This window comes from Chaetodon auriga, chromosome 13 (assembly GCF_051107435.1).
Source record: "Chaetodon auriga isolate fChaAug3 chromosome 13, fChaAug3.hap1, whole genome shotgun sequence".
NCBI classification, from domain to species: Eukaryota; Metazoa; Chordata; class Actinopteri; order Chaetodontiformes; family Chaetodontidae; genus Chaetodon; species Chaetodon auriga.
This window is the reverse complement of record NC_135086.1, coordinates 17,707,010-17,851,188: the sequence shown is the minus strand read 5'-3', so window position 1 is coordinate 17,851,188 and position 144,179 is coordinate 17,707,010. Positions and strand designations below refer to the sequence as shown.

The window sequence follows — 144,179 nt, the reverse complement described above, 5'->3', positions numbered from 1 at the left end:
ATAATACTGATGGTGGATACACTGGTGCTGTATGTTTTATTCGCAGCACTTCTGTCTGAACTTTCTCACTGAACATTTTTAAAAGAATAAACCTCTAACAAGAAATTAAACCTCTTTTTAAACCTGTGTTTGAGATTTGCATGCTGTTTCCGCCAGTTATAGAGAAGCCTGTGTCCAAGTCTGTTGAGTTACTCATCACTTCTCCATGTTTCATAAGAAGTGCATCAGTGATTATGAAGTTATGGCCTTGTTGTTTGTGTGTACAGTATGAATTTTGCTTCAAGTACTTAAAGCAAACGGTGCTTGTAAGCACCATGACTCAAGGCCTGGCTTATCATGACTGCACACATGGCTTATCTACACCAGTGGACTTGCCTGCCCCTCTTTCTTGATCGTCTGGCATAAATAAGTGTGGCCTGCAATGGTAGATGAGCTATAAGTGAGGAGACCTTCAGGGGCCACAATGTTGCAAAGAAGACGCTGTTCTGGGAAGGTTGTGAGTAGTTGCTTCTCTTTCTCCTCCTACAGGAGGAAGCCCTGTCTGATCCTGACAGATGTCCTAAAGACAGAACTGGGCAAGGCTCATATGGAGAGGATAAAACAGAGTCAAACCGTGGGAAATCAAGTGTCAAGTACGCGGAGGAAGAGCAGCTGGTCCAGAGAGGAACCCTCCATCTGCAGACACACAAGATCCAGTGAGAAGGATGAGAGTAATGATAAAAAAATCCAGAAAAGGAACCAGAAGACAACCTCCTCACAACCCTCTCAAAGGTAGGAAATTGGTGACATTTCAGGAAAATGCACATATTTCCTTTCTTGCTGCTAGTTGGAGAATATTGATACCACTGTTGTATCCTTTATATAAATATGAAGCTGGGTAAAACAGCTGGCCTGGCTCTCCATACAAAAAGCTCCCCACAGGCACCTCAGAAACTCACTAAGCTCACACTTTGTGTCTTGTTTGTTGAATTGAAAAGTGTTTTCTGGTCGGTAAAGTGCTAGACCTTCTTGACTGGGAGCAATAACCTTTTGGATTTTTTGAGCTTTTTTTTCGCAGGGCTTGCTAAACAGCCAGCAGAGGTGACTGCACCCGGCCAAGAAATGGTCCAACACATAACTCCACTTCTCCACACAATAAGCCATTAATGGATGATGTCTCCCAACATCAAGCCTATTTACTTGAGAGGCAGCTGATCACCCTGCATTTGGGTGTTAAGAACATGCACGTATTCAGTGCGGCTGATTATCTGAATGACACTACTGACCATTATTGTTATTTTAGTTTTAAACTGAAGACTGATTTTTGAATGTTCGTGGTGCTCAGGGAATTTTACAGTCCTCTCTTTTGTAACAGGCTATAGCTTAAAGTCTGTCAGGGTCCCTGGGTGTTGAGGTGCTGCTTTATTCCTGGGGGCACTCAGCATCTCTGCAATAGTAATGACAATTTTAATCTCATAGATAGACAGTTGCATAAGAGAAAGGAAGACTCACACCATTAAGTGTCTGAGTGTGAAAAATGAGTCTGAAAACTTGACCCACTTTCATGAAAAGCTTGTCAAATCAGATTTTATATGGGTTTGTCTCTTTGTCTTGTCAGGAAATAGACTAAGCCTCAAAAGTCAGGGTGGTGGTGTGGGTTTTCGCATTGACCCGTGAAGAATGGACAAAAATAGCCACAAAAACAATCTTTTTTATTAGAGTAATTTCTCCTACTTGTTTTTGATTAGTTTAAGGAGAAATGATCTTTTAATGGAGTTTGGCTCGGCAGGCTGCATCCTTGGCTCTGTGTATTTTCCAGGCAGAAAACTTGGTGATTTTATTTGGAATAATCCCACACAGAAAGATTTAAGAACTCCAGATTCGAGTTCACATGCGCTTCTGCATGTTTTTTTTTTAAATGTATTAAGTCATGGAAATTTCGTGTTTTCACAAATTCATGCTAAAATGAGAGTAATGTATGCAGCCTAATCAGAACACGGTGTTAATCCTCTCATGTCTTCAGATCACGACTCAGGAGAAGCTTACAAAATGTTGACGACGACGTGGCCAAAGAAGAAAAAGATATCGAGGAGGTGATAACAGGCAAGGATCACGGAGAGGACTACAAGTTCGCTGAAGTTGTTGGTGTGTTAACATGACGAAAATTCAGACACACATGGTCGCTGATGTACGATCCTGCTCTCCACCTCCATTCTTCTCCACTGATGTCTGTTTTGGTTGAAGCTTAGACTTTATCATTTAAACTACACCTTGAAAAGCATCACGCTTACATTTTTCTCCTTTCCCCTGACCTCACAGCTGTCCTTCAGTGTAAGAGTTCTTCCAATAGGAAAGGTTTATTAATACTCCTGGCCTTGCCTCTTGACTAAATAAACAGATGCTACACTTTAGTTCTCTAAAATAAAACACAGCTGTAGGGAAAATGTAGCTCTGTTTGCTGAAATAATTCACACAGCTTTTCCCTCACCAACGCATCTCAGTTCACAATTTAACCATTTTCTATTTTCTCACAGTAGTCTTCTTAGATTGTCAGGATGTGTACGCTTATATCAGCATGATGGTTTGATCAGTGTTTCCCTGCTTCCTACAGATTGCGGGTTGTCAGTGAGCTGGGAGTCTGCCAAGGACACACAAGGATGTGATGAGTTCTCCCCAGCTGGCATCACGGACAAGTGGACTGGTCCAGAAAAAGAAGCACAGCACAGTTTGGTGAGCACCGTGCAGGGTGACAGAGGAACGTTCAAAACTCACAGTGTCACCAAAGAGTACGCTTTATCCACACATAACCCATCCCAACAAAGGCATGTCAGCCTCATGTTCATGTTCTACTCACACCAACATTGAGGTGATCTGTTCTATGCTGTCTCAACAGAAGAGGAAAAGAAAGGACGCGACGTCCCAGTGCAATGGAACAGGCAGTCCCAAACGCCACCGTGAGAGTGTGCTTCGCCTCACCGGGGAAGACGGAAGAGATGGAGGACCAGCCCCGATACACATCTGCGTGGAAGAAAGTGGAGAAGACGGAGATTTGGAGAGCCTGGATCGTACCATTGTACAGTTCACTGTGGGAGCAGATGATCCCGCAGAAGTTCTGGTCCCAATAATCAGTGCTAATTTGGAGGCTGGAAACTTGATTGGTACTCCCAGCCAAAGTGTGTCATCGAACCAGGACACCACAAGCAAAACCAGCCCCCATGAACCCAGTGAGTACACCAACTCAGGATGAGTGAGCTGCATCCTACTGCTGAAACCCAGACCCAAGTTTAATGACATAGAAAGCAGCTGTTTACTCTGCTGGACTCCATTATCAGCAGAGCCTGAATGATACTGCATTTTTGAGGTCGTTACAGATCCATATCTTAGAGTTAAAAAATTCAGATAATGCTATATATAACTATTTTTAAATAAACATATTGCATAAGAAAGAAATCATTTTGATGATGCTTTAAATGTGATTATGAAAAATTGTGACATGTACTGAGCTGCGGACTTGATAGTTGAAACATAAGGTCTACGCACTCGTCTCGTTTCAGTGCTGCAAACATCAGTCGGGCTTTAGTCAGCAGTAAATAGTTTTGGAGTAAGCAAGCGTTGCTGTGCATGCAGAGGAAGCCATTGTGCATGGTCATTTATGAAGCTGCAGTTTGTGATGCTGTTGAACTGGACTGCATTATTAACAGATGATCCTCCAATATGATCAGACAGTTGATTTACCATCTCCTCAAGACAGCTTCAAGAAAAACTGAACATACTAACCTTCATGAAGGTCGGATTCACTGCAGGACTGTTGTATTAGACCTGCTAGCTGCACATAATAGACTGGTAGCTCAGTGTATTTTCCTCTTTTTGACCTTGGCCAGTATCTTTTTCAAGTTATTGTGTTATTTTGTCTGGGACCTTTTTGTTTTTGCTGCATGTGGGTTTGCCCTGCATCTTAGCAGCTCCTGCATTTCCTCTTTTTATCCTACCTGTACGTCTTTTCTAGAATTAATACTGTCCCTGCTCTCTCACAAAGCCTGTTACACCTCCTCCATAATGTAGTGCCAATTAAGGGCGTGTATGTGCTGGGGTTTGAAATAATAATCCCCAAAGTAGAACTGATGCCGGGCCTGACCTGTTCCTCATGCTTGTATTTCAGTCGTGCTGTCCAGTGACGACGAGGAGAGCTGTGATGCTCGTCAGCCTTGCAGCCCAGCGGTCCAGACACTGGTCACTGTGGAAGACACAGTAATACAGAGACAGTCTCCACAGCAAGATGTGGCCAAACCAAAGGAAGCGTCTGACACAGAGGACATGCAGGTTGGCAGAATGTGTCCCTGTGTAATATCTGACACAAACCTCTTCAAGACAACACTCGCATTTCATACAAGATCAAAATTGTTCCTGTGTGAGTTCCAGAGAGGTCTGACTACCAGGAGCTTCATAAAAGCTTCATTTTATCATGAGTTCAGTTTACAAAACAGAAAATCAAGTTGTCAGTTTCCTCTCATGCTAACAAGATACGTTTCTCGTACAAAAAGGCAGAACTATGTGTTGCTGCCAACTGTGATGACATTTTTGGTACCACCACTAGATGGTGCCAAAGTAAGGGATTTCCATTCCTGCGCAGGGCTAAATGAACATAGTCTCTGTTGTAATATTGGTTTGAACCACACTGCCTGACCTCACAGCCTGCTCTCTTTGCATTATGGGGGTTATTGTGTTGCTATTGCGTGTTACTGTTCAGTGTACATGTCTAATTATGCTGCCCTATCACCATGTTTGCACCACTTTCTCCAAACTGCTGTTTGTGTGTTGCAGGTGGTGCATGCAGTTTCTCTCATCCCCGTTAAAGACTACTGCTGCATGGGCGTGGCCTTTTCCACCCTGCACTGTGGAGGTTACCAAGGGAAGTCGAACGGAGACATCATGGTAACCAATGTAACCCACAAATACCGTACATCCATTTTGGTGATTACATCACATTTAGTAAGTGTAACACATTTTCACTGTCCTTTCACAGATAGCAGATGAAAATATCATCATCCCACTGAAAGGTAATGCTGCAAATAGTTTAACTTTTAACTGTGGTCTTAGAGCAGCTTTGGCCTGTCTGTGACCTTTGGTCTTGGTTGTGTAAAGTCAGACCCAAGAGAAGCCCATCTCGTCTTATTTTGGTCATACTGTCTGCACACCATCTACTCTCAGCTTAGTGGTCTATTTCAGATGCAAAAGTGTGTGTGTGTGTGTGTGTTTGTGGATTAGACCCTCAAGCCTCTAGTACACTTTAACCTTGGAAAGCGTCTGTGAAATCTCCCCCTCAGGGAACTGAGGTGGTTATTCCTTGAGATTTGATTTTTGTTATATGTGCGTAAGAAATGTGTTTGTTCAACAAAATGATAAGTACTGTAAAGCATTTTGGACAAACCGAGCAATGTTCTTGTGTTGATAGATTTTTCTAGCAAGTACAAGTTTGTTTCTGATAAACAAATGATGCCTAATCTAACGCTGAATGCCTCATTACTTCAGCCTTGTTCCCAGCCTTCAGACAGTTTCATAAGCATTTACAGGATGTCGTCCGTCAAGCTCTGCAATCCAACTTTTACATGGAAAAATGAGTCTTTTTAGCTCAGCTAGCAGCACGGTGCTATGGATGGCATTCTGTCTGTGTGTCCGTTCCACCACGTTGGCACAGACCAAAATATCTCAAGAACTTTTGGGGGGATTCCCATTAAACTTTGTACTCACTCATGGTCCCCACGGGATGAATTCAATTGACTTCACGTCAAAATTTCAATGTGTCAGGCATTTTGGTTTTTGACCAGATACTTTCAAAACTTATGACTTTCTAATGAGACCCAGCTGTACTTTTGTTTGATGCTAATTGTTTAATATTAGCATGTCAACAAACTAATTAAAGTTGGTTAACATGGCAAAGATTTTCTACTTATGTCAGCATGTTAAGCTTGTCACTGCAGGCATTTTTGCCTGTTAGCTTTTAGCTCAAAGCACTGCTGTGCCTAATTTCAGCCTCACAGAGCCGTTAGCATAGCTGTAGACTCTAAAACAAGAATAAATGAATATGAATCAACAGATGTTTGATATCAACACTACAATCCTCTAAGCTAACCTGACCACCTCTTGTCTCCAGACACGAGTCAACAGGTGGAGGTGCTGCTAACCTTTGCGCGTAAAGAGCTGCGGAGGTATAGTGTTTGGGAGCAGCAGGAACTGGAGGCGCAGGAGCTTCACTTCAAGGGCACCGAGGAGCCCTCTCCTCCTGCTGTCCTTCTGTTTTGTGTGTCAGAATCTGCTGCAGCTGCTGTTCAGCAGGACCTCCTCAAGCTGTCTGTCAAACAAGATGGAACCACGCATACTGGTGAGGTCCACACTGTAGACTGTAGTCAATAGCTCAACCTGACATTTCTTAATGTTTTTGGAGCCACGTAGCATTTAGGTTGCATTTACCCTGAATTGATGGACTGTGTTTTTGTGAAAAGCAGTATGTTGATGAAGGACAGAGCTTGGATGGAAAACAAAGCTTCTGTTCACAGTGAAGTCAAAGCGCACAGAGTGTTAGTCTTTAAGGGATTCAGACTGGATTTCCACTAAACTGCTGACAGATGTGATTCAAATGTACAAATAGCACAGTTTTTTTTTCCACATTTCTATATAAATGTCAATATTGTTTGATAAGTCGGTGTTCTGATTTTATTCTTTTGACAGGCAAGGCGAGCCCCTTCATTCTTCTGACTCTGAGAGATCCTCTGGTGGGAATGGAGGGGGCTTTATTGCGTTCCCTCCTGGAAATTGACTGTCTCAACAGCCTTGCAGATGAAAAATTCATTGTTCCCCATGAGGCAGACAGACTTGGTGCTTTGGAAGACATCCTGACTCCTGTTCTTTCTCTGGATGATAGCATAGAGCTTATCAGAAGAAGTAGACTGGACTCTCACCTGCTGTGTCTGCTGGGCCTGGAGAGCACCGATCACAGTCTTAACACAGACCAGGATGGGATACATTCGGACACAGACAAAAACACCACACCATTCATCCCTCCGGAAGAGGATTCACAGACAGAGACAGTACTGGAGCTGGAGACTGAGACAGTACTGGAGCTGGAGACTGAGACAGTACTGGAGCTGGAGACTGAGGCAGTACTGGAGCCGGAGACTGAGACAGATCAGGAGACAGAGACGCCGCTCAAACCAGAGGAGGATCAGAAAGAACAAGATCTCCCACAGCCCTCTGAGGTGAGTTATTCCCAACTTTTTAGGCTTGAATGGTAGCAGTTTCTGCCTCATCATGGAATGCATTTGTTTAATGGTTGTGACCTGTTTAGCATAACTGTGGGCAGCAGAAAGGTTTGCTAATCATTTCACGACCCCTCAGGTTTATTTTGTGTCCCCATGTGGGGGTCCTGACTATGTGATGACTATGTTGGTCTGTGTGATCTGTTAAGGTAAATGATCACAATGTAAATTTCGCTCCTGTGGAATAAATTGCCTCCCACAGAAGAGAAAGGAGGAACCTGCTCCTGTATACACACTGTGCCACCGTAGAACCAAAGGATCCTACTCCGTGTCTCTGTGTAAACCAGACTCCAGCTGGACTAGATATAAACATCAGGGCCTGACTCAAAGGCAAGTGACCTGCAACACTGAATTTTTTATTGGCCTTCATCAGGCAGCTGTATTCAATGTGAGTGCCAGTGTCAGAAGTCTACCTACATCTGCATGACCAGGCTCAAATCTTTCTTTCTTCCTCTGCTGCTTAGGTTGATCCAGTTTCCTCCTCCGCCACTGAAAGGAGGAATAACTGTCACAATGGAGGACCTGCAGTGCCTTGACAGTGGACAGTTCCTCAATGATGTTATCATTGATTTTTACCTCAAGTAATTTTAGATTTTTGATTTACTCCTCACTCCTCCTCACTAGTTTGTGGAGAAGTGAACTGCTTTTGAATTGATCGCGTTGATGTGTTTTTTGAACCAGATACCTCCTCCATAATGCCTCTCCTGCTGTGACTGAGCGCTCCCACATCTTCAGCAGCTTCTTCTACAAGCAGCTGACACGGAGGGACAATGCCAGCGAAGGCAGCACCAAGGACACGTAAGTAGTGCCAAGAAACTATGATGGAAAAACGTCTTTTCCATTGAGTTTGGTATGTACTGGGTCTTCACTGGTGTGTTGCAGGATGTAGCCGCAGCCTCGCTTCCTTAGCAAAAGCTCTCTTCTTTTTGTGTGTACGTCAGGTCATGTGAAAAATCACTGTTCTCTGTTTTTGTTCTGGAGCGCTCTCAGCTGTCAGAGGCAGAAGCGGCACCAACGGGTGAAGACGTGGACTCGCCATGTGGACATCTTCAAAAAGGACTTCCTGTTCGTGCCAGTCAATCAGGAGTGAGTTACATACATGAAGTGTATTTTCAGAGGTGTTTTTTTGTATTGCATTATATATCACAATTCTCTGTTGTCTGTTTAGGGCTCACTGGTATTTAGTTGTCATTTGCTTTCCTGGACTGGATGGACCAAAATCTGAACCCTGGAATGGTCCAAACTCACAGATGGGAAAGAGCCACAATGGGACTGGCGAGTTACAGGAGCAAGAGTTGGCTCAAGGATCTAAAAGCCCTCACGATAATACAGAGACTCCACCTACAGTAAACCACAGTGACACCATGGACACAGAGACAGGTTTGCTTGAATGAGACATGCCTCCTTTGTCAGGATCAAAGAACAGCGTGCAGTGGCTGTTCATTACAGCTATCTGATATGTCAAACACTTGATTTATTTATGTTGTCATCGCAAAGCTCGAAAGTAACGGTTGATTTCACGTGTTTTAGAAAAAACTCAAGAAGAATCCACCCAAGACCCAAAACCTGGTCCAGTGGTAAGTAAAGCATTCTTCACTGGGTTCATTTGGAATAACAATATTTTTCCTTTCATCCTTCAGACACATTTTTTGAGATGCTTGTCTTAATTTATTCTTCCAAATCTGCTCACCCTGATTTTTTTCTTTGTTTGCAGAGCTGCACAGAGCGGACCTACCAGAAGAAAACGATTAGCAAGAGGTGAGTATGCGACTGGACAGATGGTCTGCTTGCAGCTGCATGCAGACGATGGTGTACATGTTAAAAAAAATGTATGCGTACTGTGGATTTAACCAGTGAATGACAGACGTGCCTCTCTGCTCTGCAGGCCGTGCATTCTTGTCATGGATTCCCTCAAACGTTCTCTTCATGAGCGAGTCTTCAAACTGTTACGGGAGTAAGTATGACTCCTTTGATCCGTCTGTGTGTTGCTGCTCGTGTGCATTTCTAAATGTATGTAAGATCATGCGTGTTTGCTCTACAGCTACTTGGAATCAGAATGGGAGGTCCGTCGCGGTTCATCGAGGGACTTTGGTCCCGATCACATGCAAAGCTCCCACTGCCACGTTCCCCTTCAAGACAACAGCAGCGACTGTGGCCTCTACCTGCTGCAGTACGTCGAGAGTTTTTTGAAGGTAAAGAACTTATCAGCGTCTCTGTTTCTAGGGGTCACATACTCTGACTTATTTTAAAAATGGCCTCTGTAACTTTGGATCAGCAACAGTTTTGAATTGTCACAGTTAGATTATAACTCTGGTATATTGAAAAGGTTTTAAAGGCTTGTACACAGTAATGGGAAATTGCTTCCTGCTTCTGCTCTCAGGACCCTGTGGTGCACTTTGACCTCCCTCTACATCTAGTACGTTGGTTTCCACGGCAGCAGGTGCGGAGGAAACGAGATGAAATCCGAGATCTGGTACTGCACCTTTACCGACGTCAAAACCTGGATAGTAACAGATAGACACATGTAGCAGCTCTGCTGTTCGGTGCATCACGTTCCTGTAGCCATGTCACTGTATATCAATGCTCATACTGAGCGATGGACTCTTCAGTGTAAACTGAAAATATTTCCATTAATTCGATGCTGTTACTATTTTAACTTGAAAAAGCAAATGTAAACCATTGATGATCTGTGGGTCCTGCAAGTGAACATGAAGGCAGACAATAAACAGGTAGTAGCTAACCAGAAGGAGTTTTAAAGTAGATTATATCGAGACAAAGAAAAGTTTGTATGTCCCATGACTTTTTACTGATTGTTTTTATGTTGAAAGATATTTTATAAAAGCGATTATTTGTATTTAATTTTTCATGCAGAAGTCAAACAAGTCAAATTGCGTAACCATGATGTAAAGCCTAGTTTATACAGCAAATTGTAGTTGGGTTCACTTGCTTTGCTGACATTTCATGTCATGTGTGACACAATATCTCAGTCATGGGCTTTCTAATCTAAACTGTTTGGATTCTGCACGCTTTACATAAATACACATTTGCTGGATGAACTGAGTTCTGCTGATTTTCAGGCAGAATATGAAATACATTCTAGTTTTCTTTCAGAATTTCATTATAAATTTACCTCAGCTGTAACTCGGAATGACACAGGTGTGTAGGAGAGGAACCAATGGATGAACAGTTGCAAACAAAGTCTGGCACGCTGTCTAACTTATAATAATACATTTATTTACTATGTTTTGGTGCTACAACATCATCAGACAAATGGTTTGTGACAATGAGAAGGCATCTTAAATTGGGGGTGGCTCCAAGTCTGCAACCTATCACATAAATACCAAACAACAGTTTACTGTATGACAGTCTTCAGTGTCGTATGTTGAGCTAGAAAATGAAATGCTCTGTATACAGTGCCAATCATAAATGTACCCCCAAAATGCTTACATCAAATGGGTAGATTACTATGAAATGAATGCTTAAATCCCCAAACATCAACATCAATAATACATTTACTTAGAACCCTCCCCAAAACAATATGTAAATATATACATACAATAGATGTAATGGGCTCCAAAAAAATCACACAGCATTAATACATACGTATACGACTGGACACACTCAATAGGTCACAGGTAAATTAACCTGATCATATATGTGCATATCCATGCTTATCAGGACTGTCTGGAGCATAAGTTTTAGTAAAAGAGACCCAAAGACAACGACCTACAGACGATCTACAGAAAGGTACAACAGATGACAGGAAAACATTGAGAAGTCATTCATCATTCAGTCCCATCTGATGTGTGAAGAGTGTGAATCCAGTAGGCCTCATGCTGTTTCAGAAGTTTGTCATGATCAGCACCTTTTGATGGTAGGGTGACCTGTTGAAGGCACATACGATGCATCATGGTGAGCATCACTGAAATGCTTAGCGATGTGATAATGCCCATCATTTGTAGGTATTGTGCCTTTGAGCTTGAGGATGCACATGTAATGGTACTGTTGATGGGAAGTGTTTTACCTGCATGGGGAAGGGAGAAATGATTAGTTTTCATGAAAAGCACAATGGATAACATTCATTTTATAGTAATCTACCCATTTATTGTAAGCATTCTAGGAGTACACTGATTGTTAGTAGACAGAGTTTTGGACTTTTAGATGACATTTGGAGACTGTCATACAGGAAATTGTTGCTTGGTATCTATGCCTGCACATGGAGAATGTGATTGGTTGCAAACTTACAGCCACTTCCAACTGAAGATGGCCTCTCATTGTCACAAAACATTTGCCTGATGAATGTTTAGCACTGAAACTGTGCTGGAGTTTGCCTGCAACTTGATCAAATGACAAGTTGTTGAAGCCTCAGGAACTGGAATCCCAACAGGAATCATCACTTCCATCTTTGGCTCTTGTTGGATTCATGGAACAAGAAACGAACTCTTTCAGTCACTCAGTGCCTCAGTTATCCCGTTAGCCTCCCAGTGCCAGATAGGAGACATGCTATTGTCTTAAGATAATAATAAGCATGACTCATTCACTCACCTTACCTTTACCGTTTATCATGCACGCTGTCTATCACTACCTTCTCAGCAAACATCAGTCTTGATAGTCTTGTAGTTTCCCCCCTTCTGGTTCAGATGTTTATGTCTCCTTTAACTCTTAATGACATCCTCAGTGACATATTTTTTTAGACATTGTGTTGGATGATTATACAGAAGCTGATTCCAAAAAATCTTTGGTTTCATTTGTATATTAAAACTTGCAGAACAAATCACCCTTGTTATTCTGTTTTTTTTTTTTTTAACCGTTTGGAGCCACAAACATCGATAGCTGCATTAAATGAGCCCAGTAGGTTTCCTCTGATGTATTTTATGACAAATGCCAACTGGACAATTTTGGGGGTTGTCCTGACTCGTGACCTCTTGTCCCAACTGGTTTTCAGAACAAGATGAGGATTAGAGGCTGGTAACTAAAACGGAGACTGAATGTCTGTGTTGTAATCAGATGATTTATTCTCTTTTAGAAGTTTTCTTTGGCTCCTGTTCTGCAAACCCTTTTTTTCTGTTACTGTTAATAATTCTTTTTTTTTTTTTTTTTGACCAGAGGAGCCAACTTTGCTCTTCTTGGGCCAAAAGGCTTCATTTGGAAATGCCTTCACAGCACATTACAATGCTTTCCAGTGTAATCTGTTCAGGGGTTACATGGTCGGCTTAGGTGTATTTACTGTCTCAGTCTGTCGGATCCCCTCACAGGCTGACTGGGTAATCCCCCTCACATTTTGCATGGCAGCCATTCGGCATACACAGCATCTACTCTCAGTTGCCAGTTTATTAGTTTGTTTTATACATAGCAGGCCCTGTCCACTGTCTGCAGGCGGTATTGTTTAGACTCAGTATTTAAAACTGTACCATAAGAAGCAGGTGAGTGCTTATCATAGCATCAGTGAAACCTCTCATCCAGGAATTCACACATACAGGAAGTCAATGGTAAGAGTAACACCGCTGCCCTCTAGCCCTACTTGGCTCCTCTGCTAACTGCCCATGATCTCAAGGTTCAGGATCAAGCACTCTTTGGAGCTTACACAGTTATTGTTCAGCCAACTACTATGGCCAGGTATTTGGCCAGAAGCCAGCACCATGAAGAGGGCCATTAGGCCAATCAAATTGATCACTTTTGCCTTTGAAGCATTTAAAAAGATTTAGAAGAAGTTTTAGAAGAAGTGTTTTATTTATGGATTCTTAACCTAATGCAGAAAGCCTTGTAAAAAACAATGTGTTAATGTCTGTCAGTCCAACAGTTTGGTCCAGATGACATCACAGGAACTGTTGGATGGATTGCTGGTAATTTTGTACAGACATGGTCCCCAGATGATGTCTGCTAATGATTTTGACGATTCTCTCGTTTTCACGTGGCACCACCATCAAGTTTGTTAATGACTAAAAACCTGCAAAACGACATTTTGCAGCCTCAGTTGTACTTTGAATGTAGTGCTAATTAGCATGCTAACACACGACTAAGATGGTGAACACGGCAAACATATCCACTAAACATCATTATGAACTTGTTAACGTGCTAATGTTAGTGGCAGGATGCAAAGCAATATTTTGAGCATTTCAAACGCATCACCTTTACACTGCATGACGATAGTGAGGTGAAACGTGAAATTAATACACTGTCTTACTTAAGCCTAAGTTAGTTCGCCCTCATTACTTGCTTCCTGTCTTTTGTTTCTCTGTCACATGCATAATGCAGCTACTTAAAGATGAGAGGAAGGTTTCCCTTTTAAAAACAGGATAAACTCCATGGGAATAGTCTGGGGTTAAAGGTCAGCCCCAGACTAAGCCCATGACACTCTCTCCTGTCAATACATACATACTGAGAGGATTTCAGTTGCCGCTCCTCAGCTCAGCACCTTAGCTGCGAGACCAACCTAATGCATAATCACTGTATTTTTGGGTGGGGAGGATTTCTACAAAATAGCACCAGTTCTTCATAAGCAGCTTCTTTCTAGATCATAGAAAGTTATCTGAGGTGATGCAGGTCTTTAACTAGAAATTGAAACTGTCACATCAGCACTTTTTTTTTTGAGCTCCACAGGCTGGATGTATTTAATGTCGTTTGCCTGGCTGGGTGGCAGGGTGCTTCTTCAGCTGGATGACCAGGATCAAGTCTTTTTTTTTTTTGCTGGCAAGCATTTGGTCTGCAGAGTTCTTGTAGAAAACATTAACTCCCCGCTAAACTTCAAGAATCTGCAAACTAGTATCTGTATGTGCTGGTGCATCTCTCTGCTGGCTGTGGAGTCTGTGGCCTTTGTTGTCTTCTCTCTGTCCACGTTTCTTCCACACTAAGCACCCTCCCTTACCGCTGTTGCTCCAGTAACTTCTTGGCAAGCTCTTCTAAAAGGCTTAGAGTAAACAGGATTAGAGAGCATTAAAAAATCCCCCTCTCTCCAAGAGCCATCTGCCTATCTACCTGAGCCAGGAGCTGTCCTCTCAGTACCATGGGACACACCTCTCTTCAGCTGCCGAGGAAACCAGAGTGTCATGGTGTCGTCAAATGATTTCTTCACGGGCTTCTGTTATTCTTCTGCATCTGGAGACTTCTGAACTATGCAAACTTGTAAGAAGCTGTTCACGTTGCTGTTCCATGACTTGAGAGGAAGCACATATCAACTTGATCCTTTTCCAAGTCCGCGGAGTTAAACACAATCACGGATTTAACATGAGCATCGAATCTTGGAGATGTGTTTTCTACTCTGTTTTATTTAGTTTTGTGGTCATATTTTTGGACATAAGGACAGGTATGTGCAATATTCATGTATGCTTCTTGCTCACTCCTCATCCAAAGATAAGTCAAACAGTAAGTTTTACATATGATGTTTTTTTTTGTGGTACCTCAGATGCAACACTGGAAGGTTCCTCTATGGGTTACCTGAGTCTGCCTTACAGTCAGGAGCCTGTGGTGTTTCCAGGTGTGGTTCGTGTATCTGGAACAAAGGCATCTTATGAAAACCATGCAGTTATCTCTCGACGGAAACGGAACATCCTTTTCCCAAGTGGAGTCAAACTCTGTGCACAAGAGACCGCCCAGCAGGTTTTTGCAAACCATCTGAGCTACTTTCATCTCAGAGGTAAGACTTACCACGAATGATTGTAGATCAGTTGATGTAGCTGGATAAGATGAGGGGTGAGGGCCCACAAACAGCAGGAAGTGATGTCGCGATAACAAAAACAACCATTGATTTTGTGAGGTCCCTTCCTCTCTGTGTCCACAGTGTGCAAGAGAAGAATGTAAACCTTTGCCACGTTTACGTCCAGTGATCCATCTGGGTCAAGGAGAAGGATGACAGTTGACATCTGTGTGGACACCAGTTGCAATTAGGCCTTATGAGATTTGCATTCAAACAGACTGTGGTCCACTTTAGTTAGCTGTGTCCTCCTTACAGGATCAGTCAAAAACCATTTTCTCACTTACCCTCATGGTATCTTCACGACATTCATCACCTTTCACACAGCTCCCTCTGGAGCAACAACTTTTTTTTCACATGTGTTATGGTTCTCCCCAAGACCTGTAAACAGACTTTGAGGTGTGCATTTGGTGGAGTTCTTTTAGTATTTTTATATTGCGCTAATTCTACTTTTACCAAAATAAAGAGTAAAGAAACTACTCCTTCCACCACCTTGAGGTACCTCTAAGGCTAAGTGAGAAAATATATTATTTTTAATTTTACTTTTGTGAATTGACACCTTGTAAAAAACATGCAAAGGGGCCTGCAGTGCACCACAGGTGGGCACGTGATGGGCAACAAAATATTCAACAGAGACAAAACATTTTGATCTCATGTGGCCTGAGAAGCACTCTGTCATGCATGTGAGTGGGCAGAGATCAAGGTGTAATTCCTGTCAGTGAGCTCCTCCTGGGCAGAGAGATTTAGGCTTGTTGATGCCAAGAGACTCCATGTGATGGTGAAATGTTGAGGTTTGTTATGTAAGCTAGATTTGGAGGTGTCCACTGGTGTCTCAGGTCTCACAGACAGTGTTGATTAGGGAAGAAGATTGGAGCATATGTCTGTGCACTGACTTTGGATTAATGCCCAGTAGGCTGACTCATGAAAGGGAGTTATGTCATGAAGTTAACATGACAGTATATTTGGGCAGCAGAACTTCCAGCTGATAATATCTAGGTCTATAATTGCTAATGAGCAAACTAAATGATCTTTGTTACCTGAAAGAGAACTGAATTTGTCCATCGAGAACTGAAATGTAACCCCAACCAAAATACCATAGACATCACTACTATGGAAGCGAGTTCTGCAAGCTCATTTTTTAAGTGGCTCGTGTTTTTCTCTGGTCTGACCAGTGTGCCAGGAGACCATATGGGAGGCTTTCAAGATCTTCTGGGACCGGCTCCCAGAGCAAGAAGAGTACCAAAGCTGGATGAGCCAGTGCCAGGAGGGCACAGTCACGGCACAAGATATTGGCAACTACTTCAGCCAATCAGAGGAGCATCAGGCTCTGGTTAAAAAGGTCTGTGCATGACTAAGCGTTTAATAGAAACATATCTGTGAGCAGCCCAGAACAAAATATTCAACTCTTCAGGGGGCTGATTCTGTAGCTTACAAGATTATTTCTTTCTATTTCTAGAGAATGTCACGGCCAGGTGTGAAAAGGTAAAAAACTCCCCACCCCTTATCCTCAGTGCCAGCCCACCATTTCAATCATACATAAATGGTCTCATCACCTGTGTTTTGTAAATGTGTCATTCTTCCCACTATCTGTAGTGAGCCCACCAGGTCCTGGCAGCATATGTGCAGGTACGGTTGTCAAAGCCCTTCAACCTTACCTGTTCATATTCCCGCTCATCAGTTACCACACGTGACTGCAGATGTCTCATGTTTGTTTGTTCGTGTTTGACTTGTTTCCTGTTTTATTTGTGTGCCTTAGACTTGGATGCAAGATCTTTTTTTGATTTTCAACAAATCCTAGAAACAAAAACACCACCAACTGTGAATTCATCCTGCTAACAAGTTTTGTCTGTGTAGCCACAGTCTGATATAGTTTATGCCTTCATGTTATTGTCATCCACAAAGCTCCTTACCCTCACGCTGAGGTCACATATTACTTCATCACATTGGTCAGTGTAGTCTGTTCTCCTTTTGATTGGTAATACTAAACTGTGCTTCCGAGCATGCTCAGTGATGTCAGCCCAGCATGAAGCTGCCCCCCAGAAACTGATCTAAAGTTGTGGAGAAATTCAGAATAAACTACACCAGCCAAGATCATGGCAATGCCATAATATATCACTCACTGCAGCGGTATGGGTGCTTTAAAGCTTGATAGATTTTGGGAAGTATATTTATTCACTTTCTGATGAAAGTGGAGCCAGGAGCCACTTAGGATAGCTTAGCTTCGCATAAAGTCTGGAAGCAGGCGGAAACAGCTAGCCTGGCTCTGTCCCAGGGTGGCTTCACTGGTTGCCTGGCAGCCTCACGATGACAACAGGACTCTGGGAGGTCACTGCTCCAGGCCAAGAAACACTACAACACATAACCTCTGCAAAACAACTTCAGTTTGGTTTTTGTATGGACTAAACAAGCAAGGTGCAATCACTGATTAGTGAACTTTCGATGTGTTGGTAGGTGGATTCTAACCAGTTGCTGGCTGTAGCTCCATATTTAGAGTACAAGCATCAGAGTAGTAACAATCTTCTCATTTAACTCTCAGAAAGAAAATTAACAAATGTGTTTCCCAAAATGTCTAACTATTCCTTTAAATATTACAGTAATATTAGGACACTTACTTCTTGTGACAGCTATATCAGGCTTTGGCTAAAATGACCCAGCCCTCCTTTAAATCTTACTCTATCTCTACCCACAGTGTTCATCACCCTTAAAAGCCTCTTCATCCTTTTTCTTTTGGATTCAATAGTGTGATATCAGCATTGTTAAAACAATCTTCTCCTGCTTCACAGCACTCCAACACCAGACACACAGGAGGCTGCTGAGGCTCCTGAGATGGGTTAGTGTCACTCCTGTTGGACATCGTGTGACTTTGATCACATGAATGGCATCAGACATTTGATACGTACCTGTGCTCAAGCATTGTTGTTCTAGTGTCAGACCATTATCTTGTACATAACCCAACAACATTCCTGTTTTCTAGCCTTCTATGCAGTAAGTTAGTGAACCTTTCTCTGTGTGGTTGCTGAGTGGTTGAGGGCCACTTCAGCCTCAGGGTTCGAATTTACCCGGGGTCAGGACAGTTTAATCCATACAGCCATCAGGAAGCATGGCTCTTGCCAAAGGTTTAAGCTCACGTTCACTTGAAATAAACCAACAGTTCCTTTTTTTTTTTTCTTTTTTTTGGACATGAACTCAACCACCCAGAAGATACAGCTGAAGGAGAGGAGGTAGAGGAAGCAGCTGTCACTGTCCCAGAGGTGGAGGAGAATTCCGTAAGTGCACATATAGATTGTTTGAATTCATAATGTTTTTATAATGCACATACTTAACTATTATATTTCCTTGTTCTTTCCGTGTCACAGCTGGACAATGACATAGCCATGGAGCCCCCCACCCCCGCTGCACTGGAGCAGGTGGTGGAGCTCAGCATCCTCCTGACTGGAGAGATGTACAGCGACAGCCTCAACGATCCAGCCAGCCTCCAGTACCAAACACTCAGCAGACAGCTTGCTGAAAAGGTTTGTCCCTGGCTCCAACTCCCTCTGCCTGTCTCTCTTTATGAGTCCCCTTAGTGCTACTGTATCTGGCTCCACACTGGACTCACTATATCTTCTGGTTTATGGTCTGTGATGGACGCGCTGTTAGTTTTAATAACATGCACTTTAACAGCAGCAGTAGTTAAGCCCAAACTGTGAGGCAGGAGTTCAAAAGTACAATTTTTGGTAAAAATTTGTGAAATAACTGGTAACTGTGAATTACGATGTTACGATGCATCATGGGAATAGATGCGCTTTTGTACATGCACACATATGTGCACCTTTGGATGCAACTTCAGTGATTACAAGTACTCAGAAAATTCTGTAAATTTCTTTGGGGTACATTCTGTGGCAGTCAGCTTTACACACAAATGTGGGTGGGCACACAGACACACACATGCTTTGTACACATCAACATGATATGCACCTGCTTATAATCACTGGCCTGTTTTTTTATTCTCTGTGGAGGTCTGCTATGCACATAAAATCAAAATACCTTCACTTATATACCCACACACGGCGTACCTGCAAACTCACGTGCCTTGAAGAGATTAGAAGCCCGCGTGGAGGGAGTGGAGTGGAGGGGAGGACTGAGGGCTCAGAGGTCGTAACTGAACATAGAGAAGGAGGAATGGGAGGACAAGCCAGGAGACAAAAGGCCCTGGAGACCTTTTTGTATCCTCTTTCTCTGATGGATTAAATAAACTGGATCATTTATTCTGCAGAACAGTATGTGTATTATTTTTTTTAGTGCGTAGAAGCAAGGCCATGTAGACCAATAAAAAAAGCTGACTGCAGTGCAGTAGTCCCGAGAATAATGATGTGGGCCGCAGCACAAAAGACTCACAACCTTCCAACTTTGAACAAAATGAGCTCATTTGGAACAATTAATGTGATTTATTTTACCAAGCAAGTTCATCGCAACCCTGTCAAAATAAGGAGCAAACTCCAGCTGAGGCTTGTTTATGATACTTTGTTGTTTTTGTCCTTGCAGATAGAGGATGCTCTGGAGGGGCTTCCTGGATTTAAGAGTGTGTCTGTGCTGGACTTCAGGTCAGTCTCTTTAATTATGGGTCTAGACAGAGGAACTGTGCCCACAAGATGGCCCAAAACCACCTCAACTTCAGCATTAACACAGTTTCACTCTCCTTGTTTTGTGTAGGCCCCAGAAGGACACCCAAGGGTGAGTCACCAGTGCAGGCTGTGGTAACGTGACCTTGAATTGTTCTCCCTATCCTTTCTTGTATTTAAGCCCACAGATCCCTATCAACCATTCCTGATCTAGATCTGTGCTGGTGTGTGTGGTGTCACCTTCATCTCATATAGTGTTTACTTGTGAGCATGGGCACGTGTTAAGATGTGTCACTAGTTGCCTGTGTTAATGGTCTTAGTTGGGTTACTCACCTGCTAAGTGGGATCAGGATGGGCCCAACCGAGTGAGCAGGTGCTCCTCTATAGAGACGATTAGCAGGGCTTTACGACCTCAACAATCAGCCTCTGGTAGAGAGACGGACCTGAGGAGGGTTAGAGGGAAGATGTGTGTGTCAGGAGAGCGAAGGTGAAAAAGAGCAAAAGAGAAGACAGAAGGAGAGGTCTAATTAACAGACACAGACATAATTATGAGACTGTTTCTCTTGCTATCATGCTGTTGGTTTTTTACAAAAGCAGCAAAACCAAAGTGTAAAATTAGTCCTTGACAAGAAAAAAGTCTTGCATTTAAATTTCTATGTGAAGGAGTGGTCCAACATTTTGGGGAAAAACCACTCTCACATCTGTGCAGTAAATACAATATAAGGCTGCAGCCAGAAGCCAGTTAGCTTAGCTTATCACAAAGACTGGAAACAGGGGGAAACAACTGGCCTGGCTCTGTCCAAAAGCAACAAAAGCCATGTACCAGCACCTCTAAGGCATTTTAATGCTGTAGCTGGGGTGGAGCCAGTCAGACCAACTTCCTCTATTTTTGGGTAATTTAATCTTAACAATTTGTCACATTTTTTTTTTTAGCTAATCATATTTTTTCTATGTAAATTTTTAATCTGCAAAGTAACTGGTAACTGCAGCCGTCAGATAAATTTTGTAGGTTACAAAGCACATCATTTGCCCCTGAAATATATTGAGACAAAGAAGCAGAAAATGAAATAACTCAAGCACAACTGCCTCAAATTTATAATTAAGTACAGTTCTTGAGTAAATGTACTGGCTACAAGTAAAATTCAATGATTTTTAGACACACATCCATCTCTTTTTGTTGTTTGTATGTACTTTGTATACTTTTAGCCATAAATGTGCAAACATAAATACATTAAGTACACAGAGAAATATATTTAAACCATCCCACAGTGATGCATGCTGCTGCTAACTGCAGATCACAGGACACAGCAGGAGTAGAGCCCTGTCAGCTTGTCTCTGCGTATGTGTGAAATGAAAGGGGGAAAAATTGGACCTCTTCCTAAATGTGGCCGACTGTGGGCCGGCACATGCTCAGCTGCCCGCCAGAAACCCGACAAACTAGGTCAGAGTGGAGGGCTTCCAGTAGTCAAATGAATGCTGATAGATGGCTTTTTCCAGGCCCTGGAATCTCTTGTGAGGTTTCCATGTTTATTATGATGATATTGATCATTCTGCTGACTCGGCTGTTTTTTGGCCTATACCGTCGCTCTCCTGCATTCCAAGCGAGAGTAAATCACTTGAGTCATCAGTCATCTGTGAGCGCCCTACATCTCTTTTAACAGGTCTGACGTTAAATCACGCTAATGCCTGAGCGATTTTCATGCTCTTACTGCTCTCTCATCCAGGAGACATTATGTTATGTTTTCTTATTGTAAATGTATCTAGGAAATGAATGGAAAATGGGGCTTAGGTGCAGTTTAGGCAGTGCATCGATTGGGAAAATTCCCCACCAAATTTGGGTTCAAAAGGAGAAAGAAACCCTCTGCTCTCACTGACCAGCTGCTCAGGTGCCCTTGAGCAAGGCTCTTAACTCTTTTATGAGTCTTGTGGAGCTGCACGATGCTTGTGGCCATTAGATTAGAGCAGGGGAATATGACTGAAATCAATATCACAATATAAATAATTGTGATTGAAAGAATCTCTCTTGAGTTTGGAAACAGTAGCCTGGTTTCAGTTGATCAATCTCACCGCAAGGTCCATGTAGCAGTTTGTGATGTACGTATATAGAGTTCTTCATATGTTCTGCAGTGTTCTTCAAGTACATGTGTTTGTTAGAAATATGGCCCAACAATCAATACAAATATTTTCCTGATATATATGAAAAATCTTGACATATCTGTGAAATATATGCAAAATTAGCAGTATCAAATTGATTTTCAGTGCAACCAACGTTTACAGTAGTATTGAACTGGGCTTCATTGTATTTGAACTATGTTTATAATACTCTTATTCCTATTTTGGATGGGTAAAACATCTCTTATGTAGAATTTATGGCAGATCAGTTTTTTTAATGCATTAATTTGTGTAAGTGTGCCTCATAAAGCGGCTGGGGAGTCTATGTCGCAATATAATTCCACTGAATGTAATTGAGCACCCCTGAGACTGTTCTGTGTGTTTATTGAATGTAACTACTACATATTCGTGTCTTCAGGCTGGATGGCGTTGTGGTGGACTATGCTGTCACAGTGGTGGTGGATGGAGCAGGAGTGAGTACTGAACAACTGGACTACCTGACCTTGCAGTCAAACCGGGTGGAGAACTCATACCGTGAGGTCATGGAGGACCCTACGGTGATCTACACCATCAGCGAGGTGAAAAACTATGACACTGAAGCCCTGCATCTCGACAAGCTTGAGAGTGGTAAGACGATGGCCAGTGCATAACTGCTGAGCTCCCTAAAGATATTCCCCACACTCTAACAGAACACACACGCTACCATTATAGCTATTTATTTGATTGGCATGGCAGTGAAGTCACTGGGAATGCACTGGCAGAGGTAGTGCATGCAGTGCAGAGCAAACCTCCAAATGTCATATCAAATAGAGACACAGTAGACCCAGCATTGATATTACAACATACGCTACACCACTTGAGAAAACATTCCAGGGTTTTAATAGTCTCATCTGTTTCTTATTTGTCTGCTCTTTCTGTCAAAGACGACAGAGACATATTTATAAGAAGTTTCAGCTCAAAAGTGGGCCATTTTTAATGAACAAATAACCGAGTCATCAGTTTTAGGAACTGTGTATTTATTCTGTACTACATTTAAATCCTTGTCATTAAACGGTCTGCAAAAGAGAACTGAGCAAACAGGATTTTTGAAACCTGAACTATCAGTTTCCTTTACTTTGGTCCTTTATTTTGGCTTCCACCCAGTGGATCTTCAGAGTAATATTTAGCATACCTATTTAGCATCGCACTCCTGTAACATTGTTGGAATCACGATGGACATTGTTTTAGAAAAGGGAAAAAACTTGGTGCTGGAGAATCAGAGATATTGTCTTTTTTATTTCACATATTCTTCTTCCTTGTCAAAACCTGGTATCTGCATTACTCACAATGAAACTCAACTGCCGGCAGTTCGGCTGGAGTTTCAGGTGTGTTGTGCTAGTAGCAGCTGATGTAGCCTGCTAGCCTCAACCTGAGATGAGGAGGGGGCTACAGGAGTCTGCTAAGCTCACTTCTTTCTAACTCCACATCCCAGATTTTTTTATATTCAATCTTGAAGTCTTCAGTTCCAACCACTGCTGACTCAAGTGACATTACTTGAGGCAATTCATCAGATCTTGCACAGCCTCCTCTGGAGCCACAAAAGGCTCTATATTTTTCACATACGCAGCTGCTCACATCGGGAAATTTTAGCTACCTCTGACTTGTGCCCAGGGCCCCTCTCCAGGAATGAAGAGACTGAAGGACGTGATTATGCTTTAGCATCACCCTCTGTGAGATATCTGCCTGCTTATGTTTTTGAGAGAATGCATGACATGAGTTTACTCCATTAGCAAGCTCCCCTGGAGATGAATGCGGTCTGATGCTCACATTAATTAAATTCTTGGACATGTGAAATGATGGCAAAACACTCTCATATGGCTGACATGTGTGGCTGGGAACTTAAAGACTCAGCATGACTTTGTTTATCTGCATTGGTGGTGATGCAGTAATAGCCTTGGCTCACAGCGGCTGATATTCACTCCAGATTTTAGCACTGATTTGTAGATATTTACCCCCGAAGGTAATCCTGTCAAAATGAAGGCTGTGCTGAAATGGTTACACTTGAAAGGATTCTGTAGACTCCTGCAGGCATGATTATTTTAGCTATTTGGCACAATTGCCTTTTTTGTGTCAGTTTGTATTAATATTTGTTTCTCCACTGGTTCCACAGTGTCTGAGGTCCCTGACTCTGTCAACGCTGCAGACGGAGCCACAGTGAGTAACAAGTTACCTCCACAGCTATCATGAAAACAATCTCTCTGGGCTATTCGGCTGCTTTGAGCTCCATAAAGTTGATAAATCACTTTTGTTTAAGGAAGCTGACAGTCGTAATATGACTGATGTTGCGATAACCTGTAATTGGCTTGTGAAGTTATCCAGACCACGGCAGTGCAGGTAGGGGATGAGCTCACCAGCAAGGATCAAGTGAGACTTTGAGGATTAGTTTGGCTCTTGCCGTAATAATCCACTGCTATTCTGGGGCAAAGGCTAGAGTGAACCACACTGAGTAAAGACGAGAGACAGCACATATGAGTTTACTCAGACAAGTAATACCATCTAAAATCTGTCTTTATTTGTGCTGTCTTGTGGTTGACTGTGGTCTTTGATGGTAATCAGAGTTTGGGTTGCACTAAATGTGTCTGCTGTTTCACTTTATAGCTCAGCTCGCTAAGTGATTAATTTGAGTCATTATATGAATTGGGAGTGTTTGGCAAACTTCTCAACAGTAATTGATTTACAGGCATGAGTTTAGAGCTGCTGTGCCACCGAAGCACTTTGCTGCCCTGGTTTGGGACATTTTAGAGTCATCTGCTGTTTTCTTAAACTCTTCTTTGAGTTGATATAAGAAGTATGGAGTCTGCAGTATGCCACAACAATGCAGTTTCAGTTTTTGGACACCTTTAATGTGAAGACGTATAAGCAGCATACCCCTAAAACAGCAGCAGGAGGTCTGACTGGTCTGGCATACAAACACAAAACACTTGACCAATCAAAGCTCCTGCTGCATGGCACAATCCAGTGAAACAGTGGCAAAAGGTTAGATAATGAAATCTGTTTGTGATGCAGATTAATGCTTCTGATGAGCCACAAGAGGACATGATCCTTGAAGAGGACACTGAAGATGGCAACAAAGATGATGTCCTGTCTGAGCTCTCCAAAACCAACATAGTGGCGACAGAAGAAAATGATGTTGTTATTCTGGAGGAGAGTGCAGTTGTGTCTCCAGCTCCTGTTCTGACCACCATTGCACCTGAAGCTGGCAGTGAGTGTAAATCCTCAACACAAGGGTTCATTCATGCATGCAGTTCATCCCCCTGTGGTGCTTTTTCTTTTTAACATCTACCTTACTTGTTTGTGAAACTCTAAAAGTTTACATGATAATTTATTGAGGTGGCTGCATCAAAATATGCACTTCAGCACAATGCTAAAAAGTTCCTACAGCTTTATGTTTTCACTGAAATAACTTTATAGGAAAGAGATAGATGATTTTCTGTATCTCTCATTTTGGCAGTCTTAAACAAATGTTTTGTCTGCTTTGCTGGATAAATCTGTGGGCTCTGGAAAAAAAAGTAGAGGAGGTCAATGGAGACCAGCAGAAACAGAGTTTTTTCCTCATTTTTGTTTTTCCAGGCTTTGAGGAGGAGGGTCTGCTATTGGAGGACACTGTGCAGACTCCTGCTGAGGAAAACCCCCCACCAGAGGAGCTCCCAGCTGAGCTTCCAGCCCCAGAGCTGCCAGAGGGTATTACACTGCCTGAACCACCAGTGGAGGTTGAGGCTTCTGGTTCAGGCACAGATGACATGGAGGACCTGCTCCAGTCATCCACACCCACAGTAACAGAAGAAGAAGATGATGATGAAGAAGAAGGAGAAGAAGAAGAAGAAGAAGAAGAAGAAGAAGAAGAAGAAGATAATGATGATGATGATGATGATGATGATGATGATGATGATGAAGAAGATGAAGTGTCTGCTCAGGAGACTGATTCAGAAGATGGGCTGTTAACAGAAGATATCACCATTAATGCCACTTCTGAAGCTGAAACAGAGGAGGTTGAGGTTGCAGCAGTAGGAGAAGAATCTATTACTGCAACTGTGGAAGAGGAGCATCTGGATGAGGTTGTTGTGAATGAGGCAGCGATTCCAGTGGAGCTTGAGATCTCCACTCCAGTTGCAGCGGAGACCGCAGAGGAAGAGCACCTGCCTGCTCTAATCCCACCCCCTGAAGGTGTAGATGTAGCGAGTGAGGTGGAGCCAGTGGCAGCAGAAGCTGGTCTGCTTCCTGTTGATGAAGACTTGGTGGAGGGCCCAGAAGAAGAGTCCATAGTCACAGATGTTCCACCTGCAGATGAGAAAGTTAACCCTGAACAGCCTGTGGAAGACGCTAATGTGGCTTTGACCAATCCTGAGGAACCTGTATTTGAAGAGGGTGGCACGAGGGAAGCATCAGAGAGTGAGGGACAAGAGGTGAAGGAAGAGACTGTACCCGGAGCTCCGGCTGTAGATGAAGAGGCCCCAGCAGCTCCAGAGATCTCAACAGAGGATCTTACAGAAGATGAGATCTTACTGGTCAACAAGGACGAACCAGAGCCACCAGTGACAGATATTCTGAGTCCTGCAGGACCGACCGCTCTGTCTCCAGAGCGGGAGTCACCTTTCACCCGTGTCTCTCTCATTAACCCTGCCACTGAGGGGCAACCTGACATCATCATCCCTTCAGTGGTGGAGGTAAAGAAAAAGAAATGATGTTAATGTTGCAAAAAGTAGCAAATACATCAAGTGTCACAAAATACACAATTTTAGTAGAATCAAGGAATCATGTCTTCCTTTTTTCTTTCTTTCAACAGTAAACATTGTTGATCATCCATTGAAAGTAAAAAAAAAAAAAAAAGTTTCATGTCAAAATCAATTTTTATCCTCCAGGTCCAGACCACTAATGAAGGCCTTGATGATGACACCGTTGGAGACAAGGGACATGGTGTGATCCATTATGGTTATGGTTTGATTAACCACACAGAGGAGGGCAGCACTGACTTTCCGTTTGGTGTGGGACACGGCACAGACCAAGCCAGTATCGCCATGCCTGTGAACCCTGGACGAGCACTGATGGTGTTCTTCAGCTTGAGAGTGACCAACATGATCTTCTCAGATGATCTCTTTAACAAGAGCTCCCCAGAATACAAAGCTTTGGAGCAACGCTTCATAGAGCTGGTAAACTTCTCACTTTTATTTGACGTGTGATTGACTGTTGTGTTAAAACCTCTGCTTTCTAACATTAAACTGTATCTCTTCCTCCAGCTTGTGCCCTACCTGCAGTCCAACCTGAGTAACTTTGAGAACCTGGAGATCCTGAACTTTAGAAACGGAAGCATTGTGGTCAACAGCCGGATGAAATTTGGAAAGCCTGTGCAACAAGGCGTCACCACCACTGTCTATCTGATCCTGGAGGACTTCTGTAACACAGCTTACCAGACCATGAACCTGGCCATCGATAAGTACTCACTAGACGTCGAGTCGGGTGAGTTCACATCAGTGTTTTTATGGGTGCTTTGATCAACAACAATCTGTTGAAAGCTTATGTCAGATGTTCGAAAGGTAACAAAATCTGCCGAACAGCATCTGTTAAGCCCTGAAAGTCACTGAGCCCAGCGAAGAAATAGTTCCACACATAAACTCTTGTAAAACTGCAAACAAAATATACCTTGTTAGTGAGTTTTAGAGGTGATGGTATCCTGATTCCGACCTTTGGAGTCTGACTTGCAGTTGCATTCTGTTTTTAGCCTAAATGCTAAGCTAAGCTAAGTACAGATATGAGAGTGGCTTCATTCTTCTCATCTAACTCTCAGCTAGAAGTATATTTCTCAAAATGTTGAAGTGTTTCCTTAATGGGTATAATGCGAGAACATTGTTTTGGAATTTACTGCGCTGAGTCAGTATTGAAAACATGTTAGTGTGTGAAAAGGCCTGAGAAAACATGTGTTACATCAGTGTCGTGACACGCTCACATCAGCTGGGATGAGATAATCACGGCTTCCCTGGACAGCAGCCATGTGAACACATATCATTAACTGCACTCTGTCTGACTGATTACTGTGTGCAGCTCTGGTTTTACACAGTGTGTGCACTATATTGCCTTCATTTTGGATAATGTGACTCAATTATAGACCCAGCAGGACATTTTCTTTGCACATTTTTTTTTTTCCTAATGTGATGTTGATCTCCAGGCGTCTATGTCTGACAGCATCAGTCAGGTTGTAATCGGCCGTTCATGATATCAGCTTACAATCATGACTCAGCTGTCAGAATCTGTCTGACTCACAGCCATCGCACAAAGCTGGATCCCAGCATGCATTAGGGCTGCATTACAAAGGGAGGAAGAGTGGTCTTCATATGTGTCTATATGTGCATTTTGAGGAAAACAAATATTGCTGAGGTAATTCTTTCAAAAAAATCTGAAATATTGGGATGCTGAGGATCTTGTATGTAAAATGAAGGGTAAATATGATAAATATGTGGCTACAGTCAGCAGCCAGTTAGCTTAGCTTTTTGCATTTTGGAAGGAAACTGTTTTATATTCATAATTCTTGAATCTTTTGAGATAGTAAAGGTGAAGGAATGTAGTCACCTCTTTTAAATGCTCATCACCACATGTAAATAACTCACAGTCAACCTGCTTGTTACACTTTCTCTTAATGCCTTACAGTCAACACTCTTGGTTATTTCATTTCCAGGTGACCAGGCTGACCCCTGTAAGTTCCAGGCGTGTAACGAGTATGCAGAGTGTAAGGTGAACAAGTGGTCGGGGGAGGCGGAGTGTGTCTGCAATGCTGGCTACTTCAGTGTGGACGGCCTGCCGTGTCAGAGTATCTGTGAGCTGCAGACTGACTTTTGCCTCAATGACGGCAAGTGTGACATCATCCCCGGCCAAGGAGCCATCTGCAGGTGGGTGGGGATTAGGGGAAGTGATCTGCGTGCGTGCAGGAAAGACTGCCTGAGTTTGCAGGTTTGCGAGGCCATTACGTCATCACAGAAACTAAACAGCTTTGCAAATATGTTATTACTGTTCATGCTGGAGGCCAGACTCTTAGCTTCTAGATTTAAAGGTGGTTTGCGTGGCTGGATGTTTAACAAGAGATGTCCAATGCACTCCAAACATTTGTTCAAAAGCATTTCTTTTATTTGGCTCCTCATACTTGGGAGGTAAACATGTGCTCTGGACTAATGAATTATAATCATAACCAACTACATGGAGGTAAGATTTTCACACCTTAGTTGGCTCCAAACACCAATTAACAGTCTTCTAACATTTGTATTTCTTGGCCTGGATAAACTTTTTTTTTTTTTTTTTTTTTTTTTTTTAAAGAAAATCTACACGTCAGCACTCAAAACTTTGGCAGTTAATGTTGTCAATGTGATTGTGCCCTTTGGCACTAAATGTATCGTGCATAAATGACAACAATGAGTACCATCTGGGGACACATAATTTTTACATTTGATTAATATTGTGACCCATTTTTGCCGCTCCAGGATGCAAATTATCACATTTTTCTTCAGTGAAATGTTGTTCATTACATGCTGTTACAGCCGCATTTGATTTCTTTTATTGTCTTAAACATTTCTAAGGCTTACTCTTTTTGCTGTGTGTGTTTTTCTAAGTGTTTGTGTCTAAGCATGTTTATGCATGTGTTTCCATGTCCAAACGTATTTGCATGGGTTACTGTGTGTAAGACGATGTGCCAATAATCCAAATCAGTGACGGAAACATGCCCTCTTGCTCTGTTCCGTATGTGGTGCACTTTAAACTAAATGATTGTGAACAGACAGACAAGAGACCAGGCGCCAGGATGAATGCTAACCTTTGTTTCACACCCACCACTGCAGCATAAAACATACAGCCAGCTCCAGATGCTGTTGGATTGGTGTTTAGTTCACACTGTCCAACCAAAAGTATTGCGTTGCTCCATGGAGACAGGAAACAAACATTTGAAGATGATTCCAGTTATTCCAAAACAAAGCATTAATAATTCAGTGACACATACAGAATGTTGTAATTGTGGAAGTTTTTAACTATGTCAAGACAAAACACGGATATGACTGAGGATTCAGTCATTCATTTTACATTCTTTAATAATTCAACACAGAATGAAAAGACTGAAGAGTGATGGGTATACTGTAACATTTGGTTGCTGTTTCCTGAGTCCTGAAGAGTTTTAGTTAATGTAATGTCAAATTTTGGACAAATTTCTGCCGTCTTCTCAGGTGTCGCGTTGGGGAGAACTGGTGGTACAGAGGAGAGCACTGTGAGGAGTATGTATCTGAGCCGCTGGTGGTCGGCATTGCGATCGCCTCCGTAGCTGGATTCCTATTGGTGGCCTCTGGAGTCATCTTCTTCCTTGCCAGGACGTTACGGGACCAGTATGACAAGGACGAGTCAGAGGACCCCATACGGTGAGGAGAACCACTTCCCGTGGCCAAACTTTTCAACAGCCATCTAATCCATGTCACTGTTTTTGCCATGCTGACATCCACTGAATTCTCTTTAGATTAAAGGAGCCTGATTACTTTCTTGAGGGGACAGAATATGTTGAGACATTCCATGAGTGCATCCTCTCTTGGACAAACAAAAGTATCCCCTGCACCATCCTTTTCCACCTTCAGACTCACAGCAGTGGGTTGTCCCTCTCCATTTGCCTGCGTGTCTCTTTCCTCCTCTCCCGCTTTGATCCATCTTTTGGTTTTTCACTCATTTGCAGACACAAACTCACACAAAGTGTGTGTGTGTGTGTGTGTGTGTGTGTGTGTGTGTGTGTGTGTGTGTGTGATTCCTGTCATGGTTCCCAGAGCAGCCTGTGGAGAAAACACTGTGTTAACCTCAGCCAATTAACTGATCAGATATATCATTTCCAAAAAGCCTTAAACACCCAGAACAATAGGCCTTTTGATAGTCTGGAGTCAAGCTTATCCAAGTTTAATAAAGATTAATGCTAAAGTCTCATTCACTTCAGCTCAACTTTCTTTTTAGGTTTCTCAGATGATATGTTTTTTTGTTTATCATCCTGCCTCTACGTTGTGACTGATCCCCATGTTTGTGTGTTGCCCTGCAGGCGAGCAGAGAGTCTCCCGTCTCTGGAGAGGGCGACCAAGTACAACCCCATGTACGAGAGTGAGGCCACTACAGGCTACAGCCACTACTACCGCCGTTATCCTGAGGCTCCTGTGTACAGCAGTGCCAGTGCTGAGGCCTCCACTGACTTCAGCAGCGAGGAGATACGACACATCTATGAGAACAGTGAACTGACGAAGGAGGTGTGTGTGTACACCGCTTTACTTATCCACATTACCTTTTTTAATCCATTACCTTTACTACCCACTTAAATGCTGACCAACAGCCACATGACATTATCACACCGCAGTGCTAATAAAATCATTTTGTAATCATGGCAGCATAAACACAGATTAGCATCTATGCTGTGTGATCGGATGCGTACAGAAAATTTAAGTGATCACAGAGGAAGTTAGACGCAGCTAAAGGTTGTCTTATTACCTTTACTGCCACACAGCCGCCGGCCCTCACTGGGCTGGCTTACATCAAAACACCAGATTCAAACATTCTGCAGGCTGCTTTGGAAAAGCTCAGTTTCTGGGGTGGAAAAATATTTTTGTCTGTCCAGATGGCTGAAACTGAAACTTTTGAATTCAACTGGCCTAATGTGGACGTACCCTGAGTGGCTTTTTGAAATTCCCTCATTTCACACACAAAAATTCATACAGTTGTACCGAGGTGCAGGCGGAAGATGTGTCTTGCTAAAGGCCATCTAGATGTTGGGTAATGAGCCAGGCGGGGGCACGTCTCTTTAATCTCCCACATCCATATTTTACCTGACGAGGGACAACACCTGAATTGGGACGTCTCAGGTCGTAAACAGACTGGCTTTTGGGCGCTTATATAGGAAACTTTTGTTTTTTTTTCTAAGTTTAAAATGTCACATTTTGATTGAGCCACAGCCTGTTCCGTTTACTGTTTATCTGCCTGTGACGCAATGTTCCCTCCCGACTGATATCATGTGTTTCTGCAGGAAATCCAGGACAGGATACGCATTATTGAGCTCTACGCTAAGGACCGGCAGTTTGCTGATTTTGTACGGCAGCATCAAGCGTGAGTGCCTCTATTGTTTCTCCTCTTATACTGTAATGAGCTCAACACATGGGCCAAACAAACCAGGATATGAGGAAAAAGGGAAGTGAGTTTGAGATACCGGAGTCTGGCAAGATTGCGCTGAAAAAAAGGATTAGATTGTTATTTGGAGGAGATGGAGGGTTCAAGCCATGCCAAACCAGTGTGGAAACTGATTTATCATTCTTAAATCTTCACCAGCCAGGCCCGGAGCTGATACAGTGAGACACAGACCATTATGAGACACAGACATTCCTTCGTCTGCCAACAGTCTGGCAGTAGCAACGTGTCTGTGTTAAACAGTGGTGATTGTTTTTAAGTCGTATCTGGCTGTAGATCACTGCTCTGTGTGCCATGGAGATCCTTTGTGCCAGATAGACCGGAGTTAAGTTGTGGGTACTTGTTTGTGTAGTAAATAAAGTAGCTAATTTACTTAGAAAGGTGAAATTTAATGTGTATGTTTGTGCTGCAGTGTCATGGATACCCGCAGAGAGAGCTCCTCTACATAGAGATGAACGTCCGCTATGAACAACAAGGTATTTTTTCTTCATTCTTCTTCATTACAGTTCCTGCCAAGATCTTTGTCAAAGACACCACAGAGCGAAATACTTAACGTGAGGATACGTGTCTCCAAAGATTAAGCAAAGTTAATATGGACCTCTCAATAAGGAAATTGTGGAAGATTTTCACAAGTGTAATGCCAATAAATAAATGGGTGGCTACACATTTGACACAGTGTTGTGCAATTTCACACAGATTAAAATGAACTAGTTCACTCTGAGTTCAAAATTTAGATTTCTGATTTGAGTTCAGAGTCCAAAAAATTATGTAGTTCACATTAATTTCTCCTGTTTTTTTTTTTTTTTTTTTCTTTTCGAATGAACATTTCCTCCAATATAGTCTATTAAGTCACACATGTGTATACTTGTTGGGAAAGGATGGTAACTGGTCCCTTACAAAATGCTGTGGGTTTGACTTGGGTGGAGGAATTTTGTGGCTGTTGGCTCAAGGTCTTACCGTTAGTTAATGATTTCTTGTGAATATTATTCAGCCTTGTTTTGAAAGACCTTGCAGGCACAATTTGCATAACAATGTGACATTTTTTCCATTGGAATCTGTGCTGATTTGTTCATTAATCTCAAACTGGAAGTTGTACTCGTCGTGCTAGCACGCCAAACTTTTTTTTCCTAGGATAGCGAGGTCATGCTCTTTGGTCATGAGGAGTGAGAATGGTTCAGGTTAGGGTAAGAATAAAGGCCAATCAGAGGCAGAGTAGGGCGGGTCATGCCTTTGCCATCCAGCATGCCGGGTGGTAAAACACAGTGTATGACCTTTGTTATCTCTAGTGGGAGTTAACGACACTTCTGTTCATGTTCATGAGTTGCAAACAGATGCGTTCAGTTCACTGTTGACCAGAAACAGAGTGTGTTCAATGAACGATGTACATGTTAATGTAATGATTAGCAATCCCTCACTATCCAGCTCGTTTTTACATAACAAGCCATGGGATTTTAAAATGGTTTGTACATGACTCATGATTCACACCTATAGGCACGACAAAAGATTTACATGCCTATTTTGAACTTTGGGAAAGAAGAATGACACCACTCTCATGTCTGTCGATCAAATATAGAGCTACAGCTGGCAGATGGTTATCTTAGCTTAGCATAAAGACTGGAAACAGGGGGAAACAACTAGACCGGCTCTGCTCTTCCTGCATGCTGACACACTCTTTCTGCTGCACAGAAACATGCTTCTACGTTACAAAAGTGAAGCTCACTGTCAAGATCCTGCACTTTCTCACCACGGCACTCAGAGTTTGGACTGTTTCCTGACCGACCTGTCTCTGCGTATGTCCCTGCCTGTGTGGGCAGAGGCGTTGATTGCTCTTCCTCCTTCCTTGGTGCCTTCTCTTGACTGGGTGAGCCGGCTGTGACATCAAGGGACATGTTTGCTGCTCATCTATTGGACGTCTCCCTTTGGGAAAATATGGACCGCATCCTATTACTTGAAATGTTGTCAGACACATCACGATACTGTCTACAGTGCTTAGTGGGATAATCACTTTAGTTTCATCATGTCATATTCATCCATTTTTAAAGGGAAGAACTAAAACTGTGACCGTGTAAATAGTGTTATTGTTAGAGTGTTTGCTAGTTGAGATATTATTCTGAACTGTTTTCTCTACTTTTGTCTCTACAAAGCTCAAATGTACTCTTTAGTTCATCTCACAGAGGCACAGAGAGCGCTGATCTTTCTTAGTCAATGGTGCTATCTTATTTTAGAATACTCTTTGAAACGAAGTGATCTATGATGACTTCGTTTTTACAATTTAAAAGCGATACTTATGGATCAACTGTATACACTGCTGTACATTAAAGGAATAGTTCAACGTTTTGAGAAATTACATGTATTCCCTTTCTGGCAAAAAGTTAGATGAACATTTATTGATGTTAAATATGTTAAATATGAAGCTCCAGCCAGCAGCTGTTGGCTTAGCAAGGCACAAAGACTGGAAACAGGAGGAAACAGTTGGCCTGGCCATGTCCAGAGGTAACAAAATCTGCCCATGTGCATATTAAACGAAGAAGATATAACGTGTTAATTAAACTTTAGAAGTGTTGGTCGGTGGATTTTGTAACTGCTGGATAGTCTTGGTGCTAAGCTAAGCTAAAGGCTGCTTGCTTTAGCCTTTCATTTAATGGTACAGATAAGAAAGTGGTATCGATCATCCTAAATAAGAGTATTTCCTAAGATGTCTAACTATTCCTTTAAGGCGGCCAAATGTAGTGTTAGTGTCTGTATTACACTGCTCATCAATGGAAAAGCAGCTTTTTACACTTAATGCTGAGGTGAACGATATTCCACCTGTTTTTCTACTGGCAGGTGATTTTTCTGACTTAACAGCTCCATCAATCAGAAGCTTTGCCGTATGTTTGTAAAAGATGAAGTGAACACAGTGGCGATGGGAGGAAGGCAGAGAGCGTGAACTCACTATAGCTCTGGGATCCAGAAATAAATGAGAACATGTTTCAGTGGAAAAAGGCTGTGGGGCAAGCGGCCCGGAGATTTGATCAAATGGTCTGATTTTAGATGTCATATGTAATGCAACTGAACAGGAAACCAGGAAAAGCAAGCTTATAAACAACGGGCGCTCTTTGGAAAGACAACCTCAAGCTGCGTCTCCCGCTGAAAAAGCTTAACAGTTACCAGCAATTCTTCACAAATGATCCGGCCTGTGAAAACGTCTGACTAATTCCAGTGTTTTCTTTGGTATTGTCATATGTTCCCTGGACTCATGTTTGAACCGTGGTGTCCCTTGAGTGGACCTCACAGCTGCAGCTGATTACAATCTGTAGGTTTTCGTTTGTTGTTCCTCGTCAGTTCTCTTAGGAGGTCAGAACCAGACACGTAGATCATGTCCTAGCGTCTTGTTTACATTACATGCTTCTCATCCTTTTCTCTTATCTTAGAGGTCTGTACGAGCAAAAAACCACCAGTGAAGCAGACTTGTGACAGTGTCATGCCTTCTGCAATCTGCAGATTCAATTTTATTTTTGTATGTATGCTTTTTTTTTGTCTGCATACAGTTTTTGTCAATGTCTACATCTGCCACCTTGACAAATGGCCAATCATCCCATACAGTGTTCTGTCATGTAAATAACACTGAAGATATTATTAACAGTTGTAGGATGTAAATCATGTGGGTCTCAAATGTTTCAAAATATATGTGTATATTTCAATATACAGTATATGTGTCAATATATGAACATATTCTTTTTATACTGATAACTGTGTCACTATTTTAACAGTGTTCTCATAATGTGCAGCTGTGTAAATTACTAATAACAAATTGTAACGTGTACAAAAATAAAATGTTTTATATAAAATATGGTCTCTGGTCTAGTAGTGGAGTGTAACTTAGTACATTTACTTACGCACTGTACTTAAGTACAACTTAATCCATTTTACTTTAAAGGATCAGTGTGTAAGATTTAGGGGGACGAATGGAAGTGGAAGAAATGGGATGTAATTAAGTATAATTAAGTATGTTTTCATTGGTGTGTAATCACCTGAAAGTAAGAATCATTGTGTTTTTGTTACCTTGGAAGGAGCCATTTATATCTACAGAGGGAATAAATCCACTTCTACGGAGGCTGCCATGATGCACTGCCACATTTTCCAGAACCGACAAACCAAACGCCGGCTGTAGAGAGCGCATTGAACACTTTTCGTGAGTTTCGTGGCCACCGCAGGTTCACCTGCACACTTGGAAAGCAAGGGGTTGGTTGCAATCTGCATTAGTTGTCTGTATGCTAAATATGAAACTGCCAGTTAGCTTAGCTTAGCATTAAGACCGGAAACGTGGGGAAACATCTAGCCTGGCTCTGTCCAAAAGTAACAATATCTGACTTCCAGCATCTCTAACACACTAATTAACATGTTACATCTTGTTTGTTTAATCCGTACAAAGAAAATGAAGTGTGACATGTTGTGGTTTCATGGGGGATCATGTGCTGGACTCGTTCTTGGCTGGGAGCAGTAACTCTCTGAAGCCTCAGCTGAGTCGCCTGGCACCTGCCACCCTCACATCTTTATGCTGAGCTAAGATCTCCTGATATTTACAGTACAGGTGTGTGAGTGGTATCAATCTAAACCAAGTGTGCATATTGTCCAAAACTATTCCTTCAGGCAAAATTCTGAATGTGTGACTTTTTCTGAACAGAGTACATGTACAATGTAGTACTGATGCTTTTATCTGAGTAAAGGATGTGAATGCGTCTCCTACTGCTGCTGTCATTGTCCAGAAAACAGAGCGGGAAGAGACCTGCTCTTCCTCTTACAGTCACCGATATATTAGCTTTGTCCATTATGCTGTTGTATCAGGTGTTTAGCAGCAAGTGGATAATTCGAAGAGAAGATTAGTCTCAGCAGGTATGGATTATAGGCTCGTCTGTGGCCGTGACAGTTTCTAAAAGAGTGCATACCAGTAATCAGCCTGCGTCACACACATAAACATGTGCCAGGACTTGGCTGCATAATTTCACGCCTGTGCACAAGTAAAGGACATTGCGTAAACATAGCGTTGGTCTGGTGTAACAATATAACTGTGAACTATGTGTCATCGTGCTGCATTTATGGAGAAACAATTGGATTCAGCTGCTGTTTTTGTTATGTTTCAGCTTGAGTATTGTTCCAGAGGTTTGGATTATATTTGGTGTGGTTTGGTGAGGTCAGTGGGTGTGTTGGTGGCCAGTGATAACGTCATTGAATATAATTTAATCTTAGAAAATCCCGATCACCATGGTGATGGAGCAGGAGGGTGCGCCTGCTTTGTATCTCTTCATGTTAAAAATAAGTGATGGATTAGTGATCAGTTTGGATCTTTTGCCTGCATGGAGTCAGTGTCACTGCAGTGCAGGGCAGTAGGGGAAAAATGGAGAACACAAAGTGCGGGAGGAAATCATTACTGCATGCTGAAACACTGACATGTCATGTTTTCATGCTGGAGGATAATTTGGGTAGAGGAGTGGGGAACAGATGAAAAGTCCCCGTGGTGGAGGATGTTTCTGACATGGTGGGTCGATGTTTGCCTGTGTGAGAGAAGCATCTGCCTCCTGCTTCAGAGCTCTGCTCGAGCTGCGGCCAAGTTGCTGTGCTTGTAATTTATGACAATACAATTGTATGCAACCAGTCTCTGGAAAAAAAAAGTCTGCACGAATTTAACCTTGTGTTTAGTTGACATTTGGATTACTCTGTCATTGTTTAGGGTCCCACAGACCTCACTGCTGTAGTCATAGTCATAATAATGCTAATAACAGGTGCTACAGAGGCACAGGCCTTGACCCCTTGTGACTCCCCTAAATTGCAGTGATGATCTCACTATGTAAAAAAGCAGTAACAAATTAGGTCTAAAACTAAAGATTATTTACATTATAAATTAATCTGCTGATTTTTTTTTTCAGTTAATTAATAAATCAAATTGTGAATAGATGTGAGGAAACTCAGAGGCCATTCGGTTCTGGTACCTATTCACAGCTCACAGGAAGTGAAGAGTTTGTGGTGTTTTGGATGTTTCTGATCCTGTGCAACCACAAGGGGGCCATGTGTCTGTTTGTTTGCACTCAGATGACAGCTGCATCAATCTCAGCTCAACTCAAGTCAGATTTTTACTTTATTTTTAAAGCTACTGTACAGTATATACCACAGATCAAGACTTTTGAGAGCCATTTTACCCTCGTTGTGTTTGTGTTTTCATGACTCAAATGTATTTGTATGTGTGTGTGTGTGTGTGTGTGTGTGTGTGTGCATATATGTATGTGTCTGGGGGGTGAAAGGTGTCTGTATGTTTACGTATGAGACAGAGTTTATATCTCAAGTTTAGAAATCGGTGTAGTCTGTAGATGAACGAGCACAGGACGCTGAATAGATACCTGATTACATAGTCCCACGTTTTAGACAGACACTTAATCCTCACGTCATCGTGATTCTGTAAGAGAACAAATCTTTTCCTGTCCTCCTCTCTCATCCTCAACAACAACACATTACTGATAAGACTGCAGTGGGGTTATTTGATGTCTCAATACGTCTGCCACTCATTCCCTTGTGTCTGTGTGGACTCTTGTTAAGTGTCTTATAAAAGTCTGCAGATTTATGAGCAGATAAATGAGTTAGCGGGAAGCGCAGCCCTGACCCTCAACAGCTGGCTGTGAAACACTGCACAGAAACCCTGAAGTTTATCTCCTCTACCTGCGCAGCATGAAAAGACTTTCCCATCACTTCAGTCATTTGCTACTGGCATGCTGGTACCCCTGAATGTGACCCCATTTACAAGACCTTTATTTGTTGCTCTCAGCAGCTGTTTGGGAACATTTTTGTCATTGAAGATCATGTCAATTCTGCTTGGATAAATAATATGTTTTACTGCAAGAAGTTATGGCACATGGCATATTCATGGAAGTCATCTACTTTCCAAGGACTGATATCCTCACTTTGATCTCTCTCTGTCATTTGCACTGTCCGATGCTCCCCTTCAACCTCTCTTGCACCAGTCCCTCCTCTCATCATTTCCTTTTATATCTTCTGACTGTTTATTTTCTTCCTAAGCCTGATGTGGACCCATTAACATCTCCAGTATGTTTTCTGTGGGTGTGTCTCAGCAGGAGAAGGACTGGAGAGGAGAGCGAATCAGACTGAGGGAGAAAGAATCCGAAAAGGCACGTGGCTGGATTACTGCTCTCTTTTTGGCCCACGTGTCTCACCAGCAGTGTAGTGCATGTAATGGGTGATGAAGGGTTCACTTGCTGATAGAAGTCATCATTAGCATCACAAGTCCTGTCATGGCCGCAGGCCCAAATCTACAAATTATAAAACACTCAGTCCAGGGACCTTATTTATCAAACTGCTGTAAGTGAATTAGCAATAATGTGCTCTCTGTTTGGCTTTCCATACTGAAGCTTTACTGTTTTGGTTCCCTCTGGCCACTCTGGGAGAGCTCTAACAACCCACTGTGGGCTTTACCTGCTCAGCACCATCCAACAGGCAATGTTGACAACTACCAGACATTTGTGCTGCAAAGCCAGTTGACATAGCCGGTCTTTCTTTGTGTGAGCTGGCTCGACAAACCTAAAACCCCAATCACAGATACGGTGTATCACAGCAAAGGTTACCAACTTTCTTTCTTCATCAGGCTGTGTGTGTTCCCATAACAAAAGCATCATTTGACTCTACACTGTTGCTGCACATAAGGCCAGAGAGGAATGCTGGCAGAAAACTGCTAATCGTGAAAATTTGCAAGTTGATATATTTATTTTACCACGCTGTGCACTCTCACTGCCTCCTGTTTATTTGAAACATGACAACGGCACATTCTCGAGCTCTTAAACTGCAAAGTTAGTACAGCATGTTTAAACAATATACTTTAGGTCTGACGCTGTCCACTAATGTAGTCATTTTTGCCGTAAAATAACATCAGCATGTTTTTTCCAGTTGTGCTCTTAAATCTTTTTTATTAGGAACAAAAAAAGGTCAGTGCTGAAATAACACAAATGCTCCTTTTCTTCCCTTACGCTGGACGAGCGTGTTGGTGTCAGTGTTTGATTGACAGCAGCTGACAGGATACGAGAGATAAAGTAAAACAAACTGCTGTAGCTTACAAGTCATGTGCAGACAGCGGTTTGTTTGTTATGGCACTGAACAAGCATCACACCAGCATTAAAGTGGACTGAAGCAATGTTTGCTGGTAAGTTGATATATGCTGTTTAATGTGCTGCAGCTGAGTAGCCACCTTGCAATCTAGACAGCAAACTGACGTTAGCAGTGTACTTTTTCCTGGTGAACGTTTGCTCACTCATTCAACAAGCTAAGTTAGATCTAAGTTCGATAAGGAGACTTTATTAGGAAAGCTTATGTGGTGTTCAAAGTGTGTGGCTCTTGTTGTGTAGCAGGCTGCTGTATGGCTCAGTGCTCAGCCTGTGATTTAATGCTGACGTTACTACTTTATGCAAGATGTGATGAGTTATATGGAAACAATTCTCCATCTACGTAGCCTGAGAGCTGCTGGGGGCATTTAACCAGGAATGATAAAACACACTTTTCCTTTTTAGTGTCTGTAGTTTTTTCTCTAAGGAGATTTTTAGAGAATTTCTGAAATGTAGTTCATGTAAGCTTCAATGATACAGCCCTAAAATCCAAGGTTATAGATGAGGTTAAGCCAGTTCCCAGTAAAGCATAGTATTTGGATTTCCTTTTGTGCAAAATATAATTCATAGTATTGTAGTGGCATCCAAGACCTCTTGAGATGCGTTTAGCATTATGGGGAGTTGATTTCAACTTGCTGTTGCATCACTCCATTTTTCAGCCTTCTTCTACTTCTCATCCCCAAATCCCACTTGAAGCATAATTTTAATGTTTTGGCAATTAAAAAGTGATGTATTGCAGTTTGTGAATGTTAAATTCCTTTCTCTTGCTTGATGGTTGCTGCCAAGGGCTTCTCTCTCTCATTCCGCGGCCTGGTGGTTTGTGAGGTAACCTCTCTGAGGGTGATTTATACCACACAGATGTTCTGGGATGAGCACTTATCCTGTTGGGAAGTAGTGTGTGTGTGTGTGTGTGTGTGTGTGTGTGTGTGTGTGTGTGTGTGTTTGTGTGTTTGTGTGTCTGTGTGATGAGTGTAGTGCCATTAGCTGTGATGCAGAACTGTCCAAGGTAGTCTGCAGGGGAAACACTTGTGGCACTGTAATGAAAAACGCTTTTCTGCTCTTTATTCCCATTTTTGAGAGTTTAGTTCCATCCTATTGACGATCACAGTGAGAAAAGGCAGATAAGTTATACCATAGCCCACACAGTTGTTCCCAACCTCTGCTGTCTGACATGCACCCACAGCTCCTACAGATGAGCTCAAGCACCCTTCACCACCATGCTCCAAAAGTGTTAATGTTTGAGTTACAGTATTTTTGAACTGTTCAGGTTAGTTAATTTAGTGAATTTATGTTCAAATTAGTGAGCTATTCCACAATCTCCACACACGCCCTACATGTGAATAACTCCTATGTATACAGATTGTATACTCATCTGGCAGCATATTTTTTTACCTCAAGGAAGCTGTTTCTCCTTTATCAGATTGATTGATATTATAAATTTCAATGTGGGAAGACATGTTTTAAGAGAAAACCTGAGCATCTATACAAGAGAATGAGGCTTAAAGTCAAAAACAGCTTGTACTGTCATCCCTCTTCAATCAGGGGTCGATTCAGAACAGGTTTTTTGGCTGAAACGCTAAGCTGTTGGCTATTTATCAGATGGACGTTTGGCGCTGGTTGTCCCTCTGTTTTGGTGATTGTTGTTGTGTTGTACAAATACTTACCCACAGTTAGCGGCCTGCACAGTCAAAAAAAACCCTTAGATGTGATGAGGCATTTGTCCCCACTGGCATAAAAAATGCAGAGTGAATTTCAGTTTTCTTTTCCAATTATGTCCCTTTGCTATTGTATGGGTGTAACGGAGCGTTAACTGCAGGACATTATTTATAACTGCACTGGACCTTCTAAATCAAGAGTGTGAAAAACATGATCTCAGCTGTCTTGTTCCAGACCCTCTGTCCTCTGCAGGGCCGGATGGGAACACACAGTTCCTCACAGGGAATAGATGTTGCAGGGAAACCTCCTCTAACCCATCAACACATCATTTCATAGTAAGGGACAGCTATATCTTTTCTGGACTGGGAAGAAGCTGCTCATATATCCAATGAGCTCACAAACTGATGTCATTCACATTAGCTTTTAGTGGCCGCGGTGTTAAATGTTAGACATAAGGACAAACAATGAGTTCTTACTCCCCTATCATAAATAAAGGCTCTCTGTTTATGAGATTAGGATTTTGCAGTGTTGGTTTTGTGAGTTCATAAGTGATCATCCGCAGTTCTTTGTTGTTTTGGTTCCATAACTGCTTGCTCCATGTTGACTGTTAATGAGGGAAGACTGCAATGTCATAGAGGACAAGACAGGATCCAGGACGAATTTCGATCAAAGTCATAAACGCCCCTCCTTATTTTCTTTGGTGGCTTTCTATGTGGAATAACAATACTCAATCATTCCCAAATGTACTCTCCCTGTGACATCAGTGTCTAAAATAGGAGTCAAAATGGGAAATGGTCAAACTCAACATCAGACCGCTGTTCACCATACTGACCCTAATGCTGGGCTATGATCTTGGCAGCTTATGAAAAGCCACAGAGTCAAATTCAGGAATTACGCTGAGGCTAGCCTCTGTACCAATATCTTCTGTAACTCTCATTCAGCCTTTCCTTCAGTGGTCCATGTGAAAAACTGTTCCTGGGGTTTATTTTCCATATTCTAAGTCAAGTTGTCATCCACCACAGCACTTGCTAAAAGAAGCTGAAACCTTAATGACTTTGAAGTTATGTGATTCATTCATGACTTATTAGTGACTTACTAGTGTTGTTACAAATGTCAGTGGGATTTTGAATGAGGCTTTCTTGCCTCTGGAACTGAAATTGACATTTGTGACTGGCTACCGTTCCCCATTTACATTTTAATCACATGTGTGCCATGTGTGTAGTGTGTGTGTGTGACTTTTGAGGAGGAGCATCAAGGCAACATTTGTTAGTGTGGAAAAGGAAACTGGTTTGTGACAGTGTGCAGGTGTAGAAACCAGATAGGACCAAAAGCCCTCTGCTCATGTGGAGAGAGGAGATACAGTGTCTAATTTAAGTCTGTAAACAGCAGGCAGTAGCAGAACTATCAGACTGTTCATCATCATCATCATCATCATCATCATCATCATCATCATCAGGAAGCTGAAGCAAACACAAACCCTTTGAGATTATAATTGGTCAGAGTCTCGATAATTAGTTTTCTCTCATCTTTCTGTAAATGTTCACTACATCCATTCTGCACGTGCAGAATTAATGCTTTTCCTTTAAGGAGGAATTGTTATTTATTGCTCTGCAATCTTGAGGCTATAATTATGCTACTTGATGAATTAAATAAGTACATTTTAAGCAGGGTTTGTGCTTTCCCTCTGGACTTTTGTTTTGTTGAGTAATAGTCATGGGAGGTGGCTTTTTGGGGTTCCTCTGTTTTTCCTTTTTTTTTCTGTTCCCATCTGTTAACCAGTATTGTTTTCACAGCACTTGGCAGTTTGATGCTCTAGACTGGACCATTTTCATTTGGTTTTACAAACAGTTTAATTGAAATGGGAGATGGTACTTTACAGCAGCTTTAAAGAAAAGAATAGAGTCCACAGTTGACCCAAGCAGTGTTTCATGACCTATTCATGACCTATATAAAAATTTGGCACTCTCATTATTCACCGATGCTCATACATGCAGGTGAAGACATCTCCTACGTTGTCATGTTGCCATTTCCTACAGTAATCCATTAATCAGTACTGTGCAAGCAGTCTTTAATGGATCATACCTGTTTTATTCTATTCAGCAAAAGTCTACTGCTGACCATTTCTAAAGCATACCAGAAGACTGAAGCAGATATCTCACAGTACAGTCAGCCATGGGTTTCTGGCAATTTCACCACAGGATGATAATTAACTCATGGAGACCAGAAACTTGCACAGCATAATCCATCATAATGAAAACGAAGTCCAGTTTTTTAAGCCATAATACTGCAGCGTGCATTAGTGATTTATTTGAAAACTCCTGCTTGGCCAAACATGGATGCCAGGAAAAGGATGATGTGAGTTCGGTGCTTTTTTGCATTAAAACATTAGTATCTGTGAGTTTCCTTGAATGCACTTTCAAGAAAGATTTTCCAAAACATCCCTAGCTCGCAACTGTGCTACCATGCATCAATGCAACTCTGGCAAAAAATGAAGCCAGATAAATGTTCACTGTGGCTGATTGGCTATCTCGACTAAGCTTTTCTTAGCGTGCTGAAATTAATTGACAGCAGTGGATGCCTGAAGGCAGGAAGTCAATCAAAAAACTTGGATGGATTTAGAGCAAAATATACACAACTTTTACTGAGTGGGCTAAAACAAGTAAAACCATAATAGTATGTTCAGTTAAAACAGCAGGAAAAAAGACAACAGCTTTTTTGAGCTGCTTATCTAACCAACTACAGGGATGTAACTGAGGTTGGAGAACCTGTGTGACCTTAACCATCTCTGTTAAACACATATGGCACTTTTATCTTACTCTGTTATTTATGGGACAAAAAAGATGGGAAATAGACTACGCACTGTGTGTCATGTTGAAAGATTGTGTTGCGTAACAGATGAGGAGCAGACGGTTCAGTTCTGTCAGTCACACTGTGCTCCTCTCTCTTCCTCTTGGGACAAGCTGCTTACCTGGGCCTCCCAGTAGCCGTAAAACCTGTGGGGCCGTCTGTCAAACATCACATGCAAACGACCAGCGCAGCTTACTGCAGCGATGCTGGCTGAAACCATCCTGAAACTTTCTGGAGTATAATATTCTGTCTTGGATGTCAGTCTTGGATGGTGAATGCATAATGTACTGAGAGGGAAATTTTACAGTGTGAAAATCAGCAGTGGGCACACTGTAGAGTGGATTTACTGTTTCTAAATGACCTCTAGCCTCATTCCACATTTCTCTACTGGTATGTCCTGTTACTTATCAGCTGACATATACACCGATGCCACTGTTATAAGTTGATATTGGCCAAAATATCAACTATCGACCTTAACAAACTCTTGACAAAAATTGATAGAGCCCATTTCCCAAAATATTGAGCATTTCTTTAAATGTACCGAAGAAGGGAAGACATTTAGACTTCCAGCTGATCGATAACAATAGTCTCTCCAACAGGGTGACAATGCGATCGATGTCTCTTGAAATGCGGTGCAGCAGAGGGGTGAAGGAAGGATCTCAAAGCAAGTGAGGAACAGATTTTGTACAACTGTTTCTGTGTTGACCCTACCGTGTTTCAGTCCCTCGGTTTGCTTTGCTTGGCCCTTCTGCTGAGGTATTTCTCATCATATCTGTGGTCGACTGCGATAATATTTTAGATATGTGGTGCTGTGAGCAGGAAGCTGTGTCTTACCAACCAATCTAAGCAGGAATAACATTCTGGGTTTAACAGGAGATGATGTTTTAAATCATCTGTGATTACAATACTCCTTTTCTCTCTTTATCCACTTAGCTTTTTCCTCCCGGATCTCCATGTTTTCTTTTCACTCTGTCTAACTTCATCCCCTGTATTCTCATCTTAACCTCTCCATCTACATTCTTTTCTGCACTGACTTTAAAATCTGATAGAATATTGTAGCCTGGCACGTTCCTTGCTGTGCTCAAGTCCAACTGGCTGAGTGACATGATCTGTGTCCTGATGGGCTCGGTGATAACTGTGAGGACGGATCTGGCTTGGCCACATGGGGTCAGAAGGAACTTTCATATTAGCCAAAGCGTGTCCCTGAACTATTTGTAACCTTTGATGATTCTAGCAAGGGAGAAAACACTTGATTTCAATGGATCTTTGTGTTTCAAGATATTTATGTAAATTATGAATAATTTATTCATGTATTCAATCACAACACTTGAGAGTACTTCTCAGCTGTCCAAACTATCGTTCTTGACACTGGATGCTTGGCTCTGAAACGTTCAGATTATCTCACCATAAAGGCAGATCTTTATTTATTTATTTTTATCTATTTAAGGGAATAGTCTGACTTTTTTTTTTTGGAAATAATGTCATAAAATCCACCTTCTGAAAAGTAGAAGTGACACATGGTTATAAAGGGAATTAAGTATCAGACACATTATCCCCCATAAAACCACAATGAGCCCTTCATACACTTTGTTTTATGTATGAATTAAGCCAACAATGTAACAATACAGGTGTGTTAATTAGTGCAAATTAGCTTTAGAGGTCTTGCAGGTGAGTTTAGTTTAGCCAAGCTAGCAGTTTCCCACTTGTTTCCAGTCTTTGTGCTAAGATATGCTAACTGGCTGTTGGCTGCAGCTTCTTACTGGGTTTCAAATGTAGGAGTTGCATCAGTCTTCTTATCTAACTCTCAGTAAAAAGACTCAAAACATGAAAATACATACATAAAATTCATCATTGATCAAAATTGATCAGCAGTTTGTTATGTAGTTAATGGGATATGGGATGTTGTGCAGTAAGATCATATTCAATAAGAGTTACCTGTATAGTGCAAAAAATCAGTTCTTTTAAAAGCTCTGCTATGTTCATTTTGAATAAACTCTTGGGTGCAACAGTGCTTTTGTGATGCATCCATCTTTCTGTTTTTATTAGATCAGAGAGCTTTCTGCTCTCTTCAGGAAGCAACGAGCCCCTCAGCCAACTGTTGGTCTTAGCATTGCTGAAACTTTTTGGTTTTCAGCCAATAATAAGGGTTGTTTCTGAAAGACATATGGAAACCAGATGGTCCTTTGCCCAAACAAATCTTCCAAGGCTTTAACCAGTGTGTGCAATCAAGAGATTGTGGCTTATGCACCAACCTGTCTACTGAAGATAAACAACCCAGTCTTGTACTCTGTATCAGGCATAGTGTAACACGATGTTACTTAGACCTCTTCATATGCTGGTTGTCCTTCACTCTGATTGTTGTGGACGTCTCTCCATTGTTTGTTGACACACAATGTGGTTTGTGAGCACCATGCTTCAGCAAAAGCTGCCCACACATATCCATCTGCTTGTAATATAATGAAAGTTTGAGGCAAAATGTGGATATATACAGTATATATAGCAGCATGCGTATATTTGCATCTGTCTGGGTATGGGGTATGATTTTGGAAGAGGGGGTAGTTTTTTTAAGCTGTTGACTGTTCGCCTGTCGGTCACAATTACTGTAGACCTGGAGGTCTTTGCTTTTCCCTCTATCTATGGCCTCAGCAACAATTGTCCAGACAGGCCCTCTGTCACACAAGTCAAGGACTAGGATCAAAACAATAAAGCACAGCTCAGAAATGCATTTTCATGTCCATTAAGTTAGCTTTATTGTTTGTCTATCAAACATGCCGCACTTGATAGGTTCCTTCATCTATGTCCCGAAGCCTTCATGAAGATTCATTAAGCTTTGAATGAGTTGTATAGCTTTGACCAGGAACCAGGTATATATTGTAGTTTAAGATTAGTCTAATGACTAGTTTCTTTAAAATGGGGTTTCCTCTCTACTCAAGTATTGTTAAAAAAATCTGTATCCATACGAAAATGCAAAACACAATTGAAGCACTGTCCAAAGCATACCAAACCAACAGGCGGTGATGTAACCCTAATATCTTGGCCCTGCTTCCTGCTCATAGGCCATCTACTTGCATTTGCTCTCGGTTTCTGCAGAGAGTTCTTAGCTGCTTCTGCCTGTAATACAGAGAGGTGTCTCTGTCAGTGTTTTCCTGCATAATTTGAATTTAAATTTAAATTTAAATATTCAGCAAGCAGTTAAAAAGCAAGGTATTCTTATCTCTCAAATTTGACTGTTAGTAGTTGTCACAACCCTAAGATTTTATTTCAGGCAATCAACTCAGTGGTTAAACCTGCTCCTAGCCAGTATTTGGAAGCATCCATTGTGATTTGTGAGCAGTTCAGTTCAGTTCAGTTTCAGTTTTCCATCATTGCATAAATAAAATAGATGACATTAGGCTTCATATCACACCTGTGACCAGAAATCTCCTCCTCTGTGCTGAACCCCCTACCAGTATGTCTCACTTTAAGCAAATTTAAATGCTAGGAGTTAATCTCCCACTTGAATTGCTTCACCTGCCAATGAGACATTATCCCCACAAGATTTCTGAAAGAGGTATTTCAGACTGTTGGGCCACAAATTTGACTTATTATTAACTGCTCATTGTCTACAGGATCCATCCGATGCACTTTGAGAAATGCAATATTTCAACCTCTCCTGGAGAAACCGATACTTAACCTTATTTTAAACAATTTTAAAGCAGTTTCAATCTTTCATCTACATTTTTAGAAAAGTCTGTTGCCTCTAAATTAATCTCACACATGAATAACAGTAATGTTTTGAGCAATATCAATCAGGATCCCGTGCCCAGCACAGCACAGAAACAGCTCTTATCAAGGTTACCAATGAGTTACTGTGCACCGCTGATTCTGGGCCTTGTTCAGTTTTAATTCTGCTCAGGTTGAGTTCAATATGGTTAACCACCATATTCTTACGAATTGCCTTGAAAACTGTGCTGGTTTCTCTCCTACCACTCTGACAGACCTTTCTCTGTTATAACGGGAGAATTCTCCTCATGCCCTGCCCTCCCCCCATGTGGTGTTCCCCAGGGGTCACTTCTTGGCCCCATGCTATTTTCTCTTTCTCTTCTTCCTTTGGGTCATGTTGTTTGTAGGAATATATATTCATTTCCACTGTTATGTGGACAGCATGGAACTTTATGTTCTGTTGTCTGGTAGCAACATAAACACATTTTCTCATGTTATGTCTTATCTTTGATATCAAATGCTGGATGTCACAAAACTTTCTCTGGCTCAGTGAGTCTATACCTGAGGTCCTTTAATTCAGCTAAGCTTTGCTTTGACAGACAAATCACCAACATAGTAGAATCATGTTTTCTCCCACTCAGCAGCATTGCAAACATTTATTTATTTATTTTTTTAAAATCTAAAGCTTACCTTGAAAAAGTCATACATGCTTTCATCTCATCACATCTGGCTTATTTGAATTCCCTGCATTTAGCCACAAGGCCATCTTCTGCCCAAACTCAGCTGCCAGACTTTTAATAGATTCTAAGAGACAAGACCATATCACTCCCACCCTTACAATCCTACACCGACTGCCTGTTATGTGCATAATTTATTTTACTCTTTTAAGGTCCTATATGCCATTGTTCCTACCTATGTCCAAGTTTGGAAATCAATGCCCACCACCAGTGAAATACAGGTGAATTTGAGAAGTGGCAGGTGAATTTGATCAACCTGTAATATCAGTTCAACTGTTAGGGTTTTGTAGCTGAAGCAGTCGGACAAAAGACAACAAGGATAAGCTACGCAAAGTTTGGGTTTGGCTGGCTGGCTATTTAGCAAGTTCAGGTGCCTTTTGCTGAAAGTAAACATATTAACATTGTTAGAAATTCAAGGCTCTCGTCAATGTCACTGTCCATGGGAATGGGGTGCTCAACAATATGTCCTTAAGTTGTCATTTACACATTTGGGCCCAGATCAACATTTGACATTGTTATTGTCATTCCCATGCAATAGCCCTGGGAAACAATAATCTACTTCACACTTATTCAGACTGTAAGACAAACGGGCGTGACTTCTAAACACTAACATGAATATGGCTGTTGAAACCATTGCATCCCGCCTTACATACTGTAACTTGCAATATGGGGTGTTTTCTTTCCTTGAAATTTCCATAGATGAGGTTAAATCATGGACTACACAGTGTATGGATAAATCCAAGTCCATTTCCAACTGGTTCGAGGCAATTTCCTGTGTAGTTAGCGATAATCACAACATTCATGGTTAGAACACCTGTTTTGTCAGTCAAATGTATATCAAACCTGGGAGCGCTATGCCTTGTATCATTCAAAAAAAAAAAAAGGAGGACTTTCCATTCAATTCAACCTCACAAGCAAGAGGACATGTCTGAGGACATGACAGGTGAAATGAAAATGCATGGTCTTAAACAATTTGGGAGGCTTCAATGTACAATATGTAATTTTCTGCCTCAAAGGGTCGTCCAATCAAAACAATGAGCAAAGATGGAGATTGATGATGACGTGAAGTAGCGTAGGATGATGGGAGTTGTTGTCTTCATTGTTAAACAACCACCTTTACCATTGTATTCTAAGTAAAACTAGTTAAAACACTGAATAGAGCAGTTTCAGGGTAAAAATCAGTGCTTCTCCAGGGCTATCTAAAATCTAAGAAGTGACAGTGACGTGACTTGAAACAGTAAGAAAGTTAATTGGCTGGAAAAGTTTTAATGGCCGGCCATCTGGCTGACAGCTGACGCTTATGGAAACAAAAAGCTATTATCGCTAGGCTACCTGCAACTACAGGTCCAACCAGGTGTCCTCCGATGATGCTGGGGACAGGGTCTGTGTCGTGGGAGTGTTCGATTATGTAACAGTGACCTCTGTAGCGCACACTACTACTTGACAATCACAGTTTAATTAATTCATCAAATGTATCTTTAAAAACGTTTTGGACATATTAGGCCAGTTGTTGATTATTGTTATGGTTTATATATTTCACCTTTTTTTAATTGTTCACCAAACTTAGTGTTTCTTTGTCTTGTCATTCCCCTGATTAAAAATGTGCAATCAAGATGGTCCTCTAAGTATGACTCTCCTGTAACAGACAGAATTTTTCCAGCTGGACAAAAATCATGTGCCCCTACAGATTGAACCATTTTGGTGTATATTTCGTCTTCTGTTAAATGTCTTATTTCACACATGACACATTGGCTCTGGGTGAGTCTTACCTTAGTGCCTATTACACTTACTGAATTCAATATAGCAATATAGCAAGTTCAATTTCAAATTACATTTCCTGTAGTGTAACAATTAGTATTCTGCTCCAAGTGAAAGAGCATGAAGAAGTGAAAAATCGAGCTATTACACACAGAGTGACTTGTGTATTTTGGATTAAAAAGAGGAATAAATAAATAGCATAGACTTAGCTGAAAGGCTGAAGAGTTACTGGAACTAGTCCAACACCAGAACCAGGGTCTAGAGTTCAGCCCAACTGTCTGGCAAACGCTCCAGCAGGTATTACCTGAGGCTGGCTGTTTCAAATCCTCTTTTCAGTGGCTGGAAACTATTTTAATGGGAAACACAGAGATGGATAAAAAAAAAAAAGACTTAAGAGTTAGAACTTCCCTCTTCTCCAGGCCCAATTAGATGTTGGCCTGTTTCTGTCAGAAATCTTTCAACAGTTTTTTGGGGAATTATAGTTTATTGCACCAGCAGCACATCTCCTCTCTACAGCAGAGAGTATACGATCCCCTGAGAGAAATAGAGAAAGAGGGGATTAAAAAAATTCCCATCTCACTATTGACTCTTGTGTTAGATGTGACATGCCAGTCATGATACCCTGTTTGTTAATGAAGTGAGGTATTATATAATAATTGCTCCTGGTAAATTGCTGGATAATGTGCTCATTTGTATCAAATTAAATGCAATCAGGCATTAGCATGGTCATTACAGACCTGGCCCTGACTGCTGCCATGGAGAATATCTCCCACATGCTGCACACGATGTCAGGTTATGTGCAGTTCACTGCAGCCTCTACTTCCATCGACTGCGGGAGCCTTGCAGGTGTGTATACATTCACTTTTCTGATCTTTGCTGGAAGCAGTTGTGCATGTTTAAGTGAAGTTAAGGCTTCGCTCCAGGAATCTGATCGTTTTCACTTGTGTTCCCCTCTTGACAATGGATGAAGTCTGTTCTTGTAATTGCGTACATGTTCAAGAACACTGTCAGAAAACAAAAGAATAAGTAATCATGTGTGATTACGCGGGTGACTGAACATTGTACTTAATTGTCTGTGTGTGTTTTTTCTGACTGAGAGGAAAACCAGTGTGTGGTCAATATATATCTTGTTTTTAATCATTTAGCCACTATAACAAAGGCATTTTAACTTCAGTATGAAGCAGTGTGCCTTTGCTTTTTCTGGAATTCAGTCCCCTATCTGCTGACAGTGGTAACCTGCCTGTGCATCAGGACCTCCTGCTTTGTGTTTCATCACTGTCAGATCCATGCGGTGATTACTCCCTTGTTTTCATATAAAGCTGAAAAAAACTGTGACATTCTGTAAAATGTAAAGAAAAACCGAATGCAGTCAAAGGCAAATGAACTGTAATCATAGATCAGTGTGAAGTGTGAAGGTAATGTTAGGACTATGTGAGACGACACAAAAAGCAGAGTGAAAAAACAGCCTCAAATGAGGCTTAACATCCGCACAGCTTCTCTTGACTGTCTGTCAATATTAAATACACCAACATTGCTCCAGCGTGTGGATCTGCAATAGATGGTGCTAGCCACATTAGCCATGGAGTGTGTTAACAGCAAATTCAACAGGCTAATCAGCAAAATAAACAAAAAAAATCTATATTAAAAGCACACACACGACGCTAGCTTAAGGTTTACCAGTTGTTGTTGTGTCCACTGGGTCTTCGCTTCCTGAAATGATGATAGTAATTGGAGACTTTCATGTGAGTTCTTGCAGTCAATAACAGAGAAATTGGTGTGTGTTGCTCATAAAGTTATGTTCCACAATATAGCAGGGAAAATACCAGATGTAACTCCAGTGCTATGAGTACATCTGTAGCCCTCTACCTGCGTGTTATTGCTCACATTGTGCACATTAATAATCAATATGCTAAAACATTTATCATGGCAATGATGGTATTGCAAAATCCATTTTGTGGCAGAATGTGTAACTGGTTTACCACTCAAGCCTGTTACCAGTTAACCTGTTGACCTGTGGTAAACAGGCTTTTGTTGCTCCTTTCCCAACTTGTTTGAAACATGTTGCTGCAAGTTCAAATTCAGAATAAGCAGATATTTACAAAAATCAATGAAGTTAATGCGGTCAAACGCTAAATATTCTGTCTTTCTGCTGTTTTAAACTGACCACATGTCAAAAAGATTTAGCAATTACCAATAAACAAAACTACAAAAAATATTTGTAGAAAGTTTTTGTTCAGCAGTTGAACTCTCAAAGTGTGGATTTCAGAGTGTCCTGGAGCACAGCAATGAGACACATTAAAAAAAAAACAAAAAAAACACTGCAAATAAATGAATCCACAACCAATCATAACATAAAATATTCTTTGTGATGGATTGCATCTCAAGCAAATTAAAAGTCAAGTTGATTTTTATAGCAAACTGAAACCAAACGCTTCCTGGAAGTTAGGAAAATCAATTAAAAACACCTTATGATGTGCTTTGGAAAATGGAAAGTTAAACAGTGGTTAATGGACTAAAACATGCAAAACCAATTGTTTCTGAGGGCCAAAGGATTAATAGAAACTTAAGTATCATTGCCCTCATGAGGTAGAATAGCTCTGATATTTAGTCTTTCTGTTTTTAAGGTGTTTGGAAGATGGTAAAAGTCATAACTTTGGAGTTAGCAAAGCATCTCTAAACCCTGAATGCCTGCCCTCAGTGTAAAACTGTCTATAATCCCACACGTTTGTCCACATTGGATTTGTTGCTGCTTGTGAAGCTGCAGGGTGGTGGCGATAAGTTATCGTTACATGTTGAATATTTTCCAAATGCATCAAGTCACAGTCTCTGTGTCTTTGTGTGGAAGCCAATTCTTCCCAAGCTTATGTCATGTGTAATCCTCCCCTGCTGAGCAGAAAAATCCACTTTCCATGTGAAGGAGAATGGAGTGTTTTTGTCATTAGGCGAGACTGAAAACATAGTAAACAACCACTGGCCACTGGCTCGTGAGTCCCCCTGTCGGCTTAAGGGTATCCCTCAGTAAATCACTAGTAACAGAAAAGCCTTGTTTATTCTTTATAATAAACAACTGTTGAAGAAAGTATAATCTATCCCCGACATCCAAAGTGTCAGATCACATCTTCTGGTTTCCTTTTTAGCATCCCATCACCTAAAACTAAAAGACAGAAAATTGATATTTTTTAGAACAAATCAATGATAATGTTTCTCCATAACAGCTGGATGTCTAAATAAACAAGTGTTTGCTAAAAAGTGCACAATATCACCATGAAGGTGTTCACAGCTTGTTTCTGTTTATTGTAGGATTAATGTTTTCTGGTGTTTCTATTTTTGTTCATAACTAAACTTACTAGGAAATTGTTTTGTGTCCTTCCTACTTTCTATATTTCTTCATATTTCTGTGATGTGTTGAAGGGCTTTGCGTTTTATCCTGTTTTACAGCCACACAACCAAAGCGATGGATGAATGGACTGATATTTTGCTCACACAGGTTTACTCCTGAGATCTGGGACTTGACATCACAGAGAAAAAAACATGTGAGACTGTTGTAAACATTTAGTTTATGGACTGACTTCCTGGTTCACCTTTGACTGATGGTGCATACTGTGGCAGTTTTCCTGTGCAAATAACGGATTAGTACTGTTTTTTATATTTCTTGATAATCTGCCTAAACTGTTTGCTTGTTTCCAACCTGTATGATCATCAGGCTGCTCATGTTTCTTGGCTCGTCTGACGTCTTTTAAGTGATGTAATGTTTCCAGGTCTCAACAATTAGCTTGTGTAACATGAGTCCAATGACCTCGGACCCTAGTTATAATAAATCTAAATTTCCCTTTAAGTCCCATGTGCCCTCTCTGTTTCTCCAATTCAATTCAGTGAAGTTACAAAACACAGTCCTGCCACATGTACACTTTCACCAAGGACATTTTGGATAAACTCTTTTTCTTGTTAGGAGAGGAACATCTGGACTTTTTTGGGCAAAGCTGGAGGAATTTTCAGATCTGATTCTTATGGGCTGTTAGAGTTTGTATAGTTTTTAGGACCCAAACACCGAGCTCAGACAGACGAGACAGGAGTCGAGAAAGGTTAACAGTTTTAATTTGACAATATGAGAATGTGCAACAGGTGAATCCAGGAGCGTTGAGGAATCCAGAGTACTGAGTCCAGGAAGCGACAAGCCCAGTTTCCTCAGGTGAGAGCAGACACGAGGAGCACAGACGAAGACAGGTGTGGGCTTTGCACCTGAGCACAGACAGACAAAAAGGAGTCTATGACTGGTTCTTGGTTGTTACCATGCAGGTAGACTGATGATTCAACGAATGCCGGCTGGAACACGGATGCTTATATACTGAATAGGCAGATGGGTCTGATTGCTGGATTGTATGCAATTGCGCTCAGGAGGCGAGAGGCGGGCCTAACCTGTCAGTCATGCCCTGCATTAACACAGCCTAGACAAGACAGATGGGAGAGACAGACGGGAGACAAAAGGGAAAACAAGGGGAGGAGACCGTAGATCTCCACATGGGCAGCCTGTAAGAAAAGGGGCTTCTGTCTTGTGTTTCACATTGGCACACAATCATCCGTCTCTAACCATTGTTTTTTTTTATAGCTTAAACAATCATATTCTTTCTTTCTCTAATTCTTTCATTCTCTCAATCTGTCATTTTAGGAATGTTGTGCCAGCACACGACACACTAAGCAGCACTGCTGCAGCGCCAGACTTGCACTGTTTGACATGAAGACAAATAGATGAAACCCTGCACAGATACCTGTTGAGAGTTATATGCATCTCCTGTGAGGTCGAACAAGGACTGCTTTGTGTCGATGTAGTGCCTCTTACTTCATCCTGTGTCACACGTTGATTTACTCTGGTTCACATCCAGTGAAATTCTTCATTGGCAGAGCCATTTTCTTCTACCTCATGATCCAGATGGTTTCACAGATAAATGAAGGAATCAAAAAATGGAAAGAAGGAGCGACTAGTTTCTCTAGAAAGTGTCACACCACTGATTTTCAGGCTGTTACATCATTTACTGTAAACTGTGGCATTTGTTTTCTGTTCAGTAAGTGTGAAATGATGTGATGATGTGATGTGGAGTGGGTGATTATTTTCCACAGTCCGGTACACTGGCTTCCCGTTTGCTTTCACCTACTAAGCAGGGCTGTACTAAATATGTTCAAATCTGTCCTGTCTTCCTCCGTTCTGTGTTCCAGAGCCTGCCTTAGTCTGATCCCATGGTTTATTTGTCTTAATCACCCAGAGGAACAAAGATGGAGCTGAGACCAAAGAAGGCTTTAGTACAATCATATTACCAAGCCAGGAAAACTAACTCACTTCAATCAGCGGTTCTGTCTCCTCCTTTGCTTTCTGTCTGTCCATCTCTCTCCCAGTTGCAGAACCTCTTTCTTGTTATTTATTTTCCTGTCGTCAAATGGCAGGCCTTACACTATTTCAAGATGGCCCTTAACTACCTTAGCATGGGGTGATATGTCACTGTGATGGAAAGAAAGCATTAAAAATACATTAAACTTACATTTTGCCTCCACAAGCATTCACTCATCATCCATTTTTTTTCGCTGGGTGAGACAGCAGATACTGTAATGTCATCTCAAAGTGTTTGTTTTATTTCAGGAGACAAAAGTGCAGTGTAACGTTCACAATAACACAAATGATGAAGTGCAGGGAAGGAATGAAGCGAGCAGACGTGCACTGTGTACAAACACATCTAAACAGTTTATCTGTTGGCTTCTGAAGGCCTCCTGTGTCTGCTCCACTGTGTGCACACTGACCCACTCTACAGCACTTGTGTACAGTACAAGCCCTCTCAAAGCCCGCCAATGTTCCACCATAAAACATTATTTCAGAAATGTGTTGTAACCTTAAAACTTCATATGATGCTGGGTTTTTACTTGAAAGGAGGCAGAGGTGAGTGGTTTTCAGTGTGGCAGGGCTTGAAAATGACTTTAGCCTGATGTGCATCTGCTATATGATTTTAGTCATAGATGCGTTACGTAAGGTATTGCTGTTTTAACTATTGTCAAGGATGCACCCTCTTCGCTGTTTGACTGGTCTGTGTTTTACATTTGGGTGCTTAATGGACTAGTGGAATCATTGAGAATGCAGTCCATGTTGTAATATATGATGGTTGAGTGGTTAATAACACACCTCATTGAGCCTCACATTGTTTTTGTTTTGTCATTATGCATTCTTTTCCTCTGCAGAAATATTTTTCTGCTTTAGCTTGAGTAACCTTTGGGTTCCGTTAAAGGAATAGCTCTAATCACTCTCTCGTAGCTGTGTTTTTGGTTTTTAGCTCATCCTGAGAAATAATATCAGACCATTTTAGCTGCTAAATGCTGCAATTTGTTTACCTGCAAGTTTGTCTGTTTTTTCGTGCAGGTAGTGAACAGTAGGTTTATGGAGCTTTTTTGCTCAAATCAGCTGCCTGCTGTGGCTGACAATGATGCTAATGAGAATAGTGAGTGTGAAATTGCAGGCAGTAAAAAACAAAACAATGAGCTGAAACAAATTCAAAGGGAACTATGAGTGACTCATGTCACTTGCAAGCCGTCATGTGGTCCATTCTTGATGTTAGAAATGGTGATTATAGCTGCTCCAATGCACAAACACAATAGTGATATCATCCTCTCAACTAACTACTTCTTTCTTTGAAGGGGAAGGGATCATGTGTACAGAGGTCAATCTCGATTAACATCACAGTTGTAGGTATACTGTAAGATTGTTAAAGCAGTTGGGAGTGGAAAACATTGCAGAAGCAGAGCAGAAAGTGTCTAAGAAGTGGGAGTTTTATGATGCCGACATCTGCATGTTTTTGTGTCGCCATATCAGAGCCAGATTCTTAGTTAATGCCTGTGGATTTGTCTAGTATCCTATCTGCTGTCAGCTCTAAGCTGCTCTCCTGATCCTCCCATGTAATATGGTTATTTATCTTTCAGATGGAGGATCCATCCTGACAAGCACACTCACATATATAAAGTATGCACGTTTGCACAGACACAGTGAGCAAGCACACACACATACTCAAACAAAGGCTCACAAAATGAGAACCACATTGAGCTCTTGGTTGCTCTCTGAGACAAATTTAGAGTGGATGAATTATATTTGTCTCTTTTTCTCTGTCCTCTAGTCCCCCTAAATCCTTCTGCTTCATCATCCACAACGCTGCTGTCCCCCCATGGTTTTCCAGAGAGAAAGATTTGCTGCCACATGGCAGTTGGCAATAACAGTGGCCTGTCTATCATTTGGGTTGTGGGTCTCATTTTCACAAAAGAATTACTGGTCCTGGCCTGTGTTGTAAATGTGAACATTTTGAACATACCGATCAAGAATTGTCTGTTATGTAGGTTTTTGACTTTTCAAAAATCTTTAGCAGATGTGGACAGATGGACACATGTTGTTCACCTGTTCAGCGTGAGTGTATGGGGGAGTAAGTGAAGTTTTAACATTTTGTAGTTGTTGACAACCATAACAACTGTTAAAGTGATCAGCAATGACGTCATCCTCAGGGTGCATCCAGCCACTGCTGCATTTTTGATATTTATGACTTAATATTATGATCAGCAACAAGACAGAATGAGCTGATATGGTGCGATTATCCACACATGAAAGAGAAACTGTGTGCACATAATGAAAGTGAATGAGCCTGTGACCTCTGAGAAACTGTGAATATTTGGAAGACTATTCCATACATCATATTTTCCACTTTGCGACAGAATGCAGAGCCCGTTTATCTGGCAGGAAAACCAGACTTACTGCACTACCACACATCCTGACAGGCACATAATAAATTTCCAAAAATGGAGCAGGGTCAGAAGTCAGAGACATTCTTTTAAAGTATGCAGCAGTATAGAGGTTTATAATATAGAAATGTGGTAATATAGTGATGACAGAGGAGCGTGATTTCTGTGGTGTGGCATGAAGTAGAGTGTGAGAGGTATGAATATGAGTTCTTTAATGTCTGCAACATTTTTATCCTCAAACTGCTCTGACCTGGTATGGAAGTCTGTAATTTAATAAGCCGCTCCATTCATGGCATCAGCAGATTGGAAAAAGTGAGTGGAAAAAATCTAAATTATTGTCTTTTTCCATACTCAAAATCACAACCAGTCCAAGTGAGGAAACTAGCTCACACTCGACTGAGCTGTGAAAGACCTTCTGCTCTTGGCCGCAGCAGCAAACGTTTTCCAATCGCCTGCAGCTACTGGAAGGAAGGAATCAAGGGTGATGCACAAAAATAAATAAATAAATAAAAGGTTTTTTTTTTTTTTTTTTTTTTTTAAGCCATCAACCTAAAATTTTAACATGTTAGTTTCATATTGAGAAAGATTTTGGTGAGTGTTTTTCCACCTGAGTGAAGGTGATCCTTCTTCAGGGAGCGTAGTGGCTATTAGCCCGTGGATGACGAGGAGAAAACCCTTTGTTTCCTTCAGTGTCATCGACCTTATGGAAACTGACATCCACATAACCTGATGTGTGAGTGTGTAAGATCGCTCCATTTAATTTTTTTTTTTTTTTGTACCCATCCCTGACACAGTTTTCCGGCTGCGTGGCTCATGTTGGCAGGTTGGGCTGATGATGTGTTGAAAAGCAATAAAATGGGGGAAAAGAATGACAAATCTGTGATGACAAAAGCAGAGCGAGGGACAGCGTGCCTGACCCATTCTCCTCTATCCTACGCATCCTTCACAAACCCTGAGGGACGTAAGCAGAGCCGGACAAGGATCACGGATGCAAGAGGGGGATAAAAGATACCAGCGCAAGAAAAGGAGAATGATGCACTCATTCAAGACAAAATGAAAGATAAAGACATTTAAAATTTAAGATTAAGAGCTTGAAGGATCATTTTTAAAACTAACAGAACATGTGGACAATGACTGAAGAGCGGAAGTATTCTAGTAATTAAATCAGTTCTGACAATTTGCATTCAGAGTTGGTGTTAAACACACATTTATTCCTTCACAGTAGAGGAGTGAAGAGGGGCTGCAATCTGGTAACAATCAGAATAAGGGAAAACTTGGAGACCTGAAAAATTCACCTGCACTCAAAAAAGGATCCGGAAAGCCTGAAAGAGTCGTGTATCTCAAATCCAAAAAGTCCTGCAGCTTTATTGCATGAATAAAAAAATACTCAGGTGTATAAAAATACACCTTTCATCAGTGCTGGACTGGTTGGCGCCTGAACAGCTGAAACATTTGCTGTAGGATTTTAAAACCACCACAAACCACCTCTTTTCAAAGACAAATTAGATAATTTTAAGTGAACACTGATGCAGCGCATTTGTTTACTGCCTCAGCTATTCAGTCACTGAGAAAATGCAGTTGAAATTTGGACAAAATCACTTTGTATACACTTGAGCACTTAGTTACCATGCAATGAACATGCAAGAGCTTCTGTCTCAGCCACTGTTCTGTGTTTCCTCTTTGAACAAACTAAAACAAACTGTTAGGATACACACATAGTGGACAGGTGCAAAATGAGGTCATGTGAAAGAAAAGGCTGAATTCCTGCACAGTGTCAGCGCTGCGTTTCTTAGTGACACAACATTTTCACCATGGACCTTCAAGCTTTTCTTCAGAAAACTCACTCAGACAGACACGGTGTTCAGACTGAGTGACGGATCATCTGGTAGCAGAAGACGAGTCAGAAGGCTGAAAGACAAGTACATTTTCCACAAATTGCCCAAACTTTACAAGCATCAGAGAATATTCTTCCTAAATCTGCTAATGATCCTGGATTCCAAAATTTAAAAACAGCAATAAAATCCTGTTCATTAGAGGGGAAATTAAAGAATGCTTTGGCTACTAAAAGTCTCACTTCCTGCCACAACAAAACAGCAGGGACATGCCCCAAAACCAAAGAAATGTAATATAACTGCATAGAAAGACTGGGAGAAAGAGAGATTCCCTTTCAAAGAGCCTACAGGGTGTCACACCTGGTAACACAAATTAGGTCAGTTAGAGAGTTAGAGGCCAATTATGACTGATTTGAACACTTAGCGCGTCTAACAGGTGAGGTCTACTGTTGATATGAACCAGACTACATTCCACAGGAAGAGAAAGTGAGCAGATGACAATTCAGGAGAGTGTCAGCAGGGGAGGGAGGTGGAGAAGCAGGAGGCCTCTTTGGGAAAAAGAAATTATTGAGTGGAAAAGGATGATGAAGAAATGGGAAAGGGGAGGATGAGGTAGTGGTGGAAGAGGTTAAAGTCCTACTGAAGTAGAAGCATTATCAGTAAAATGCACAAAAGTAAAAGTACTCATTCTGCAGAAAAACTGCTGACTTATCTTATGTCTTACTTTAACAACTCACAAACATTTGAAACATGTGAGACCAAACTGCTTTTTGTGAAGGGTCACAAGCCTTTTCGGATGGGAAACACTGGTTTAATCTGTATGGATGCAATTTACAAGCCTGTCATCTGTTTTCTATGTAAAACCTTAATGTGTAAAACAAGTGGTGGAGGAACTATTCAGATCCTTCACTTTAGTAAAAGTACCACTATAGCAATGGAAAAATGGGCCATCACAAGTAAAAGTGCTGGGGCCTCATTTCTAAAAATGTTCTTTATTAAATTTATACTCGAACTTAGTCTTACGCTCATTTCTGTAAAAGATGGTGTGCATAACAAAACCTTGCTTTAACAGGTTCTAGGAATCCCATTTATAACTTACGCACCTGTGATCTATAAATCTCAAATCAGCTTAAATTGACGGCACCTGCCTTGTGATTCCCCCTTACATGAAGCCAGCGCACATGAGGGTTTAGTCAGGAATAATCATGGACCAAAAGAGAAAAGCAAACTTTTTGAAAGATGGGATGGTAGAGGAGATTAAAGCCAGGCAACGTGTATGATTCAGTGGACTAAACAGTGGTTTGACAAACAAAGCCAAGCATACAGCTTGGGAGTGGGGCAGAAAGACAGAATTGTGGCTGATATTAAAAAGAAATGATCTGATCTTAAACTACAAGGTGAAAAATAATAGCCATACATAACCACGGCATTGAAAATGAAACACTAAAAAGAATGACTGTAGGTCTGCTGATTCCTCACACCTTTCATTGATAATTCCTATTTCATTGCTCCTAAAGCTCAGGCAAAGTTCACCACAGCCGTCCATATGTATGCATCCAAAACTATAATACCCCGACATAACCAGCAGGAAAATCACTTAACTCAAGTCTAGACTTCAAGTAGACATCATCTACATGTCAAAGTATGGTTTTCTAAACAATTACTTATCCGTGCTTTAAGATCCTCTCCAGACATGTTTTAAGATGTACGTATAGAAAATACTCTGTTTTGTGTCTGACATAGTTTTTCTGTTGGACACATGAAGTCCCTACTTCACTGAAAAGTTTCTACTTCACACTTGTGTACACTGAATATTGGACTAGAACTGGCCTCCAAGCTAATTGTGATGTCACAAATCATTCTTGTGAGCCTGCCTCTTGAAATAGGATTTTCAATGAGCACAGATAAACGTTCGCCTTTCAGGATTCAAATTCCAACTTAAGTGCACTTAAAGTACCAAAAGTAAAAGTATTTATTCTGTAGAAAAATGCCCTCTCAATATCTTTGTATCTGCAATCGACTGGCGACCAGTTCAGGGTGTACCCCGCCTCTTGCCCGTTGACAGCTGGGATAGGCTCCAGCCCCCCCGCAACCCCGAAAGGGACAGTCGGTATAGAAGATGAATGAATGAATGAATGAATGAATATCTTTGTAAATGATTAAATCATTAATGTTGATGCACGGATTCATAAGCTTGCAGCATTTTAATGTTGAAGCTGTTTAAGAGCTAGTTTTGTTACTTTATACACAGTTTGGCAGTTCAGTGTTTCCCAGTCTAGTGTTTTGGTCTTCCAGAGGATCACAAGATCAATTGGAGGGGTCTTCAGATGATTAATAGGAGAGGAGAGCAGAGAAAAACAAATTTCTCCTGCAAATATCTGTTTTCAGTTTTTGGAGTTCCCTCATTTTTTCTCTCTTTCTGATGAAAATTCTGAGTATGTTTTTTTTTTTTTTTGGAACCAATTTGGACTTCTAACAGTTACTTAAAGAAAACCATGTGAGAAGTCTAAAGGGACTCACTCACTTTGGTGGAACTGCTAATGACTCATAGACATCTGCAAACCAAAAAATGGGGAAGTACTACTTACTGGTAATGTTTCTCAATGCATTGTTTTTTATAAGGTTATTATTTGTCAAATCTGAAAGGTAGCTAGTTGCTAAAGCTGTGAGATAATGTAGTGGAGTAGGAACTCTTTCAATATCAATATTTCCCTGTAAAATGTAGTGAAGTTTAAAGGTAGTATAAAATGGTAATGGAGAATGTTCCAACACTGGGAAGGGAAGATGTTTAAAAAGATGGTAGTGGGCCATTAATGTAGTGGTCTTTATCTGGCTTGCTGTAACTTAATAGACAAACCAATCTCAGCAGCAAAACAGGTTAGGTCAAACTGACTCAACCCAAACCTCTTTGTAATGTTCACAGAGTGCAGACTATGATTCATCTGTGTTTAATTGGTTCTGGTGTGATGAAGGCCGGGGTTCCACTGCAACAATCTGTTCAGGGACTTCCTCAGGAGACACACCTCCTCTGGCGCGCAACATCATTTCCTGTCTCGTGTGATGACATGTGGGATATAATCAACTACATTAGTGGGTGGAGATGCTGGACTACACACACACATATGCACGTGCAAGCAGACATGTGTGCGCCTTGCACAAACGCACACATACCTTGCCCTTGAGGCCCAGTTCTGGCTGAGAGTTTTGGCTGACCACGACTAAAACTGGCTCAAAGAATCACACACATAAATTTGCAAACAAAAACTGAACTCATTGGCTGTAAACAAGGATATACTTTGAGTTTGACTTCAAAGAAAGCCCAGAATGCTGTCACCATGTGTTTGTGATGCATCAGAAAGTCATCTTGAATGAATGTGCGACACATGGCTACAAATGACATGTTTTTGTCAGCTGGTCTGTGGTGCACGTGACGTTAGCGTGTTTTTTCTCACTGGCAGAGAATATATTTATAGACAGGATGATGAGAGACACTGTTTCCACGGAATGTATAACGGCAGTCGTAATCCGTACACTCATAACTTTTTAGATACACACAGCTTACATGACTGTTCCAATTACTCTTCAACATTTCACGAGTGGAGTGCCTGCTCATGTTTATATGGTATTGTGGGGACCCGAACCTGAAAGCCCACTCGCGTTACAGGGACTTGGCTCTGTTCTGGGGACCAAAGAGTTGGTTCTCTCAAGTTTGACGGCATATTTTAGGGGTTTTTTTTTTTTAGGATGAACATTGAATCACTCTAGCACATCTTTAGCACTCATCAAATTATGTGTTGTCTGTAATTAATTGTCTTATCTTCTCTTAGCATCTTATGTTTCCCTCCATGTGTTTCCCTCCTTAAGTCTTGCCTCTTGTGTGTGTGTGTGTGTGTGTGTGTGTGTGTGTGTGTGTGTGTGTGTGTTTGTGTGTGTGTGTAGTTTGTAGATCCAGATCTATCTATCCAGATCTTTATGGTGCAGAGTACAGGTTTGTCAATCCTAGAAGTTGGATTCCATCTGTTGCTCTTCCTGAAGTTTCATTCTTGTTTTCCCATTAAGGGCTTTTTGTGAATATTCTTCTTTTCCATAGAGTGTCTTATACAAATCCCTTTGAGGCAAGGTTGTGATCATGTGCTGCTTAAATCACCAGGATCTTCGAGTGCATGTAAACAAGCACAATATGGTGTATATGTGCACATGACACAAGTTAAATAGAGGAGAGACTGAGATGAGTGATAGAGTGAGAATAGGAACAATAAAGCGTCAAGAGGCCTCTGCACATGGAAAGTAGGATTACTGGGGACACACCAGGCTCAGCAGAGAAAAAAAGACAGAGGAGGGTGGGAAGCTTGCAGAAAACCTTCACTCCTTTTCCAGAGAAAAAGAGTGCGAGATGGAGAAAGAGAGAGAAAGAAAGAAACGGAGAGATGAGGGAGGGTAATGAAAGTGGGTGTGTCTGGTTCTGTCTGTCCCCTCCCTCCATTATAGAGGTATAGATGGTGCAAGAGCAGCCCGCTGCACCCAGAAGTCCAGTCCGGTGAGCTGCACTAGTCCTGAGAGCCACCAGCTCAGAGAAGTAGTCCAGCCACTCCAGAAACCTCCAGCCTGACTCCTGCAGCTCCTGCAGCTGCAGCACACAAACATTTATTCAATCAACGAAGTGACGCTGAGTGACATCCTCTTATTTGTGTCTCACTTCTGAGATCTCAGCAGCTCGTTACACCTGAGACTCAGAGCTGACCAACAGCACAGATGATGATGGGGATGCAGCAACACTCACACAGCTTTGTGGTCCTTCTGCTCATGGTCTTCATCTCTGGGATAGTTCTCTCTAGCCCCTCAACTCCCCGCAGGAGCAGAGGTAGGTGATGCTTGCATCAGTGTTATTGCCTTCCACTGAGACATCCACATCAAGGGACACTACTGACTGTGAAGTGATGTATTGCATGGACCAATGTTTGGTCATCATGGTCTTCTCTGCTCGTGGGTGTCCTCCCACAGTCTAACATCCATTTAAGTGAAAAAGAGCATCAGTTTGATTGCCTGTCTATGTTATCCCTATAATGCACTGATGACTTTTCCATGGTCTTTCTCTGCCTTCTGCCAAATGCATGCTGGGATACGCTTGGAAAGACAATATGTCATAGAAAGATGGATATTTGTTTCAATGATAAATGACAAGACAAAGGGTTTTGGAACCCTAACGAGACAGCCATTCACTACAAAGTATGTTGAGTGATAGATGCCATTTGACACATATAGTTTGTAACATCATGAAGGTAACTGGGTGAAAATGAGGTTTATGGAAGCTTCTGATATACACATACAGAGACAAATACACACATACAGAGACAAAGCGAACAAAATGACTGAAATATGTACACAAGTCGAGGCAACAAATGCTTTTCCTCAGATATCTTTCCCTCTCCTTTCATAATGATATCATCTTAAGTTAATTGCTAGATATGACCTTGATGACCACATTCGCTATGCCCCATTGTTGTTGTACACTGTCCTTAATGCAATGCAATATGGTACATGACTCTTTTTAGAGAGCCATGCACCGTATATGTTAATTGCAAAGTTAACCCTAGTTGTAAAATGTCACTCTTCCAGTGCCATTTTTGAGTTATAGTTCTTAAATAGTGAGTTATTCATATGTTTCTGACTTAAAGTTGTTGAAACTGTTCTGTCCCCACTGAGTCCAATAAAAGCAATACATACTGTGCCCCCTCACCCTCCATACACACAAAGCATCTAAATTTATTCAATAGGAGATTTGAAAGGATTCATATTGAATAAATGGATTTGATACTGACCTATGATTCAGTAAAATGCTGTTGAACCCGTAACCTAAAAGGAAAATCAGCTTTGCTCTCTTGAGCCACCTGTCAGACTTTCAAACTGCCTTGATTAGAAAGCACTGGTTTTACGATCTGTGCGGTTTATCCACATTTCCTTGAAATGAGGTGAGCAGACACAGTGAAATAGGTCAGTTACTGCTCCCAGGTTTTAATGAAAGCATTTCCAGGTGGGGGGTCAGGGGTTAGACTTGTAGACAACCTGCTGGGATGGCTTTCCTGGAACTGTATCCACCAAGCAGAGGATCAGATGAGTTTATAAGCCGGCTAATTATTTTCATTCATTGCCCCGTGCAAAAGATTTTATACCATTTCATTTGTTTGAAACCTATTACAGCTCTTATTAAGGAGATTTTATCAAGCCACCTGAAGAGAGCTTCAAATTAAACACAGACAGCGCAGTAGAAATATCATTCCTGGCCAGCACAAACCACACATGTCCAAAATGTTTCCAAAATATCAACAGCAACATGGAAATTATCACAGCATCTTTGCTCTATATAAATCATTGACAAACCAAATCACTATTTGGAGGCTTTTGTCAATAGTTTGAAGATAACTAGTGTCAGAGCCTCCCAAACCCGTCAGCTACAGCCACATGCAGTGTTTTCTTTTCCAACATGCCACAAAGGAAAGCATAAAACAGGCACACTTTAAGAATATTATAGCATATTGAGCCCCTTCTGTCTGATTAGGATTCCCATGACATTCTTGGAAAGCAGCAAATTTTCCACAAACGTTTTCCATATTGTTTCATTATCTCATTGCTGCGTCAATGCACACACACACACACGCACTCACACACACACACACACACACACTCACACACACACACACATGCTGGCTTTCTATCTCTGAATCTATGCTTCGCAGCCATGCTCTATTTTGCGAGTTAAACTTGGGCGCCCTTTGGAGACTTTGAGGTGAGCAGACGCAGTCGGTATGAAGAGGTAAGCACAGTGGAAAAGGCTGCTTCCAGTGCGTAACTGGCTGGCTGAACTTGGCTTGCAGACAAATCTCAATGTGCAGCTTTGGGAGCTAGATGAAAGGGGCTGTGTGTCTGTTTTTGCTTTGGGAGGAGAATTAAACGTCTGTATCTGTGTTCTTCTTGGATCAAGCCCCTAGATTCAGAATGAAATACGTTATGCAATGAGGTGTTTGCTTTCTTGTGTCATAGATATTATAGCATAATACACAGGGTCAGAGTTGACTGGTTCGGTCAGGTTAGGTTAGATGATCCGTACTTCCCAACGTTTTTAACTCTCATTAACGTGTTTTTCACTACAATGACTAGACCAAGTGTGTATGCGTCACTCTGTATCTGAATGATTTCAGTTCTTTGTAATACAAGAAATAATTTACCACCAGTTCACTTCAGGACAATATATGGCCTGGAAACTGCTGCTGAGCCAGACAAAACATGGCCACCTGTCATGTGTAGATTAATGAGATGGGAATATGGAGGAAGAAAGGAGAGGAGATTGGAGGACAAGACAGATGAATTCAAAGCACTTTAGGAAGTTGAAAGAGGACCAGGTCAATGGAAAGATGGCTGCTGACACATATAGGACAGCAGAGATGGAGTGAAGGAGGAGAAGGATGGGATGGAGCAACGCCACAGGGGAAGGGAAAACAGCTGTTGCTCCGCTGAATCTGACAGGGGGGATATATAGTGTTAGAACTGAGGGACCAACATCGAAGTCCCCGAGGCAAGGGGGAAAATCTTGCAGTGTAATCCCAGGCACAGCTCTTTCCCGCTAGGTCACAAGATGAGGCCTCTTGTGAACCTAAGAGGTGGACCGGATAAAACAGGCTCCTGCTGTATTACAGTAGATATTCAGCGTTACCCCAGTCTGCAGGCTCGGGATATTCCCATCACAGCTAATATAGGTCAATTCAGCTTCTGTTTGCTCACTAGCTGAATTATTTCAAACCCTCTGTGCTCTGGCTGGCATAAGCCTCAGAGAGATTTTCACACTTCATTGCCCTAAATGAAGGTGACTGTTTTACCAAGGGGCCATAAAACATCTGTCTCTGTCTCCACGGTGCAGGAATCCAAGTCTCCTCTCCACCTCTCCTCTTGCAGGACAGAAACCTGAGAGGCTGAAATACTGTAGACCGGAGCTGCGTAGAATCACTCAGAGCAGCAGCCACACAATGGCAGGATACCATGTGTGGCAGGAGGAGTGTCATCTACACTCAGTTTAATTGATTCTGTAGACATGAAAGTGTGTGGTACATCAAGGCAAACTGACATGACTCTGTGTCACCTCAAACCACCAAACCTACCACATTCATTTCAACGAGGAGCGGAAAAGTTCTTTTCCATTACATATTTTGAAAACAAAACAAGCCTCGTAGCCCTGATCCAAGTTCTTTGTTTTGTTGAGGCTTTGCTTCAGATATTTATAGTTCATTAGTTCACACATCAGCATGAGTGGAAAAGTCTTGTGGTGATCTCAGTGTATTTATTCTCTGAGAGTTTACTTTAACGCAGTCCTCCTCCTCATAGCGAGACAGTAGAGTACAAGGGGGCTGCCAATGGCGGAAATCTGTGGCTTGATAATGTCAGACAGTAAATCAGGATGTGTTGATGCCAAAACTGCACATACCGCTTAGATGCACGTTTTAATTTTCATTTTCAAATGCCAAACACACAAATATCATGTTGCACTGCAGTTGAAAGAGGAGAGACTGTTTTAGGCTGACAACCCCATTAACCTACCCCTTTTCCCTGAGGATCGTCCATCACTGCTGATGATCCAAGATAGCCACTCTGCTGAGCCAAGACTGATTTCCAGTTTGAGGGTGTTTCATCTTTTTGGGCAAGCAGGATTACATCCTCTGGCTATTGGTCCAAAACAGCATAAGTATAATGCTGGAGTGTTTATTGAATGATGTGGCATTGTTTATTGCAAAATCTGACTTGTTTATTGGCTGACTCCCAGCATTGTGATGGATTTGCTGGTGCAGTAATCGTTGATGAATTGGTTATGTTCTCTGCACGAGGGGATACACTGCTCATGTCACAAAGTTTTAATTGAAGGGATTAGTCCTCGCCATGAGATTTACAGGATATTATATAATAGACTGTCACCCACACTGAGACATTCATAACATGTCTCCAAAATCTGTGACCATCTCTCCATAGCTGATATTATCAAAACATGGCCATTTCATGCCTCTCTGTGCTCTCTTTGTTGGTGTTCTGTGTCCATATGTGGCCATTTGAATCACTTTGATCTTGTTTTGCATCTCTTTGAGGTCTGTTTACATCTCTTTGTTGTTGTTTTGTATCTCTTTGAGGTCGCTTTACATCTCTTTGTTGTTGTTTTGTATATCTTTGAGGTTGCTTTACATCTCTTTGTTGTTGTTTTGTATCTCTTTGAGGTTGCTTTACATCTCTTTGTTGTCATTTTGTATCTCTTTGAGGTCACTTTACGTCTCTTTGTTGTCGCTTTGTATCTCTTTTTGTGTCTCTTTATGTCTCTTTGTTGTTATTTTGTATCTCTTTGAGGTCAGTTTCCGTCTCTTTGTTGTTGTTTTGTATCTCTTTTTGTGTCTCTTTATGTCTCTTTGTTGTTGTTTTGTATCTCTTTGAGGTCAGTTTCCGTCTCTTTGTTGTTGTTTTGTATCTCTTTTGTGTCCCATTTTTTCTCTTTGTAGTAGTTTCTTGCCTCTGTAGTTGTTTTGCATTTCCTTTTGCATCTTGTATTATAACCTCCTTAGTCATTTGATTAACTTTCCAACAAGAAATAGTAAACATGCACTTCAAACAGGGGCCCTTTTTCTGCCTGCAAGGCCTGTTAGGTAATCCATGCATTATTATTTTAAGGTTATTAAAGGTAAGATTATGGATTTGATTATACTTGTGTTACATGTCTTTTGATGAGGCTGTAAATCTTCAATGGTCTCTTGTGTTTCACAGGGTCACCAAGGTCACCGGCAGAGCTGCCTGCCTTTAAATTCAAATAATCAATGAATATTTTCCCGACTATTCATCGACACAACCACACACAACATGACTTTGTGGTATAGTGTTTTTTTTTTTGTTTTTTTTTCTGGCTAGCTAAATTGTCAAATGGTTTTCTTTGTACTGTAGTTGACTGATTATCAGGACTGTGACTGGATCCTGGAAATACTGATAAGTCTTAACAGTCCCTAAGCAGTGTGTGGGCCAAATGGCTGGGCTCTGGATGGGTTGTCCTGGGACTGAGCCAGTGTTTGCTTGTACTGTTTTAAGTTGCCAGAAGTTTCCTAATGTTTCATACACTCTGAGCCCCTTTCCTTCTGACTCAGTCTCACTTGCGTTTTATCGGAAATATTGATGAGGGAATCAAAACAAACTCAGTTTTGATAGGAAACACATAGCTGGAAAAGCATGAGGGTATTTTTCAAAAATCCAGGGCTTCCCCTTCTTTCACTGTCAGTGTCTGTTTTGGTGTCTGGCAGCTGCTGGCATTATTCCTCATGCAAAGTTCCATTATTTCATTTAATGCTGAAATATGAGCCAATGACATGCTGCGGAGAGTATAGTACAAGCCATTATCCAAGCAGAGAGTCTATTGTTTTAAACCTGCTACACTCCGACTGCAGGCACGAGTGGCTCCAATCCAGTTTTTTTGCTCATACAAGACTCAAATCTTTTTTCTTTCATGACAGTGTGAACAACACAAATCACATGGAATCTGATGTTTTTAATTCTGATTTCGGGCTGAAGAGTCATAACAGAATTCATGCAACTTTTATGTCACTCGCCTAAACTGAGTGCCTTATCAGAAGACTCCCATGAAGAGGTGCAGACAAACCTGATGTTGGCCACATTTAAAAATTAATGTGAACAGCCAAACAAAAAATTGGATGTATGAGAGTGGAAGATTGAGCCCTATAGACTCATTTGTGATTTCCAAGTAAAATTTTATATATATAGTTGAATTTAGAAATTATTCAGCTCTAATTAACTGATAAGAACTTCATTTAAGAAGGGCATGAATCATTGAATTAAAAGTTGAACTATTGAATTAAATTTAATACAAAACAGCTTAATTTGACAAACCTGTATGTCTTGCTTTACCACTGTTCCTGTTTATAATCCAAGCCTGCAATGGTGTGTTTATTCATTGATTTACATGAGCGTTGGCCAACTGTCAGTCATAAGTCACACTTCTTTAGCGGCCCAACTGCTCTCATCTAAGTTTTCTGTTGTTTATTAGCATGCCTGTCACAAACTGGCTAATTATTAACATGCCTAGTTCTTGGCTAGTTCTGAAGGCCACATGGCAACTTGGCAGAGGCCAGTGATGACCGAAAAAAATAAGCAAATGGATCGATTCTTTGAACTTGCAGAGAGTCCCTTGTCAGTTCATGAGTTATGATATGCTTCACTGTATCAGGCTTGCTTCATATACAAGTTAAACGCGAACATAAGACAGCAGTAATTGCAGACAATAATGTTAATAAGTTTCTCTGGAAAGTAACAACTGAAGTTCAACACTCGAATGGCATACAAAGTTGTGATAATGAAAGACCATTTACCCCTGCCACTCTCTGGGAGACATACTGATCATGCTTTTCCACCGTTATTGTGTTCCCCTTGACCCTCGTACCTTCTGTGACCTCAGCGCTCTTAAACCCCTACAAAATACCAGCACTGGAATTAAAAAAGCAAAGTAAAAAGTAAAGTAAAAGTATTTTTCTTTTCTCTTAAAAATCAATTTAAAATCCAATAGATATAATTTTTAGTGTCAGTGTGTACATGCACCACTCACGTGTGTCACATATACACGAAGGCAAGCGTGACTATTTTATTTGTACAGAACCTTTCAACAACAAGGTAAAAAGATCTAAAAAGAAACACGAGACAGTATTACAAAGTACACACTCTCAAAACTGTTCTCTTTGTCTCTTGTTTGTTCTCAGTGAATACTACCTCTTATGTACTCCTTTCTGTTTTTGCCTATAATATTCTGCCAAGTGGCTCTGCAGTCACTGACCAAGACCTCAGACCAAGTCACGTTTCTATGGTTGCTCTGTAAAAACCAGATCACATGCAACCTCTCTTGACTCTGGTTTATTATGACCCACCCTTTGATGGCTGTCCTCATCTCATATCTGTCCCCAGGCTGTGCTGATTAGCACTATATTCTGTAGAAGTCAGTTCTGGCACAAAATGTGCAGTTTCTTGTAAAATGATGTCACTGTGTGTGTGTGTGTGTGTGTGTGTGTGTGTGTGTGTGTGTGTGTGTGTGTTCATGTGTGTGTGTCTGTGTGTGTCAGAGAGAGAGAGGGAGAGAGTGAGAGAGAGAGAAAATACTTTATTTGTGAGCCAGTGTAATACCATTTTCTTGTCAACTTGCATTGCCTCGCTCCCCTCAGTTTTAATAGTGCATGCTCTCAGATTCAGGTTTACAGTAACAGTATAAGCTTTCAGAAGCCCATTCTGAGCACATATCTTACACCCACTCATACACAGGCTTCAATGTATACAGTTTATGATGCGTTTAAGTGGCAGATGAACTCTTTATAAAAGTAATGTTCTTATCCATGTGTTATTAGGTATTTCTCCTGGGGTTGTTCCTGCTTGATAAAATCACAGTTAGTGGTTTTCGGCAAAACTTACACCTCAGCAGAAGTTTAACCAGCAGCAAGTTTGCTTTAACTGCATGTACTCTTTGAGTGTTCCTGTGAAGTGATGGAGAACAGAAGTGTTGAATCTGGAAAGCGCAGGTCGTTAAAACAGAGGCATTTACGTAACTCTGTGAACTCTTCCTTGAAAGCTTTTCATTCTGCTTTTACAAAACAAGACTAAAATGGAAAGAAGTAGAAGAAAAAGGCTTGTTTGAAGGTTGTAGATACTGCACTTTGCCCATTTTTGCTCAGTATTTCCTTTCTATTACTTGTGATATGTATTTTGATAATTTTGATTTCCTATCTATTTTAAGGAAAAATCATATAAAACTTTATTTCCCATGTGTGCTTGCATGAAACAGCGCACATGTGCTCATTAGAAACTCAAACATTTGCCATGATGAAAGTGACTGAAAGCTTGGTTTTATTTTTATTGCTTGCATTGGACTGAAGTGTCCTGAACCTCCTTTTCTCCATATTTGATTTTTCTTTTTCAGTCCCTTGTGCACCTTACAGCTGCATGTCATGAATGTGCTGACATTTGTGTCCTCTCTTGCCTCGCCAGTGAGACGTCAGAACATGAAAGTCCGTATCAGCGCCACAGGAGACACCATTGTGATGAAGTTTTTGCGTCCCAGCCCTGACACCAAGCTTGAGGGTTACATCCTGGGCTATGGCAGCAGCATGTTCTCCAAACAGTTCATCCAGCTGCCTCAGAACGGACAGCCATATGAGTCTGAGTTCGGTAAGAAAGCCCATGAATGTGTGTGTTTGCCATGTTCCGTGTCTGTCAGCTCAGAGGATCCATAACCTCCAGCTTGTTCTTCCTCTGAGTTTAGACGCTGAGCCAAAGTACCTTATCGCTGTGCAGCCCATCCCAACCAATGAGGTGAAGAAGCAATGCACAGGTAATGCTCCTACAAGGATTTCATAGGAAAAAATCATCATCAGGGTAACCTGATAGAAGTGGCATTAAGATATGAAACATGAGCACTTCAGTGTCATGGAGGTAAAAGTAAATATTTATTTGTTCTCAGGTAAAGTGGAAATGGAGAAGCCGCTACACTTGGTCATTGGCTCGGTAACACCCACTTCAGTCCTTCTGTCCTGGGGGACTCTGCTGAAAACCCCCTATGAAGGCAACGTCATGAATGACTGTCTTGAGGATGGGTGAGCTCACACACACACACACACACACACACACACACACACACACACACACACACACACACACACACACAAACACACACACACACACAAGCTTTCATGTTTATTGCAGCACACAACAAGCTCATACAACCACTATACACAACATTAATGGCTCAGCAGCCTATTTTTTATGATAGAGTTACTGAATCATGGTTGTTTCTGTGGCTTTTTTGGTCTTTTAATCAGCTTTCTGACAAGCAAGTGACATACTGTGGATTGTGGCCAGTCACCTGATTCAGTCGGTGATTCAGTGAAGTCAGTTCAGTTTGAAAATGTTATGATTAAGTGTCATTTGAACACTTCTCCTGTCACAGAGAGATGACTGGTACAGATGCACAGATGTACTGGAAAGATAGAATTTTCAGCCTTTTCATTTCATGTACGCTGGCCGTATTGTTGTATTGGTAAGCACAAGAACAGATGGTGGACGGATAAGTCACTCACACTCTCTCACACACTCACAATATCTGGGATAACTGCATGAACAGTGAATAGTTCCCTGAAGTCACTCAGGTTACTGAGCAGTGCATGCAGGACAGCCTGTGCACACAGGTGTTTAGGAGAGGAGTCCACCCACACAACATATGTGACACAGTTTTCCTTCTCTTAAAGAAATCTCAAATACCATTTTGGAGGCATTTTTGATGAAAAACTCCTACTCTGTCTTTTATGGCTAATATTAGTTTGATATGTATCTCGTGCATCAGCCCGTGTGAGAAGAGTAGTGGCCTAAATTTCTGTCACAACATCAAAACATTGAATTCTGACACATCCTGTGCAGTCCATGCTGGAGTGCATGCATTTCTCTCAAAAGGAGTTTTTTGGACATTGTCAGTATTGTTGGCATTGGCCTACACCCTGAATAAGACAAGACAATGGTGCAGTTTTACCATGACATTTAAATGTAACTGTCATCCTCTTGAATGAAAGACAAAAATGACATTTCCTTTTACTTCTTCTTGATATTCTATCATCTGGATGTCTGAGTTTTTTAACAGAGTTAAGATTTACTCTTTATCTTCATGTCTGTTTTGCTCTGTCTTTGGTTCAGACACTACACAGTGCGCTATCGTGAGAGGAACAGGAAGTGGAACTACCAGACCTGCCCAACTAGTGACACGGTCATTGACCATCTGAAACCCAACACAGAGTATGAGTTTGGTGTCCAGTCCAACTCTAAGGATGGCACTGGGATGTGGAGCAAGCCAGTCATTCACAACATCAGCACAGGGGGCATAGAGGGTATGTTTGATGCTTGGTTTCCACATGATATCATTGCTCTGACCCTAATGACAACGGTTCACAACAATTATCTCTTAAACGTATGGACAAACAGACTGCTAACTGAGTCTTTGAGTGGCATCACATGCAGATACTGTATCATGTTTCCACCCAGGAGATACTAACTAGTGATACTGACTGAAATCCATCTTGTGGTTAGCATGCATTACGACTGAGGAACTTTCTCATTCAGTCTTCTGATATGAAATGCATCAAGAGCAAAGCATGTTTGTAATGTGGTTTTATGTAGTTCCCTCACTTTCCATTAGTTCCACTGTGCTGATCTCTGTACTGATTTTTATCTTGTGTCATGTTTCTAGAGAAGGCCATCAGGAATATCTTTAAACGCCCCCTCAACTCTGTGGTATGTATTGGACACACTTTTAAATTTCTTATCAAAGCATAACCAAAGCATTATGGCTAATATTATGAAGCAGTTTATTACCAGTAGTTGTAGAATATGCTAAATGGAATAAGTGTCGTTAACTAGTGAGAGTACTGAGACTGCGCGGCTACACTTCCTCCCCTCGAAATGAATATTTTTGAGAACAGGGTGTGTATTCGGAAAAGGCAATGTGCTTTAGAGTCCATGTTGTGCACTTCAGTGAGCTTATGCTATTCTCAGGGTTGTTTGCCTCATTTATTTTCCATCCAACTGCCGAATGGAAACAGCACCGGTCCAGCCAGGATCAGCCCAGCCAAGAGAGCAGTCTGTCACTAGCTAACTTCTGGAGTGGAACAAAAGAGAGGAGAAAAAAGAGGGAGATGAGGAGGATAGAAGAGGAAGGGTAACAGTGTGGAAATGAGTCGAGAGGACAAAGGTGGCACTGATTTAGGAGAGTGCTGGCCTTATGTGTCACGTGCTCCTGGCTCCGTACTCGTAAAGCATCACAGCTGTTGAGAATCAGCCACAACACTTGCCCTTCCAGAGGGAAACTTCGAACAACAAGCTTCTCACCAGGGACTTAACCAATTCGGCATGGAGAGGAGGGTCTAGGAGTTCTGAAACACAGAGAGAGAGAGATGGCATTGAGGTCAAATGCCAATGCTTTGGCTAAAGACTAATTCTTCTCCTTGTCTTTTTGTCCTCCACCCCTCAGAAACCTTTCACACCAGGTCCACACCCCTTCCCCTACGCTCCTCGCCATGGTAAGCCAATAGAGACATGCTGCTTTTATCAAACCCACTGAACCCCTTTTTAATACAGCAGCAGGATTTTTATAACATGCTATGATTTATCGCTGCTCAGAAATGTCTGTTTCAGCCCTTCTCACTGACCCCTGCTTTAAGACTCAGTACTGGAAGAATTTTAACAAGAATGTTGATTTATCGTTTTGCACACAGGACCTCATCATATCCAGCCTCACGTTTTAAAAATGATGCCATGTAGAGTAAAGCTGCTTTAAAACTGTGTCCATGATGACGAGCTAAGCATAAAATATTATGCTGCACAAATCAATAACTCAAATGACTATGTGTGAATGTGGGAGTCATTTGCACTGATGAAACCTCAGTTTTTAACATTTAGGCCCACAACTCAACTGTTTTGGTCCATCCTCACTGTTCTCATCATTGTCATCTCAGCGAAAAAGCTCCAAAACACTCCATACACTACCTGCCCTGCACCAAACAGAGTTAGCTACTTGCTGGTGAACATTTTGGAGCATTTATCAACTAAAGGGCCATATATTTCCCTCATGAGTTGGTGAAGCCCAAAAACAGAGCGAAAGTGAGAATGAATATTATTGGACTTAATTGCCCAGGTGGCCAGAAACATGACTCTTCACCATATCATCTTAAAAGGTAGAATGTTTCAATGTTGTGTTTACAGCATCTTTCCACTGTCCCTATATGGCCGAAGAACCTCAGGATGCCGGGTTCAGATTTTGTAGGATTTAATACTTAATAAGCATTGGCAGAAATATTTTGCCAATGGGCACAATATAAAAACATAACACAGGGGGACATTGTTCCCTCAAAAACACATTTTACTGGTGTGAAACAGGTTCAGGAACATAATTCTTCTACATAACTCTTTTTTTCAGGACTATGAGGACATCTTATGTGTAACTCCTTAACTTAAACCTCTCCTCCCTTGTCCTTGTCAGTTCACCATAACAGGACCCAGGGCAGACTGCCCCTCTCCCGGAACATAGCCCCAAAGACAACTCTTGGTAATGACATTTCTGACCTAAAGCTGAGTTCAGAGGTCAGAAAAAAACTCTTGACCTTACATCTGACCATTTGACCTGACATCTCTATCACTATCCTGCACATCTTACCTTGTTGTTTACTGTACATACATCTTTTTTCTTTTTTTTTTTTTTACATTCTACAGGACATACAGTAATAACTTTTCTCCCAGGTCTACTAATGTGCACTATATTTCTCAGCTCCAACCACAACCACTAGACAGGAATCTCTGTCGACCCCTGGACCCACACTGCCTGTGGTCGCCAAACAGCCAATCGGTAAACAAGTGAATCATGGTTCTTTTTGAAGAAAGCTTCATGGCTCTCGTTCCGGCTGTATGTAGTCACAGACTTGGTAGACTGTAATTGAGACGCTGCCAGTGCTTTACAGTGTCATTTGTAAGTAGCTGCATGAGCAAGAGAGGCATGTTCTGAGTGAGTACAGTAGTTGGATCCTCCCTGTGGAAACCGAAGGTGTCAGCTGTTTGGGCTATGAAAAGTGTAAGGTAGGTGGCCTTGGCTGCATGGCATTTTAGCAAAACAACAAAGCTTGCAGGGATTCTTAATGATGGTTTTAAGGTTCTATTGTGTCAATTATTTATACAGTGACTGATTTGCAAGATATAATCTATACAATTTGATCACAAGCTATGACTCAAATTGAAAAAGTCGAAACACACCAACCAGCCAGTAGTGCTGTAGATAATCATCCCCAGTCACTCAGAGGAAGCACTGAGAACCTTGTTAGGTGCTGCATTTCAGATCAGTCATATCTCAAATATACAGACAGTATATCTTAATTTTCACTGTCTGTCTTTCATTTCTTTGCCATTCGTAAATCCATCATTGCCAACTTGTCCAGATCTTACATCAGTCAGTAACACCACATAAGATGTGTTGTTGTTCAATTCACAACTCTGTTTCTTCTTTCAGTATTTACAGTATGATTATTGATCTCCATTTTTACTGATTACAGACTTGAGGCTTTTGCTTTCAATGCAGCGCAGATGATGGTGTGAAGTCTGCATGACAGAACTGCATGCACCAAACACTCCTCTCTCTCCAGCAGGACCTCGAGCAGACTTTTATTTTCTTCTTTTCTTGTACTTTTTCTTTGTATTCCCCTGTCTTCCTCTGTCCCCTTCTCCAAAATTTATCTTTCATTATATTGGCAAGTAACCTTAATTCTTATTAAATAAGTTTTGTCATAAAATATGACACCAATCTGTAATTTGTGGTACTCTGTTGAGCACTTGAAGGCAAAGACCTTGTGATGAACTTTAAAATTACTGACTTAAAAATGAAATGAGATAAACTTTTCGTGATTCCCAGAGGGGAAATTCAGGTGGAAGAATAAGTACAGGTAAATAGAGACAGTAAAAAAACAGTTAGAAGTGTAAATAAATTAAGAATAGAAATAAAAAAAGAAACTAATTTTGATGATGAGAGTGACATAGCTGTGTGATTAGGAGGAGCACTTGAATACATTATAGGTTTGGTGTCAGTGACTTCTCTCATTTGGGGAAGAAGTTCAGACTCAGTCTCTGATACATCCATTTTCTTGGGTTGAATTGCCTCAGAGGATCCAGTCCCTGTACACAGCTACACAGCTAAGATTTCCATTTCGTTTTAATATACAGGAGGCAATTCCAGGAAATAATCATTTGACCAATGTTGTGACCCCTGTTCTTGGTTGGTTGGTTATTTCCACTGAATAAGCCAATAGCTAAAAAAAACAAAAAAAAACAAAACAAAAACCAGAGGTATTTTAAACATTACATGTCCATAAAGTTGAGTTTAGGTTTAGGAGCATTTGCTTTGTCTTCCTGCTCTCTCTCTCTCTCTCTCTCTCTCTCTCTCTCTCTCTCTCTCTCTTATTTTCTGACTTCTTCTCTTTTTCTCTCTCATCTCTGTCACTGAGGTGAACATCTGATCAGATTGAACAATCAGTTTAGAATGGTCCATCAAAAACCCACAGCAAGCCATCAATCAGCAACTATTAAACCCCTGAGGCACAGCCAATGGATTTGGATGGCCGTCAATCACAGGCATCCTGGCCTTGGTAGCCAAATCTGTCTGTAGTAACACGGCTGTTACATTGCAAATACCTCCATATGGTCTGTCTCCCTTTGAAATTAGACCCCTCGATCAGATGTGTGCCAGGTAGAGGTTATTGTGTAACCTGTGCTTTAGTCCAAAGTTGGCTCTGTGAGTTCTCAGGCCAGTAATTGTTGGCACTTCTGCTGATCTCAATTTCAACTGTTCCCTAACTGCCTTTTTGTCTTGCTTTCATCATTTTCTAGACAATAAAATGATATTTTTTTTATTATTTTTTATGACACAATATTATATATGAAATTATATTTTACAGCATAGTTGTGGCTTCATGGCCATATTTTCTCTCTCTCACACAACCCAGGAGGAGGAGACCTCTCCAGATCTGTCTTGCCTCCTTTCCTGGAGGTCTTGTTCAGTCCCGAGCACCATCCACCACTACATATTACAGAAACCATGGCATCTGAGCCAGTCCTCCTGACAAATGTGAAAAAACATGGAGGACATCCTCTGAATCAACCACAACATAAGCCCAAGTCCCAACTTCATCCACAACCTCAAACAAACACCCAGCTCCAGCCACAGCATCGACCACAACCAAAACTCCAAGGCCAAAAACCTCAAGTAAAGCCCCAGGCGAAGGCTCAGTCTCAACCAAAACCTCCACCAAAACCCCTTTTCCGAACTCAGCCACAACCCCAATCACCATCCCAGCCCAAACCCCGGACCCAACTTCAACCAAAACCCCAACCAACATTCCAAACCATACTCAAGACCCTGCCACAACTCCAACCAACATCCCAGCCCATATTCCAAATCAAACCACAACCACAACCACAACCACAACCAACATTCCAGCCCATACTCCAGACCCAACCACCATCACAACCGCAATTAACATCTCAGCCCATACTGCAGACTGATCTGCGACCCCAATCAATATCCCAACCCCTACTCCAGCTCCAACCACAACCAACATCCCAGCCAATACCCCAGACTCAACCACAACCCCAACCCCCACGTCAACCAAAGTCCAAGCACATACTCCAGAACCAACCAAAATCCCCACCTCAACCCCAACCACCATCCAAGTTCGTACCTCAGATCCAACCAACATCCCAGCCCATACTCCAGACCCAACCTAAATTACAATCTCAGCCAAAGAAACATCCCCAATCACGACCTCAAACAGCTACTCAGCTCCAGGCTCAGAAACGACCTCAACCAACACTCTGGCCCAAACACCAGGCCCAACCTCAAACACAACCACATCTAAAGAACCAGACCCAGCATCAAGTTCAACCAACTCTGCAGCCCACACCTCTGGCATATCGTCAAACAGCTAAACCAACACGCAAGCACGTACCTCAGCCACAACAAGCACTACCAAAGTTTCACATCCATCCTGAACCTCAACCACAATCCACAACTCAGTCACAAATCCACATACATCCTCAACTAAAAATCACACAGCCTCAAGTAACCACCATGCAGAAGGCCCAACCAACACCTAAACCAAAGATAAATTTTTCTCAGCCCAAGTCCAAGATACAACTTCAAACAGAGAGCCAACCCAAGCAAAAAACAGGTCTTCAGCCAAAGAGCCAGCCCAAGCCCCAATCACCACCTCAACCAAAAAAACAGCCAAACCCTCAACAAAAAAATCAGCCAAAGCCAAAATCCCGAACAAGAGACCAACAACAACTTATCCCAAAGATTCAGCCATGGCCTCAATCACATTCTCCAACAACGACCCATGCCCCACCTGTAACTCATTTTCTGGTCATTCCTCAACCACAACCTTCACCAAACAGCAAGACTCAGTCCCATCTTGAACCACTACCCAAGCCACACCCTGCATCTAGGCCCAAACCACAACCTCAACCTGGGCTTCAGTTTCGGTCTCAGACCAGGACCCACTCTGATGCCACCAAGGTCACCCCAAGGCAGGCTGTCCCTACGGGTAAAGACCCTAATTTTTGCCATCAGCAATCCACACAATTAAGTGTTTAGACTTTCTATAAAATTACAGTTAAAAGGGGGCATATTGATTGGAATTTTGATTGTATTTGTATTGAGTTTTTAAGGAAATTTTGTCAAAAACAGATTTATTTTCTTACTGTCAGAATCTGGTTAATAAATTCCACAGATTCATCTAAATTGGTCTTCGAGGATGTCTCTCTCAGACCCAATCATGGTGCTATCACCTATTACCAATGAACCTGTTTACCTGTGGAATGTGTTCCACAGGTGTTTTTGGAGCATTCCACAACTTTCCCAGTTTTTAGTTGCTCCTGTCCCAACTATGGACTGTTTTCAATTGAGTATTATATTATATTATATTATATTATATTATATTATATTATATTATATTATATAAGGAATATGTTTTACTCAACGCCTTTTTTGGAATTGAGGTTGTACCCTTACCAGCTGCATTGATTTTAAACCGACAGTCATGTCCTTGTGTTTTTAGGGTAGGATGTGCCCCTTTAAAAGTCAAAAATACATTCATTTACAAATTATCTTAGATAAATAGTGAGTTTTCTTTCATGCAGCTCCTAGTCCACGGGAAGAGGGCAAGCCTCTACCAAGACCTGCCCTGGCTACTGAGAAGGCTGGTAGTTACAATCAGGGTAAACACCATAACAAGTTTGTCCCATTACCATCTCTGCTTTTGTCAAGTCACATGGAACCCAGTGCTTTCAGTTGTACTTCAAACCATTGGATGATGTCACTGCTTCCCCATCTCCATCCTACCACCCTACACCACCCCACCCCATCATTATCCCTGCCTCCATGTGTGCCTCCATTGTCAGCACAGCACACTCACCTCACCTTTGCCCATTCACAACCAGAGCAGTCTGGCTAGTTCATTCTCATTTATGCCTCTCTGTCATTTCATTCATTCTCTACTCCTCTACATTCTTTTTCACCGTGCTCTACCATTTATTCCACCTAGGTAAAGCTGTCAAGCTCAGAAGTGGATCATCCCTAACCTCCCCAATTGCCTTTCTGCTCATCTAGGTACTGGTGTCCACAGATCGTCCATTGCTGAAGTTCCTCGCTCTCCCATTAGTTCCTCAATTCCTCCAGCAGGAAGAAACTCCATGCAGTCTCGTCCTCGGGTTCCTCCTCATTCACCGCGTAATACTGTGCGACCATTTTCTCCATCAAAGACATTCGCCACCCCTCTCAGTTCCAGCACACCTGGGGGTAATGGAGTACTCTCTTCCCTTCCTGTCATTCACTTTTCCTGACTAGCTACCTCAGGTTATCCTCTCTTGTCAGCCCTCTCATGCTCTCGTCTGCACCTGTGAATCTACAGAAGAAGACCAACAAACTCAAGGCTCTCGATTTAGCACATGATCTGTGTTTGAATGTATACAATAGATATTTGGATGCTTGTGCCTTTCTCCTTCTCTGGCTCGATCTTCCACTTCACCTCCTTGTATAGTCCATATGTTCTCCACGCTCTGCCACATGTGCTCCGTGTGTATTTCATAGTTTTACCACGAGCAGCAGTGGCGTCTCTGGGGTCAGGATCGTTAACATGATTTACGGTCCCTCTTGCTGGCCGGGTGGGAAGTCTGGCCACAGCACTGGCCAGGACACACCACATTTTACACCAACCATGCCAAGCCAAGCACTGTGTAGACAGTACAGCTGCCAGAGCCAGTCTCTTTTTCTTTCTCTCTCCGTATCTCTTCCTCTCTCAAACACACATGCACACTTCCCAAAGAGTTACAGAAGAATAGAGATTCAAAAATGTCGAACAATAGAATTTATGTTTTAAAGTCATGGCAATTCCATTTGTATATCCAGAACATCTGTAAAACTAGGTTGAACACACAAACAAGTCTCTAGCTTTACTGTCACTGACATTGGACAGTAAGAAAAGTAAGAAAATAGTTAGCGAGAAAGAAAGACAACAAGCATTCTTTCTTTTCTTCTTATCTGGTATTAGTATGTTTACCACAGTGACACAAAACATTTTATAACAGACCTTTTTCTCCCTCCAACAGCCGATGGGGCGCATCATAGGGGCATTGCTCTTCCTAAACCTGTGGTGTGGTCCAGAGAGCAACCTGGTAAAGACAAACCAAGATAATTGCCTTTCAGCGTTCCTCACTCACTAACATAAGAATCACTGTTATGTCCCGTCCCACACAGTCACACTGATCTGCGCTTTTGTCACAATCCTCTCGTGCTTTGTGATTTTCAACTTGTCTGTGTGACGTTTTGTGTCTGGTCCTGGTCTGTGTTGTCCAATACGTATGGTCCCAGTAGCTTATACTTGACTGAGACTGAAGCCATATATAATTCTGATATTGCTATTATCTAGTCTACCACACATATGCACTCCGAATCAAGTAACCAGTAACTGGTTTGAATTCACTTAAGAATAGCTTTAGCCTGCTTGTTGTGAAAGGTGAGTGTGGTTTGCCCTTTTTTATGGTCAATCACATTGGTTCCATCCTGCCAGGCAGTCTCAGTTAATTAAAGTAATTGAATCCATCTCAAGTAGTCATGCAAACCATGTCTGGACCGCATGTATTAATGGTGAAGCTCCGCTCACTCCTTGTTGTTTGGAGCTGTGAAGAGAGGTTGTGCTTCAGTCCCATGTCACAGCTGGTGTGTGTTATTTCTGGAAACTTTGACAGTTTCAGAGGTCTTCAAGGAGTCACAAGGCTCTCTGGAAGCAACTCTATAGAAAAGAATATTTTGCCTGCCACCCTGCACACACATCCAAACATAAAGCTCCTAATGACTGTACCTTTCTAAAAAAAAAAAAAAAACCTAACCAACACATAGTTCACCTCCTAACCCCACAGAGTAAATGCAACCATGTATCCAATGTATCATTATTCTTTCTTATACTAAACTGCAATCTGCATTGTATTGTGGACAAAATCTGGTAGAGAGTTCGCGTTTGCCATAAATTTGCACGTGTCCTCAACAGTTTTATGGAGCTCAGTTTCACATTGGCATTTTAACTTCAATTTGTTTCAAAGCTCCACTTAGAGTGGACAGCGTAATGGACAGTGTCCATTTATGAAATCTGAGTGTGTGTTGCAACAGCCCCAGCATGTGAGACACTGGTATGTATTTCAGTGGGAATATTTTTCTGGACTCTGGGTAAATCTTTGTGGTTTGCATGCACGTATTTTCACGTTCTTGCCCTGAAGAGGAAGTTATCTGACAGAAACCAGCGCTCACACCACTGCTGCTGTTTTACATCATGGATCTGAGTCTGAGGCCTTTGGCAAATCAGAGACTCGGCCTTCTGTTTGAGGGGTTTACTGTATGACAGCAAGCCAAACACACCCACTGTAGAAACTGTACCAACCAGATCATATTGTATACATTGTAGACATATTGTTGACATCTATATTGTTGACATCACGTCTTTTCACCATGGCCTTGTTCTCATTCCCTGCCCAGTTAATCATGACATCACTCTTCTGAGCTGTATGTACCCCTGTCATTCGTATTTGTATATCTTGAGACTGGCATTTAAATTACAGCTTCATCATATTGCGCGACTTTATGGATGAACATATGTTTGCCATTAGCCATCAGTTATACCATGTGTGAATCCGAGGCACTCATGTTTTCTCAGAGTTAATCAGTGAGACTTGTTGGCAGATGTTGTTTCAGTTGTCTTGATAGTCTCAACTCCTTTCTCTTGAGACATCACTGATTTATGCTGACCAGGAGACGGTCAGCTCCAGGGAGGAGAGGAATCCAAGAGAAATGTTTTTTAGGTATGTTGGCCTCGATAGTTGGACAATTACAGAATCTTGTTGGGAGAATGACCATTAATGAATCTCTGAGATAAGGAAATGGCAAATGGTGAAGGGAGTGGATGCTCTGGAATTGAATCATAACAGTTAAAATGGATTATACCTCAGCAGCTCCAATCTGAAACATGTAAAGGAAACCTCATGTATCAAGCACAACTAAGATATCACAACAAAGATTTAGAAACATTAAATCATGGCAAAACCTCCCACGTTAAGAAATCTGGGGTTGACAGTTTGGTGTTTTCATTACGAAGCCTTGCTCTTCCTTTTAATTACTTGTGTTCGTTAAAGCAGTTTAGAGTGAAACTGATCTGGTCTTCGTCTCACAGCTTGGCTTGATCATTATTTTATTGTTTTCTCTCTGGTGCAGGAATTTTGTGGAAAATTTCGTGGTCAGCATGAGATCCATAATAATCTTTTCATAGAGGGGAGTCAAAATCATACAAAAATGTTATTGGACCTGCTACATTACTTTTCAGCTGAGGATTCATGCAGGATTTTTAAATTCCTCAGTTATTCTTCTGGGGATTTAGGGTGAGTGTTTAAAGCAACGGTTTATGCTTTCATGGTTATTAAACTCTTGACGTGGTTTTCATTAGTCATAGGCCATGGCAGTGCTCTGTGGCAGCACTTCACAAAGTGACTTTTTAGCATTTCACATGCAATCTGCTTGGCTTTTATGTGCTTTATTGTTGCTTGTATTATGCCTGTGTTTGTGTACTCATTTTTCAGCACACAGTATTACTGCGGTCTTCTGCCCTGCTAAATATCTCCCTTTTTTGAACCTATAAACTTGACAGACTTTCATCATTATTGCACTATTAAAATAACCAACAACACTTGTTTTCAGTTTTGTGTTTGTCCTTCAGTGCCGACCACCTGTTCCGTTTCAATGTGATTCTTAATCTGAAATGGATTCTTGTTTCCCACAATTCCTTGCAGTTCTGCGTCCCCCCATTCCTGTCAACAAGAGACCCAACCTGGTGGGGAAACCTAGTGACCATGGTGAGGGACACAGTGATGGCTGTACTGACCACTGAGCACTGCTGCACCTTACGTATATTGTAATTATACACAACACCGAGCCTTTGGAGGGCTGGACTGACAGCTAGCCTGGTTCTGTCTGACCAAGTCGCAACAAGCGGAGGTCTGAGGTTGAAGACCCCAGCTGAACCACAACTCACTTTCACACTCCTTTGTGTTGCCGATTAAACAAACACGATACATCATGCTAACTTTGTGGTGCTGTTTATGCAGATTTTGTTACCTCTGGACACAGCCAGGCTAGCTGTTCCGCCACCGTTTCCTGTCTTTTTGCTAAGATAAGCTAACAGGCTCATCTAATTCTTGGACAGAAAGTGAATAAACCTTTAGCCTTCCCTCAAACTACCACAGCTTGAAGACATAAATACTACGAAGCTTGTTGTTTGATTCTTCAATGAGCATGACTTTTTTCATTTTCTTCCCTGTTAAAAATCTGTCCATCTTGTATTGTACATGTTGTTTTGTTGTCTGAATGAAGCCTGCTAAACTTAATCTTCATAGCCTTGCTAGCGTGAAAGCACTCTTGTTTGTTTATTAGTCCCACATGAGGCCGATTTATTCAGCTTTAGTTCCACTACACGTTTTCCCACATGGTCAAGTCTCGGATGCGATACCTCTATGTCCTCCATTATAGTTTGAGAACTACTGGCTACTGGCCTACAGCTCAAAAAAAAAAGAAAAAAAGAAGCATGCATTGAAATATACAGTGTTTACTAATGAGCAAAACAGCTTTCATCTTCAGATTACAGCGCGTCTCAGAGGTCTTGATGCTAAGGCTTTTTTCTGGACTTTCTGTGTCTCATGCTGTTCTCTCTCTCACTGGCTTCTACTCCTCATCCTTCTCTCTTTCTCCACGTGAGTGTGCTTCTGTGAACAAAGGCCAGTGTATGTGTTTGTGAATAAGCACATGGTCCTGAGCATCTGGGCATCCTTCATCTCAGCAGATGTATTCTGGCAGACCTTTTTCCCCTTTAAAGAGCACAAGAGATATTACTGAACAAGCAATCTCTGATCTTTCAGCAGCCAGGAAAAGGCCACTGACTTGCTCAGTGAGGATGGCCAGAGCAGATGGATCACAACTGTGTGTGACTGTGAGTCAGATGATGAGGGTGAAGAACTGATCTCTCCTCCTCCTCCTCCTCCTCCTCCTCCTCCTCCTCCTGCTCTGTCCTCAGATAAACCCATGGACCTGAAACAAGGAGACAAGGAATCCATCTTGAAGCCATTCGCTCTGGTCACAGCCAAGCCCAAGCAAGAGCGCAGACAGCAGACAACCACCTCCGCCCCAGCAGTAAACAGTATGACTGACACAACTTTTCATGTACCTTAGGATCTTAGGAGGAACATTATGACCCCTTATCGTAACTGCAGGCAAAACTGAGAAGCTCCATAAGTGAGAGAATAGTATCATTGAAAATGCTTGTTACTTGATAAGCAGGAGATATAGCTGCAGCTTGCAGGTGGACATCGTAGTAAGAAGGAAAAAGGAGAACATTTTAAATATTAAGAGGCAGCCGAAGAGGCCGAGCGCAGGCCAGAGCAGGTGCTGGGCTGGCTTGTCATTTACCAGGGCCAGAGCTGTAAAAATGAGGACAGAGAGAGCTGCCAGGGACTCCTGGCACATCAATCCAACCCCAACTCCTCTCTCCTGTTTCCTTTTCAGGCAGCCGTTTTGACAGAAATGAGAACTCCTCCATATTCAGGCCTTTGCCTGCGTCAGACGTAGACATCATGGGCAAGAAACGCTTTATAGGTAAGACTTCATCAAGGCTGTTTTACATCTCCGTGGCAGGTTTAAGTGCTTCATCACTCAGAGCTCTCGCAACTCTGGGACATACTGCTGCATAAATGTATATGTGCATGCATAAATAAAATGACTGCTGCTTTTATTCTACTCATCTGCAGCTCCCCATGTGATCTACAAGACGGATAAGAAGCCAGATGAGCCGTGCTCTATCACCTCTTCCCTCGCTTACTTCCCTGATGAGGAGGGCAGTGATCAGAATGTGACTGGTCCTCCCCGCATACCTCCCTCGAACCTCACTGTGGTTACTGTGGAGGGCTGCCCATCCTTTGTCATTCTTGACTGGCAGAAATCTGACAATGAAACCAGAGGTATGGTACCTACGAATGGAATTTGTCATTTCAAAGGAAAGACAGAACTGTGGTTTAAAGCCCTGTTTAGCGATGTTGTCAGTCTCCCAGTCACCTTGACTCAGTGAACCTCCAGGTTAGGGTTTGTGTCGGGGTGCTTGAGCTCCGTTATACTTAATTCTAGTTTTGGAACCGCTCTCTGCAAACCACAAACTGCAACTTGGGGTTGTAATGATAATAATCTAATATTAATTAATTAAAGTTTTTTACAATAATAATAATGAACAGATATCGACAGTGTTTGGGCTCCCATGTTTTGGTGTTTTATTTTGTCTTTTTATCTATAAGCTTTACTTTATCAAGAAGACCTCTCAAATTTGTTATTAGCTTTCTTAACCATTAGTAAAGCTAACCTATAAACCCCTTATACTATTATTAGAATATAGCAACAGGTGAATTGTGTTTGGAGGCTTTTCAGCATCACACCTTAACCCCAAACTTCATATCCTGCCTCAAGTTCTCTGTCATCAAAGAAGTTGAAGTGCGAAATCTTCTTTTGCCAGAGTATGAAGTTGTATCCACCTCTAAAGGACCAAATGGAGAGGAGGTGTCAGTACTGATGACCAACCAGACACACACAGCCGTGGAGAATCTCAAACCAGAGAGCAAGTACGTGACATTATCACGGTGAACGAATCATCTCATGGGACACGCTGCATTTTTTCCTTTTGTCTTCCAGTTGGCCGGATAGAACACCTGTCTATATTCCTGGATAAAATAGTGGCTAACACAGGCTAAGATTAATTCAAAAATAAATTTAACAACTCCAGAACCAATGAACGACTGTCGATACCACGGTGAAGCAGCACCTGAGCCTCTATAATTTTTTTATTAAAATATGCCGAATAAAAATGATTCATTCATAAAATATTTATTGTGAAACTGTAACGAAATAGGACAATAAAAGAATGATAAAATATATTCTATTAAACATTCATGCAGAGAATAATCTTCTTGTACTTCAGCAGCTCTTTTTTCAGTCTCCTTCTTCTGATTCAAATTTAAGATGTTCTTCAAGCATGACACAGTTTATATAACCATGGCATTGGACTAGCAGAGCTCTATGGCTGCTTGCAGGCTGTTTCTAGGCTCTGACTCTGTTCACAGTGCCATGCAATGTTACGGCTTCAGCACTACTCAATGCTTCCCCAAAACTTCACCTCTTGTTAAATGGGCCTTCTTTGTTTGTGGTGCGTTAGTAGCTTTTTTCCTGTCTCTTTGCTGCCTTTGATTTCATTCGGAGTTGTTCTCCAAACGTTATATAGTTTGCATAATTTATCATTACCTGCAGGTAAACTTTAGTTTGGTGCTTTACCTCTTGCTAATGGCAGCTTGAGACCTGTTGCAGCTCTCTGAATGAGTTGTGGTATGTGACTTCACAGCAGTAGAAGATTAAGGTGGACTTTGTCTGGAGAGAGGTAAACATGCTGTTCACAGACCCAGCTGCTGCAGGTGTAGCAGGCGTTTCAGGAAGAGCTGAACGACTTCCAGTCAGTTGCATCATGGTATCACATGTAAAATCAAGAAGAGTAACTTCTGGCAAGCATTCATCAAGCAGTCAGCTCACAGGAGCATCTGTGTCACTTAATGATCACCCAGAGTGGCTGCTGGAGAAATCTGAATTGGGATGTTGGCTAGAGCCAAAAAAAAAACAGTTTACTATAAGGTGCTCCACATACTGTAAACCTTTTGTTTAAAGGTTCCCTGTGGAGTTTTTGACCTCTAGTAGATCATAGGAGCAGTTTTTCCATGAGTGAGCCCCCATTTGGTTTGTGTCACCATCAACAGGTGGGGTAACATGTCATGAAAGATGCTAATGTATCAACAAAGGCAGCGAAGAGGAAGACTTCTTGCTAGTAAATATGGAATATGGAATTTTTTTGTGGAAGGAGATGTATTTGCATGTGTGTTAGACCTGAAGGATATACTGCATGGAAACATTAATGCTATTTGTTTACAAGAAAAAGAACATTTCACAAATGCTGCATGCTTGAACTACTGGCTTATTACATTAGCGTGGTTCACTGTAGATCCCATCGAGTGAGGAATTAGCTATTAGTGTGCTCTGTTTAGAAGCATTCACTTGTGCTCTTGCAGCCCATGCAGTGAATTATGTTTGGTGTAGCACATACAAACTGGCCAAAATGACACAAAAGCTGAGGAAATCTGGGTGGAGAAGGTCACTGAGTTTTTAATTAGATTTCAGCATCTGGAGTCTCAGAACTCACCAGAACCCTCCCCTGGGCTGGGTTTGCTGGCCCAGCTATTGCCCGGACATCTGAACGCAGCACGTGGAATAACCATCAGCTCTGTGTGTGTGTGTGTGTGTGTGTGTGTGTGTGTGTGTGTATGTGTGTGTGTGCGTGTGTGTGAGTGTGTGTGAGAGCCATTCTTAGCCGTCAAAGGCATGAAAATATTATGTGTCCCAGTTCTGGAGATGGGAGGCATTTAAAATGAAAACTCCTCAAAGCTTGGATTATGCCTTTTATTCCCTTTTTTCTATTTTATTTCAGTTATGAATTCAAAGTAACACCAGTGAACGAGCTGGGAACAGGACCCTCCAGTGATCCTGTGTCTTTTAGCACAGAATCAGGCAAGTTTTACAAACCGTCTCATGCACTTAAGTCACACCACAGAAAATACCTGATAAACCCTGATGTGTTTGCTTGGACAGAAGAGACTAATTAATTGCATGTTGTTGCCACTGTATAATCAGGCGGTGATTGCTTTGACTCTCAGAAGGTGGGCCATTAGGCAGTTGTTAGTCTAATGATTTCAGCATGGCACTGGGGTCTGACTGATTAAGACTCAAGGGTCTTGTCAGCTCACCACATGTCCTCTGAGGCTCATTTCTGACAGAGGCATATCATCCACCTGGTGATCGGTGCGCTCTGAGCAAAGCTAAATTTGCACCGAACATAAAGCAGCTGAAGTGCAGCCCTGAGTTGATCATGAAAACAGGGGAATGTGGGGGGAATGCTTTGCTTAATTGGCCTCCTGCCCTTGTGCAATCAAAGTGCAGCCTGTTGGGGCTGAACATTGTAAATACTATTCCAAATGGGCTCTGATTCAAGTCTGGGTTTGTCAAGTGCAGTAATTCAAGATGTCTCATGGCTGTGTTGATTCAAAGTTGTTTTGATGACGTTATTCATTGCAACTTTCTCTCACGTTTGCAGCGGATCCACGAGTGAGCGAGTATGTTTCAGGTGAATATTGTCTTTTTTTTCTTCTTCTCTGTATGTTCCATCACAATTAACTCTCACAACTTTTGTATCCTGTTTATACAGATTACAAACAGTATATTAAGCATTTGCCTTTAATGAATTCCTCACAGGCAAAGATGCCATCTGGACTCAGTTCCCATTTAAATCAGATGCCTATTCCGAATGCAGCGGAAAGCAGTATGTGAAGAGAACTTGGTACCGAAAGTTTGTGGGCATCCAGCTCTGCAACTCCCTGAGATACAAGATCTACCTGAGTGACTCTCTCAATGGTACTTACAGATTGAAACATTAGTCAACTATGCAGCTGCTTAGGGTCCCCAGGGGCCACCAGCAAATTACAAGTCACAGTGCATCTCCAAAGATATTAGCTCTGTGGGAATGTCCGTGTTGCATTAAAGCATTTTTGCATTATTATGTCCCCTCTGTAGGGAAGTTCTACAACATTGGGGATCAGACGGGGCACGGTGAGGACCATTGTCAATTTGTGGATTCCTTCCTGGATGGACGGACTGGCAGCCAGATGTCTGCTGACCAGCTACCCAGCAGGCTAGGTATTTGAGTTGGGCATAACCATTAACCAATCATTTTAAGTCTGTCGCTGTGCAGACTCTTAACCCTCCTCTGTGTCTTTGTACCAGGGTTTTATAGAGCGATGAGACAGGAACCTGTCAACTTCGGAGACATTGGAGGAAAGTCACACGTTACTTATGTAGGCTGGTACGAGTGTGGCACACCCATACCTGGGAAGTGGTAAGACCCCACGAGGCTGTGCAGGAAGGATGACTTCCTTGGTGGTGATGGAGAAGAAGACGCCTGATGAGGCCTGAATGGATGTGGGCCTTTTGTTCATGTTACCATGGACACTGTAGGCGATGTATCTGTTTGAACTCTGCCTAATCTCCCAGGTATGAACCTGTACAGGACTTTTAGGTGTCACCTCTATTGAGTGCATTTGTAACAATGGTCTTAATTTCTGTATTTATCAAAAATGTCATGACAGACGAAAGAATGCAGGAGTTTCAGTGAACCAAAATGTTGAATATACAGTAATCGCAGAGAAAATGTTGGGAAGCTGGCTCCCAAAGTGTAATAACTTGTATGATATTATTTATCAAGGGGATTGTTACTGAATATTCTGTGTGTGTTCAGGCTTTTGAGATGAGAAAGTAAAAATTGTTCCCAATACTTGCATGTCAGTGAGCACACACATTGGACATTTGATTGGTGCCAATCATACTTTCAATGTACATTTGGACTATGTAAAATGCAAGTACACACGGACATGCAGAATTGACCTTCTGCTGGCCCTAAGGGATTATTAGCAGTTGCAATTTGCACAGTATTACACCTTTGTTCATATATGTATATGGTGCGAAATACAATTTGTATACCAGGGATCATAGTTTGATATATTTCAGGTAAAAGAACAGCTTTACCTAAATTGAGCCCAAAGTTTCTGCGGGATCACTTGGCAACAAAAGATGAATGCATTTTTTAATGCTTGTGCAGTCTTATCCTGTATTTTGTAAAAGAATAAAATATATATGAAAATTTACAAATAAACTGTGCTTCAATGTGGAAATGACATAAGCAAATGACATAATTTATGTTTTTGTGCTCAAATTGACTACAAAGTGTACATAAAGCTATGAATCATTGAACAGGAAGTACCAGGTTTTTTCTGTCATGGCTGCAGTTGTCTTTGATGCACCATGTATGTTTTCAGCAATAAATCTTGTGTTTATATCCACTGACATACATTTTCATCTGACGTCATTGTCTTTTTTTGTTGAAGGAAAAGTTGGATATGTGGGGAGATCTCTCACGCTTTTTGTTTTCTTTTGAAGTCCACTAACTTAGCTTAGAACAAATACTGGAAATGGGAGAAACGGCTAGCCTGTCGACAAAATCTCTCTACTGGCATCTCGCTAACACACATCTTGTTTGTTTAACCCACACAAAATCTTTACACTGTGTTAATTAATGAACTCAAGAGGTCCTGGTAGGGAGATTTTGTTGCCTTTGGACAAAGCCACATTTCCAGTCTTAATGCTAATTGCTGGTGTTTACCCATAATTAGTGTACAGACACAAGAGTGGGCTCGGTCTCTCTCTGCAAGAAAGCTGAGCACAGGGCTTTTTTCCAGAATGGCACATTTCCTTTAAGAGATGATGTATAGTGTGTTTGTGCTTGAATTCTGATCTGAATTGGACGGAGGACAGAATTTGGAATTCCGTTCTACAGGCAGTAACCTGATGTATTAAAATCTTTAACATTGTGCTATCAGTATTACACACAATTCACAGTGGACAGACACATCCACAAAGAGTGATTTCAGTTCAGCACAGGAGAGGTGAAAAGTGACGCTGAGTACACTAATCTACATTATCTTTAATAAACCGGGTATGCTCAATTTTTCTCACTCACTGAGACAGTTTGACATGAAAGATTAACCACATACTCGCATGCCACATGTCCCAGCCAACCACAACCCACAGGCAGGAAAACGAAATAGGAACACCAGCATTACTACAGTTTTCCAAATCTGGGTGGAGGAGCAGAGGAAGAGAGAAGCCAAACTTAACAGAGACATGAACTCAGCAACCACAAAGAGAGAGTGTCAAGAGAAAGGCAGCAAGACAACACTGGGCCAAGAACTACACAATATCAAAACAAAAAGATGAAAAAGGGACTCCAACAGGGTCTCAATCATTTATTAGGTTCAAGAAAAAAATGTTACAGTTTATACATAAACAACTAATCTCACTTGAAGGTGGAATTTGATTTATTAGTAAAAACCAGTGATAAGATAAAGAGAAAGAGGAATAGCAAGCTTTACTGGAGGTGATATAACAAGCTAAACAAACGAAGTCTTCTTCATGACGCTGGGATCTACACCTCCCATGAGCCATCACTTAGCTAGTGTTCCCAACATTGGGCAGTTTCATTGACACATCATTAATACCAACATGGTGGTGAAATTGATCAAATAAAGAAAACAAATACAAACAGTCAAAACAAATGACAAATGGGTAACTTTTCATTTAGACAGCGTCTCATAAATGCATCTACACACAGGAACCTCAACACGACCGGCTGAGATGTTTGTCATTGACATGTGTGACACAAAGGCAGAATGTGGATGCTGATCTCACTCGCAAAATGAAGCGTTACCATGAAAAGAACGATAAACAGTTTGTGCAACAGCCTGTTTTGGTCTTCCAGGTGTGTGCAAACAGACCGGTTACAGTTTTACAATGACGGATACGAGAGGGCAGACAGCGGTGGTGGTGGTGGTGGTGGAGACAGGAGAAGAGGGAAAAAGTAACACAAGGAACATACACCAGGGCCAGAACAGAGCGGTATGTTGGAGAGACGGCATACAAACACTAACCATCAGACTGGGGGAGCTGCTTGTTTCATATTTGGATTTGATATTTGTAGGGGGGGGTGATGCAGAGCAGTAGACCATATTTCCTGCACCCACGCCAAACAGTTGGAGCCACATATAGGGTAGGGGATTTGAGGGGCGTGTGAGGATTGGTACCATCCGCTATCCTCTTTTACCGGTATCCAGGGCCCGGCTGAGTGTAGCCCTGGCCATAAGGGGGGCGGTTGCGGGCATACGGGTTAGCAGCTCCTGGTGGAGGGGTGACGGTGCTGCCTGGAGGTGGGGTATATCCAGGGCGGGGCTGGTACCCTGAGCCAGGCTGGGAGCTGGGCGGCATGCTGTAGTTGGCAGGCTGGGAGGCCTGGGAGGTATAGTTTTGAGGAGGGAAGGTTCCTGGTGGATACTGCTGGGCTCCCTGAGATGGATGGGGCTGCTGCTGGCCACCCTGGAAGCCCGGAGCTGGAGCTGGACCAGGGGCTGCAGCCTGGGAGGAGGGAGGTGCGTAGTTTTGAAACTGCTGCTGCTGCTGCGGCTGTGGTGGGCCAGGCTGAGGGGCTCCGGGCTGAGTGCTGTATCCTGCAGAAAGTGGGAGGAAGGGACAGAGTCTCTTTGATTTACTCTAAAAAGAGGAGAGAGCCACCTTACTTCTCAACACAGCAGCTACCTGTTCTATTGTTACACCCTGAACACTTTCACTCTTACCAGGGTACTGCATACCGTACTGCTGCTGCTGCGGTGGAGCACCTGGTTGCTGAGGCGGATATCCACCTGGAGCCTGGTACTGCTGGTACACCTGACCTGAAGAGACAGGAACAAGCATTATCAGCACACATTAATCACAAAAAGAAGATATCGAACATCAAATATGAGTCACTATCCATTACATCTGCGGCCCCATGTACACTTCTGTATCGGAATACAAATGCCATTCAATACACTTTCCAGTTAAACTGACTGTATTGCGTCTTTTTTTTTTTTTTACATGCAAATCAAAATAATTCCCACTTCCACAGACCACTTACTGATGTAGTTAAAGTTGAGAGGGGTAAAGGTTTAACACGTCTTGGACAGAGATGCGTTTACAGCTTTTTAACATATGGCCAACATGCAACTGGACGGCAATTTTTTTTCTATCAGATGGCTATCCAAGACACAAAGTAGTGTAAATGGGGTCTCTATCTTTATGGAAACACCTGTGTATCTGGTTAGAATCACACAACTGCCTCAACGAAAACAGCTGCAACCACTTTTATTTAAGTACTTGTTGCTAAAAGCCCAGTACCCACAGGTATCTGTCTGTGGCACTTTACAGTAAGCCTTGGCTTGGAGCTAGAGCGCAGCGTGCAGCTGCCCGAGCAGACATAAACACAGACCAAGGAAGCAAACATTCAAAACAGAGGCTGACATATGTGTCCGCTATCGAGGCACACAGACATGAATGACTCAGGCACAACTCGGGACAAGGAGTTGTCCTTTAGACATGTCTGTGTTTGCAGACAGTGACTTCCTGTTTCGCTTTTATTAAGTATGACTTCACCAGTCCACATTGCGTACGTGCACATGTGGAGGACAGTCTCCATCGTCTCTACAACTCTAGCCATCTCTATGATGTGCGTCAAATACTAATTCTATAAAGGCCTCTCAACACGCAAGGAAGTCTGGAACATCACGTTAGACATAACAAAAACTGAGCAGCATGACGAATCATCAGTAATATCTTGCTTGACATAGATGTCAATGCACATCCTTTTTTTATGTTTCAAAAACATGGAAACTTTTTTGTCCATTTGTTCATCAAGTTTTCCAACGTAATGCCTGAATGTTCAGCGAACATGCAACGACTTGGCAAACAAGTGTTCTCTCTTAATGAGGCCTAACTCTTCTCCAGCCTGGCATATAAACTGGGGTGACGACACATGAAAAGCACAAAGAGAGAAGGCATAATGAAAGAGGGTTCAATGGTTTTTCAAGGGCTGGTGATGATTTTCCACTGTTTGGGAGCGCTGATATTCGAACAGCGAGCAAATCTCAAAAGAGACAATCAAATTATTCTTTACTGACAGTTGACATCAATAGTCAGACATAATCTTCTTTTGCATCCACTGAATGTATAATCCAAGCAGCTGAGGCTCAATGAACCGGAAGCAAACAAGTCATATTAGACTACAAGCATTGGCCTGGGAGAGACTTGACAACTACATATTTCTCTTGAAACAGTGTACCTCTTTAGTGTCTTTTTATAAGCACTGATGTGATGTGGCAACCATCTGTTATCTCGCCGACAGCACCTTTAACATGAACACCATGCTCTTTATTGTGTCAGACAGCATGTGTGTTAACTTGGCTCCTTCTCCTGTTCTCCCGGTCTGTAATCCATCATGAATGTTATGTAAGAGTGATGGAAGGATGCGTGGCTGTTAGACCCCTTTGGCCCGGGGAGTTCATTTCACTTCAGTGGAGTCAAGAGGTCAACAATGAGTCTGCTGAGCGCTCACGGGACAATAAATGACTTGAGGCTCACTGAAGACAAGCTGCATTGCTTCAGTAGAAAAAAAAAAACCCTGAATTGTGAAAATGATGTTCGTTGGAACAAAGAAGGAGTTGGCTGTAGTTCTGCTGACCTCTAAGCATGCCTAAAGAAGGAGTCATGAAGACAAGGTCCTATTTTTAAACAAACATTTCAGACCAAACACACGTCTGCCCATCTGATAACGGGCCTTGCTCTAATGTTTGAGCCGTTGCTACAACATGTATTTACAGGTTCTTTCTTGCACAGATGTAAATTATGGCCAAGGGTCTACCAGCATCAGATAGACACTAGGTCGAAATGTTTACCATCTACTTATGGATCCTGTTGGCAGCAGCATTCTCACGGTAACAAAAAACCTAAGATAGCATGAAGTTAGTTTAAGGCTACCTTTAAAAAGGCAACACATGCTCAGTTGACATCCCATATCATGTATTAACTTGTACAAATTATTGTGCATCGACTGGATTTTTATACCGAGAAACAACCAGGGACAGGAATAATATGACGACAAAGACTGAGGAGCGAGGAGAGGATCTAGTTTAATGTCTCTGTGTGCCAACCATCTGCAGCAAGGAGAAGATGAACTGTTTGAAGCCACGTTGGACTTGGAGATGAATCTAACAACCTGCTACAAGATTACAAGACGGTATAAAGCCAGAGCTGCCAATTTGTGTAATAATACTTCACCGATGTCTGAGGGGAAATGATCTTTCTACTTGTGTCCCTCCACAGCTAGGTCAAAGTGCAGCTTTGCTTACCTTAAGAGGATTTAAAGCGTGCTAACACAGGGGTTTTAGATGAATTGTTCATATTTATGCCTGGACTCTTTCTTTCTTTTCGTTCACTACTTGGAGTGGCCAAAGCTGAACGTTTCAAGCTTTTATCTGGGGATGTCCCGATCAAGTGTTTTTGGCCTCAGTTCTGATCCAGAGTCTTTATTACTGGATATCTGCTGTTAGAGAGTCTTAACAGATTCTTGCATATTTTTGTAAATGTTGATGATAAATGTATCTGACACATTGAACAGCTGTAGCTGTTCTAACACGTATTACTTTTCACGAGCTGTTTGATCCAATTACTGGAAGTCCTGGTTCAAAAATACTGTATTTATAAGCTTAAAATATTGATATGATATGAATGAAGGATAAATTGGGACGATGCGACTCCTGACGCCTGAAACGCCCCGATCAGCCTGCGACAACTTTACTTTTATTCATTCTTACTTTTAGTGACTTATTTCACCATCTCTGTCTCAAATGCTAAGTAGTCGTCACAAAGTCTCAATTGCCTCACATTGGGGTTATGACCTGACAACTAGTAAAGGTCCTCCTGTGCATTTGGCTATTTGTATCTGGTACAGCAGGTTATAGGTTACTGTGATTATAAATTCCATAAAGATTTGCCTGATACCATTTTTAAATCCTATTTATGTGTTTACTTTCCTCATCATCAAATGTTTTATAGTACAATTAGCACCTTAATTCCTTTCAGTAAGCTTGGAAAGACTGCCAATTTGTGTGCCTATGCAGAGCTTGGACTTTGTGAGAGCATCCCTGCCTAATTAGATAAGAAATGCTGTTGTTTCTCCTCGTCCTTGTGTCATTGAAGGAACAGAAAGAACCATGAACAGCTTGCAGTTGAGTTGGCTGTTTGTGTGCAACATGGTGTGTTGTTGGCTTACCCAGTGCCTGAATAAGTCTTCCGTCTGCATAAACTCTTATTGAACACTTTGGATAGGCCCTGCAATGCCATGCCAAACCACAAACCACCAGCTAAATGGAAGTAGTCATACCACATGTGTGCTGATGTTGCAGGTGTTTTGAGGAGTCAGCAGTGTGACTGCTCTGATAGAATGAGAATAGAATGATGAAGTTACAGCTCTCACAGGGTGCAAACACAGATACCTCCTTTGCTCCAGTGGTCTCCTTCAGCTGGGCCAAACCACAAGCTGAAAACAATCCAATCCAGTTACAGCAGTGTGATAAACAATACGATATGCACCTCTGTGGCTGCACCTGCCTGGGCCATTCTAAACAACAAAAGGAGAATCAAGCCAGAGAATTCCCTAATGTTTAGTGAGATACTTCAGATAAAGGAAATGGACATGCGAGATTGGCACAGAAGACCGTTTCCTTCGCTGAGCTGGATCACAGAGTGGTACTGTGCTGAGAAAATGAAGTAAAGTAAGTCTTGTTCATTTTTGCTAACATCCTGCCTGATCCTTTGTTCATTTATCTTTATTTAGGCCTCGGGTCTGGGTCCAACATGTGCATGTTAAAAATCTCCCACAGAGGAGAGCTGTGATAAGGTCTCTGCTGAGTAAGATAAACTCTAATTCCATGGATACTCGTGTTTACACAGTGTTGATTAAGATTCCACAGAGGTAAGACTCACGGATCATTTCTCATTCAGTGAGACGGCAGAATGGATCGGATCCCCAAAGACAAGAAAGAAGCGTTTTCTTACAGCGCCTTCAGTAAAGTGTAAATGTGTGAACTGAAAGCTTTGTTCAATATAAATTGGTTAAACAGAATATTGTATATTCATTCTATCTGATATCCCCCTCGATTTCTTCCATTAATTGAAATCATTTGCTTTTCATTTCTTGGTTTCTTTGAGTTTGCTTTTCTCAAATGAAAACAATATTCTCCCACTCCATTAACATATCACCTCATCTGACAGCTGGCAGGGTGAGAGTGGCACTGTCTGTAATCCAATGAGCAGTAAAAGAGGGTAAGTGGAATTTAACCAACGCAGCTCACTAAACAAAGGTAGCATAGCATTGTCTGGTTCATTCTTTGTTTGTTATTGTTTTCAGAGTGGTCACAGGCAAACGGGTATGACACTGCATCTCACATACAGGAAGAATGTTCTGACTGTGGCGACAGCTGCACGTGTTCTGGGAGTAAATCCGTCGTTTTGCATAACAGGCCTGTGTGTTGAGACAGGGCTGAACAATAAAATAAAAAGAATAAACACTGTAGTTTGAAATGTTTATGTTGTAGTTATTTTGTTTTCCTAAATTTTCAATCAGTTGTATGGGTTTTACTGCAGTACTGTGTGCGTAAGATGACTTGCAGGGACATGTTAGGTCGGAGGGGTACAGGGGAAATTCACAGCTGGGGGAAGGTTGAATACACAGGACACAAGACCCCAAGGAACCCTGCATACTGTTTTGGTACTACGTGTTCTTGGGATCGTTCCTTTTATTTTACCTTGTGTATTTTTCCATTACATTTTGTAGGTTTTTTTTTTTTTTTGCTCCTCCGACCAATGGATTTCCTTCTTTGGATAACAAAGTTGAACTTGTTGATTTATTCTACACAAATCTTAACATTAAAAATAAAATAGGACACTGACTAGCTTATGAATTATGGCAAAAACCTGTGAGGTGAATAATGTGTCTATCTGGGTGGTGGACTGCCAGATCTACTGCAGAAGCCAAAACTACAAATACAGAATGCTTTAAAGATTAACTACCTGGCCTGTAAATCAAATCATACCAGCTAAGACTCACCAGGGGAGTTTATAAGCTCCAAGGCAGAGCTTCTCTTTGTAAAACACAAGAGCTTGGATTGGTAGTTTAGGGCAACACATTCAAACTCTCTCAGCAGGGGGTGACACTTTTATGAGGCTACGTTGGTGGCAATGTTGGAAAAAACATCTCATATAACAGCACCGCTGTAAAAGAGAATGAAATTGCTTAACCACCCATACTGCCGGGTCTCCAAATTCCTGTGGTGATTAAGACATTATCCCATCATGCATTCTTTCTAACAGAGACACATACCTGCCTCCGAGTACGTGTGTGTTCGCCAATTACGGGGTATTAAATATGGCATGTGCGTATTAGGGATTTCTTGTGCCTCACCATCCATGCCAGCTGGGGGTCCCTGCTGTACTCCAGGATAGGGAGCCTGTGGTTGGGGGGGCACTCCTGGCTGAGGGGCTGCAGACGAGGAGGAGGCAATGCTGTCAGGGGTTCCTGAGCGCTCCTCTGGTGCAACTGCTGGGGGAGCTGCTCAGATAACACAGAGGGCGCCAGACATACAGAAGAGATGTTAATTATTTACATGACAGCTATACACTTTGAAAAATAAATAGTCTTTTGTTTTGTTGTAGTTGGACAGTGTGCTATACCTGGGGCCTGGTCCTCGCTCAGGCCAAAAGCGGAGATGACATTTTTGTTGACCTCATCCTGGTTTTTTAATGGGTCAAAGGCTGACATGCTGGCTGCACTGACAGGAGTCACCTGTTTCACTGTGGGGTCTGCTGCCACCACTTTGCCTTCACGTCCATCCACTGATTCTACAAACACAGTCAGAAATATTTAGGAAGCAGCAGAGACAAAGACAAAATGTGGCAATAATGTAATGCACGTATGCAACACTTTGAACCAGTTTGAGTCGACTATAAAAAAGCTTTGTTATTAACACCATCAATCTCAGCACCGACGGGCTATCGTCTGACAATATTTTAGCCTATTGAGGAACCAGTCACTGTTTCAGGTTTTCCGGTGTAGTCCACAGATATCCAGACAAAGGATACTTGGACAAAGACTGAAAAACCAGGATGATTCTGATACCAAAATCTTTTCCGTTGCCTGCAGATTCTGTATTCGTGTAAACATATCTGTTTATAGAGATTACGCCATTAACACAAACGTGTAGCACAAGGGGGATAGGGGTTGACATGCTCTTTACGAACACTGGCCAAGCCTCATAAAAGACCTTGATTATAATCCTGCATGAGACCTACCTCTACCTCAGATCACCCCTGTTTATTTCACTCCTTGATTTCATCAAATATCATATGAATATGTACTTGTTCAGGAGAGGGCAGCATTAAAAAATTGCATAACGTTACAGCAGCCCACTACAATGGTGAAACCACTGCACGTTGCTCATAAACATGCTTTGGCCACAGTTATGATGACAAGGGAGGGGCATCTTTAAGCTTGTGCTGTTCATATGTGTGTGGGTGTGAGTGACCACAATTAAACTATACACAACCAGTATTTATGCAGTATAAAATTAAAGCTCCAAATGTGGTGAATAATTCCAGACAAATCTTTCCAACAATGACTGACCCTTATAAACTGTCTCAGTCTGGTGCCAATATCCCTGTGGGAAACAGATCTTAAGATTCTGGCAGTGAGCAAGCGGAATGTGAACAAGTCTTAATTGTTAACGAGGCCGCGTGATTCTCATCAGTGGGATTAAGACATCTTTGAGACAAAGTTTGTGATCTTAAAAAAAAAAGGACAACCAAAAAAGAGAAATCAAACCACTAGGACTGTGTGTGAACACATGCCATTATCTATAATGTGCAGGAGAGACTACAAATGACAATGAGAAATTGCAAAGAGCACATGTACTATTGCCCACAATACATGGGCCAATAGTATTTTTTTAACACAGGCACATAACATATACAAACAATCTTGATAAGGATCCCTTGAATATATTTTTTTTGTGAATTGTGACCAAGAATCAAACTGAGCAGGACATTTTACAGCTGAAAAAAAATCAACGTGTGAGTGCTCTCTGGTGGACAAACTATGTAATGGTGACAGTTTCTACATGACTTCAGTCTTAGTTTGGTACTTTTCTGTACTGCAATTTCTTGCTACATATTGGCCAACTTACACACTGATACGCATATATCTGCAAAAAGCTAATATCAGCTGATTTATCAGTCACGCTCTAATATGTGTGTGTGTGCGCGGGTGCTTACCGCTCTCCAGTGCTGTAGCAGCCAGACCTGGCTCTGTGGGGGGCTCCAGGCTGTCCAAGAGGTTGTTGACTTTATTTCTGATCTCAATGAGCTCCCTGCGCAGGTACTTCACCTGACTAGACTCCAAAGGCCGCGGCTGACCATTCACTGCAGATAATGAGAGATGAAGAGAGACGACCCAAGTGAGCAAATTAAGACAAATCCTTATTTGTTTGGGGAATGTGATAGAGAAAAAAAAAAAGACTTCAAGGAGGGTGATGGATTGAACTTGACTCCTGATGGCTTTAGCAGAAGGAAACAATCCCCTCGTTCATACCTTTATTAATGGGGCCTTTTTTTACATTACTGAATCTGGATCTCAGTGATTCTGGTCATTTTCCATTTGAAGCAATGTTGTCTTGAGCTCAAACTGCTCATTGACATAAAGAGATAATGGTCTAGATCCGAATTATGGCTCCCGGGAATATCTGGATCAGACTTTAGTCAGCAGCCCAGCGGATGGTAAACCAAACCATAAGTGAGCACAAAAATCAAGTAAGTGATTGTAGAGGACTAAGAGCTGACAGTATACTGCTTCAACAGAGAGGCATGTCAAGACATTGTTGGTTTTATCATCAGACTCAGTTTTTTCACAAGTAAACTATGATTAACAGCTAAGTGGAAAATTAAAATGTACAGCATGTCATTGGCACAATACAGCACTGTACTGTGTGTATAACATCTGTTATTGTAAAATAAACGTGGTGGATACATGAATTCTGCAGTTCATTGGTCTGTAAAAGCTGTTTAACTCTACACTAAGTATGTGTACGTTATGAATGCTGATCTGTCCAAATCCACACTGAATACCTGAGATTACAGAGATCATCTATCACATGGTTGATCACATCACAAAGACATTCACAGTAGCAGCCAGCCAGGCTGACAGAGGGAGCTTCGTCATCGCAATTGAGCTTGGGAACGCCGGGCAAAAGCTGGTTTGTCAGCGTTACTTAATGAAACAGAATCATCAATAAAACCAAAAGGTCTACTATTACGCTGTCAATCTGCAGGAGACACAGGACAAAATTCCTCCCAATCTTTGACCCTATGCGACCTGTACCACATAGCTCCATCTACCTTCTTTCATCCCTTATACTCCCACAAATATTCCTGTTGTAGAGGAAAATTCCCAATGCAAAAGAACGGCTGCGAAAGTAGAGATCGCTCGACATTCCTTTCTCTCACAAGTTTCTCTGTTTGAGAGGATAATGCTGAACAGAGAGTTGCACGGGGTCATGAGGCTCCTTCACTGAGACACAAGCTGCCACGAGGTTCCTGCTACTCTCGCTCACTTTCAATCTCAACACATGTCCAAGAACATCAGTTCCACGTGAGGTCATGACATGCAATGACGAGCCAGGGCTCAGATTTGATTGGGAGGAAGTCTTTTTTTTTTTTCTAACAAAGAGAAAAATCTTACAGCGCTCTGGTTAATTATAGCAGCAAGAGGACAGACTGACTGGGAGCAGAGCACAGGAAACAACATCATGTTGTCATTACTGATTCAAGAGTAGAGTGAGTTACTGTATTTCTAACTCTGTGTGAGCCATTATGACTTTCAAATCCAGATCTAATTATTACATTTGTAAGATGCAAGTCCATGGTGTTTTGAGGCATGTTTTTTCCCCACAGCTGAGAGCAATATTGTAGACTGAATATCTTACAGATTGACTTTTACTCATGCATATGTTACTGGTATTGCCTATATTACATACTGGTAAACCTCTACCACAATTTTATTTCCTGGCAGGAAGAAGAAAGCTCCAAAACACAATTTGGACTATCCAACAGCTAACCACTGGGACATAGTCCTGCCTTTAAATGAATAACATTCACAGGAAATAGAACAATTCATGAACATTAACAAAAACACATGTAATGTAGAAATTGTCCGCCCGGAGATACAATCAGTGAAAATATCAAGTTGTATTTTAATATTTACAGATTCAGATCATGTGGAGTGTATGACCTTACAGGGGCATGCATTTTTTGCCATGATTGAAAGAAAACTGTTCCAGACGGTATGTCCGATGAGACAATTCAATTCAATGTCAGATGGGATCGGCTTCAGCCTTCATCACCCCTCCAAGGACAAGCGGGTAGAGCACATGGATGGATGGAATGTACTTCACCATTAACTCAGCTTGCGTATCTGCCTTGTCTGCTTTCATGCCCACAATTTCTGTCAGTTACCAAAACTTAATCAATTTAACACATGTATATATTTATTATGTGTTAATATCTGGAAAATATCCAGTTTGTATCAAAGTTTAGTAATCTAGCCAGAATGAAAACACCGTTTACCAATAAAGCTGTGTGTTCGGTGTATGCCACGTAGTTGCAAGGTTTGCTTCAACTTTATGTAACGTGTTGTTGCTACAGAGAAAAACAGGCCTCAACCTGACATCTCAGGGTGAGGCTAACTAACTGCTTGTTTGTAAAATGTAGTTAATTCTTCTACAACCCACACCTGAAGTCACATAGCAGCAGGACTACTGAACAACTGTGGATTTAGCTGGGTAGGCAATATTAAGAGAAAACAGTATAACTGGCACAAAGGGCGTTTATGAATACATCCATCTACTGGCTGCCACTTTGTCTGCTGAACCTAAAATACACAGAAATTCCACATCAAAATAATCAGAAGGGAACGCAGGCAACTTCTAATTTGGACAGTGAAGAGCTGAGGTTTGTAGTGCGAAACATAAGATGGACTGCCCTCCAGTGACTGGTTGCTGTAACAGCTGATGTGAGAGATCTTGGTTTACAGTTAAACATGACGATGCTATCACATGATTTAAAACAGACATCTATGGGCTTGAAGGTTGGATTCCTTGAGGCAACATTCACTCAGATGACTGGGTGGGTCTATGACGGTGTAACAGAGAGGAAATGATTTAATATCTTACCAAACAAAGTTAGTTTGAGTATTCTACTGCACTGGATGGCGAAGGAGAGGTCAGAGCTGTCAAAGATGGTGATGAGGTCATCATCTGGAAAAAGTGAAAAGAGAGACCAGATGATTCAGAGTGAGGGAAAAAAGAAACAACTTTATTTGCTTATTGGAATTACACGGTCAAGGGATAAAGTGACCTGATCAAGTAATTAATATCAGTAGCATTAACAATACACCACTTTATAATAAACAAGTTAAACTGAGGAAAACTTATTGTTAACATTCCCATGTCTACCTTTGAGACAAATTAGAACAGAGGACCTGTGTCCTTGACTCACCCTCATCCTTGTATTTGATGGTAACCTCGTCATTACTCTGCAGCTTTCCCCTGAAGACACGCTGCATCATCAGCACTAACTCATCATATGTAATGTCTTCATTATGGATAGGGATGCGTCTGATGTCATCGCCCAACTGGGCTTTGATGATCAGCTTCCCGGTCAGGTCCAGCTGGCCGTTCATGGTGGCGTGCAACCACTTCTGCTCCCACCATGTAACAGAGGACAAGTCAGAGGAAAGGTAGTGTTACAAACAAGCCACTGAACAATGTGCCTGTTGTCCGAGCATTCCTCCTCTTGTTCTCAATGCTAATTAGGGCCTGATTTTTACTCCTGAAATATGACACTTTAGTAAGAGCATATCATATACAAATAATTACAGAAAAGCTATCATTCATATAATTGGTTAAGGAGGTCACAAGTAACTTAACTCATCAACTGCATCAAGGTAACTGACTATACTGACAATCCTGTTTGCAGTATTAAAGTTTTGGCACACTGCAATGCCAGAAACATGCTGCACTCCATTGGGACAGCAAGATAATGATTCCAATATAATTACAAATATATGTACATTCATCTTTGGAAATAAAATACAATGTCTTCCAACATTAAATACAATAACAACATCAATATGTATTTATCATAATAGTCAAATTGAGGCATAAGGTAAGACTGGGTCTGTAGAAGTAGGTTAACAGGTCAGGGGAATAGCTGGTGCGAGAATTGTTATTTAGAATTAAAATGTGGTTATTACATTAACAAGGACAATGTGATTACATTTAATTAGCGGCTCCTCTTTATTGTAACAGAGGTCTATTATCTGTCTAAAATGCAAAGTGATAATTACAATCAGTGGAACAGAGCTTCTCTTTACTAAGGATTTGATCTAACAGTCTCTCTCAGCCTTTAACAATGAGGCTATCTCCCTGCAGGGTTTATACTGATTATTATCTAAAATCCAATCAATGACATACTTATGTAGTGTATCACAACACAGTTTCTCTTGAACTGCCGAGTCTAAGGGTCAAACATCACCCAATGAGGTGGCAACGACACTTGTATGCTACGACAGAACTTCTTACAGACTTTGACCCAAAATATCAACTATATTGATAAGAGGATCAAAACTTCAATTGTCGTTCAGTGAATCTTTTAGAAAACAATGAAGTGATCATTTGTATGTTAGGCAGGTGAAACTCCCAGACCTTGTTTGCTATGCAATTATAGATCTGCAATGTAAATGTAGCTTAATATCACATCTTACATTCATTCAGACAAGTTAGCCTCAACAGCCATAAATAAATTAACGTCTCACATTGAGCGTGTGTAGGGACTAGGTGGATAAATTATGGCATTACCTGCTGATATTCTGGGCTGGACAATATACGGCTGTGAATTTAATTCCAGAAATGCTCCGGCTTTGGCTGTCCGAGCCAGATGGATAATTGGCTGGATGCTAGGGATTGTGTGGTAGCTAACTTTTAGCATAACGTTATACTAATGTTTGGGGGCGACAACAAACTGATTGCCATCGAGAATGATTTTACCAAATGAACTTTTGCAGCACTGACAATGAATAATTTAAGAGGCATTGTCTAATGTCAAGTCTGGATGGCGCTGATTGTTAAAGAGGCTCAATCGCAGAGTCATCTGTCAGTGGCCCATAAACGCAATCTATTGACTGCTAACGTTCGACAGGAGGTTTCATCATTGTCGTGTCAATGATCACATACAAACTATGAATACAAGTAAAAACTAATAATATGGTTAGTTAGTTACACAGTTCCACGAGTTGCAGTAAAATAGAATGCTTTCATTTCACTTAGTAGCTTTCAGTCGGCAAAAGCGGATTCCTGTGTAACTTGTAATGGCTATCTTTAATAGGTATTCAGAGTTAAGTGCGCCAGCAAATGAACCTTCCTTAAAGGCACAATAGATTAGTAAGTGGTCTTTTTGTAAGTTACTTCATACGAATCTGTCTCGACACCTGTTTGGGCGAGCTAGCGTAGCGTTAGCTCCCTGCGCAGCTAACGTAACGTTAGTTGCTTAGCTAGCAAGCTAACCTCTTAGCTTGCTTGCTAGCAACATACCACTCAAACAGGGAGACCACAGAAACTGCTCCGTGATTAAAACTGGATCATACTACAGCTGGAGCCCAAATAACAGAAAGTATTTTACCTGACTCAGACGACTTGCCCACGCTGTATTTCACAGGTTTCCCAAAACCGTGAAAATTAAGTCAGTTAGCTAGCCTGGCTAAACCCGGTTACCAGCATCAGGAAGTGTCCTCCAAACTGTAAACGTCAACCAGTACGTGGCATTCATTGTGCGCAGCCGCAGACCATCTCGGACAAAGTACGTTGTGATTGCCTCGCCTAACTGTATTGTAAATCAGTCGTAACAAGTTGAACAGTACTCGTTTTATGTCTATTTAGTTCACAATGCATATCTCATTAACATAAACAGGCTTAATAAACTGTCTTTCTGATGCTGAATCGGTAAACCTCAAAACATGACAGGACAGGCAGTTATTGTCAGCTATTATTTCTTTTTTATTGACTTAGATATAATCTGAAGGAAAAAAAAGTTATTGTGAGAGGTAGACTTTATGAAGCACACAACATCAGCACATCCACATCAACTGCAAACCTAGTCCCTTTAAAACATACAGCAATTTCTAAGCAAAATGCCTATTTTGGAACATGTATGCCCCCACTGACACCTCTATTTTCCATTCTGTTTGAATTCTGGTAACATTTTTAGAGATGTGACAATGATGTGCTGGTCCTACATGACCTATTTCTCTGTTTGGGTTAAAGCTGGGCAGGGATGAAGAGAATGCAAAATGATTCAATTCCATGTCTGTGGATGTTGCTTTGGTGCCACTCCTGATTGTTTGTACCAGACATTTATCATCTTCTATAAATAAAATATGTAATAGTGACAAAAAAATGTAGTTTCCTCCATAAATTGTACATCTTACTCAATTTTACATCTATGTCTCAAAGGACACTGTTGTAAAACATGATGTTACATGATGATGATGACTCTATTAGAAGACATGAATAATAACTTATGTATAAATTAAGATAAAAACACAGTTTTGCCCAGTCACGGCTTTGTTCACTCCATTATTTCTTCTTCTTCTCCTGAGTGGTGTTGAACCATGAGTCTAACAGCTTTTTCATGTAATATAACTGCCAGGCGTGCACTTGAACAGCAACCACCATGATGAGGTACATAACAGTGACTGCAGAAAAGCCAAAAATGAAGCGGTAGGCCTTTCCATGGCGGTAGAGCTGCTGTGCTACAGGAAACATCTCCATTCCACCATAAATGAGAGGCGCTACAGAGAACAGCCCTGCGCTGATCATGGATATGACCAGGTAACTGATATTGTTCTTTGGAAGTGACAGGCTGCTGCAGAGCAGAGGGAGAAGGCTGAGCAGGTAGGGGTACTCCCACTGGTACGGCATGGACACTGTGTCATGTGACATCAGGTTGAAGTGGCTGACAGTCATCTGTGCAGCCACCAGCAGCCATAAGAGAAGGTGCACCAGGTTTAATTTCCGTATCTCTGACTTCAGGGAAGCACTGCAAAACAGATAACAGATACACCAGGTGTATCAGTGATCCTTCTTGTTTTTGTCATCATTCATATTCAATGACCAAAATCAGAAATAGGTAGAAAGTACTTGCCTCATTTGGTAATCTGGGGCCACCCTCTCTCTGAATTTGAAGTCAGTTCCATTGGTACCAACAGCTCTGAGGCCAACACGTGATGTCATTTTTGAGGGAAACCTACTGATGCAAAAAACACATCCCACTTCAGAAGCCAAAACTCAACACAACAAGGGCTGAAACTCTTAATGTAATGATTTAATTGTTGGGTCTACAATATAGTGAAAAGTGAGCATCACAGTTTCCTAAACCCCAATGTGATGTCTTCAAATTGCTTGTTGGTCAGCAGTGGAAAACCCAAATATAATCAAGATATTCAAAGATGTGCAATTTACAACACACACACACACACACACACACACACACACACACACACACACACAAAAAGACCCTATGAAACGGGAAAGAGAATCAAGTAGTTACATAATGACATGAAATCAAGCACAATAAGCCAGACCCTAAACCTGGCAGCAAGACATACATGTAGCTCAATAAAGAAGCTATGAAACTTAATTCACTTTTCTTACTTCATTCCTACTAAAAATGGAATAGTCTTACAAAGCAGGTGTTAACAACTATTTAAACTGAATATGAATAATTACAGGCAGATTAGTTAGGCTGCTGTACCGGCTTGAAGCAGGCTAGTGCGTTAGCTGCTGCTGCTCGATAACCTAATTCAGCATTACCTTCAAAACGTAGCCGACGGACTGCATGTTGGGCGTCATTGTATCATTACCAATGAGAACAGAGTTTGACACCATGTAGAAGTTTGATTGTTAACGATACTTACAGTGGCGTTTTTCCTTTTTCGCTGAGCTCCTTGTTTGAATGTGCAACAAAAGATGTGACAGATGGATGTTGTAAACACGTCTGGGCATGCGCACAATCTCCGAAGCTTGAAACCCTCCCATCGCAGCATCAGCACCTCTCCTCGCGGCACACAGCCAGCTGTAGCCATGACAGGATTTGAACCGGAAGGGACACATTAATCAAGAAAAAAACAACGTACTTTTATCATGTCATTTGTTGCGTTTTTACCAAACACACTTTCAATAAAATTTGCACATATGCCTGGAACTCTCTAGGCTACATTCATGTATCAAAGGTACCAACCGAGCAGGCATTTTATGACACGTTCAGGCATATCCAATTAATTTAGTCATCATGGAGTTAACTTTCCACATCATGAGGCTCTCGAAATACAGCAGTGAAGACTGAGCATCTAGTGTCTTGCATGTTACATTGTCTTACCTATCAGTGTGGTATGCGGTTCTGACTGTAGACTGAAACATCATCAAAAAGCCAGCCAACCTCATCATTAGGAAATTATACCCGAAGTGGCAATCAGGACCGGTGTGACCCAACAACCCTGTCGACATTTTCCAGTATTTGGCCTCTCTTACAGATTCTCATGGATGGGCCCCCACAGTGAATTTAATCAGGCAGTTTACCATCAGCATACCAGCAGCAGTCAAATTGGTTTGATTCGCTTTTTGTGAGCTTAGAAATAGAGATATCAACAGTTTTTATATTTAACAAGTTTTATTTAGAAAAAAACAACATGGACAATAATAACAAATGTGAAACATTAAGACATACAATCTTTGGTTACAACAACAATATCAGCACCATGGTTAAAAGGAGAAATATACATTTATTTTCCTTTAAAAGGTGTCATGCTTTATGTCCTTGTCATTGTATATAAGTGATCAGATAAAGTAATAAATTATTGACATAACTGTTGTTATGAATTGCTGCAACATTCAATACAATACAAATTTATTTTATATTCCCTGTAAACCTGACAGTAAGACACAAATGTAGCATACCAAGGCAGCTGTGGAACTTAAAGCGGTTTTCTAACTTCATCTCAACTAAAAATGGATTAGGCTTACAAAACAGTTACAGAATATGATTTATATTGATTTTTATATTAAAAACAGTAAGTAAGAATACATTTTAGCGGTTTGTTTGACTTTTCTGGCTCTCTGACAGTTGCCATCTGTCATTTATACCTGTATAATGCTGTGGTTCATTTGGTGTTACAGAGATGCTGTTTAGTGTGGACTTCATTGTATATTGTGGTGTGATGTTTAATATAGTGTATGGAGTGGTTTTCATTGTTCAGGCCAATATGGTGTGTGTGTTTGACCTTTGTATTTTTACACAAAAACTATTTCTTCACAGCACCATACCCATAAACCTATGCGCAAACATGAAAATCTAAAATTCAGACTACATTTGTACCTTTTGAATGTCATTTATGGCAGCAACTGTCTGTCAGCAACACAAATCATAGATGTTATTGTTTAATTTAGATTTAAAATGTTTTGTGCTCTGCTAAGTGAGCATATTCATTGCCATTAGAAGTTCACCTAAATGAGACAAACACTTACTCCATGTCACAAAAGTTTAATCATGACAACGGTTCAATCACACTTGGATCTTCCAGTTGAGCTGAGGAAGATCCAAGTGGGCTCTGAAAAATGTCATTATTAAATGTCATTGTTTGATAGCCGTGCACTTACATGATATGTGTATGACTACTGTCCACCAACTCATGAATAGTTCAACATCAACATGAGCTGTGCCTCGTATATCAAAGACCTTCAAATACAGTGAAAGTCATTTTGGTTGCTCCCAAACTGTATTTTGCAATTGTAACTTTTCTTGGTCATAATTATTATAATTATTATTGTATACAATTAACTTTTCACCTTCTCCTGAAGCTCATCTGCAGGTTACATGACCAGAAGTGCATTTACCTCCAACAATGTAGCAACTGGTGAAATGCAAACCTTTAAATGCACTGTCATTCCCAAGAGGTCACAACAGAGAGACGAGGCTGTATCATACAAAGGTATGCATGCAGAAAAATAGAATTTCCAACCAAAATGAATGTCTTCATGTGTTCTCTTGTTTTTCACATTCTTCACCACATGGGGTAGCTGCCAGTTTTGAGGAGGTACAGGGACAAAATTTGTAACTAAAATTGGTGCCAGCTTTATTTCTTTTGCATACACTCTGCATATACACACATGTTCACTCCACATTTTTGTACCTAATAACAAATTGCACTCTTATGGGTTTTTGGCACTCTTCTGTATGAAAATACACCTGCAGCCATCTTTGTAGTGTTCTTTGAATGCACTTTCATGCATTTCTTTTTATATCTTCAAAGCTTGAAAGAAAACATGCTCTCCCATTTACATGGCTGTAAGGATATACAGTATAAAAACTGCTGTATATACAGACCAACATACTTTAGATTTTCCTCAAGATATTTTATCTTGTCCTCTCATCTCTGCTGACAAAACTAAAAGTTTGTTGACTTTACATTACAAAATACTGGTCAGTCTAAGGAGGTTTATGACCATGTTTTATATTATACAAAATATGCTCCCACTTTGTTGTCACTGAAGCCCCTCTTTCCCTGAAGTTTGTGTTTTTACATTGGATATAACAAAAACCCAGAAAAGGAGGAGTGCACATACTGTCCAGCATAAAGTCCTGCGGCCTGATCTGAGGGCAGCTGAATATACACAGTGTCCCCAGGTTGTAGAGGTAGTACTGCACTCCCTGATGCTTGATCCAGGAAACCCTTTTTGTATTCATCATATGTATACATCACTGGCTCATTGTTCCTCATCAAAGCCACCCACACATTAGCTCCTTTGCAATGAATGTGGTAGGCAAAGTAATAAATACCAGGCATATCACAAGTGAAAATTCCTGTCTCAGGGTTGTAGTTTTGGCGTCCATTGTACAAGAGCTTGTCAAAGATGACAGGAGTGCCCACGGGTGGAAAGGGAGTTGTTGCTACAGCTGTGAATGCTGGCATTTCCAACCCACTGGCGCCCATTACCTCTGCTCCATTGCCTCCATACTTTCCCTTCTTACCATAACTACCTGCCTTAACACCATCTAGTCCTGGGCCCATCTGGGAGAGTACTCCAGCCATGTCAGGAGACAAACCAGGTTGTCCCGGTGGGCCTGGTGGTCCAGGAGGGCCGGCTGGACCTGGTTGTCCAGGGGATCCTGATGCTCCATCTTTCCCTGGGGGTCCTATGGGACCAGAAAGCCCTGGACTCCCCTCACCTGCAGGGCCTGGTGGACCAGCTGGACCAATATCTCCTTTTGGCCCCGGAAGACCAGGAGGCCCAATTGGCCCAGCTGCACCATCCATTCCAGGAATTCCTGCAGGACCTTGAGGTCCCATTTCACCAGGTAATCCACCTTGTCCTTTTGGCCCAGGAAGTCCTGGAAGACCAGGGGTACCAGGTAGACCTTTGTGCCCACCATCTCCTTTGACACCACTTGGTCCTGGTGGACCTCTTGGTCCTGGCTCTCCACGCTCTCCAGGAAGACCATCCTTACCGGGTATCCCTGAAGGACCAGGGTCACCCTGGGCACCATCAAGCCCTTTAGGTCCTCCTTCTCCACAGTCTCCTTTAGGACCAGGTGCACCTAAACCTCCTGGGGGTCCCATAGGGCCGGCAGGACCTGGTGGACCATTTGGTCCAGGGGGTCCAAGGATACCAGGTAGGCCCCCATGGCCCTTATCTCCTTTTGGTCCGGGAGGTCCAGGTGGCCCACCCATTCCTTTATCACCCTTTGGCCCCACGAGTCCTGGTTTACCAAATCCAGGCAGTCCTGGCTTTCCTGGCAAACCTGGTGGTCCTGGGTGACCTTTCCCACCTGGCATGCCTGGCTGTCCTGGCAGGCCATTTTGGCCTGGCTTTCCTTGACCAGGTACACCCGGTGGACCAGGCTGTCCTCCTTCACCAGATGGACCAACTGGTCCTGGTTCTCCAGGATGTCCTTTGTCTCCCGGTGGTCCTTGTGGCCCTGGTGCCCCATTTAACCCAGGTTTTCCAAAACCAGGCAGCCCTCTTGGGCCTGCAGGTCCTGGGAGCCCTGGGAGCCCTTTGTGACCAGGTTGTCCTGGCTGGCCCATCCCCTTGTCTCCTTTGGGTCCTGGTAATCCAGGAAGTCCTGGTAGACCTTTGTGACCTGGCTCTCCTTTAGGCCCTGGTTGTCCTGGTAATCCCTGTACGCCTGGTTTTCCAATTCCTGGCAGCCCAGGTGGGCCTGGGGGACCTTGAGGCCCTGGCTGTCCAGCTGGCCCTTCTTCACCCCTTGGGCCCATTTCTCCTTGTGGTCCAGCATCACCATTTCCCCCTGGCTTGCCAGGCAGTCCTGGCAAACCTGGTTTGCCCACTCCAGGCACTCCTGGGGGACCAGGAGGTCCGGGCCGTCCCACAGGTCCTGGCTGTCCATTACCTGGAGGCCCAGGAGGTCCTGGAGGTCCCTCTGGTCCAGGTGGCCCAGTTGGGCCTGGCTCTCCTTGGGGAATTCCCTCAGCACCACTAGGAATTGTCTGACCTGTGAGGAATTAAATAAAAATTCAACCAAAAATTATGAATTTGAAAATGCATGGACAAAACCTTCATGAATACATCTGGTGTTAAAAATGCCACTATGAAACAATATGAAAAAATAACTAACTGTATGATATTAAAAATAAAGAAATGTTTGTGACGTTGTCATGTTTGAACAAGTCTTGTCACATGTATTCAAGATCTGAATGTGTTTCCTGTAACATTGTTGAGTATTGTTTGTTGAAAATGTTTACTTTCTCACCTTTGTCTTGACCACCATTATAACCGGCCCCTTTACGAGTGTTTTCTTTGCCCTTGTGCATGGGCATTTGGGGTAGCTCCTTCCTGTAGTGGGGATACTGCATATAGGGCACCTCTTTTCCAAGGTACTGTTGTTGGGGGAAGCCTTCTTTGCCCATGCCCATGTGTTGGAGGTGCTGCACTGGCTGGTATGGCTGAGGGTGTTGCTTGTGTCCATAGTATGCCCCACCACTCACATAAGTAAGAGCTGCAAGCTGTAGCAGTGCCAGGAAGAGGGGGACAGGAAGGGGAGGCATGGCCGAGGACTGTATGGAAGGTACAGAAGAGAAGATATGAGGGAGGGCTGCATCAGTTTTTAAACCCTATACCTTAGTAAGTGGATAATACATTGGTGTGGTTGTAATTTAGCATTCCTTGAAATATCTTGAACCTTCAAGTGCATGAGTCAAGTGGACAACTTCATTTGCAAAAAGCAGGCAATTGGAGACTGCACTCTGTCTCCCTCCATTGAATGTGTACTGTGAAGTTGCCATTTTACCAGTATTCTACAAAACCATCAAAGATACTTTAAACAATTAAACAATTTCATGAAACAATAATGTTGTTAACATTTTAAAGCCTAAATGATTGCCATTGTTATTGCTATTTCCTTCAATACTTTTCAAAAACTACATAGAGGGGTATCAGTAAGTACCTAACAAAATGTTAACAACAACATCAACAAAAGCAAATTTGGTAAATATTCAATATCACAACTAGCAGGGCTCACACTGTTTAAATTGAATTAATTTGGGACTGACCTATGCAGACTTTTCCTGTATGTTTCTACAAAGGAAAAACGTCACTTGAATTTGAATATGAATGGCTCTTCAGGAATTCTTCTTTTTGCAAAGTGTTCTTTGCTCAAGAATAACCAGTTAGGCATGTCTCTAGTTGTCTTTGGTTTAGTTCTGACACAGAAAAATGTAATGACTGTATGAAGGCAGTGATACTGTACATCTTGGTTTATGATATGGTGCTGAAATAATGCCAGTTTTTCTGATATACAAATGTGTTCATCTTACAATATAATGCAGAGTATTTCCTTTTGTTGATCTGTGATCTTCATTAATTGAACTGCTCATGTCTTATATCTCCTGGTTTTATACTTTCATAGATTGGTGATTTACAACCTTCTGCTGCATAATTGGAAAATATTGTGTTTGAACAATAAATTAAAAAGTCAGTTAATTACAACTGACTGAGCCTAATTTGAAATGTGTGTGGCAAGCTGTTAGAGGCTTTTTAAACCTCAGAAACACACAAATTTGCACAAAGATAGAAAAAAAAAAAAGGTGTCACCTTCACAGGTTAAGCTGGGACAATGGGCAGTTACTATACTTATCCACAAGAGGGAGACACACTAAACATCATACCACAGAATATTTTTTCAATTCCCCCTGATGTCCATACACCGAGCTGAAACTTTCATTGCAAGCAATATAATGTGATGCCAGTGCCATAATTAATCAGTCTTACTGTCTGAGTTCCCAACAATACACTTTGTACTTTTGCAAAGGTTAGGTGTACTGTCCTATGGATGTAACATACTGAAATGCGCATTTTTTTTAAAGATAATTTCTTTTGGCATTTTATTACTAACATAGATAGCAACAGCTGGAGAGAGACAACAAAGGCAGCGGAGAGAGAGACATTGATTGTCTGACGCTCAGGTCTTATTGTTCTTTTTACAAGTGTGTGAAGTATTTCTACCACCTCCCAGTTAACTCCCACTCCTCCTGGTATTAATAAGAGCATTGTTGTCATTCCTGCATTATTGCAACATATTCAGTCAGACACAAACAATAATTTCAAGATAAAACAATAAAAATTCTCCTTAAAATTGGGGTGAGTTATTCTGGAGAAAGATGGTTGATGTTGCCGTCTCTCCTTCCTCACAATGTGATTACATGTTAGCGTGCCAGATTTTACCGTCCCTCTCGCTCCCACCACCTCCCGTCCCATTGCTCATGTCCTGTGCATGAACACGAATGCCACCTGTTACTGATTGGCTGGAATAGCGTTGCATGGCTCTTTTCGAGCCACTTTGTTTCCCATTTATAGAGCCAGGGCTGTGTGCAAAAAACAGCTGGAGATATTCGCACAAAAAGTCAAGTGAGAAGATGACAAAGAAGGTGTACAGAGTATTTAATGAGTAACATCTAAAGCCACCTACAGATGTCCGTCAGACATTCAAGCAATGCACATTCAAAACAGGACTTGTCCTCTCTGGTTACACTGCTGAGGAAAAATCCACTCTTTTGATGGGGCTCTTCTGATGTCTTTTGGCCTGCAATCAGATGTATGGTCCAGCAAGCACATTTTTGAACAAACACAGCTCCAGTCCAGCTGTGCAGTGCAGACCGCCTATTTATGTCTTACATCTGTAAGCTCTCTGTTTTAAATGGTCAGTAACAGAGCAAGGAAAATTGGTTTTCTATAGCTCCACAGCCAATGAAAAACTCACCATAAGCTGCTCCTCAGTGTGTCTACTCGTTTTCTTTACAAGTGTCATACCAGTCTACTCCTCTCCTGCCACACCCCACTTCCAGGTTTAACCACAATCCCAGTCTCAATTTTATTACAACTCATCTTTAGCTCTTCTAATTCACATCCTAAACCACATCCTAAGTGTCCACTCCATCACTGGCTCTTTGGATCTTTTCCGCCTTTTGACCTTTTCTCAGTCGACTGGTGATTTTGACATGGCCGTGCCACTGTCTCTCTCCATGAGTGCTGGCCTTTGAAAGAAGCCCACCTAGTTTCCAAGGTGACAGAAGCCAGACATGCCAAAGAGTTCAGAGGCATGCCCCTGAGTTTTCCCAACACAAGCTGGAACCTACGGAGTGGAAGCTGTGGTCTGTTTCCGGTATCCTAATCAACAGTATGAGTCTGTGAGGTCTATCGACAATATGCAGATGTGATGGAGATGGATAAGAACAAAGATGATCCCTGAGTGTAAGGTGTGACAGAGACTAACCTGAGCATCAAGCCTGTTCTACTGTCTGTGTGAAGCTGCCTAATAAAGACAGAAAGATAATAGAAATTAGTCTAATGAGACCAATTTCTTACAGTCAAATGAGAGAAAGAAAGATAAAGGGATTGTATTTAAAGTGCGTGCCAAGAGAAGGCCTAAGGACATAAATAATGTCAAAATGGATTGTTCTATAGTTATACACTACATGCTGCAGGGTACAAAGGACAGACCAGACTAAGAGGTGAGGGCTGGATGTGGGGGTTAGAAGAAAGAGGTGCATTGATCCTGAGACATTTGTCAAGTTGAAATATTCACACACACAGTTTTGCCAACAAATACTCAAGAGGAGTCAAGAAATCTATCAAAAGTGTTTCAAGTGTCTGGAGTGTCAAAGGTGCAAACTTTCACCCACTATCTAATGGCACATCTGACACAGTCGCTCTTCTCTATTTTCCACAACATAGCAGGGATGCTTTAGCACAAGAGCTCAAAAATACAAGTGGATGATATATATATGTATGTATACACACACACACACACACGCGCACGCACGCACGCACGCACGCACGCACACACACACACACACAGACACACACACACACACACACCATGGTTTGATTGAATACTCAGTTGTGATTGGCTGCAGGGTGTCCAGTAATTTCTGATAATGGACACCTACTAAATAGTTCCAGTGAAACTGTCTGTTCACTGTTCTGAATTACAGTGCAGGCAACATAGCATCAGCCTGTATCTAATATGAGTAACCACTGTAACATGGATGTAGTCAAGGCTTCTGTTAACAATCTATTGCAGGATGTTAACAAGTTTACATCTAATTACGAGACTGACTTCAACATTTCTTTCAACCTATTTGGAGAATACGAAAACTTTGATGGCTAGGATACATCTTAAAAAAGAGAAATTAAAAGGGACAAGATGTTAACACTGGGAGAATTGCAATCATCCCACTTTCCATTTGCTATACAACTTGTTACCATAGGCTGTGGCCAACAGTACACATGGCCTGTCATTTGTTGGTGAAAATATTGTCTGGGGACTATGACATGGCTGAATAGCTAGCTAGTGTCTTTCAGCCATACACAGTGTTGTTGACTTTAAATATTCACTGTGTCTCCGATGATTCTGGCCTCCCTGTCACACATTAATTCCTGATAATAGACACCTCATCAGGCATTATGCCTTATATTAGATAAAATTTTATATATGATATATGACAATATTCTATGTATATTCCCAACATAAAACTTTGTACACACACACACACACACAGACACACACACACACACACACACACATACACACATACACACATACATATATAGACGTATATGTATATATACACTCCCATGCATGCATTAAAATGGTTTAAGAAAATAAAAGTGACAGTTTTACTACCTTTTAGGAACGTCTCAGCTCAGTGTCGGTGTGTCTGTGTGTGTGTGTCTGTAGGTGTTTTTAAAAGGGTGGAAATATTCTGACAAAACTTGCGACTACAGATCAGAGGGACCGTACAACAAGGGTCTGTTCAGTGTCATATAGCAACACCAGAACCTTGTCATGGCGACCACAGAGTGATGAAAACACCTCCTGCCTTTACCTGCTGTGCGTCTCTCCAACACATTATTCTACATAAGCGTTGCCTCCAGAGGACCACTTTCAGACTCTCACATAAACATTAAGCAGCAGTTTCCACATTTTAATTTGTTACCAGAGAAAACAGACAGAGAGACGGGTGCAGTCATAACAAAGTGACTATAAAGAAGTCTGTTATACCGACTGGCTTTAGTTTAAAATGCTGGTGTCATCCCCCCATCTGTATCCATACAGACATCAAATCAAATCACATAGAAATGTGCCACAGCTGTGAGTTATGGTAGCATGAGTAACGCGTGTTTCTCACATTTGTAAGATTTTACAATTGAATTTGTCACACACTGGTGTAAAACAGCCTGACTCCCTCAATGACTTTGACATGCAGTAATTTGTAATAGCGACTAAACAGGAACCGCAACCATGTTCTACATTTTCATGCCAGGTAAATGTCACCAAGGTGTGATTCAGTTCACACTGTATCCATACCGGTCTGTTTACGAGGCAGGAGAGGACATGCGTGCACACATAGTGGAAAAAATTGGAGACAAATGAACAAACACACACAACATCATGTACATCGTGTCCAGTAAACATATTATTGATATTTTGTTTTTATCAACATTTTGACCTGGTGATGGCACTAGACGAAGAATCAGGGGATCACAGAAGTGAAGTGGCTGAGCTAAATTTCATGGCAATCCATCCAATACTTATTGAGGCAAGTCACTGAAAGTCATCAGGATTCATCCTCCATCCAGGTCAAGTCTCAGACCTCCTCCATGGTATACATAGACTGTTGCAATGCAGTATGAAAAAAAAAAAACACACAATGAAAGCTTCCCTTTAAAGTTAATAACTGTATTCTAACATGAACATACAGCTACAGCACAGACCAACTATTGAGGTCTTACTTAAAGAAGAAAGAACCCACTTATCTGAACCCCATTGTTAATTAATGTGGCCTTTTTCTCAGTTTAAAGTTAGCCAGCAGTTGGTGGCACGGGAATGTGGATGATTAGTTTAACTGACCATTTTTATAGTCATGGCAAATCCAGCCCTCTAAGCAAACAGGTGAGACAAGCACTCACTCACTCATCTTTTCAAAATAGTCAGCAAACGGCAATCTAATCAAGTCAGCCTCCCTTAGCTACAAGCTAATGTTAGATAGGTGACACTGAGCTGAACACATTTGCTCACTTTAAGTGCTAATGTTAACTTGGACATTACCAAGTGTTTCCCTCATCCGGATGTATTTTCAGGTCCCTGATAACATCTGATGCATCGATCCAGCACTCTTTATTTTGATACCGCAGGCTTTGGATAGTGCTGTTATAGCCAAAGATTATGACAAATGGCACAGCAGCTACAGGTACACTCACCATGGTGTTGATGCTGCAGCTTACAGTCATGTGTGGCTGGTACACCAGATGTGGAAGCTTAGGTGTGATAAGAAGGGAGGGAATGTTCACTGTTCACGAGTCCCAAATCTCAAGTCCGAGTCAAGCCTCAAGTCTTTGGAGGATGAGTCTCAAATCAAGTCTCAAGTCACTGTGTTTATTGTCTATTTGTCTATAAGGCAACAACTACTCCTCCTGGGGGTCCACGGCCTCTAGCACAAGTAGCAAAGTTGAGTCTGCCTCAAATAGTAAAGATTATGTCAAATTATTTATTATATCTTTTAATATATCACACTTGCCATATCCTGTCGCCTTCAGTGAGTTCTGTCACTCAAATCTAACCCTGTATGTTAAGCATGGTCCAACAGCCCACAGGGACTAGAAGGTATAAACATCTGTGGTTCCAAGCCTAATTTTTCAACATCTGCTGCCAAATTCATGTGTGGCTGGTCATACACCACTGAGCTCTCAGCCTGGCCCAGACAGTCTCAAAAATAACCAAACCTCAAAGTAGTCTACATTGTACGTAATGTGTGTGTATGCGTGTGCATGTGTATGTCTCTGTTTCCACAAGTACTTCCAGATGTCCATCTTTTTGACATTTTACACAAACGAAACACAGTAAATTGACCATCAGGCGTGCGATGTGAGAAGACTCATGGGCACCGTGTGTCTGTTGTTTTTGCTGAGTCAACCTTCACCCAGAGAAAGCCACTGTGGCTTATATGAGCTGCAATCTCCAGAATCTCATTAAAACTGCCGCAGCTGTGCAACCCCCTGAACAAACGTGTGAAGAAAGAATAAGATATCAAAACTACAATATGTCGAAATGATCCTCAGCTTCACTGGTACTTCTGATGGACCATTAGATACTCGGAGGAAGGTTTACATCAGGGACACTAAAACCTGAGGGTGGGATGTATTTTAAAAGCTTGCTGCCATAAAGAGAAAAAGTCTAATTTTCAAACTCCAAATTTTCTAATCTTTTTCTTTTACTAACCACGTGTCTCCAGACACATCTGTCTATTCTCTGTCTTCTGTCAGATACAGGCAGCTCTCCTCTCACTGTCTCCCGTTCTTCCTGTGTCTCTCTGTGAACAGAGCAATGCCTGTTCTGCACCATCTTCACCCTCCGCCTCATTTCGGTCTGTTTACCCTTGCTGGCCCTTTTCTTCCTTTGGAAACATCCTGGTTCGGTGACCTGAAGCCACTCGGTGACCTTGCAGACTGTGGTGGAGGTCAGAGGGTGATACTGTGTGTCTCTTTAAACCCTCTTGTTAACAGGGAAGCAAAAGGCACTACGGAAAAGTCTGGTGGTGATGGGATGCGAGAGGTCGAATCACAGTCTGGGCAAAGATTTAAGATTGAACAATAATGAGCATGAACATGAGCACACGTGCACATGTATTTACTTTACTTGTGCTTTACATTTATGTGTGTGTAGAAACATTTAACACCCAAAATATTCACTCATTTGTCCAAACAATGTCTTTGAATTTGTCTCTCTGCAACTAACAGGCAGTCTGACCGAAAGTTAGTGTTTAAATCCCACTGAACATGTTTCCAAACCACTCTGCCTTCCTCCCTGCACCACAAACCATTTACAAATTTAGCCTTAAGCCAGTAATACTTTTGCACTCTTGCAATCTTGGTAAGTGCCCTGACATTGCGGTTTCTCAGTGAAAGGGAAAAACATTTGCAGCTCCTCGGCTCCCTAAACGCAACTTTTATCACAAAGCACACCTCATAAAATTAACACCTCTTCAAGTCGTGCTGCAAACGTGCTCGTTCAAACAGACCTTGTACACAAACCAGAGGAATACAGCTCCTTCACACACACTCAGACACACACTGCCACAGCTGTGCAGCTTAATGACAAAAGTGTTTACTTCTTTCCCTCTGCCATTATTCTTGGTTTTCACTGGGTCCTTTTGTCCCATGCATTCCTGAAGTTTGCTGAATAATGCATACAGGAGGGTACAGTGCTGTTTGCACAGCATACACACACAAATACAAACACACACTATTTGGAAGGTTACATCTTCTGCACAGAACCAGCTATATTTGAAGGTCTTCTCTAGCTTATTCACACTCTGAGGTCACTGCAGGGGTCATTCACTGATTTTAGATTATGCTGCGATCAATATAGAAAGGATGAAGGAGAGAAATAAAGAAACTTTATGTGTGAAACAATAACAAAGGATGAATCAGCGCTTAGAAAAGAAGTCAGAAACTTTTATATTAGACTTTCAAACTTTTAAAGCTTGTATTTGCGCACAATATAATGCTGGCCAGTCTGTGCTGATGCCACATATTCATCAAAATTACATATTTTTTATATTACATATTAACATATTTTTCCTTCCATTGGTTTCACTTGTAGTCACGCAAGGATTTGATTTGTAATTTGTTGTTTGGATGACTGAAAATCCATGCTGTCCAAAAAAAGACCCGTGGTGTTGTGGTATCAAATCTCATCTCAGCTGCAGCGTCATACTAACGGGCCTAAGGTGAAAACATAAATTTGTCATTGCTCAGGCTCAACATATGAACCCTCCGATCCAATCCTCAGTTTGCACCCTTCCTCTGAATATCTGATCAGGAGGAGGAATTCTGAATATATCCAGTCCATGAATATTTCATCCTTACAGCAAGTGAATCATTTAACAGTGACTGTGACTGACAAGGCACCAAGTTGATGAGTAATGTCAGAGAAAGAGCATTAAAAAGGAAGTCAGGCCAAAGAGACAGAGCTGCTCAGAGAGGGAGAGACAGTGTTTGCTCTGCAGTCTCTTCTCACCAAACTGCTGCTCTTGCCCCCATCACATACATCTGACAGTTTGGCTTCAGCTTTCTGCACACACACACACACACATACACACACACACACACACACACACATGCACACAAAACATCTGAATGTGTATTTGCCTTCAGCACTGGCATTCTCTCACAGATGGATGTACTTCAGCTGTGTGGAGCCCTGGAGGAAGCAGACTAACTAGAGATGCTGCGTAAGTAGCAGCTTGGAAAACACCACTCTAGATTAAAAGATGTTCTGCCTACGTCTCTTCAGGATGATGATCTGAAGAAATTATGGAACTCCATTACTTTAATGGCCATATTTATGAGGCCTTTCAGAGCACCCCGCAGATCATAACAGCTCTCACATTTAATTTCTGTCACTGAGACAAATTTAATGTGATATATTTCAATGAGATCTTCTTCTAAAGCTTTAATCAAAGCTGAAGTTGGACGAGTTATGTGAAAATGAACAATTCCAACTCAAAAGAGTGTGGAAAAAAATATTTTGAATGTTACAATGGGTCCCTGTGTAATGACCTATTCATCCTTATCAATATTTTCACAATGCATTGCCGCCATGTTACAATTACAATGAAAGCAAACTTCAGATTTACTCATTAGAAGATATATTGGATGCAAAGCATGTAGTGTAACAACGGTGGGAACTGAACTCAGAATGCACAAACAACTCTCATGCAGACATTTAAGAAAATACTTGCATAAATCAAGTCACACATAAATCACACTAATAGAGATTCAAATCAAATGCATACTGTATGAAACTCAGGAAACAGTGAGAATAGGACAGTGCTTACCTTCGTGAGCGGCCGTTTATGGGGAAATAATCACTGCAGTCAGACTAACAGACAGAATAGCCAGCAGACAGACAACCGCACAGAGGGAACCCTGGGATATGTGCTCATAACAGATGCACACCTTGTGGACACAGCTTATATCTGCTGGAGGGTGGAGTCACTTGGGTGGGTGGGAGAGGAAGGGAGGGATGGAGGGATGGTGACTTGACTGAGAGTAAATATAACCTCCAAAAAAAGTCATGCCATCATTTATAGTGGCAAAACATGCTCACATCCCCCTGCTGAGCACCCACAGTGGATGACAATGATAAACAGGAATGTTTCCCTCATTAACGTTTTGATTTGCAGGCCACTGTGCGCATTTAAGAATAGACTAATTCATTGTGTATGTGCCCAGACACACTGGAGCTGGTTGTTTAAGATCACCTGTCCTGGCACACACCTGGGAAAAAACTGTGAAACAGGCAAAGGTGCGCACGCGTGTGCACACACGCACGCACGCACGCACGCACGCACGCCCACAGCACCTTGTACTTCTATCCTTGTGAGGACCCTCATTGACATACTGCATTCCCTAGCCCTTTCCCCTAACCTCAATGTTCCCAACTAAATACCTAACCCTGAACCTGATCCTTAAAACCAAGTCTTAACCTTCAAACCGTCCATTGAAGTTGTGAGGACCACCCAAAATGTGTTCATTTACCAAACATGTCCTAACTCTGTGGTTAAAAACCTCAGGTCGTCACTATGTAGCAAGCACAAGTACACATGCACACATGCATGCATGCACACTTTCAAGATCATAATTAAACATTTACAGACCACCAAATAATATTTGGTGGTTTTGAAACATTGTGCAAAACAGACATTACAGTACTTGCAGTAACTGCACAATTAGATATGTTTGCATACTCAGAGGTGAGAAGAGACCAAAATCATTTACCTTTCAAGTGATGACACTTAATGATCCTTCAGTATTTTGGACTCTTTAATCATTTTTAATCTGGCAGCCGTAATTATGACATAATTTATAAAATAAGAACTTGTTGTGCTGTAATTAAACCTCAGATTTAGCATTCAAAATAGTTAATAAACTGGAGAAACATGATAATATAATGCAGTCAGACACATCCAACAGTATAATTCATTCAGAATGGGTTGCACTGTGAACACCAGTGTTAGTTTTGATTAGTGAGCATACTTACTTCTGATATTTCTGTCATATTATTGAGGTAAAATGTGGGACTGTAGCTAAAAATAGTATATTCTATTTCCTAGAGCTTCTTCCATCTCTGTGTATAGTACACTGAAACAAAAAAGTCTATTTTTTCAGGCTTTTTGCTTCAATCATATGAGGATCATCTTCCATCAATGTAAGTTTACTGTCTGCATTCGCCTAGAAGCAGAAGGAAAAATGACATCCTTGCATTTACACCTATGATAGCAACAGTGTGAAACATTTATGCAGCATTAAATGTGGTGAAAAGCTGCGCGATGAGCACTTAGAGGAACCATTCAGTCACAGCCACAGACTAAAAATACTCTTTTTCTAAGAGGTTCTTTGTTGGTCTGTGACTGCAGACACTTTCCAGGGCAGTTTTTACACCTGTCTGCAACAGCTTAGTAACTCTGACGTGTCCAGCCTCAACTATATACAGCATGTACATATACATACATACAGCCTTTGCACTGTACGTCAGCTATGACTATGTGTTTTCTCTTTTATTGCGTCAATCGTTTTACACCTTGTTTCACCTTGTAACTCTAGATACAGAACAGAGGCCAGCAGTGTTTCCAGGTTGAGGGTGGCTTAATATGTCAGTGTATGAGAGATAGTGGGTGTGTGCGGTTCCAAAGTGACACAGTAGTGTAAAAGGGTGGATGTCCTGTTGCACTGCCAACAGCCAAGTGTCAGCTTAGTCAGCTTACTGCCCTCAATGTGACTTAGTGAACGAGGACTGTCAGTCTTTTGTGACGATGTTCTGAAGGGTTTTGTATTTTTGAGTGTATGTAACAGTTGAAAACATTAATCTTTTTGTTGTATTGCCTTATGTATGTGTGGAAAAAGCTCCAATGACAGCATCTTTCATTAATGAGGTACCTGTTTTGATCCATCTTTCTGTTAGCTGCACTGTCACATTTGTACATATAATGCAACCCAAAACCTTAAAGATGCAGTGCATTTTCATTACTGAGGAGCACAGCTTGTAATTGTTCCCCACCTGCCCACTTAAACACAAAACTCATATAAATGCAGTAAATGCAACACACACACACACACACACACACACACACACACACACACACAGGCACACACTTTGAGTTGCGGTGTGAAAGGTACACGATAGCCAGGGGGTAATGAGTTGTGTGTGTTTGCCCTCCTGCTTCAATTCTCTTCCTGTTCCATTAATGAAGCCTCAATGGGCCTCACGACTGCTTCTCACCATCCGGCCTGCACCTGTTCTACTGCACGCTGCTGCATGTGAAAGTGGACCCTGGGCACTGATTCAGTCCTGTAATTTCCATACTGTAAAACCCTCCACTTTGAGTCATCTCACCTCAGCATTCAATTTGTTCTTGTGCCAAATTAGGTCCATAACTTACAGTATAGTAGTTAACTGAAAGCTGTAAAAGTCAGTAATTTTACATTAAAAGCAGAAGACTATACTGGCTGAATGACTATACTGACTATACTGTCAACATCGAGATGCATTTAGCAGCTAAAGAGCTAAAGCGGATCTTGGATTTACAATCAACACATGACTCCAGATTGATGCTATCATTGCTCTGTGTCTGCTGGATGTGTAAATAAACAACTCTTTGTTAACACATCTGCCATATCAACTTTATCCAGTGATACAAGTACACAACTGTATCAGTGGTGTGTGTACAGCTTATCACACTAGATATCGATTATACTGTTTTGCTATTTCTTCTCACATGTGGAAATACTGGCTGACAGGTTTTGATATCAAACTCTTATATCAGGATTCAAAGGATTATGACCACTTTCATACAGATTTTGTACATTATGTGGTACTTATACTGTGTGTTTTGTATATCACATATAGTGTAGAACAAAAATTACCATGTATAAACCATAAATTTAAGTATAAGGGACTAAACTAACACCTTTAAAATACTTGTATACTTGTACTTGTATATCTGTATAGTTGCAGTAGCCACTGCATGGGGATTTGAAGCATGAGTGAATCCTGAGTGAAGCAAGCAGACACATGATGCTCCTCCCTGGTATATGAGAATAATATAAGAACATGGTTCCTGAATGTGAACAAGCATGAATAACCACACACACACACACACACACACACACACACACTAACACCAACACAACCGATCACACACATATTTTGTGCACACTTACCCAAACACAGCAGTATACACTATAGAATGTCTTTGTTTCCCACCAGCTGGCACGCCTCGTCTGTGCCCTGAGAAAGTTTATGATGCGTATTATGCATGACATTGTCCAGAGCCCCTGATGAGAGTTACACTAGGTATTTGTGTTTTTGCCTCAGCTTTCTCGTGGAGCGCCACTTAGAGGCTGAAAAAAACATTCATTTGCTTGTACTATAAAAGCTGCTTCTCAATAGTCAAAACAACTATGGCATCCAGACAGAAGGCGCAGAGTGCATGTCAGTGTGTGGACATGTGCTGAAGTGCTCTTATTAGACTTAGAAATCTGTGTCCAGTCTGCCATTTATCACTGTCTGTCTCACATTTTCTGTGACTCCGTTCTTCAAACTGTGTGAGCTTCTGTGTTGTGAATGCATGCACACGGTGGCCAAAGGCGTACAGGGTCCCAGCAACCCACTGTCTCTGCTTCAGTGTTCAGCATGGCAACTGTAGAAGCACAGCTGTGAGTTTACATTTTACAGTCATAAAGCAGAGACAAGCAGCCCATCGCCACAGTAACTCACTGTTAGGAATCTGTTTTTAACACTTTAAGAGTTGCTATCCCATAGTTCAGTCTCATATTTAGATGAGTTTACGGCATCTGAGTTTGTAAGGCTTCCACATTCCTTACTCCTTCTCTCTTCACCATGAGGCAATCTTGGAATTTGCAGTGCAAACAGGAGTAAACATCTGAAAGTGTCCATGTCACCTCGACCGTACGGACAGAGAGCTGTGGAATTTAGACCTGCCGGCAAGCGGCAAAAAATGCGAGTTATCTATTAAACAATCAGTGTCGCCAAAACATGAAAATGACTTTATGCCGCTGATATTGTCAGCAATGGAACCAGTACTTTCTTTCTAAAAAGGAGTATCCCCATGCTGCATAATTACCTGAATGTAGTTTAAAAATATTTCCGTGCCTCTTGCCGGATTCTGATCCCACACTAAGTTAATATTTACCTCTTCATGATGTCACCCATGTGCATCCAGCTGCTGGGGGATTCTTTCAGCAGACAGCAAGTAAATCATGGTTATTCATACAATGCTTTTCAACAAGTGTGTGATCAGCTTCTTGCTTTTTAAACTTTTACTATTTTGAACTTTTGCCCCAGTGCCCAGGACACTGAACCTTGACCTTTCTTCTGTGACCCCAGAGGTCACACTGAACTAACCCCTGACATGAACAATGGAGGGCCGTAAACCAAGGAACTCCAAACAGCGTCAGGAGCGATTAAAGTATATACTACACATATCATGTTGGCATGGATGCTGCCACAGAATAAATCTCACTCTTCAAGTCATTTTCAGCCGTCCTAGCATGCTAGCTAGCATGGCTTTATGGATGGCGACATTGTTTGGTCTGTCCACCACTTTGGTCTGGACTGAAATTTCACAAGAACTGTCAGATGGATTGGCATGAAATTTGGTTCAGACATTCATGGTGCCCAGAAAACTGAAAAACTATTACTTCGGTAATCCTTTACCTTTTCCTCTACCAACAGCAGATCAAAATTAAATTTGTTCCCATCAGCCTCAGCTGTACTTTGTGTTAATTAGAAAACTTTAGCACACTGGCATTAGCATTTAGCTCAGTACAGTCTCACAGATCCATTAGCATAGACTCTAGACTTGATATCTATTATTGAGTCCTAAAAAATATATTTTCCCCAAATAAGTGAAGAAAATATAATCATGATGTGAGATAATTCCCATTAATAAACCAGTTTCAAGAATTTTCAGGAATGAATGAATCATTCATGCCACAATTTGCTTTATCAGTCTTTATTCATGATAGCAGTGCCTGATTTTTTTAATAAACGAGTTGAAATAATCTGACTGCACTGCAAGATCTTGTCAAATAAATAAAGATTACTTGATAAGATAGAGATTTTTTTTCCCTGGATAATTTTGTTATTGTCAATAACACCAAAATGCCAAATCGCATAGCAGTTTATAATAACCATCATCATATTCACAGATAGGGTATTTCCCAAAAAGTAATGGCTGTTCTTTCTCTACTATTTGATATCTTAAATATCCACAAAATAGCATATTCAGGTAGTGAAATACACATTTTTGTGTAGCTGGCTTACTAACAGATATATCTGCAGTTTTCTTAAAGTTAGTACAGTCCTGAACCTGTCATCATAGGTTATGATGACCATACTGTCGCAGCCTTCAGCCCACACCTGCTACACTCAGGGTGGGTACTTCACATTTCTTGCATCTTAACATGGGTCTAGCAATAAATCACTGGCTTTAAGAGTCCCCTGTGTCCCTTCAAAAATGCTCCTCTCAACACCAACAAGGCCAGAGGTTTGTTATTCAGTTTTTTAAGAAAACAACTTGGTTGCTCACACAGTGGGGCTCCCGAGACTTGTACCACCACCTCCCTCTCCCACAGACCTCCACCTCATGAAACAAATACACACTGTGGGGTTTAAGAACTGAGGCATTCCAGTGAGGTCAAAATCCCATAACCTTTATTTCATCTCAAAATCAGCAGTCATCTGTCATGTACACTTGTATCTACTACAGAATTTGGGTTATGGACAACACAAACTACTTGATCACATATTTTGTCTAATTCTGTCCCAAAGTTGAGCTAAATGTCTGATGTGTCCCTCACTGGAGGCTCCCATGGTTTGAGCTCAACCACCATGACCAGCCATTATGACTCTAAACACCACAGTCTCTACATGCAACACAAACCCTCTGGCTGCAATATATTTATCCCATTGGACATGTGTCTGTGTCTGTAAGTGAGTCGTGGTCTTATAGCTTTGCTTTGTGAGTTTGCTGTGAATGTACGGACAGTCCACACACTACCCCGCTCACAGCTGGCCTGTACTGAGACAAGTCTTCACACAGCAGTGTTGCAGCAAAGCCCCCAAACAGGCACATAGGTATACACATTCACAAACACGTGCACAGTCTCTTCTCCGTAGTCTCTTCATTCCACATGTTAAAAAACACACATACACAACACCCGGCCCACAATCCTTTGCCTCAATCAACAGGCTGTAACATTCCAGTCTCTCACCCGGGGCTGTCCAACCATGACATCACTCCACCGGTACACCGTTTACAAGGTATGAGGTGGCCTGGTGGGTCGAACTGGATTCAAAAGTCTCTCTCTCTCATGGGCCCATATAAAACAGCAGTTTATCCAAATTAAATCTTTTACAGGACATCAAAAATAAACAGAGGGAATCAAATTTGTCAGATGTTTCTCAAATGAATATGCCTTTGTCTGAGTTCACACGTGTGGTGACTGTCATCTGTAGGACTGCCTATTTTGGGAAATACACTTGTTTCGTGGTTAGCCTAGTTTATAGGGCTGTACTGAATAGTTTGAAGCTTATTCATACTGTTGACTTTCAAATAAATTAACATTTGAATGCAGATTTAGGCTGTGTTGCGTTGTGAGGACCGGGAAGCTCAGAGGGACAGACACTGGCAGACAGCTGCTGAAAGCTGGGCAGCTCTGGAGGAGAAAGCTGGGGGCAGACTGGAGCTTCTGGAGAAATAAAGACCAGAGTCACACATGATTGTGCTCTGATCCAGAACCATTTACCATCAGGAGGAGAGCTCAGACTTTGTTTTTTAAACTCTAGATTAAAAGTGGATTTATCTTCACTTCAATCTGTCTGCAGCAGCAAGCTGCAGAGGTGCTGACTTGTAGTCTAATTAGTGTCTCTCCGTCAACTGCTTACTGGAGAGGAAACGTACTTCACTCCATGAACGTACGGAGAGGAGGATGTCACGTGATAATTTGTCATCACTACCTTCCATCCAACATGACATGAATGCAATTCATGTATGTAATTAATTTGCAGATTTGAAAGTGATTTTGATTGATAAGAGTAAATAAGCATGTGTCCCAAAATGATGAACTATCCCTATAATGTGTTCCTGGCACTGTGACTCCAGTGACCAGTTTTGTTATTGGAGGAAAATCTTATGGGAATGTAAAATCACACCTGCGGGATAATCCAAAACACCCTACAGTCACACATATGTAAAGAACCCCACATACTCCCTTATCACACTGTGGTACTACTGCGCCGGTCCTGTACACTTGCACGCTCAACTTGGCAAACTGACAGAATCATATGAGTGATATACTGTGAGACATGTCAGAGGAAGACAGACAGTCTGTGGATGCATGTCACATTTGATTTACTGGTAAGCGTGGGAGAAACAAGTGAGTGACAGAGGCATAAGTTGTTTTAGCACACAGTCATGCATAGACAAAAAAGTAAACAGATGTTTCAGGCCTGTTCTTCTGTATTTAAATGAGTTCCAGTCAAGCCTCAAATGATGGAAAACATGATGGAAATACGGCATGTGTATATGATATAAATTCTCCACACGGACCTGATGTTTTCATCTGCTGTAATTTTTCGTCTCGTCAGAGGAGCCTCAATGGACATTTAAGCCACATGATTCATGCAGATTTATTAACTCACAAAGTCTGTTTACAGTTATTCACTATGGCATCTCTCACTGTATTTGCAAAGATTACCACTATCATTGTTATTGATTTTACCCATAGCTTGATATGAATCCTGGGATATGACTTCATTGCAGAATTTTGGTGGTGAGAGGTCAGAGGTTAAAAGGCCGTTTTGACTCGTCATACAACAGATGTTTGAGATGTAGCTGCACACAAATCGTGTACATCTCCACATGCATGTTAAGGTCTTGTAAACATGGTGTAGCACACACTCACATACGCTCTAAGTTTGGTCGTAAGTTTTTCTTATGATGCTGACTCTCCTCTATTTTTTTAACCAAATAAATAGTAAAGCTGTTTTCTCCATTAGGTGAAAGGGTAAGGTATTGAGCCATAAACACAGGTGCTTGCTGAAGGACATTGTGTGTAGGGTATTCTGCAGTGAGGTGTTAGTATGTATGGAATGCTCATAGGACTCAATGTTGACTTGGGACAAACAGATCTGATACTGGGATACAGCATGTGGGGACAGGACGGCTCTGGCTTCAGCAGTTTGCCATGTGCCTCTTATGTAGTACTCAGTAGCAAATTTGGGAAAGAAGCCATTCAACTTTGGTAAGACTGTGTGGCCACCGAAAGAAAAAACAAGCATTTACAAAGTCGGTACTCAAAAGAACAATAGCATCCTGTAAGTGATAAAATAATGGAATTAATGGACTATAGTACATGTGTCAATACTATTAAGTCATAATAAAAACATGATGGCAAATGGCTTAATATGGATGACTGATCCAAGTAAAATTAGATTAAAGCAAGTTCTGTCCCCAAAAACAGAAATAATTTTTTACTCTGCCGGCGCACATGCATAGTTAGAAAGAGTGCCACATGCTGACAATACAACCAAACTGCACTCAATAAGTGAATAAACACTCGACTTCACTTTACTTAATGCTGTTTATTCTCTGAAATTAACCCACCCATCATCTCAGGTTTCTGTCAACTGCTGTGCTAACACAGAAGCGCTATTTAACGTCTGCCTTGTGACTTAAAGCACACTGAAATAATCTGTATAATGACTGTAAATGTTGGCACTCCCGGTAGCAGGGGAGAACAGTTAACATACAGTCCACAGTCCCAGATGGCCCATATATTAGGCAGTCCACTGCACTACCCTGTGTTATTTCACCCTACACACACTGCTGCCATCATTAAATGTCAAACCATGACTCTGGCATGTCAGCCAAGCATGTCAGGTATAATATGCTTGAAAGAAATGCAGCTCCAAAATATATTTCTGAAACTGTGACGCAAAACAGTTTTCAAATAGTTTGTTTGTGCCATTTATTGGTTACGTTTTATGCAAAAAATGAAGCAATATTTATCTGTAGTAGCAGTAGCAGCAATAGCAGTAAAAATAGAAGTACTAGGAGCACTAGCAGTAGTCACAGGAGTCGAAGTTGTAGTAGTAGTAGTACTTGTATCACTAATAGTAGTTGGGGTTGCAGTGGCACTAGTAGGCGTAATAGCAGTAGCAGCAGCAGTAGCAACTGTAGTAGTATTAGTGCTAACACCAGCAGTAGCAGAGTAGCTGTAGTAACAGTAGTAGTCGTAGCTCTTCTTTGGTCCTGAGTGTGTTCCAGATGGCTGCAGGGTCATTGGTGCTTGAATCGTGCTCCAGCCTGGCTTTGCATTCCTCTACGGCAGATTTGGTGGCCTTCTTGACGTTCTGTTCTGTCTAAGCAGCCTGAAAGTACCCATGTCACCAACCCTGGATCCTTGTTTTTTGTGGTGCTTGTGGTTATTGTACCTGACGATGGTTTTGTGTGGGAAGCAGCATTGTTGGTATGTATTTTCTGCATCCCTGCACCAGTTGTTAGTGATGTAAAAACAGATACTTCCTTTCTTTGACTTCCAGGTAAATCCACAGTAGTGCTGATAATGTTGTCATGCATCCAGGTTTCACAGAAGAATTAAGCAGAGTTCCTTTGAAAGTTTATACTGGTCTGTAAAAGCAGAGCACCTGTTTGACATGCAGATGGCTGGGAGTGGTGTACGGTGTCCTCTCTTCATCGGCACCAGCTCGTCGACCTCTACAACGCCGCACACCTATGTGCCAGGCACCCTTCCCAGTTTCCTATGAGGAATATGCAATCTGATAGATTGGAGATGTAAGCACTGGCAGTAATTCTTTGATGTTTTGGGGCATATTCCGCTTGCAGCTGAAGCACATAACAGAGAAAAAAGATATAAGAATCGGTAGTGGTGAAACACTGTGGCTGCCAACACAGAAGTCAAACAAACATCAAAGAAAAGCTATCATTCTGGCCTTACACCAAACGACATACCTTAACCCTAAACAGACATAAAGGGCAAAATCTCCATAGAGAGAATGTGTATGTCTGGAACAATGGGCTTTTGTTTTCAGGATAATGGGCTGTTTGACAGATGGGTCGCATTTCGGTCCAATGGGACATATTTTGGACTGTTTTGGAATAATGGGCCATCAGAACAATGGACAGTCCCCATCATATTTCCTCTAAAAACATCCCATGCATTATAAAGTGTTATTTTAAGTGCATGTCAAGATAGAAAGAGGAGGAAATCTATTTATTAAAACCTTTGTCAGATGTTGGGTATTATTTAAAAAAATAATAAAATAAAATATACTTTGAACAAAAGAGGTTTGAGGAAAACCAAACCAAACCCAACTGTTTCTGTCTGTGCCAAAAACCCTTGCTGTTCTGTAAACGGTTGTAACCGCCCTCTTCTCTGTTAGAGTGAAACCTCACCACCAAAACCAAAATACCTCTGAAGTACCAACAGATGAACCATAAGTAAACCACAGGCTACAGAATCATGATGCCTGTTGTATTCACCACAGAAAAAGATCAAAGATGAAACTGGACAACATGAGGTCTCATTTACTTACTATAGACGTTTTAGCTTAGAGAAAACCAAGTAAGAGAGACACCAATCTAGGTATTAGCCAGACCTGAGCAATTCACATTACAACATTTTCCTTGTCATTGTCAGAATAAGATTCAGTGCTTCTGCAAACAGGTATATTCATCGCTGTTGGTACTGTGAGAGATAAAGCCAGAGTGGTACATTATTACAGATGGTATGTACTCATTTAAAAATACTCCATGTAAAAGGACACATCCATCACTGTGAAGACTATGGATTACTGCAGTTGATTCTGGAACAGCATGAGTCTCTTGAGTATATAATGAGTTGTTACTTGAACTCCACAAACCAAATGTCATTTAGCTCTAATAGTCTGGGCTGGTGGCAGAAGTCTCAGTGGTGGTCACCTCAAAATATCACCAAAGAACTCTCAAAATGCCTGGAAAGATATGAAGAATAGGTAAGAATAAGTAGGAGATGCAGTTTTAATGTGTGACAAGAGAAAAAAAAAACACACAAGTGGTATTGGTTTTTTTAAATCTCATCCAAAAGCTGTTTTAACATTATGGAGGGTTAACAATGCCCAAATAAAAACAAATCAATCAAGATATAAAGTGAAACAGAACACATTGCTGTATGTATTTCCTTTTCAGGACACTTGGACGGTATTCCTAATTAAATGAAAAATGTAAATCAAATAACAGAGACAATGACGTAAAGAGGTGTATTGGAGAGAAATGTGGGGTACGTTATGGGGCAAAACTGGATATAAAATATACCACTATACCAGGAGCTAAATTTGCTCCACTCTGTCATTCTCTATCTGTCATTAATGTATTCTTCACCTGCTAGTTGGTATGTGGGAGACCATACAATAAAACCTGCATGTAAACAATGTGCAGAGGAGCTTCTTTGAAACACATATGTAAACATTAGACCACACACACACTCACATGCAAACATGCTCCATATACAGTACAAGGGAGCTGAGTGTGACCAGACAGACCTCCTACAAGTTGACCTTTGAACCTCAGAACAAGTATCAATATTGCAGTTTATTTACTTTGTCTTGGAGGATGAAATGCCTATAAAATATGCTTCTCTTCCCCCATTAAAAACGGGTACCAGAACAAATAATACAACCATTTTTTCCTTTAACTGAAGCATCTCATTCTTTTTCTGAATCTGGTTAAATGGGCAGAGAATACCTGAAAAAGAATGGAGTCTTGGGCTGGGTGCCAGGGAGATGAAACCTTTTATTGAGTGTTTGAAAAATGAATGAATTTGCCCTGGCAATATTTACATAGGGTGTTCACACTGAATGAAAAAGAAAATACACAACACCTGGACAAGGAATGTGTCCAGAAAACCAAGACTGGATCCAAGACTGGGCAGTCAGACAGAGCTAGTCCAGCTCAGGTCCAAGTACCTGAGCCACAAGAAAAGCTCTGGGCCTTGAACCAAGACTAGATATTGCAGAACACTCAGAGAAGTAGAAAAACAACACCTTAAAAAAATCTGCCCCAGTTTTCGAAGCTTTAAACTCAACTCCTGTCCTGGATCTAAACCAGAGCCACTGCTTGCATGACTGTAAACTAAGCAAGGGTGGAATCCAGAGTTAACCAATGGTAATTCTTCTCTGAACAAATAATCAATTCATTTAGATCTCATTTAAATAAGTTAACAAATGCTTTTCCTCTAGTTTAACATCTGATCCACAAACTGTGTGGACCATCCTCTATAAACTCCACACACATCATTATCCACCACCTCCTCATTTTTTCTTGTTTGACAGCCGATTGACACATTTGGTGATCATACACTCTATTACAAAATAAATCAAAAAAATAAATACAGGTTAAACCCTGCACGTGATAAACATCAGATGGCTCCATCTCTGGAGCCAGTGTTTAGTTTGTCTGTTCTGGGCTACTGCCAGTCCAAAATGGTGGACTCCATGGAAGATCGATCGATCTTCTCATTCAACTCTCAGCAAGAAAGCAAATAAGCATGTTTCCCAAAACTATTCCTTCAACGGAAACAGTGAAGCAGGAGACCACTAAACCTTTAGCATATTTACATATACTCATATCACTCTCTATAGTACATCATTTATCACTCTATAATGTCTTCTTTGCATGTGTTTTTGTGTGCACATAATGCTGAATGAGCTCCTTGTTCAGTTGTTTATTAGTGTGTATTCCCAGTGAAGATGGGGTCCTAGTTGAGGCAAAATGACACCCATCATTTACAGTCACCCTTGGCTTGTAGGGTCTGCTGCTGATTATTTAGTCTTGAGATAAAAAAAGAGCTTGTTCCCAAAGTTCCCACTGAAAACTACAGCAAATCCTCCAAGTTAAAAGACAACCATCTGTTCTCCGGGTCTGATTACTGCTGTTGGCATGTCTTCCATAAAATGTCTATTTGTGTGAGGCGGTATGTAGGAAGTTGATGTATGTACACATGTCGACTGTCCCACTGGAGGGTGCTATGGTGTGAACAGACAGTGGTTAATGGTTATACAGTGGTGGACCACCATCCATGATCTCCCATAAGGGTGTGGGCAGGATACAGAGACTGACTCATTAAGTCTCACATGTTTATTTAATGGAACAAAACATATGGAACAAACTGGCAGCTAGAAAACCATGTTTGCTTCCACTTCACTAAAACCACAGACAAATGCAGACCTTAGACACTGACACAAACGCTGTTCCTCTGCCTAATCTTCCTTCTGTGCTGATGGATAGGGAATGACATAACACACACACACACTTGTGTGTACTCTGACACGTGCACACAAACAAAAGGTACATGCATGGAAACACACACAGAGCTTGTATTGTTACTGTCATAACCAAAGCTGCATTGATTATGTTGAACATAAATCTGAGGGAGGAAAAATACACACATGTGCAATGCTGCTATACTATATCACCCAGGAGTCATTCAAAGATACAGAAGTCTCCCAATACAGAGGAGCTCAAGGAAAATCACTTAATGTCTAACTTGTCTGGACAAAAAATATGGATCAAAGCTGGAACAAGAGATGTGAGATGTATAAGATTCATTAGGAGAACTTCAATACCTGTTTGAGGATTGTTGTGTATGTTAATTCACACTTAATTTTCCTGCCATTGGACAGGACAGTCGGTCCTCACTTTGGTTACTGCAGGCCGCTGATATGAAACATTTAGTATGACATTACCAGACAGAGGCTTTGGCCGCAGATCAAAATGAGACAACTGGCTTCTGGTCTTCCCCTAAATCCACCTGGAATCTCACCGACAGCTTTGCACATATCTGGGGACACATTTCTGGTGAGAAATGTGGAGGCTTTTTATTGTAATCAGTGCAGCAGGGTGAGAATAATTTACAGGTGACAGCTTTGGACGTATCTGTGCACTATACTGCCTCCCAGTGGACACATTACTTAGTGCACAAATTTTACTCTGACAAACATCACAGCTGGTGCTGTATGTAAAAAGACTTGCTGCAAAAATTACTACACATTAATTAATTTGTTACTGTACGTCCAGATCTTGAGGGCACTTATTTGGATTCATTATGAAGGTCCAGAGTAGCTGTAGGTTGGAGTCGCCATGGAAACTCTTGACCCTGTGGTCACTCTCAGGACCTTGGCTGAATTCTTCAAAGTCCAATTCTCCCTTTACAACTGAGTGTGTTTGAATACCAGTCACATCCACTGAGCCCTTCAAGCTGACCGGTCAAGAACAGCTACATGCCGAGACTTCCAATGTTTGCAGCAAATTCCATTAATTTCAATGACAGATCAATATCTTTAATAACCTTCTTCCATGTGGTCTTTGGCTTACGTCCCTCTGAGGCTGCAATGATGAGTCCATTTCTGTGTATAAGACAGAACTGAAGATCACTGATCCTTGAAACATTTGATTGAACTGCTTTTACTTGCTCTTCTACACAATCAAAGAGCAGCAGTTATTTACTTCCACAGAGATGTCATCAAAAGGTCCACATGCAGGCTTTGTGTAGATCTGCTGCTTGTGATTTTGGCAAATATGTGATCAGTCAATAATGTGATGTACAGCCCCAGGGACTGACAAGGCTGCAAGAAAATGAGAGAAAATGTCTTTAGGAGGGTCAACTGGCAGTATTCCTTTCCAACTGGTTTGCATAGACTAAATATATTACTACAATGACAGATAATTTTCCCATGTTGCACCAGACTTTATTTGCATGCAATTCAATGGCAAATTCATTTCAGCCACAAGAGGTCAGGAGTGCACAGTGCAAAAGTGTTTTTATAATCTTATTTCGTATCCTGCACCCAGCTTGTCTTTCATTTCTAGCTGTTTTTAGTAGTGACTGTCATCTGGATAGCTAGCCATAGAACAGATATGAAGCTTACCAAGAGGCTCCAAGCATTTTCAACCCAAGTTATTATCACTGCTCATCAGTGAAAATGCTCATTTGGATGCAAGGACGTGTTTGGATGAAACTTGTAGAACACAGTTTCATTTAGCTGCTTTACTCTCAGCATTCTCACTGGTTCAGTATGAGATATGAACAGCTGAATAAAATCTACTTTTAGGTTCATACCTGTTGACATTTCATATTTCATTCTGAACGACAGGAAACGTATATTTGGATGGGACATTGCCAGTGAGCTAAAGTTAGGGGGGTGCTGCTCTACAGATACTCACGGAGTGCTGTGTACATTATATACAAATGAGTATTAAAAAAAAGTAATGCTTTGTGAAGAATGGCTCAATTTCACGGTGGATTTCAAACTGCATATGAGAAAAATATAAATAATAAAATACCATGTCTTTGTACTATTGCACAGTAAAAATATATAATATTGCACAGGATAAGTTGCAGATATGATGGATATTAACTTATGTTGACATAAATAATCGAGTAGTGCATGAAGCAGGAGCTCCGTCAAATGAAGCTGGAGTTAAACAGTCTGACGGCCGTTGGAATGAAGGACCTGCGGCAGCGTCCCTTCTTACAAAGTGGATGCAGCAGTGTGCTGCTGAAGGAGCTGCTGAAGGCTCCAACTGTCTCATGCATAATTTGCTTCTCGGCTGGTGGTGTGCAGCACAAGTGACGATTCCCCTTATTAGTTCAGAGAATTTACACAACTAACACATTTGTTAAACTCGCCCTGTGTTTTCACATGCATGGGATTTAGTTGCGCAACATCGAGGCCGTCCACAGGAAGGGAGAGAGAGCAGACTGTATTTCTTCAGGAAGCTTAGATCCTTTAATGTTTGCAGCAAAATGTTGGGAAGTTTTTTTTTTTATTTAATTTGTTATGACATATTCTTTGCTGCAGTCTGTTAGGACAGGGGACTCCTCTGTGGTCTGGGCAATTATGCACCTTACTGTAAAGCTTTCAGCAATATTTGCTTGACTTGCACTAAACGTATATTAGGTTACAGTATGTTACTGTCGTTGCACAGTGTATATTCAGTACCAGGAACTCAGTACAGTTAACGTTATAGTCCTACCTTTAGTCTCTCTTCTCAGTTCTATTTTATATTTTTTAATTTCATTAAGTCTAGTGTAGTTATTGTTTATAGTTTGGCCTTTTAATTGTACTCATTTCTCACCTACCTCATTAGTTTTTGTGATTTATGTGAAGCAGCTGCAGTTTCCCTTCGGCATTATACTCATGGCTGTCCCTACACATGATAGTCCATAGTGAAGCAAAGCTTGGTTGAGCCTATTGTTTCCTGTATTGTTTCCTGAGTTGATTATTGCCCAGACTTGTAATCAGCGGGTACAGATATGATCCAGGCATGTGATGACTAAGCTCTCACAAAAGGCTGTGCCAAGCCCCTATCAAATCATCTGACAGTGGAGATGAAAGATAAGATCTCTAACATTCAACTTACCGTCACTATCAAAAACCCACACACAATTATTCCAATGTATAGTATCAGGTGATGCTTTGGCTTGCATTAAAACAAGTACATTCATATCAATAATGAGCTGCAGGTACAGTGTGGTTTGTATATACCAAACATGACTAAAGGCATATAAAATAGGTGGGGTGGCACCCTGAGGGAGTGGTAGTTTCAGATCTGATGGATATTACAGCAGGGATCCTCCTGCCACATAGAAGGTGAACATAAAATCAGCCAGCTGTTTCCAACTTGTTATAATACTCAGTGACCACTGAGTGGCACAGTCTAGTTTCAGCTGTCCTTAGCAGTGGACTGGACAACATTTCTCACAAAATATGAAGTGTTCCAGCAGAGCTCCTCAATGCGGCAGTTTATCGCACTGTTTATAACGACAACCAGTCAAAGGCATTTATGTTTAACAGCTTTTTAACCAGTATCATAAAGTGAACCACCTCAGAAATCCCATGTGTTGCCCCATGACACAAGAAAACCCTGGACATTAATAATAATATGTAACTGGAAGTTGTTTAGTTAAGATAGCTCTACTATCTTAACTAAACAACTAGCTCTACTTAGCTCTACTATTCTACTTAATGAATAACCACCATAAACTAAGACCATGTACATTATCAGATCTAAAGCTGGACCAACACCTCTCTCTCAGTTTTAAGCCTAATATTCTTCTTCAGCAGCTCAAAAAAACATACTTAACCTTGTTTCATCAGCTTGATATCTCAGACTTCTCCTAGTTCTGTGAGAAAACAAAATAAATAAACACATGGCATGTCTCTGAAGAAAATGGCACATTATTTGTGTTTGTGGCCTCAGCTGTAAAACGTGGTTCAATACAATGGATTTTCATCCGGGGGCTCGTCCACGAGGATTTCTGTTATTAAAGTTTTAGAACAGTTTGTTCATAAGAGGTTCAACAGGAAGTTGGAGCTCCCTGTGGTCTAACTGACCCAAAACACAAGTCATGTCTATATAGGACTACATACTGTGGATTTCTCTGTCTGTCAGTGACTTTTTGCCAAACAGAAGGAACATATACATTCAGTAGCCACTTCAGTCGGTATACCTGTGCCACATAATGCAGTTCAATACAACTGCCCTTAAGTCTTAACACTGCCATAGGCCTGTTGATTCAATGATATCTTGTACCAGACTACACTCTATTCAGAGGTGTTTCTAATAGTCTGACCTCTAATGTGTGCATCTAGGGAGGACAAAAAATTAGAAACACCTCTCAATATAATGTCGTCTAGGGTAGCACCGCCTTTAAGTACGACCTCACATAAATAGATTTCTGACGATGTCAACAAAAAAACCTGACCATTGAATTGCAGTTTAGACAGCACAAGTGCACCTAATAAAGCGGCCACTTATTTTTGGCATACATAGTCCATAAAACATATAAAACATACATAAAATATTTCCAAACTTGCAGAATGGTGCGGTATCTGTATTTGACTTTCAAGTGAATTTGTAAGAAGGTCCCTCAGGGGGACATCTCGATAAGCAGGCCTGCCGCTGTGAACATATTGGAGTTCCTCTTGGGCAGATGTGTCATAAAAATACAGATAGTGAATGCAAAAAAGAAACACTGAGGTGGGGGCTGCGTGTATGGTGAGAGAATGTGGACAATTTCAGCATGAGTGACGATCCGGCTGCTTCTCCAAACATTACACTTCCTTACACCCTCATGGACGTCTGCCTGCAGTCTGCACACAGAGATGTAGACACACAGCCTCTCTCTCTCTCTCTCTCTCTCTCTCTCTCTCTCTCACACACACACACACACACA

The 144,179-nt window shown here is 41.5% G+C and overlaps 6 protein-coding genes across 11 annotated transcripts in view; 3 read left to right on the top strand and 3 right to left on the bottom strand.

Annotated features, from left to right (window-relative positions):
* The window catches only part of LOC143330586 (uncharacterized), a 15,019-nt gene extending 4,235 nt beyond the window's left edge, over positions 1-10,784 (top strand). For 2 of the 3 annotated variants that reach the window (XM_076747269.1, XM_076747271.1), the window contains 19 exons: positions 529-771; positions 2,003-2,124; positions 2,591-2,709; positions 2,873-3,203; positions 4,139-4,299; positions 4,801-4,911; positions 5,003-5,036; positions 6,131-6,358; positions 6,706-7,232; positions 7,495-7,622; positions 7,757-7,873; positions 7,974-8,090; positions 8,274-8,378; positions 8,461-8,672; positions 8,823-8,869; positions 9,007-9,050; positions 9,178-9,246; positions 9,334-9,484; positions 9,673-10,784. In XM_076747269.1, the coding sequence (XP_076603384.1) occupies positions 529-771; positions 2,003-2,124; positions 2,591-2,709; positions 2,873-3,203; positions 4,139-4,299; positions 4,801-4,911; positions 5,003-5,036; positions 6,131-6,358; positions 6,706-7,232; positions 7,495-7,622; positions 7,757-7,873; positions 7,974-8,090; positions 8,274-8,378; positions 8,461-8,672; positions 8,823-8,869; positions 9,007-9,050; positions 9,178-9,246; positions 9,334-9,484; positions 9,673-9,810 (3,004 nt within the window). In that variant the 3' untranslated portion in view covers positions 9,811-10,784. The remainder of the gene's footprint in view (positions 1-528; positions 772-2,002; positions 2,125-2,590; positions 2,710-2,872; positions 3,204-4,138; positions 4,300-4,800; positions 4,912-5,002; positions 5,037-6,130; positions 6,359-6,705; positions 7,233-7,494; positions 7,623-7,756; positions 7,874-7,973; positions 8,091-8,273; positions 8,379-8,460; positions 8,673-8,822; positions 8,870-9,006; positions 9,051-9,177; positions 9,247-9,333; positions 9,485-9,672) is intronic. The other variant, XM_076747270.1, reaches the window with a different exon arrangement.
* Positions 10,785-14,289: 3,505 nt separating this feature from the next.
* On the top strand, positions 14,290-35,698 carry impg2a (interphotoreceptor matrix proteoglycan 2a). Its single transcript, XM_076747756.1, has 22 exons — positions 14,290-14,595; positions 14,695-14,925; positions 16,155-16,321; positions 16,439-16,464; positions 16,576-16,608; positions 17,766-17,812; positions 18,181-18,248; positions 18,339-18,494; positions 19,507-19,565; positions 19,675-19,695; positions 22,114-22,322; positions 23,845-23,888; positions 24,741-24,936; positions 25,305-26,398; positions 26,594-26,881; positions 26,969-27,188; positions 28,402-28,612; positions 29,930-30,118; positions 30,775-30,976; positions 31,747-31,826; positions 32,317-32,380; positions 33,591-35,698. Exons 1-21 carry the CDS (start codon positions 14,517-14,519, stop codon positions 32,351-32,353), a joined length of 3,657 nt encoding a protein of 1,218 aa, XP_076603871.1. The 5' UTR covers positions 14,290-14,516; the 3' UTR covers positions 32,354-32,380; positions 33,591-35,698.
* A 29,151-nt stretch (positions 35,699-64,849) lies between these two features.
* On the top strand, positions 64,850-93,555 carry abi3bpa (ABI family, member 3 (NESH) binding protein a). Of its 2 annotated transcripts, XM_076746107.1 has the most exons (22): positions 64,850-65,196; positions 73,389-73,568; positions 73,663-73,731; positions 73,861-73,993; positions 75,084-75,274; positions 75,634-75,677; positions 76,414-76,462; positions 77,422-77,487; positions 79,925-81,523; positions 82,119-82,196; positions 82,588-82,776; positions 83,586-83,651; positions 86,310-86,372; positions 87,587-87,709; positions 88,075-88,164; positions 88,317-88,526; positions 89,069-89,174; positions 91,079-91,158; positions 91,742-91,771; positions 91,900-92,058; positions 92,218-92,340; positions 92,428-93,555. In XM_076746107.1, the coding sequence occupies exons 1-22, from the start codon at positions 65,088-65,090 to the stop codon at positions 92,541-92,543; spliced, it is 3,873 nt and encodes a 1,290-aa protein (XP_076602222.1). In that variant the 5' UTR covers positions 64,850-65,087; the 3' UTR covers positions 92,544-93,555. The 2 variants fall into 2 exon arrangements, with proteins under 2 accessions (XP_076602222.1, XP_076602223.1); XM_076746108.1 differs by lacking the exons at positions 77,422-77,487; positions 79,925-81,523; positions 82,119-82,196; positions 82,588-82,776.
* Positions 93,556-94,482: 927 nt separating this feature from the next.
* tfg (trafficking from ER to golgi regulator) lies at positions 94,483-109,030 on the bottom strand. Of its 2 annotated transcripts, none has more exons than XM_076747255.1 (8): positions 108,904-109,030; positions 106,723-106,924; positions 106,398-106,481; positions 103,447-103,593; positions 101,851-102,018; positions 101,582-101,728; positions 95,883-95,978; positions 94,483-95,756 (listed from the first exon to the last, which is right to left on the bottom strand). In XM_076747255.1, exons 2-8 carry the CDS (start codon positions 106,904-106,906, stop codon positions 95,353-95,355), a joined length of 1,230 nt encoding a protein of 409 aa, XP_076603370.1. In that variant the 5' UTR covers positions 106,907-106,924; positions 108,904-109,030; the 3' UTR covers positions 94,483-95,352. The 2 variants fall into 2 exon arrangements, with proteins under 2 accessions (XP_076603370.1, XP_076603371.1); XM_076747256.1 differs by having other exon boundaries at positions 95,898-95,978.
* A 228-nt stretch (positions 109,031-109,258) lies between these two features.
* jagn1a (jagunal homolog 1a) lies at positions 109,259-111,279 on the bottom strand. Of its 2 annotated transcripts, none has more exons than XM_076747067.1 (3): positions 111,197-111,279; positions 110,425-110,529; positions 109,259-110,319 (listed from the first exon to the last, which is right to left on the bottom strand). In XM_076747067.1, the coding sequence occupies exons 2-3, from the start codon at positions 110,511-110,513 to the stop codon at positions 109,857-109,859; spliced, it is 552 nt and encodes a 183-aa protein (XP_076603182.1). In that variant the 5' UTR covers positions 110,514-110,529; positions 111,197-111,279; the 3' UTR covers positions 109,259-109,856. The 2 variants fall into 2 exon arrangements, with proteins under 2 accessions (XP_076603182.1, XP_076603183.1); XM_076747068.1 differs by having other exon boundaries at positions 110,425-110,526; positions 111,197-111,272.
* Positions 111,280-113,854: 2,575 nt separating this feature from the next.
* Positions 113,855-116,353, bottom strand: col8a1a (collagen, type VIII, alpha 1a). The gene is made up of 2 exons (XM_076747357.1): positions 116,050-116,353; positions 113,855-115,791 (listed from the first exon to the last, which is right to left on the bottom strand). Exons 1-2 carry the CDS (start codon positions 116,342-116,344, stop codon positions 113,855-113,857), a joined length of 2,232 nt encoding a protein of 743 aa, XP_076603472.1. The 5' UTR covers positions 116,345-116,353.
* Between the last annotated feature and the right edge of the window lie 27,826 nt (positions 116,354-144,179).

Bases quoted from the DNA above. Each gene is read 5' to 3' on its own strand.
- impg2a (XM_076747756.1), top strand. From the start codon at position 14,517: ATGAGCATCGAATCTTGGAGATGTGTTTTCTACTCTGTTTTATTTAGT. The intron at 16,465-16,575 runs GTAAAAAACTCC...CACTATCTGTAG, and splicing joins TCACGGCCAGGTGTGAAAAG to TGAGCCCACCAGGTCCTGGC. The intron at 23,889-24,740 runs GTGAGTAACAAG...TTTGTGATGCAG, and splicing joins ACGCTGCAGACGGAGCCACA to ATTAATGCTTCTGATGAGCC.
- abi3bpa (XM_076746107.1), top strand. From the start codon at position 65,088: ATGATGATGGGGATGCAGCAACACTCACACAGCTTTGTGGTCCTTCTG. The intron at 75,678-76,413 runs GTATGTATTGGA...TCCACCCCTCAG, and splicing joins AACGCCCCCTCAACTCTGTG to AAACCTTTCACACCAGGTCC. The intron at 76,463-77,421 runs GTAAGCCAATAG...TGTCCTTGTCAG, and splicing joins CCCCTACGCTCCTCGCCATG to TTCACCATAACAGGACCCAG.
- tfg (XM_076747255.1), bottom strand. From the start codon at position 106,906: ATGAACGGCCAGCTGGACCTGACCGGGAAGCTGATCATCAAAGCCCAG. The intron at 103,594-106,397 runs GTAAGATATTAA...CATTATCTGCAG, and splicing joins ACTCAAACTAACTTTGTTTG to TGAATGGTCAGCCGCGGCCT. The intron at 101,729-101,850 runs GTATAGCACACT...TTATCTGAGCAG, and splicing joins GAGCGAGGACCAGGCCCCAG to CTCCCCCAGCAGTTGCACCA.
- jagn1a (XM_076747067.1), bottom strand. From the start codon at position 110,513: ATGACATCACGTGTTGGCCTCAGAGCTGTTGGTACCAATGGAACTGAC. The intron at 110,320-110,424 runs GCAAGTACTTTC...TCTGTTTTGCAG, and splicing joins GCCCCAGATTACCAAATGAG to TGCTTCCCTGAAGTCAGAGA.
- col8a1a (XM_076747357.1), bottom strand. From the start codon at position 116,344: ATGCCTCCCCTTCCTGTCCCCCTCTTCCTGGCACTGCTACAGCTTGCA. The intron at 115,792-116,049 runs GTGAGAAAGTAA...AATTCCTCACAG, and splicing joins TAATGGTGGTCAAGACAAAG to GTCAGACAATTCCTAGTGGT.